This window comes from Botryllus schlosseri, chromosome 2 (genome assembly GCF_051294905.1).
Source record: "Botryllus schlosseri isolate E-star chromosome 2, Bs_hap1, whole genome shotgun sequence".
Classification (NCBI taxonomy): Eukaryota; Metazoa; Chordata; class Ascidiacea; order Stolidobranchia; family Styelidae; genus Botryllus; species Botryllus schlosseri.
Window position 1 is genome coordinate 5,543,084 of NC_137237.1, and position 104,487 is coordinate 5,647,570.

The following is a 104,487-nucleotide window of genomic DNA, read 5'->3' on the forward strand; positions in this document are numbered from 1 at the left end:
ATAGCCTATACTATAGCCTTCACTGTTTTTTTCGAGTAATACTTTGTGTATACAAGTTTCTAATTGTAGAAGCAGAACACCCTCACAGACTTACATAGGCTACATATGCACCCAAATCGTGAGTAATATTGTTAGAAAAAGTTATTGGGTCTCGCTTAACAGTCGCGCGGAGCACGAAAATATTTTCAACCTCACGACTGAATGAATTTTGAAGGTAATATTGGTGGTTTCACAAATCTTACTTGCAACTATTTATCCATTATAAGCCAACGTGATCATATTAACCGATAGAGCTGATGGAGGGAGTGTCTTCGAAAATTTTGGTCACAAAATTAATGATGATGCATCTTCCGTTTTTTTTAATCACTTTGTTGCATCATGTTATTTCTTGACCTCCCAGCAGGATTGTCAGTATAGCCAATATATATTGGAATCTCTCAAACTTACTGAAAAACCGTCATTCGTGAGACGCACACGATTCCCACTTGGTATTTCTTTTTGGAGCGCATAGCTTTCCTATGCGTTTCGCATTTGTACGATGGTGCTCAGATTGCAAGGACACTATTACATTAAAAACGAAAAATTCAAGTCGCCCTGAATCAAGTTAAGCGTGGAGAAAATTTTCAAGTCGAATTTACGGCCGCCAGCACACGCTAATATAAATATGTGTAGACGGCCGTATAATTAGAATTACGATTTTACTGATCAACGCGGCCGTAGACCCTACGTCCGCAGGTTGGCCACCCATGGCCTAATCGAAATAAGAATGAGCAATGCTGCAACGTATTGGAGATGCTAAATAATAATCAGCACTCGAGGTTGCCGGACCACCATCTAACATGGTGGTTTTCGAACTCGACCCTATGGCTACGCCCCTGCGGTTATGTACACTGCGCTATTTATAAGCTTCTGGAAGGATGTACCAATTCAAAATTACGCAGCCATCGTGGCGGTATCCACGAATATCACTATATATCTGACAGATATCGCATGCTGAGCACATGTTAACACCAGCATGTTCTACTGCAAAAGGAACCAAAAGGTTCAATATCAGCCGTTAAATGACGAGAATAAACATTTGCTGATGACATCACAAAAAGAATGTCATTTACAGGCTGCGTACGCAGTTAAGATGAACATTGTGCGATATTGCACATCCTGTCAACCTGTTCTGAAGTATGAACTTGCCTATTTATTAAGATAGCCAGTTAAAGGTCTATTGTAATGCGAATCTGGTACACCCCTGTACAGTGTACACCCAATGCGAGTGGTACACCCTTAAAACATTATGGTACACCCTGGTGTGTACGATACATCCGGTTAAAGAACCAGCTATCAAGTTATCACACAAATTGAAGGGTACCTATAAAATCTGACATGTGGCAATATGAACGGCGGTATCATCATAATGATGGAACAATGGCGTATACGGATTTGAACACTGACATATGATAGAACGTAGATATAACTCTGTCCATGCCCAATTTTATGTAGATCCGTCGCCAAAAACGTGTCCAAAATAGATAACTATGAATTAGCGCTTGTAATATTTCAACCAAACACGCGAGAAGCTCTCGTGTTACGATGAGCGCAGTCTCGGAAACAAACTTTTGTGATAAATATCCACGATATCCCTAGACGAAGCTTGTAGAGCCCCTTATTCGTGACAAATATTGCAGCTATAGCATATGTACTTCCGGTGTAACACAACGCCGACTTGTAGAAAAAATTAGGACATTTTGGCGAATCGCGTGTATGAGAATTGCCACGAAATCGCAAAAAGCTCTCGTTTTACAATGAGCGCAGTTCCGGAAACAAACATTTGTCACGATTAAGGTTCTGTACAAGCTTCGTCTAGGGATATCGTGGATATTTATCATAAATATTAGTTTCCAGAACTGCGCTCATTGTAAAACGAGAGTTTTTCGCGATTTCGTGGCAATTCTCATATACGCGATTCGCCAAAATGTCCTAATTTTTTCTGTAAGTCGGCGTTGTGTTACACCGGAAGTACATTTGCTATAGCTGCAATATTTGTCACAAATAAGGGGCTCTACAAGCTTCGTCTAGGGATATCGTGGACATTTATCACAAAAGTTTGTTTCCGGAACTACGCTCACCGTAACACGAGAGCTTCTCGCGTATTTGGTTGAAATATTACAAGATCTAATTCATAGAAAGTTATCTATTTTGGACACGTTTTTGGCGACGGATCTACATAAAATTTGGTGTGGACAGAGTTATATCTACGTTCTATCATATGTCAGTGTTCAAATCCGGATACGCAATCCGGATACGCCATTGTTCCATCATTGTGATGATACCACCGTTCATGTTCCCGCATTTCAGATTTAGTGAGTACCCTTCAATTCGTGTGATAACTTCCCTCAGTTGATTAAAGAGCCTTGCTCTAGAGTCTAGAAAAACTATAGAAAAGCCTTATGTTCTTAACAGGCTCACGCCTCTCTTGCGGCTGTAACCGTACTGTACTACGTAATATCGGGTATAAGCTGACGCAACCATTGCACTTACAATTGTACTTACACAGCCTTGATTTTGAAACGGATGTTAATTGTTTAATCATTGGTTCGAATGACATCATACTGATGCAAAATACAGATATTAATAAGAGGAACACAAACTATAATTTACTGTACAAGTGTCAGAAGGAGGTGCATTGCAACGTTTCTTCCCGTCAATAGTCGACGGTCCGCGACTCCGCGAGTTCTTGAAGTAAATTCCGTAGTTCATCAGAACCAACCAGAAGTTGTCTTCCTCTACCTACACATTTCAGATGTTGGTGGTATACGTTTCTTGAAAATTTGATTGGAGATGTGGCATTGCGCACCAGTAGGACGAGTGATGACGCCATTCCCATGATTTTCAAAATTCGCGGGGCACTAAGAGAATGACACTTGCTTTCCGGCTATGACCAAGGTTAATGAAGTAGCGCATCATCATCTTAGCATAATGGCCAAGAAGACGGTTGTGATTAGGGTTGCATTTAAAACAAAAATCTATTTGAACCAAAAATGTTTAAAACAAGGCCTTTGTTTAAAACAAGTTTTTTATTTTATATTTTATCAAGTCATGACGTCACGAATATTCGATTGTGACGTCATAGTGGGTTGACATTGACGATTGAAAACATAGGGTCAATATAGCTCCTTTGACGAAATGTCTGTAGGCCTACTACAACTGTTCAACCGACAATTCTGAGGCTTCCAACCATCCCATATCGATATACGTCGGCTAAATCGGGTGGTATTATCCGCAGGCTCATACAACATATTTTTTTGAAAATATTTACACAATTATGGCATAATTTTACAATTTAAAAAACACAATTTTTTTAAAAGGCTTTTGTTTAAAACCCTGTTTAACACAAGTTTTAAACAAACCTTTCAAACAATCAATTGTTTTAAATGGAACCCTACTTGTGATATGACCTCAATATAATCGACGGAGTCACTAGCTGGTAATTAACTTGCTGCCGCCGTCCTATTCAGTTGCGCAAACAAGCTGCTCTCATCGCTGTATTCAATATGCAAACAATGAGATGCGAGGAAGTGAAAGCAAATCACCTACTTGGATCAAGACCCCTACGTGCATTTACAACAGCACATTGTACAATGTACATTTATACAATCATGTACCCGACAACAGCGCAATGGTATAATGACTAAGGCAGATTGATGAAGCTAGATTCATTGGTGCATATCTACGGTAACAAGGTTGACAAAGTACGCTTCAATCTGAGATTTCAGTGCACAGAAGGGACAATTGATTAGATACCATTATGGCACAGTAGATATGAAAAGTCAATGTCTCAACCAGTATTGCGTAATGATAATCACTGGGGACTCGGTCAGTTATAGATGTGCTGCTATCGATGTTAAGAATTTGATTCGGGTATAGCAGATGATGTTTTAAAATGACTCGTACATACATTAGTTTGTGGCTAAAATCATTTGTACTGTATCAGCACGGTGACAAGAACAGCAGCGATACAATGACAATAATAATGGAACAGTCATCTCTTTGTCGTTGGCATTGACTATATAATGGAAAACTTGAATTGGTTGGTTTGCGTTACCTTACCTTCTGTATATGTTATTCATATTCGATATCCCAATCCCCTTTCCAAAGAAAAGCTTTTTGCTCTGATATCCTTACGCGAAGCTTTGGTGTAAATTTGCTTCGAACAAAGCTTGGATAGGATAATGAAAATATATGCGAGGTTAAATGTATCTTACTTCATACATACTGATTTTATCGAAGTGAACGCCTGAAGTTTAGTCGGTAACAAAATCTGTACTGCGCATGCGCATCAAACCACGTTCAAGGTTTTTGAAATATCGTGGATAGTATTCAGATACATCACTCTCATTCCATATGCTTCGAAACATGCCCGGAATCCTTACTTCGACCATCGAGATGCACTCGTTGGCTATTACACTTTTAGTAGAGCATTGAAACGTAACTCGGGGTTGTATTCTACGTACCGTAGGCCAGCAAAAGGGTTCAGAGTATATTCGTGAAAGGGAACAATCTTTCGACATGTAGTTGTTATCGGAAAAATATAATATTCAACATGTCCATTACATTTTATGCGATTATTACGATAAGTTGCCTTTGTTCACCAAGAAGCCCCCGAAGATTTTCTGCATCTCCAAATACCTGTTAATATTATAGATTTCGTCACAGAAGATATGCATTAGGAATTGAAACCGATGCTGTTGACTTGAAAATATTTATATTGGATTATTATCTGCGGCATGAAGCCCAACGCCAGCACTGTCCTTATCACAGCTATTATAACAGTCCTATCACGTCACGTCCTTGCTCAAGGTTAGTGCAATGAGGTATATAATAATATTAATATGTGAGGGATCGACGTCCATTCACGCTGATAGTGACAGTGAATGTATAATGGTGTGGATCTTAGCTTCCCATGAGTTTGGCGTAAGATATGAAATAACGATATTCGAGATCAGGAATCGAGCTTTGATCAAATTCGATACTCTATTTGTTGTGATTGGTATTCATGGTGTTGGTCCACTATAGTGGCCATTTGCACAAGGCCTGTTTCCTTCTATCTTCATTCCGTTTTTGCCGGTAACGCGTAAAGGCTTATAGCTGGGGCTGGGCAAAATCGAGTACCTGAGAGATTCCATTCTGAATCACGAAATATGCTTCAAGTTGGGTCGAGTAATCGGGTATCACTCATTATGACGTCATAACAGAATTAAATACGTCAAAATTCAAATATACGCCATTTATGCCACCACAAAGAATATAATGCCTGGTATCAATCTCATAAAAGATACTTTGATATTTTTTCGACCATACCTATTTCCTTCCACTTGGTGACAATGTTGTGGGTCCATCATGACTTCGGAAATGTGCTACGTCCAGCAACCTTCGTAGCTTTGGACTATATGTTTCGTAAGCTATGATACTGCCAAGCAAGGTTTCAAGACTTGAACAGTGAAAATTAGTATCGAAACCATAATTCTCGTTGATAAATTAACTTTCAGTGGCGAGAACTGAGAAGCGTAATAATTCAGTACTCCAAAAAATTTCTTTTACTACTCGACTCGAATCATTAAAATTAATACTCGATTCAGATTCGAGTACTCGAATCATTGTGCCCAGCCCTACGTATAGCTCGTTGCTCATCTATGGGAGGCGGTCGGACACATATTTAATCCATACTGACATGTTCATTGTTCATCTTCACAAAACAGCAGATGAGATATTGCTCATGGAATCGAATATATATGTATAAAATATCTCTAATAATTTCTATGTGGTAGAGCTAAGACACTATCTGTTGTTTACTATTGTTATATACTTGCGGTAGTGGTCAGGAGCTGAGTGCTCTTACGTTTTTTTTGGAAGTAACGAAGTAGGTTTATCCTGCTTGCACTGTTTACTTCAACGGTTATGTATGTTGACTTCTTTCACTTCTACTTAATAGTTTTCAGGTAAAACTGCTTAATTTTTGGACTTTGGATGCAGGGTTGTAATGACTCGAGTCATGACTCGACCTGAGTCAGACTCGAGTCACGATTTTCTGATGACTCGACTTGACTCGAGTCATTTTCTCCAAATACGGAAATGACTAGACTCGACTCGAGTCAATCTGTGTACTGACTCGACTTGGACTCGAGTCATCGCGCATAACTCGAACCAAGTCATATGACTCGAGACTCAGACAGCCAAGACCGACATTTTATTCTAATTTTGAAGAATAGAAAGGTAATTACACTATCGTGATTTCATCTATTGGTACTGGTACTTGAAAATGCGACCAGAAACTGCTAAAAGTGAGGAAAATTAGCATATTATAAATTCGAACCATTCGATATCACCAAACAGAGTTATAAAAAGTGGCTTTAACAAGACGTACTTTAACTGGAAACTGAGCAGTCAACACAATGACTTGGACTCGGACTCGAGTCACAATACCATGACTCGGACTCGACCCTCTGCTCGATGACTTGGACTCGGACTTGACTCGGTGGTGAATTGAAAATGACTCGACTTGACTTGAGTCAAAACTATAAAAGTGAGATTGACTTGTGACTCGGAACCATGTGACTTGGTTCACAACCCTGTTTGGATGTTGTAAAGTAGAAAATAGTTATGGGACATGTTTCCATCACGTTTTTGAGTGCAATTGTTATGATGACTTGGTGAAATAGCCCCTTCATCTGTGTAACTAAATGTATTCTCTCACATTGCACAAATCCGTCATGTCAATAGTGAATATCCTCCCAACAATTTCGGAAGTGGTCAACTCCGCGGTGACCACTTAATGTATTTGCGACTTCTCGAACTAATCTACCTTTGGAAACTAATTACTTGAATTCTTTTCAAATGTTCATTTTTTACTTCAACTTGAAGAAGGTGTGATATATCTTGGACATCTCTACTTCTACTTGAAATAGAGTAGAAATTTACTGTGTTTATTCTACTGTTACTACGACTATTCCTTTGAACATTTCTAGATATACTTGTTGTTAATTAAATACGTTATGCATGGACTGCATGCGGGTATTTAGTATTACAAATACATAAGGCCCTATGGTTGCAGTGGTCGCGTTGTTGCGTCAGATCTCAGTTTGAGTAAAACACTTGAATTCATTTGGATTAGCTAGATATCACCACTAAATTGGAACTACAACTAACAACTGGCATTGTGTACCCAACAGATGAGCTTTCGTTTTGTGGCGACGATGGTGATGGATGTAAAATTATTCCGCTTGGCACTAGAAGCAATGTGACATGCATGTCTGCATCAGAGAAAGGTGTGACGTGGTGGCATGACAGAATGCGTGTGTCTGTGTCTCCGTTGCCGCGACCTGTTCGACAAATTGATGGTCAATTGCACTTTTACATCTCCGCGACTGTTGAAGATTCTGGTGATTACTACTGCAGATCTTTAACAGGAAAAAAACTATTGCAAGTCTACATTGTGAGTAAGTAAATAGGAAATACTCCCTTTTATAGTTTATAGAAATTTTGAATAGCACAGACGTTCAGCATTATAAACAATCAAGCATATTTGTGATGACTACTGAACGAGTACTCGTTTAGAACGGGCTTTCAAACAATTTAGGAACAACTTCACTATTTTAACTGTCACCAACAGACGTGACCGAGGATACGGCAGAGGAATTGTGTAATACTGATCCAATGGAATGGTCTACTGGTGCTACTACAGCTATTTCGACATCCGCAGGTATTATTGTGTGAGTTCATTATATAGGTCACGATGATCAGGCGTACATATAGCTGTATACCGTGTGTGGGCGTGTTGGGTAGTATATGGACGAGCAGGAGGATGGGGGTTGGGGGTTGGTGCTGTGGTAGTACACTCCCGCCAAAATATATACAAATAGGTTCATATTGAATGTCAATTTCGCTCCAACCTTTGAATATATATATATGTTGGGTTGTTAAAAATATCGATTGTGTTATGAGTTGTCATTTCTGCAGTAATTGATTGGACATGGTTCTAATTAGAGGGGACAGATGTGGTTAACAACGACATGACGCTTTTCGCAATATGGTTTACCGACAACCTGTAGCATGGTCCACCTGTACATTATACACGCACCAGACTAGTGCTGGATACAGAGATGCGATCCCAGAAAGGTTCTGGCTCGTGTGAACACTTGTTTATCAAATGAGTTATATGGGAGCACGAATTTGAACACGAGCATATGACGTCCCGCGACGTCTCATTGGTAATTTCGAACACCTTGCATACTTTGTTATGACATTTTTAACGGTACCAGACGATGAGCATTATGAGTAAGTAGGAATATTTGGGATGGATAGAAACGAGTTGTTCTATAAAGCAGGCTTTCAATCAATTTTGGAAAATTCTAACTTTCGCTCACAGATATATCCGAGAGAACGACGTTGGATTTGCATACTACTGATCCTTTGGAACCGTTTACTAGTTCCGCAACTGCCATTTCCAGACCCGCAAGTATTATTGTATGTATTCATTAAATTAGTCACGATGATAAAGACGATAAAGGCTTAAAATATATGTTTATATATGGGCGCTATACTTGTATGTTTATTTGTGTGTGTGTGTGTGTGTTTGCGTGTGCTGTGTTGGTGTTCCGCCAGCAATATGCGAGATGGGACAATATTGAAGACAAATGTGGAATATTCGTTGATTGAACGCCATTTTTATTCTTACCGTCGACTATGTTTCAGTATAAGCATGTTCCAAATGTCGAAGATGATATACTGAATTTAGTTCATTATGATGTTCGTATAGGCCAGCGGTTCATAACCTTTTTTCCTGCAGCACCCCCTTTCGAAAATTGCCTGGGTCTGGCGCCCACCATCTTTTAGGAACAGTCGTAAAAGCAAGGGGTAAGAGATCGAGGTCTATGGTCGGTCTTTTCGAGTTGGAATCTCACTATTGGAAATAGTTAGAATCGCGCCCGAGGACCACTAGACTTGTTACCGCTATGATAATTGTACGTGTTATATTTGGGATCAAATCAAGGTTGTGATATCAACCATTCGGTACGGGCTCATACCATCTGGTCGATTAACTTTAACATGAATGTATTCCAAAAAAAGTATATAACGTTCATGTAAGGTTGCGGGTCACAGCACGAAAAGTATCATCCTTTATGACACGAAGAAGAAATATTTTGTAAATTCAAGTTTTGTAGTTCTCAAATACAAATATATCTAGTTAATTATTTTGATCAAAGCTTCAAAGCATCTTTAATGTAGAAAGGGCCCTCAAGCGCACTCGTAAAAATGGTACAATGCCTCTTTCCGTTCGCTGCGGGATAAATTACCTTGTTCATAACCATTCGTGGCAAATAATCCAAGGTAGCGTGATTGTAATATTTTAACGAGCAATTGGCGAACCAAAATACGCGCTACCAATATTACATAAAATATAATAAACCATTGCATACATGGAAACATGTTGCAAACATGGCCGAAATAAATTTCGCGCATAGCTCGACGAAATATTTCGACATTTGACGGATTTTGTCTTATGTTAATTTGCAATGAGAACTCGGGGATATATAAAACTGTTGTTCTACTACCATAGGCGCCGCCTTTTATTTTTGTACGAGGTGGCGAAGTCTTGTGACGTCATAATTGTGCCATGTCAATGACGTCATCGTCGCACTAAAACGCACTTTACTACATGCCGCTGGTGTGCGTGCAGCGTTAAACGATTCGCGTTTTACGTTACGTTACGTTTTAATACCGGCCCTGCACTCATTATTATCAAACCATGCAGTCGAGTGATTAAGTGGAATCTTAAAACGGTACGATCATTCGTCGATCATCAACGATGTAACGAACAAAAATCAGAATTTACGTCACTGAGAATTTGGAGTTTGTTATTAACGCGCAATGCGTCGTGTGAGTAACGAAATGCACTACGCACTGGGCTGGCAAGTTCGCAAGTAACACACGACAACTCTCGAATATGAGGTTCCAAACAGACAATAATGATGATTACAAACGCGAAATCGCGCAGCCAATCAGCAATTGTCTCTTGCGGTTTCTGACTTCGCGTTGAGAAGCTCGCATCGCGGCAATTGTTTGCAGATTAAAACAGTGATTTTAGCGGCATTGGTGCATTTCTCGATTTACGTTCGCTAAGCATTTTCGGAGTACATCCAGGCGCGTAGCAAACCAGTGGGGTTTTGGGAAACCCCCTCCTTAAAACGCAAAACCCCGTCTTTTTCAAATGAGCGCTCTGATGCTAATACTCGGTTGCAATTCAGTCGTATTATCAGTGTCACGCGCGGCCTACGAAAGGCGTGTCGGCAATAAGCGAGATTCGTTCGCACGCATTGCACTGAACAGTGAACTTGAACATGCACAATGTAACGCGACACGATCTCCCGCTGAGATAATTGCGAAATTAGGTCATTCATTGCCCAGCGCTCGGCAATTGTTGCTAGCCTTATTTATCGCGTCACCTACAAGCCTAATTCCGTTGGCTTCAATAATCGCATCTGCAATAGGCCAGGTGCGCAGTGCGCACGATATCATCGTTGGCTTACAAAATCGCATCGGCATTGGCTTGGTGCATACGATATCATCACTGGCCTACACAATCGCATCTGCAATAGGCCTAGTACGAAACATATCGCTAGCCTAACTACCGCGTCTCGGGCCTACCATGATGCTTTGGCTCCTACTTCCCGATCATTTGGATAAAATGCCGTTAAGTATATGCTGATTAGCGATTCAGATTAAAGACTATTATCTCCAAACTGAATGACATCGAATGTCCGCAAACATGTGCGACGCGTGCGTACATGCGTAATTGATTTCCGCTAATACTTGAACATAACTATCAGAAGCTGTGTGTCAAGGCTTGAGTTATAAAAGAGGTGAGGTTTGAACCACCTGAAATCGGCGTCATTATAGCACATATTCCATAAAAACTCGTACATTTTGACTAGCGCAAATCGTCGCCAAGGCTACATAAGACGTAGGATGCATTAATAAGCGCGCGTATTTAATTGTTCGACGTGTTGATAAGCGCGCGTATTTAATTGTTCACGACCGATAAGGGAGTCGCTAGTTAACATCACTTCCGGACTCGTCGATAATACGATGATATCGTGCACACCAGGCAGAAGCCGCCAATGCAGATGCGATTGCGCAGAAAAGCTATGATATAGTTTGAACTGGGCCTACTGCAGATACGATTGTTCAAGCCAGCGGAATCAGGCTTGTTCGAGATACGATCAATCAGGCTGGCGACGATTGCCACGCGCACGGCAATGACTGACCTAATTTCACGACCATGTCAGCGGGATATCATCACTGACTCTTCGCGCTAATTGAAAACTTGCCTCTCGCAAATCGGCCGCACGGAACACCGATAACACAATAGACACTTACGTGACCTTTGACACGAACCAATCAGGTTGCAGTAGGATGTAAACAAAGAACAAGGCCGGGCAAGCTTACTATGACCGCTTATGGAAAAGGGTTGAAAAATGAAGGTTTTTAGCAAAATTACATGGAATTGGGAATAGCTGGCTTTGGTGAATGGTAGTAACGTAGAGCTAGTATGTATTTGCAGTGTTCTAACCTACAATAAACATGGCTGGTGGCAAGCACTCATCAGCATGGTATGTCCAAATGAATGGATTTCTGACAACTTTTCGGATGAAGCAACTATTGCTGTATTATCCTTAGTCCTTAGTCGTATACTATAGGATTGTCGTACCGAATAGCATGTATTAGATTAATCTTGAGTCAGGATATGTGGGTTGGCGTTACATGCGTTCTATTTATGGAATCGTATATAGTACAGTCTACAGTCTGCATAATTATCTAGCAAATTACCGTTACACTGGACACTTGTCTGCATATTCAATGATCATATTAATATGATATATGTTTTGGCAATATGATCCGTTCCCAGTTGAAATCGTCATTTTCTGTTCTAGCTCATGTAGATTGAATCAATCAGGACAAATGCCGGATAAACACTGTGCTAATAGCCTGTGTAACTTGTAGATGGCTACTCGGACCGTTCCTGGTGGGCGCTTGTACCTTTCCCAGAGCCAATAACATGCATGGAAGAATGTAAAATCCGGATAAAGGCATGTGGACTTCCTTGTAGTCATCTGAATTCTTATTTTATTAATAAAATGACATATCTATTATTGTACCAAAAATATTGAATCGTGACATAATTTAGATGAAACAATTCTGTGTTTCAAAATGAGTCCAATCCGAAATGCAGTCACAGTTGATGCCACAATCGACTTGGTGTGTGTCTCGTTTTATTCCACTCCAGTTTTGCTGCTTGATGGTGTTTAATGGATTGAAATTGTTGAGAGCAATATATTCAATAATGAGATGAATAGTTGAAATTGGTAGCGGTGATACGTTGCATGAGTCGGACGAGTACGCCTTGATAGGTGCCTGCACAGCAGTGTTACTCTGTAAAATAAACATATTATATATATTTTGCAGGCTTGATAATGAAGCTGCAGAAAGAGGAAGTCGATGGATAAAACGCAAGAAAATCAAATTTCTGGAAGAAGTAGAAGCACAAAACAGGAAACTCGTCCAGGAAAATTACAAATTGACGGACAATTATTGCTAGTGAAGTTCAGTTCTCAGAGGAGCATCATAATGTCAAAAGATGCGGAGAAGCTGAAATTTTATGCTAGACTACAATAAATTCTTTCTGAATTGCCCGACTTATCCTACTGACGTCAAATTTATAGTATTGCTGTAAGCATAGTAATAAACCATTGGGTCAACCGTATGTAACTTCTTCATTAAATTTCGATTTGGCCATGTAGGCCTAAATATGTGGTTATTAAAAATGCACCATTTTCATTCATTCATGATTTCTCAAAACTAGAATGATTATTGACGGTCAATAAATCACATACAACTTTGAAAGGATTGATGGATTGTGGTACACTTACTTTTGTGCAGGAACTGTTCACAGGGACCATTTCAGATCGAAATATTAGTGAAATATGTGGATTCGACAAGAAATGTGAGAAAATGATGGAGTTCAGCTATGGTGAACCAGGAAATGCTATCATGGCAGAAAAGGGATTCACCATTGAGTCTGAAATCAAGTTGAATCTAGATTTAAATATTCCTGCACATGATTTGGCACACCGTCAAATGCCTGAGCCAGACTGTTCCACAACAAGAAAGATGGCGAGACAACGTATTCATATTGAACAGCTGATCGGAAGAATCAAGGAGTATAAAATTTTGGCTGGTGTCATACTATGCAGCATTGTCTATCAACTAACCAAATATGGACTAATTGCTTACTCTAATTCAAGATTGAAAATTAGCAATCAATGATGCAACATATTCAGCAATTGTGAAAATTCAGTTCCATTGTGAATATCGTAATGCCTAATAATAGCATGCTACGGATCGTAATTGCGCGGTGCCATGGTCAATGTGTACCAACAGTGCATGTCTATTCATACTATATTCCAGTGGTGTGCATTGAAGCTCATTTACATGCCCAATTTGTAAAATGAACAATTCTCTAGGTGAAAATTTTCTAGGATTATTTGTGTTTGGTGGAATGTTATAAAACTGAAGACACCAGATACACCAAAATCTACCTCGAGGCAGGAGTTGATCGGTTGCGAGTACGGTCGAGAGATTGCTTGTCAATCATGGTTACAATATCTATTGCAGGAGTCTCTGACAAAATGTCTTTTTCCTTACTTACCCTGTCTTACAAGTGCAAGACGAATCAATAATGGATTTTCTGAGAATGTGTATTTCCATTGAGTGTGATATCTCACTTTTCTGCAAGTTGCGATAACATTGGCTGTTCACTAGAATATTGCTTCAACAAAGAGTGGATTGTCTCCTCAATCTTTGTCCCTAAGTCGTGTACGTAGCGCTCCATGAAATACTTCGTATCTTTCTCCGCGGTGTTAGAAGAAGATGCTGTTCCACTCAAATCCAGAAATTCGATAGAATCTCCATAATAGCTTTCAAGTTTCATAATCAATACACCAAAATTGTGATGTGTGGCAGCAGCTGTATTTTATAGCATATATTTCTGAACATGAGATATGCTTGAAAATTTCGCTCGAGACCTGGAGCCTATGATATCGTCAAAATATGCATTACCACAATCCTATAGTATAGTATAAAACAATCGTCTCTTAATCCGAAAAGTTGTCAAAAATCCATGCATTTGGACACAGCACGCTGATGCGTACTTGCCACCATTCATGTTCATCCTAGACTAAAAGCTGCAACTACATACTGGCTCTACGTTATTACTATTCATTAAGGCCAGTCATCCCCAATTCAACGTAATTTTGCTTAAAACCTTTATTTTTCAACCTTTTCCCATAAGAGCTCGCCCGGCCTTGTTCTTTGTTTACATCCTGCTGCAACCTGATTGGTTCGTGTCAAAGGTCACGTAAGTGTCTATTATTGAATTGGAACTGAATATTGGAGTTACAATGGTCACTTCAAAATGACGGGGTTTCGCGTTTCAAACAGGGGGATTCGGACCCCTTGGCTACGCGCCTGGAACACGCGCCCGGAACACGCACGTATCAAAAACGAAGACGTCTCTAACGAGGTCGCATCGATTCGCCTGATTACTAATTACTGGTCACAAACAACTTGGGCGCTTCAGCATTTCGTACGAGGTGGCCGCCACTTCGTAAATATGGTGACGAGGTGGCTGCGCCACCTCGTAACCTCGTAAGTCGGCGCCTATGTCTACTACTATATAATCATACTGCACCTTCTACTGCGGCGCCATTCTTCAGCGCCACCCATATCGCCCCCTGAGCCCAGCACCCCCCATATCGCCCCCTGAGCGTTTCCGCCCCCTTCAAAATCCAAATCGCAAAGGTTAAGAAACACTGATATAGGCAATCTATTTTTTTTGGAAATAATTCCGGACCTGCGAAAACGCTGCAATTAGCGAAACCCGCGAGAGAAGAATCCAAAATTGAAACGAATAAACAAGTATAATCATAAGTCCGGTTGCGAGGAAATGCTGAAAAGTTGACAATTGCAGAGGAGGAAAATTGAAATGAATTAACAAAAAAAAGATAAACAATCGATATAAACAATGAACATTCAATAATTCATCTCGAAATCAATGAGCAGAAGTTTCAGATTTCAGAAGGAAATTTCAACAATATTTGTGTAAACAGAAAAACAGGTCGTGCGCATGGATAAAATCAAGTTTCAAGCAGCTCGCTACATCAATCTATTATATTTTTATAATGCAGCGGGTTGCATCATGGACTCATTATATAGAAAATACTGGTGAAGTCATAATAAAAACCGCGCAAGGAAATGGCTAATTGTGAGGTCCAAGTCAAGTACATCATGATATTATCAATTGAATTTCATTGTAATTCAACTTATAAAAATCCAACTAATAACAGTCGTAGTGCATTTTCAAGTAGGATTCCTTATGTATTTGTGAATGGCATGCTGTAGGAAAACTCTAGAACGGTCATAGGTTTTTAACGGGGCACATCTCTCAAGATTCGAGGGGCGCTATAAATTCATTTACTTCCTCGTTATATCACGTTATATCATTGTTAATAAAGTAGTTTATCATCATCATAGCATAATGATTAAGAAGACAGTTGTGATATCACCTTACTAATCGGCAGTCACTGTAGGTGACGCAACCACGTCACTTACAATTTTATACTTACAAGCACAATCATTGGCATAATGTTAAAACGGCATTGTTCAATCGTTGGTTTCAAGGACTTGATACTGGTGCAAAAGACAATATTAATAAGAGGAAACATAAATTATATTTCTTTGTACAAGTGGCAGAAGAAAGTGCATTGCAACGTTTCTTCCCTTAATAGCCGTGGGATCTCGCGTTCTTGAAATGAATTCCGTAGTTTATCAGAAGTTGCCTACCCCTGGCGTAAAGTCTCAAACCACGTGCATACACCTGCACCATTTTGAATAGAACACCTCTTCTTCCGTAGAATTGGCATGGTTGGCGGTATGCGGTACGTGAATATTTGATTAGAGATATGAGATTTCGTAACGACTGGACGAGAGATAACGCCATTTCCACATTCGTCAGAATTCGAGAGGCACTATACCAAGTAATTTACTTCCTGGTTATACTATAGATTTTTACCTTAGTTATCTATAGTTATACCATTGTTACCGAAGTAGCGAATCATCATCATAGCATAATGAGCAAGAACACGGTTGTTGTGGTTGTTGTTTGTGGTATTCGTGGTGTTTTTCGACTACTATGGTAACTTACACCAGGCCAAATTTCTTCACTTTTATTCCGTAGATGCCGGCTTGTAAGCACGGCCCGCTTCAAGGCTTCTATAAGACACCGCCCGCTTACACGGATGAGCTGGCGCGTAGGAGCCTAGATAAACCTCAAATGCTTGGGTAGGGATTATGGAGTCGACATCGGTCGGACTCTAGCCCATAATCCGTTGGTGTCGCAGCTGTGGATTATACCACTAGGCTAGGCTTACCATATTTTGGAAATGTAAAAAGAGGACACTTTTTCAGAAATTTCAGACATGCAAAACTGGAGAAGAATTCTCAAAAACCAGTAAATTTTTACCACTTCGTGATCGGTTGACTAAAAAAAAAACACTTCCGCTCAGAGCTCAAAATAACGTTTTTCTCTCCACATTGCCAGGTGGATGACTAAAAAAAGGTCTTCTTTTCGCTCAGAGCTAAAATCACCGCTTTTCCCTCCGAAATATCCGCCGGAGCTTCACTTCAGCGCTAATTTGCGGCAATTTCCTCTAAATCTGACCTAGATTTTCAAAAAAGAGGACAAAATCTCAAAAAAGAGGACAAAAGGGCGTCCTCCGAGGACACTTTCAAAAAAGTCAAAAAAGAGGACAAATCCTCAAGAGGACGTATGGTAAGCCTACACTAGGCTATCTCGCCGGAAGAAGACGTCCGTGATATCACCTTGCTCATCGGTGGAGTCACTATAGCTCGTAATTAACTTGCTATCGCCGTTCCATTCGTTTGCGCAACAAGTTGCTCTGCACACTATGTCTCATCCAAGTAATGAATATATGCAAACAATGAGATGCGAGAAAGTGAAAGCAAATGACTGCTTCGATAAACACTTCGCGACGTGCATATACAACAGTACATTGTACAATGTACATTTATACAATCATGTACCCGGCCACAGCACAATGGTACAGTGACTAAGGCAGATTGATGAAGCTAGATTGATTGGTGCATATCTGAGGTAACAAGGTTGACAAAGTACGCTTCAATATGAGATGCCAATACTCAGAACGTACTATAGATTAGATACCAATCTGGCACAGTATATATGACAAGTCATTTTGCAGTGTGCAGTGCATTGTGCATTGCGTATACAATGACAATCACCTGGAAATTGGTCAGTCAGATATATCGGCATCGATGTTAAGAATTGGATTTGGGAATAGCCTATAACATGTCAGAGGAAGTTTCAAAACGAGTCTATTTCGGAAGGACTTTAGTACAGTAGATCTTAACTAGTGTGAGGGGTCGGATTAAGACATGGATCGGGAGCCTTTTTCGTCAAAAGAGCCATGTTTACCCTATATTTTTAATTCTCGACGTCACTTAACTGAGACGTCAAATTAAAGTGCCGGGACGTCATGGATAAAAACAAACAAAAAATAAACAATAGAAATCATGTTTTAAACGAAGCCCATGTTTCGAATATGTTTGTTTTCAGTTGATTTTTGTTTTCAATGTAACCCTAAATACAACAATAACGGAGCATCAGTTACAATTTCTTTTGCTGTTGCTGTTTGCATTGACTATTTACTCGGAAAACTTGATCGATTGGCTTGTGTTTCTTACATGCAATATGTTATGTACTTTCGACATATCCGCCAACACTCCACGGAAAAACGTTTTGCTCTGATATCCCTACGCGACGCCTTGGTTTAAATTTGATTCCCGCAACGTTTTGACAATATATTATACACGAGTTAATGGCAGGGGTCGTGTATTCAAAACGGGTCTAGGGCCACTTTTCAAATTTTGTACAGGCAGCGGGCCGCATGAATTCAATATCTATATAAAATAGGCCAAATATATTAACAAACACGTTTTCAAAACATACGGCTAGTAGTACAACGCTGTGCTCTCCAACATTGGCGACGGGCATAGTTACCACAATAAAAATAATATCTTATTAAAGAAATATAAATGCAAAAACAAATGTGAAGAATAGTGATGTTGTGAGAGAGAATAGCTTATTTTGAACAACAACAACAATAATATTTAGAAACTGAAATATATTTTAGCATTACAAAACGCTTTACTGAGCGCTCTTTCGAAATGTGAAATCAGGCCGCGGGCCGCAAAATATGACCTCGGGGGCCGCATGCGTGCACCCCTGAGTTATTGTATGGTACATTGCACATATCGATATCAGCGATGTATGCACATCTGACTCAGTCAGTCACAAAATCTCTATCTCGCGGAGCCTTGGACAAGGCATTTGAAATATTGTTAACATTATCCAGTTTTTATACGTCACTGTCACGCCATGCTTCGAAACATGTCTGTGTCGGGAACCTGACTTTGACTTTCGAGATGGAATAGCTCACTAATAAATTTATGATAAATAATTAAAGACTTAACTGCTGTTTGTATTTTAGGCCTAAAACGTTTCAGAATTTCTTACCATACAAATTCTTGCGACATTTATAGTTGTTTTCGGAAAAGTATGATAATCAACATTTTCATTTCATTTCATGCGATGTTGTCGGTATATTCCTTTTGTTCACCATGAAGCCTTTCGAAGGTGTTCTCCATCCGTGAATAATTGTTAATATGATACATCTTGTCATAGACGATATGAATTAGGTATTGAAACCAACGCTGTGGACCGGATAATATCTATTGATTATCTACTCCATGAAGCCCGTAACCGGCGGTAACATTATCACAGCTATCATGACAATCCTTGCTCAAGGTTAGTGAATTGATATAGGAAAAATATATGTGGGCTATATCAGTGGTTCTCAACCGCCGGTCCGCGATGACTTTCCAGCCGGTCCGCGAGGTATATTACAATTTTATGGCAATTTTACCTCGATTCCGCAGACTCGCTACGGTAAAATCACAGGAATGCCTTCATGAACATAATCAATTACGATCAAAATCCTAAACATGTCTCTCTCTAGCTAGCATCATATACTTGGAAAAATCCGTTGCATCCTTCACTTTTTCTATTGATTTCTAATTTTGAAAGTACACCGGTCCGCCAAATATTTTTTTGAAATTTTGCCGGTCCGCGAGGTGAAAAAGGTTGAGAACCACTGGGCTATATTGAATATATATAAAGACAGACCTATATAATAAATGTGATAGGGATCGACAGCATACCAATCCGAGATCGAAACAGACGAAAACAAATCTTATTCTGAATGTGTGGTATTCAAGACATATGACCGACGTGAAGTGTCAATTTAGGCTGATCTATAACCGCAGTATAATAGGGGCAGTGCGACAAGTTGACAGATCCAGAATCATATTAAGAATTACACTCGACAACAGAAAATCTCAAATTTTCTCGTAGCAATAAATTAATATTGGGATATGCATTAGTGAAGTTCATAGATGCAACTCCTGTTATTAACTCAAATTAGCTTGAAGTCATCTGCAGGAAAGTCCTCTTGTACGATTCTGATGGGGACAGATTCGCAATAGGCTGATGGCAGTAATTAGTAATAATGTTAGGCTTACCATATTTTGGAAATCTAAAAAGAGGAGACTTTTTCAGAAATTTGAGACTTGCAAAACCGGAGAAGAATTCTCAAAAACTGGTGAATTTTTCCCACTTTGTGATCGGTTGACAAAAAAAAAAAAAAAGGTCATCTTTCCGCCCTGAGCTAAAATAACCGTTTTTCACTCCGAAATACCCGCCGGAGCCTCAGTTCTGTGCTAATTTACGGCATATCACTCGCAATTTGCTCTAAATCTGACCTAAATTTTCAAAAAAGAGGACAAAATCTCAAAAAGCTGCAATTGGAATTTCAGGGGAATGGGTAATTGGCTGTAAAGCAGAGTCAATGTTGAGGAAGTGCTATGACTTCTTGCTTTTGTTCCATTCTTACCTCTCATGTAAAAAGATCAATCAGCATGGTGGCTCTTTGGATCACACAAAACTACGGGTATTACAAATTGCATCATTTAGACCAGGGGTCAACAACCTTTTCTGCACCCAAGGGCTACTTCTTGGGTACTGATTGAAACGATGGGCTACCATTCCCTCCCGCGGTTTACCCACACCAGACTGAATCTCCACTTTAATATTCATAGCACTGGGCAGGAATCACATTGCGGTCAAGACAGTCTTGTAAAATCAAAACATTTCGTTTCAACTATAGCTACCCATTAACATTTTTTAAAGAAATTATGAAATACTTCGAACCATGCTTGTATACGGGGCCGAAACAGGACTTCATCAGCCCCCCCGCAATAAACATTGGTGTTTGCCCCCATAGGATCATAAACCCCCTTGCCGACGTTTTGCCACTACCAGTAAGGCACGTTCTTCTGCCTGTGAAGGATTGTATATAGTCGCGTCGAGAGCGATTTTTTTTTATTATTTAGGTCAGGTGCGGGCAACTTGTCCAATCGGCGGGCCGGATATAGGAAAGTTAGGTGTTTGGCGGGCCGCATTGCTGAATTGATACATTATTCGCCCATTTATACACATATGCAAGGAATAAATCGTATTTAATGGATGAATTTTAACGACAGCAATGTAACTTCAAAGCCATTTCTCGCCAATAATGACGAAGACAATGTGGATTTCAGAACAGCATTGTCATATAGCAGGGGCGGGCAACTTCTTCAGTCGGCGGGCCGGATATAGGAAAATTAAGTACTTGGCGGGCCGGATTGCTGAATCGATATATATATATGTATACATTATTCGTCCTTTTATCCACATAAGGAATAAATCGTATTTAATGAATGTATTTCAACGACAGCAATGTCATTTCACAGCCATTTCTCTCCGATGATGACGAAGACAATGTGGATTTGAGAATAGCATTGTCATACAGGCGCCACCATGTCTGGTTCTCTCTGATCAATCAACACACGGTGCAATCCTTAATGAAGATTTCCAGGCTTTCGATAAGTTCAGTACCCCAAATTTACAAAGATATCAATTCATTAGGGTTGAGTAGGTGGCGAGTTAGCGTCGTTGTTCAACTGTATATGGCCTAATAAATATTGATATTGAATTCATGCGGCCTACGTCCTCTACGAAATTTGAATAGTGGCCCGCGACCCGTTTTGAGTTGGCAACCACTGGCATAAGCGGTGCCTAGAAGTGTGCCATGCTACATGTCGGCAGTTACGGAATCAAAAATAAGAAATGTCAGCCTGGTGTAAATGACCATTGTAGCAGACCTGGACAACTAGATAATTCTAGTTGTCTAATTTCACTAAATTACAACAAAATGCCAGTAATCTAATTTTAATCTGATTTGTAAAATGTTTCTATCCTCTGATTCTAATTCTAATCTAATTTGTAAAATGTTCATTCGCTCTAATTTTAATTCTAATCTAATTTATTGTTTTCCCGAAAATGCCTCTTTGTCCGAGGCATTTTGCAGCGAGTTAACAAGAATGTCCCTATCGCGCAGGGAAATCCAGTGCCAAGCTAAGCCATCATCGCCTTCGTACATCCATAGTAGGTATTGTGCTAGCATAGTAGGTTGTTGTCTGCGAACAACATTCTAGTTTTTAAAACTTTACTACGTTAGTACAACGCCGTGCTGACTAACATGGGCGATGCTCATGGTTACTACAAAAGAAGTAATATTTTATTAAAGTAGTACCGATAGAACAAGAAATATCATAATCATAAACGTCAGTTTATTTTGAACTTTGAGCTGCACACGATACCCGGCAACACTTTCCAGCGACGAATGAATCAATGTTGGGACTATGCAGACATGTTACTTGCTGAAAGACTATCTCCTCCTAAAGATTGATCTTGTGGAACGTCCTTTGCATTTTTCTGATGTCTCGTTCTTGGAAATGTCTGGACTATTGCACGTCAAGGCAATATGCTTATTGATTTCAGCTTACTCTCCATCGTTGGTATGCTGTTGCCATCGGCGAAGCCGTTTCAGCTAGTGTGGAATCGTGTTTTTGGGCACAGGCGAATAGCTTATTTTGAAACAACAACAATAATAATTTGAAACTGAAAACAATTGTAGCATTTCAAAATGCTTTACTTCTCGTCCTTCCAAAATCACAAGTCGGATCGCCTGCCGCGATTGCGGTGACCCCTGGTAATGTACAAAACGGGCCAAGCTTGGTGTACATACGTTAACCATTCTCATGGCTATGGGAATGCACTGTGATTTGATATGTCCTGATTTTTGCTGTATTCACAATTTCATTCAATTTCCCCGTTTTTGAGAATTCTGTATTCTAATTCTAATCTAATTCGGAAAACAACTATGTAGCTCTAATTCTAATTCTAATCTAATTTGGAAAAAGCTGTGTAGCTCTAATTCTAGTTCTAATCTAATTTGGAAAAGCTGAAAATTATCTAGTTGTCCACGTCTGCATTGTAGTCGACAAACACCATGATTACCACAAACAACATTAGGGTTGAGTACATCTTAAATGCCGATGATGCAAGTCTTCTAGCTTCGACGGACTTACGCGTAAGATCCACTCTCACACGCTGCGTATATAATAACACACAGTCAATAAAATTGAACCTAGTAAGCAAGTAGTGGGGAATCTCGGCAGACTGGGGCCGCGGGCCACATTATCATGTAAGACGGAAAACAGTCCGCGGGCTGGACAAAATCCCTTCGCGGGTCGGATCCGGCCCGTGGGCCGTATGTTGCCCGCCCCTGTCATACAGGCTCCACCATGTCTGCTTCTCTCTGATCAATAAATACACTGTGCAGATTTCAAGGCGTAGTAGGTGACAAGATAGCGTGGTTGTTCAACTGTGTGGCCTATTTTGTCTCGATATTGAATTCATGCGGCTCGCGGCCTCGGAATTTGAAAGTGGCCCGCGACCCGTCTTGAGTTGGCGACCCCTGGCATAAGCGGTGTCTTACAGAAAGCTAGAAGTGGACCGTGCTACAAGTAGACGGTTACGGAATCAAAAATAAGAAATATCAGCATGGTGTAAATGACCATTGTAGTCGAAAAAATCATGACTACCACAATTACAGACATGGGGTGATTACTTTATGAATGTAATCGATTGCGATTACGATTTCTTCTGAATCACGCGATTACGATTACGATTACGATTACAGCTAAATCAGGAAGTAGTCGATTACGATTACATTGGAAAAGTAATCACGATTACTCACGATCAGACATGGGGTAATCGCGATTAGTAATCGTAATCGATTACGACGATTACAGCATTTTCAAGTAATCGTAATCGCAATCGATTACATTCGAAAAAAATCCGAAGTAATCGTAATCGTAATCGACTACTTCCCATATTTAATCGATTTCTCTGTGAAAGAACGATTACTTTTTTATTTGTACAAGGACTATGACACAAACTGAACAAGTGAACATTTGTGAACAATGAAGAGATATTATACAAGATTCGTGATAGCACAAGGGTCTGATTTTCAAACGCCACTGCTCATTATTACGTCAGAAGCCGCAGTTAGCTTTGCGCGTCATTGCGTAAGAAGTATCCACAGTAAATAGATGTTCGATGTGCGTACGTCGTACACTAGTGTGATTGTTAGAACACCTGCCGTGCTTTATATCAGGTTATCAACACGTTCCACACGCCACTACCTTGCAGCAGTATAGTTTGTCTCCGCTCTGCCTAGTTTAAAACAGTACCTTATGTGTTGATGTTTAGTTATGCTTAGTTTAGGGTTACCATATTTTTGTGAAGCAAATTCCGGACATTCTTTAGCGCCCACTAGCGGATTTAAAAATGAGGTGACACATTGTCTGTCAATATGACGTCACACTAGCAAAGCATTGCCCATCGACTGTATACAGAAGTGGTAATGGTACGCGAAGGTGTTCCAGGTGGTACGCGAGAAGATTCTGTTTTTTTCGACCGAAGGGAGTTATTAGTTCAAGGGTTGATTCTGAGTTTTTCAAGCCGCCATCGTCGTGGTAAGGTCGTCGTTGTTGGTAGTGGCTATTCCACCAGTGACGGCCTACGCCAGAGATCTAGTCGTAAATTGGGATTCTTACCTAACCAAATTCCGTTTTAATATATTTGACCACAAGAATTTCAAATGGATCCACTACAGAAATCATATATAGCGCCCTAAAATGCACCTCAACACAATGGAAACATTTTTGACCGCCTTCAGCGTACTTATCTTATGTAGATGGTACGCGAGCACTGCATAAAACCTCGAAATGGAACTTGGGAGAAAAAAGGTTGGGAACCACGAGCCACTGGTATACGGGAATACATTGGAACATAGGGCATTAATTAGGCCATCTGTAATGTGGGCTACTGTGATTGCTACTTGCTAGGGTCTGCAATAGATTTCTCCACAGTCCGGATGAAATTGTCTGACGGGCCGTGTCTGGCCTGTCGGGATTGTGTTTGACAGCCCTGCTATTCCGTTAGGTCGGTGCGGCTATCTGGTTATGTGTTTTAATCAGGTCCGAAACAACATTTTTCTACCCCCTTCCGCCGAATAAAAAAACACTGATCTTGGGCCCACCATAGGGTAGTCGACGTAACTTCTCGGGCACTTAGAATATGCATCTGGCTGTTAAATTTTTTGAATGACTTCTGTCAATATTATTGATTCTTCCATATATTAGGCTACTATAAAATGCACCAGCAGGTATAGCACATCCGGTGATTTCCAACTTTTTTATGGTCGCGTCCGCATTTCCAACTTCAGAATGGTCCGTGGACTAGCTCCAAACTTGATAAGCTGATTACTAAAAAATCAGCTTGCCCAAACTTTCGGCATAGGAAGCTGATTATACGTCCAACATCATCGCGATCCCCAGATAAAGGAAAACGACCTCAAGATTCGGAACCACTGTCTGTGGCCTTAACCAACTCTAGTAATATACCGTTTGCGATTACAATCAGACTTATTTCAGTAAACGATGGTTATTTATATTTATTTTGATTGGAAATTTGGCGAGGGTGTTGCCTGGTGCCCATACTGATATCAATATACGTTGCATTAACTCGCGCGCGGCGCGAAGAAACAATCTTAAATAGCATAAATCTGCTTGAAAATAATATTGTTTATGTTGATTTACGAAAAAAATTTAAGCCTACCTCAAACCTTCAAAATTCCGGACATTTAGGCATATTTTAGAAATTCTTCCCGGACGCAGATTTTTCAGTGAAATTCCGGACATGTCCGGGAAATTCCGGACGTATGGCAACCCTAGCTTAGTTAAACGCAGTTTGACCGTTGCTGCTTTGCGGGCAGTAGGCCTATCTAGTACGTACGGACACCGGACAAAGATTTGATATTTTGTACTCGTCAAATAAAACATTGGGGTTTCCACAACGAAGCAGTAAAATCAACAGCTGATGATATAGCCTATATATATAGGTATATCATAACCAAGCCGTTTTTGCCGTTTCTCCTAACTGCAGCTTGCAGTATTAAGTTGATTAGGTTGAATGCAGAATTTTATGTTCGCTTCTTCTTGTTCTCATATGACACTACTTGAAACGGGCGCCAATCGTTATTTCACAATTATTTACTCAACATTGGGATCTACCGCCATGGCCATGTGCTGATACATCATGTTAGCGTGGGATGTAGCTGGAATCAGGACCAAAACAGCAATTCGTCCCCCAGTCCAAACGTTGGTCTTTGGCCCCATAGGGTGGCAATCTCAAGTTGAAGACTGAATTTCGTCAATAATATTAGTAATTTCATTATATTACTCTTAGTTTTTAATCCTCTCTCAGCCCCCGATGGTCAAATCTACCTGTAGAGTTTGTTTGTTTGTGGTATTCATGGTGTTTGTCGACTACAACGGTCATTTACACCAGGCCGATTTTCTACATTTTTGATTCCGTATCATCCAACTTGTAGCACGGCCCACTTCTAGGCTTTTTGTAAGACACCGCTTACGCGGATGAGGAGGCCAGGAGGAGCCTAGGTAAACCTCCAACACTTTGGTAGGAACCATTGATGCTGCGGCCATGGATTATACCACCACGCTATCTCGCCACACAGTTACGTACCAGTAGAGCTGAGGGCACGTAATTCATAATTCATATTATCTTGTTATAATTACTTTAGTGTATGTTGTTAATTCGTGACCTCCGATTTGCTATATAATCAAAAGATATTGTAGTGGCTCAAACGTAGCAGACTAAAAGAAAAACTTTCGTGAGACGCACAAACAAATTGTCATGTCTTATATCATGACTGCATGTCTAGCAACTCAAGTTGTAAATTGCTAGGGTCAGTGGCCACATTAACTACAATAGGACTTGAAAACAATTTCATCATGGGCAAAAAAGCATTCATTCCGTCAATGCTGCCGTTTCACTTAACAATCAAGTCAAATATCCATTGGTTTGATGGTCAGATAGCGTTGTAAAATGTGTTGTAACACCACTTGCTCTTAATTAAGTCCGATGATAAGCAAACTTAAATCTGAGTGCCCATCCAAACGCATTTGAGTGTGAGCATACTTTCTGACGTGAGTTGAGTAACGAAATCGTTGCTGAGTAGAGAATCGTTACTCGACAGCAAAGGAATTGGTCTCCACCCTTAATTATAAACTCCAGTTTCCAAGCCAAGCAAGTGTAATTTTTAATATAAATTTTATGTTTGTTATAGATTTATTTTTTATTATTTTTGTTGGATTTTCCAACGTCAATGGGAGCTGCAAGTAGGCTAGCTGGGAGCCGTGGTTGGGAATCACTGATCTAGAGAGGATTTTCAAGTTAAATAGACCTCTCGAAAATACTCTATAACTATTTTGGTTTACGAAATACTTTTTGAGTCCCCTTCGAGCTCGCCCTCCACCCTATTGGGGAATTTGGGGTGCGGCAGTTATGGCCCTGGCAAGAATGCAAATCGTTGGGCGCGATAAATTGACCTCTATAAAAATGGGCAATAGGTACATTATGACGTAACAAGCAAATGACGCACCTTTTTTAAAGGGAGTTTTTTTTATCTCATTAGGCCTTTTCAGCGCAATCCATATATTGTCTTCCAGCATAGCTTCTAAGATGTAAAATAAATGTAATCGTGAGTAATCGTGATTATTTTTCCAATGTAATCGTAATCGTAATCGACTACTTCCTGATTTTGCTGTAATCGTAATCGTAATCGTAATCGCGTCATTAGGAAGTAATCGTAATCGCAATCGATTACATTCACGAAGTAATCACCCCATGTCTGCTCACGATTACATTTATTTTGTTTCTTAGAACTAATCTTAGAAGATATATTGTAAGACAATACGAAAGGGCATAAAAGGCATAATAAGATAACAACTTTCTATATTCATAATACGTCATTTACCTGTTACATCATAATGTACCCAATGCCCAACTTTATAGGGGACTATTTATCGCACCCACCGATTTGCATTCTTGCCAGGTCTGTAACTGCCGCACCCCAAACTCCCGAATAGGGTGGGGAGCGAGCTCGAAGGGGACTCAAAAGTATTTGTAAATTACAGAATATTTTCGAGAGATTTAATTACCTTGAAAAATTTCTCCGTGCTTTGCGATTTAATGTCTTTAGATAACTTGATTTTGAAATGCAAATGTGTATCTCACAAGAAAAAAAGCATGCTTAAGTTATAGGTATAGGCATTTCGGTGTCGGTCATTACCGCATCACGAGACACCAAAAGACATATGCAGTTTCGGCCAACATGCGACTCCACGAAGTGTGCTACCGAGGCCGAAACTGTGGGTATGTGTCCATTGTCAATGACCGCGCTGGATGGGCGTGACGAATAGTCATGTCCTTCCAATCTGAGCCCCACAATACAAATGCCACCGGGGCACCCACAGAGGAATGAAGACATGACAGTTTGTGTGTGCGTCTCACGAAAGTTTTAGTCTGCTACGTTTGGGTGACTGCAATATATTTTGATTATATAACAGATCGGAGGTCACGAATTAACAACATACAATAAAGCAAAACATAGCAGATGATATAATTATGAATTACGTGCCCCCAGCTCCACCGGTAAGTATGACAACCGGGGGTTGCAGAGGATTAAAAATGAATAGTAATATAATGCAATTGCCAATATTCTGACGAAATTCAATTGTCAACCTGAAAATTGACCACCCTATGAGGCTCAAGACCAACGTTTGGAGTGGGGGGCTGAATTGCTGCTTTTTCCTGATTCTAGCTACAACACAAGCTAGCATGGTGTATAAGCGGATGGCTACGGCGACAGGTCCAAAGTTTTAGTATAGAATTGCGAAATAACGATTGGCACCCGTTTCAGGTAGAGTCATATGAGAAAAAGATAAAATGAACATAAAATTCTGCCTTCCACCTAATTAGGGCTGGGCACAATGATTCGAGTACTCGAATCTGAATCGAGTATTAATTTTAATGATTCGAGTCGAGTAGTTAATGACGATTTTTTTCGAGTACTGAAATTAGACGTTCCTTGTCACTGCAAGCTGATTTGCCAACGAAAATTGTAGTTTCGATACCATTTTCCACTCTGAAGCCTTGAAACCTTGATTGGCCTATCGCAGCATACGTAAAATATAGTACAAAGCTACGAACGTTCCTGGAAACAGGGCATGGTATGGTATGGTATGGTATGGAACGAGAATTTTCCATACTCCATACTTGCCTTACTCGCTCCATACCATACTTGCAATTTTCCATACCATACCAACATTGTTCCATACCATACTTGATACATATTCCATACTTTCAAATACTAAAATATCGTAAGTATATTTCCTTTTCTGGCACCTATATTATTGATATTTCGGATGTCAATATTGCTTAAACTAGCCATGATGTGAATCTAATTCCTGGTAATAGTTTTACAGAGTCTGTTTTGGTGAGGTTTAGTCCACGGTGGTGTGGTGCTGTGTAAGTCTACTCTATAGCTTCCGCGAGCAAAATGAGATAGTCAGCAGATTGTTATCTAGGACCGTCCATAAAAGGGTCAGGAAACATACGGCCCGCGACGAGATTTTGTCCGGCCCGTGGACAGTTTCCCGTCTTACATGATAATGTGGCCTGCGGCCCCAGTCAGCCGAGATTCCCCACCACTTCCTTAAACGTAAAATTTTAGTGACTGCGTATGTAATTGTATAGGTGCGAGAGTGGAGCTTACGCGTAAGTTCGTCGAAGCGAGAAGACTTGCATTATCGGCATTTATGATGTACTCAACCCTATATCTTGGTGAATTTTGGGTACCAGAGTTATGAAACGCTTTGAAATCTTAATTAATCAGAGAGAAGCAAACATGGCTACGCCTGTATGACAATGCTGCTTTCAAATCCACATTGTATTATCATTATCGGCGAGAAATGGTTTTGAAGCGACATTGCTGTCGATAAAATACATTCATTAAATACGATTTATTCCTTGTATATATATACGCGAATAATGTAACCATTCAGCAATCCGGCTTGCCAAGTACTTAATTTTCCTATATCCGGCCCACCGACTGGCGAGGTTGCCCGCCCCTGCTCCATAAGAATATCATCGCATTTCCGCTACATTGGCATGATGCACATGCAAGTTTGAAGTAAATACTCGCAAAATAATTTATAATATAGGCGCACCCATAAAATACCCCAGCTAACAGGCTATCAGTACTGCAGCGATCTGCGTGATTATCAGTACAGCATGTGATTGGAGTGGCGAGAATTTCAAACTATGTCACCCCAATACCTAATTTATAATCCTAATAATAGAGCGTTTGAAATATGACCAATAAGATATCTCGGTATGTAAATAGTGTAAATGTGCGGAGCGGACAATGTTTCAGAAGAAATGTAATCATCAATCGCATTGAGCAATTAGTACAGTGGTTCCCAACCTTTTTCATCTCGTGCCTCCCTTGACCGAAATTTAAGTCCAAATTCCCCCCTTAGGAGAAATCTGCCCGATGATTAAAAAAGGTCATTTTTACCGCTCAAACACCTGTCGACTGAGAGAATAAGACGGGCGGTACCGAGTGTTTGTTTCTAGCAGGGCTGTAACAACACTTTGGAGACAATGGTCTTGGTCCCAATCAAACAAATTCTGGAAGGCTTGACTCAACAGACCCCCACATACTTCCATTTGTGTTTTCGGCTTACCATGCACCAATCGCTAATATAACTGCTGTGAAAAATCAGTATCCATAAATTTACTGGTCTCGCGATTTTTTTTCTCAAGTTTGCGTATGCATTTGGTCAATAATATTAGTACTTTCATATATAGCAGGGTTGACCAGACTCGAGTCACCATTTTCTGATTACTCGACGTGACTCAAATTATGGAAACGACTCGACTCGACTTGAGACAATCTGTGTATTGACTCGACTTGGACTCGAGTCATTCTGCATGACTCGAACCAAGCCATATGACTCGAGACTATAAGACGGCCAAGACCGACATTTCATTGTAATTTCGAAGAACAGTAAAGTGACCACCCAATTGGAATTTCGTCTATTGATCCTGGTTCTTGAAACTGCGACAAGAAACTGCTCAAAGTGAGGAAAATTAGTATATTATAAATTCAAATCATTCAATATCACCAAACAGAGTTGTAAAAAGTGGGCTTAACAAGACTTCAACTGGAAACTGAGCCGTCAACACAATGACTTGGACTCGGACTCAAGTCATAATACCATGACTCGAACCCGACCCTCTGCTTGGTGACTTGGACTCGGACTTGACTCAATGGTGAATTGAAAATGACTCGACTTGACTCGAGTCAAAACTATGAAAGTGAGATTGACTTGTGACTCGGAGCCTCGTAACTTGGTTGCAGCTCTGAGATATAACATGCACGTGATCAGATTTCCTGCTGGAGCTCGTTGATATTTAGGACACCCATTACGTTTCGGCAACATTGCACCAAGCTTAACATGCCTTTTTTGATCGGGTAGCTGTTCACTAAGAATAAAGCAAGGCTAGCGATATCTTTGACTTGAATCGATGACGTTGGAATATTTTGTCACTGTCTGAAAATGTTGACTTGAAAATATAAGATAAATACTTTCACCGGAGGCCTTGTGATAGATTCGGCACGAAATTTTCTCGCTTAGTAATATTTGATTGAGAGGCCGTCGCTGGCCTACAAAATTGTCCGGCGAACTGCAGCACATCTGAACTAGTTAAAAAAAACAAGGGGGCATTTGTATGTGGAAAAGAGATTTCAAATAGCATTTGAACATACTTTCATCAAATAAAAACAGCTATAAGGAGCATACGTTCGGATATAACTGGTTGACTACATGACAGTTCGGACATGAACAATTTGAGAAATCTGTTACAAGTCTAAAGCGGAATTCCTCCCTAAAAATTGCAAAATTCCCCCCAAGGGGGGAATTCCTCCCCGGTTGGGAACCACTGAATTAGTACGTTGCATCATGATTGCTTGTGAGCTGTCGTCACTCAAGGAATGAAGTATAGTTGGAGTTGCCTACATTGCCAATTATTGCGTCACATGATAGACTATGCTCGGAGACGTCATCTCTAGACTCAATAGAATATCAGATCAACATTACTGTTGTCATTATTATATCACAAAATCATGTCATTTCAAGTGCTCCTAAAACCGTTGCACAAGCGCGTATTTGTACCTATACATCGTTTAATAGTTCACGCACGTTCACACATAACAAAAGTGATCGTATTGAGTTAGCAGCGACGATTCATGAAGCTTGCACAGATCACGATAAAATACCAAAGTATGGAAATGTCGTTCCATACCATAGATTAAAATCTTCCATTCCATACCATACTTGCATTCTTCCATATTCCATACCAAAATATCGATCCATACCATACCATACTTCCATACCATACCATACCATACCATGCCCTGCCTGGAAATAACATATTTCCGAAGTCATGGTCGTCCCACAACATTGTCACGAGGTGCAACGAAATCGGTATGGTCGGAAAAGCACCAAAGCATATTTGCCAGACATGGGGTAATCGCGATTAGTAATCGTAATCGATTACGACGATTACAGCATTTTCAAGTAATCGTAATCGCAATCGATTACATTCGAAAAAATTCCGAAGTAATCGTAATCGTAATCGACTACTTCCCATATCTAATCGATTTCTTTGTGAAAGAACGGTTACTTTTTATTTGTACAAGGACTATGAAATGAACTGAATATTCGAGAACAAGGAAGAGATGTTATACCAGTTACGTGATAGCACAAACGTCTGATTTTCAAATGTCATTGCCCATTATTACGTCAGAGGTAGCCTATTAGCTTTGCTAGTCATTGCGTACCACAGTAAATAGATATTCGATGTACCTACATTAGTGTGATTGTAAGAACAGCCGCTGTGCTGTTTATCAGCTTATCAACACGTCTCACACGCCATAGTACCCTGCAGCAGGATAATTAATCACCACTTTTCCTAGTTTAAAATGGTCAGATTTACGTCTGGTATCTTTTTATAATTACTTTAGTGTATGTTGTTAATTCAAGGCCTCCGGTCTGTTATATAACCAAAAGACATTGTTGTATCCCAAACGTAGCAGACTAAAAGAAAAAAAAACTTTTGTGAGACGCACACACAAATTGTCATGTCTTTAATGTTCTGTGGGTGCCCGGGAGTGGCATTTGCATTGTGGATACAGATTGGAAGGACCAGACTATTAGTCACGACCACCAAGCGCGGCTATTGACAATGGGCACATACCCTAAGTTTCGGCCAAGGTCTTTCTTTAGTAGCACACTTCGTGAAGTCGCGTGTTGGTCGAAACTGCATGTGTGTCGTGGCACGGTATTGACTGGAACCTAAATGCCCATTACTATAAATTAGGGGTGCTTTTAGAACAAAATCAATTTAAAGCAAACATGTTTAAAAGAAGGCCCTTGTTTAAAACATGTTTTTTATTGATTTATTTTTTAAGCCATGACGTCACGAATGTGGATTGACATTGACAATTGAAAATATAGGGGAAATATAGCTCCTTTGACGAAATATCTTTAATATAATTGTTGAACCGACTATTTTGAGGGGTTCCAACCCTCCTATATCGATGTATGTCGGCTACATCGGGTGGCAATTGTCCGTAGGCTCATACAGCATGTTTTTTCGAAAGCATTTACACAAATATGGCATAATTTTACAACTTGAAAAAACACAATTTTTAAGTTATTTAAATCTCTCAAAAATACTCTATGATTTATGTAGGTTTACGAAATACTTTTGAGTCCCCTTCTAGCTCGCTCCCCGCCCTATTGGGAAATTTGGGATTGGCACTGGGCAGTCATGAACCTGGCAAGAATGCAAATCGTTGGGTGCGATAAATCGTCCACTATAAAAATGGGCATGGGCAATATGTACATTATGACGTAACAAGCAAATGACGCAGCTTTTTAAAGGAAGTTTGTTATCTCATTAGGCGTTTTCAGCGCAATCCATATATTGTCTTCCAATAAAAATTCTAACATGCAAAATAAATGTAATCGTGAGTAATCGTGATTACTTTTCCAATGTAATCGTAATCGTAATCGACTACTTCCCGATTTTGCTGTAATCGTAATCGTAATCGTAATCGCGTCATTCAGAAGTAATCGTAATCGCAATCGATTACATTCATGAAGTAATCACCCTGATGTCACCTGAAGTAATCACCTGATGTGATGCATAACAGGCATTATATTTTTTGTGGTGGCATAAAAGATACCTATTTGAACTTGGACATCTTACATACTGTTATGACGTCATGATTAGTGATACTCGATTACTCGACTCGACTCGAAGCATAATACGTGATTCAGAATCGAATCACCCAGGTACTCGAATTTGCCCTACACCTAATACAGATAATGTAAGCTTCCATTACGAGAAACGGCAAACAGCGGCTCGGTTATGATATATATCAGCAGCTGTTGGTTTCTAATGCTTCATTGAGGAAATCGCAATGTTTATTTCATTTGTCGAGTACAAAATTTCAAATCATAGGTCTACTTCCCGTCAAGCAACAACGGTCGAGCTGCATGTAGGCTGACTATATTAATATAACCAGACATCAATACATAAGTTACTATTTGAAACTGTAGGCAGAGTGGTGATTATTATCCTGCTGCGAGGTAATGGAGTCTGGAGTGTATTGATAACCTGATATACAACATTGCCATCACACACTATTACATCGTATATCTATTTACAATGTGTGGATACTTCTTACGCAATGGTGAGTAAATCTAATGCTTCTGACGTAATAATGAGCAGTGTCGTTTGAAAATCAGACTTTTGTGCAATCACTGAACCTGATATAATACCTCTTCCTTGTTCACGAATGATCAGTTTATGTCATAGTCCCGTAAAAATAAAAAGTAATCGTTCTTTCACAAAGAAATCGATTAAATATGGGAAGTAGTCGATTACGATTACGATTACTTCGGAATTTTCTCGAATGTAATCGATTGCGATTACGATTACTTGAAAATGCTGTAATCGTCGTAATCGATTATGATTACTAATCGCGATTACCCCATGTCTGCTTGCAATATTACTTACAAAAGTACAACAGTCACTTTATTAGTTTCATAAGAAAAACTACGAAATCTTCAGTCATTGGATTTTGTAAAGTAGAAAGTAGTTTGGCACCGTTCTGTCACATTTTTCAGTGGAATTGTCCTGGTGACTGGACAAAATAGCCCTGTACCACGTTAACTGAATACAGTTTCGAAGACGTTAGTTTTGGCAAATATATAGTGCCGTCAGTCATTTGGCGTCAGTCCAAAGTAGCCACCTCCGATTAACAGCGAAACTTTTGCGCCCCCTCGACCAAATCTAAAAGATTGAGAACCACGGGCTTCAAGTTTACCCAATAGGCTACTCTGTCATATTGTGCTACAACATACTAGGCTTCATCAAAAATTATTTTATAAAAATATTGGTCTGTTGCTGTCATACGCTCACCGAAAGTTCTCTAACGAAGATCCAAATTTGCTTCATTCATGAAATTCAGCAATATTCACAGCGAAAAATTCCGATATGATAAAGTAATTATGAGCTCGGAATTGGATTCAGCAACCACTAAGTATCCTGTATCAATCATCAAAATTTTCGGCGCAAAACTTTTTGGAATTTTGTTGACCAATGTAATTCATGCATCGACTTAGAGTAGTTGGTATAGCATATATAATAAGGGCCTATGGTTGTACTGGTGACATTGGTGAATCTGATCTCAGTTTAAGCCTTAATGGACATGTTGATTTCATTTTATTCGCTTGATCTCATCGTTTCTTTAATTTGAACTGCACTTAACAGCTGGCAATGTGTACTCGACAGATGATCTTTCGTTTTCCGGGGAGGATGATAGTGGATGTAAAATTATTCCGCTTGGAGATAGTGAACACAATACGCAGTGTACGTCCGCATCACAACAAAATGTATCGTGGTGGCATGAAGACACGCGGGTGTCCAAGTATACCTCAGGGGAAGCTGTTCAACAACTGGACGGTCGGATTTACTTTTACGACTACGCGACTGTCGACGATTCTGGTGATTACTACTGCAAATCTGATTCAGATGAAAAGCTATTGCAAGTCTACATTGTAAGTAAGTAAATAGGACAGACCCCCTTTATATAAAGTTGAAATTTTTAACGGCACGAGAGGTTGAGCGTATTGGTATGGAACAGTCTTTCAAAGAATTTCGCTACATTTTCACTACTTTCACTGTCACTCACAGATGTAACGGATACGACGACAGAGGACTTGTGTGCTCCTGATGCTCATACGTTTACTGGTGCCACTACTGATGTTTCGACACACGCAGGTATTATTGTGTGGATTCATTGTATTAATCATGGTGATAAAGGTTGGGCGACATACAACAACCAAAATTATATTCAAAAAAAGACCTCATTGAAATCAAATATACCCTGATTGAACGCCATATTTACTCCAGCCTTTGACTGCATCAAAGGTTGTGTTGCTGCAAATACCAAATATGTTATGCGACAACCCCTTTGGAAATTGGTCAAATTAGAGGACACAGATGTGTATGTGTACGTCCACGACATGACGATTTTCGTGAGAGTTTACCGACAACCTGTAGTTGTGCCAGACATAAGTCCTGGTGCGGACCACAGATGGTTTGGATTCGTTTGAAAAGGAACGTTTATAAAAGGTTCATTGGGAACTTGACGTGAATACAAACATATGGCGTCACATTGCCAATTCCAAACGCTGCTAATTATGATATGCTAGGGTTACCATATGTCCTCGTTTAGGAGCATTTTTCCTCATTTTTCATGTTATTTAAAATGTCCTCCGAGGACGCCTAAATGTCCTCATTTTTTGCAATTCATCATCCTGTAGAGCAGTGGTTCTTAACCTTGCCGCCAGCGCCCCCCAGGTGACGCTGTGAGGATTTCAGGGGGCGGAAACTATCAGGGGGCGATATAGGGGGCGGAAAGACTCAGGGGGCGCTAAGGGGGGCGGAAAGACTGAAAAAGTAATATGACATTTCAACACTGCAAATTGCTTATATAGTTGAAATGAGTGCATATATGGTTGACCGAGGGTCAATTGGGTACAATCAAGATACTGTTATTGAAGTGTAACTGTGTTACGGCCTGCTAGTAATTTGATCTTTAGCACGTCTTGCCTGGCATAATCATCTTTCCAGTTGCGTCATAATCTGCAGTGTCTGGTCTTATGTTGAGCTCAGTTGCTTTATACACAACGTTAGTTGCCTGTTATATGCCAGTGGAACAAATGGTAAACTACTGGAAACGTGAGGTGCCGAAATGTTTTGCATACGTTGGCGTATTTCTTCGTCATTACCAATTGAAAGTTAGTATATAAACTGTAGCATTGACTTATATTTATCACTGTTAGCTCAGTTGATTTAACTAATAATTACCAAATCTGAGATGAGTATTCAAAAGCGGAAATGCCGTCAATACGCGAAGGAATACCTAAAATATGGTGCAATTCCATCTTTGGACAATGAACAATTACCGATGTGTTTAATATGCGAGAAAACGTTTACGAATGAAGGTATGAAGCCTTCCAGAATGATGGATCATTTGAAGACTAGGCATCCAGAAAAAGCCAACAAGGATATCGGATATTTTCGGATTCTGAAAGCAAAATTTGAAAAACGTCTTACTGTTGGGTGTCTAATAAAGTTATCCAGAAAGGAAGTTGAGCAAGGACTTATTGTATCTTACAAAATATCAAAGCTCATTGCAAAATGTGGATTATCGCACACCATTGGTGAGCGTCTCATTATACCAGCTGTTAAAGAAATCATCAGTACCATGATGAGCTATCAAAAAGATGTTACAAGTTCAATTCCATTGAGTAATAGCACTGTGTCTTCCCGAATAGACGAAATGGCAAATGACGTTGAAAATAAACTCTGTAGTGAACTCAAAACAACGCAATTTTCCCTGCAACTTGACGAGACAACGCTACGCGATAACCAAGCTTTGATTATGGGCTATGTGCGCTATGTTAGCTCCACTTTTCAAATTGTAGAAGAGTTTCTGTTTGCGGAGCAATTAGAGGTCGACACCAAAGGCTCGACGATTTATAAGACAGTCGAAAATTTTTTCAAGCAGAAACATATCCCCATGTCGAATATCATTGCGTGTGCAACAGATGGCGCACCATCAATGGTTGGGGGGCATCGAAGATTCATTGCACATTTGAAAAGAGAAGTTCCTGACATATTCACGATACACTGCGTCATTCACAGACAACAGCTAGCAGCAAAGCACCTCAGCGACAGAATACATGAGACCCTGCAGGTTGTTGTTAGAGCCGTGAACTAGATCAAAGCTCATTCATTGATTGACCGCATATTTCGCAAGCTTTGTCATGACAATGACGAAGAATTTGAGCGGCTCCTGCTTCATACAGAGGTCCGGTGGCTCTCAAAAAGCCACGCTTCTATGACCTTTTCGATTCTGTTATCGATTTCATCAACCTTAAAATTTTGGATCAGACAGTTAGCTCCGATTTGAAGAGCAGAAGGGCAGACGTCGCGTATTTGTCCGAAATTTTCAGCAAGTTAAATGAGGTCAACAGGAAATTGCAAGGTACCAAGATGTGTCTCATCAAAGCAAAGGGAATTGTTATGGCATTCATTAGCAAATTGGATTTTTACCGGGCTTGTTTACTGAGGCATGATTTGACTCAATTTCCTAAATTGAAAGCCTTGCAAAGAAAACCAAATCGACGATTCACATGTGACAGAGCCTGACTTAGACTGCTATTCGTGTCATTCGCAATCACTAAAAGAAGATCTGATGATCAGATTCATAGATCTCAAAGAGCTAAAGATACAAGAATGGGTAATAAATCCATTCAAATCTGAAGTAAACAATTGTGATGCTAGTGTAGCTGAAGAACTTATTGACTTGAAAAATGACTTTGAGAGTGAAGTGTTGTTTCAGCAGATTGGGTATGAAGATTTCTGGCCTAGGAAACAAGTTGAATATCCTCGTCTTTGGGATATAACCAAGGTATTGCTGTTAGCATTTCCGTCGTCATATCTGGTAAAGAAAGGCTTCAGTTCGGTATTGCATCTACTAACGAAGCAAAGAAATAAATTGCAAATATCTAGAAGAGGTGATCTGAGACTATGTCTATCTAGTATTGAGCCTGACATAGCTCAGTTCGCTAACTCACACCAAGCTGAAGGCAGTCACTAAAGACATTCCTCCTATTTCTGAATTGTGAATAAATTTCGTTTTGTAGAATTTCCTAATTGTATTAAGCTGTGTATTATGATATGCGGAATCCGATGCAGCTCCCAAGTATTGCGTATCATATTTTTTGCAGTCTTGATAGTGCAGGGGTGTTAAAGTTTAGGGATCTGTAAAAAGGCCGCTTTGGCAGAAAAGTTTAAGAACCACGGATGTAGAATGAAGATAACGAGCATCATGCGTCTGCTTTTAATCATAAATTCGCCTTGATCACACGAAATTTGTATCTTGGCGCGCACAATGATTGGAAATCGGCACGGTACCACTTCAGGGAGAGCCCTCTGAGGCTTTTTGACCAAAATGATAAACTGGTACTATATCCTTGCGTTAGTGAGCTACAACATAACTTCCTAATCGTACTATAGTGGATGATTTTGTATTAGCGTTCTGATGCACAACCCCGCATGTGGGTTATACAATATGGGTTGCTTTGTTCATAGTAGCCTAAATGCATTTTCATGTTAATAACTCGGTGCAATATTCCCTCAATTTTGGCAAAATAAATCCAGTGTTAGCACAGGTCTAAACCACATTTTCAGTTGATTTACTAGTCGTACAAAGCAATGAAAAAGAAACTAATAGGCCTACTATCAACTTACCCGCCTCAACATTGTCAGAGGTGTAGACGCCACCCAGCAAACACCCGATATCCCATGGATTTACTGGTATGTCCTCAATTGTTCCAACTCATCCCACCTCCCACGGTTAGTTACTGAGGACCTGCTCAGTTTGTCACAAACTGGACGTCCAGTTATGTAACTCCAGATGACTTCCAGTGGAAGAAATTTTTAGAATATTCCTGTTCGCGTCACCAATGAATATTCCAGAGGATGTCATAGTAGTATGTCACCTGGATGCCACGTACACAGGAGTTCATCAGGATGCCCCTACTTGGATATCGCTTTCATGGGGTCCAGCTGGCTTGTTGAAAATGGCATATTATCATTATTATTCCCCATGTGGGATGCACAATGCACATATCGCGGACGAAATCGTAAGACATATAGGCTTATAGCCATTTATCAGTGTACTGGTTTTATGAAAATATATCGCAATCCTGCGTTGTATTGATTTGAATAAATTGTTAATAAGCTGAATTATAAAGAGGCATATAGCTGGACCCATAAGCGTGCACAACTGCACAATTGTGCAGTGTGCACATCATGGCGAGATACGTGTTCTGAATATATATCCCGATATAGCGAAATACTGGAACAAATGTGCGCATCAATGTGAAATTGTGATGCAAGTGGCGGTATCACAACGCGATTCACTAAGGATGATACGCCATGACTATTTGTAGCACACAGCACGTCTCTACAATCGCGACCCTATCGTGAAAACCAGACAGACATCTTCAAACCAGACAGCCTTCTTCCTTCTCCGTCACGTGTTACCTGCGCAGTCTAGCGCGACGGCGCGTGCATCTGACATTTGAATCTGAGTTGATATCTGTGTGACTGATGCGACGAGGTTCTTAGAGATAATGGACGCAGACAAAACAGTCATTGATTTGATTGAGAATCTGTACGAAGCAAAAACAGAAGAGTTGCTGTCTGTGTTTAGTGTTTGTTGATTCAGAAACTCTACCTGAACCGCTCCAACAGAGAAACAGTTTGAAATGGTAAGAGTTTTAATCTTTAGAATGATGCGTAATAGCGTAAATAGACCTAGCTATACCGTATACATTTCTTGTGAGCGTGATTTAGCTTCTCCTTTTTCGTTGATAGTTAGTGTTCAATATCGATATATGGTAGAACATTAAATTGTTTGCTGCGCCTCATTATTTCTTCGAATGCAGATACGCCATAGGCCTACTGTGAAGTGTGAATACGAATATGTTTGAAACGCCATAAACACCGATTTGCTGATTCATTCCAATAGCAATGCTTTGCTGGTCGGTAGACTGAATGTTCCTCAAGATATTGATAAAAATATCTTGTGTATTTGCGTGGTCATATAGTAATTTATGTAATGAGGCAATTATATATTGCTTGATCACTGGCTAACTCTATGAATTATACTAGTTTGATAGCGCTTATTACTGGTTGCCGCCATTGTGGATTGTTCCCAATTTACAACTCTTGTTGAACTTGAAAGTATTCTGCTGACTTTTCCTTTGAAAACCTTATAAAATGAGTACATTTACTGAATAGTATGTCTCATATACAACCTCTATGAGTAATTGAGTATGAACAAGTGCAAGTTATATACTTTGATAGGATACCATAATTGATTAATATCAAGTTCATTGTTGATGACTATGCACCTTTGTTGTACATGAAACGCTCTTGCCGTGGCCAAATTCACCCTGTATATACAGCCGCACCGGTGTAAATTGTCCAGTAACATCAACGGCAAGGTAACTGATGTGATATACAAGCATATTGTTTGAACGTGATAGAAGGCATTGTTTTAAAATTGGGTTGAACCCCTCTGCAAGGTAAGGAAATGCATGTGCCGCAATCAAACCCTCAACTCAGAGCCGCGGTTTGGCCTATATTGCCCAGCAAATCGCGGCTATCAGAATGAATTATCGAATAACCATTGATGATGTAATCATATTCCGGGTGTTTCACAGTAGCCAATATTCTCGCCAACAATAACCTTATAAATGATTAGTGTGTAAATGTACTATTGGCAGCATGCTTGCACCCACATCGGTTTGATTTTGTTTCGCGTACTGTCAGATGACTTCAATACAACCATTCTGATTATTTCAATTTCTTAGATATCAGCAATATCTGCCATTTGTGATGACCAAGTCAAGCCGACTGTACGAAGAATGCATTATAGAGTGCGCAGTGTACCGTCAACATAATGAAGTACTAAACTACAGCATCGGTTTCAACTCGATAGAAAAGAGCACGGAACAAGTGGTGCATGTATATTATAATTTTCTTTTCTGGGAGTTGCATGGTAATCCTACCTATCATATCCGAAAATCAATGTTCAAAATCAGAATCTATTCTCAGGCACCGGGTTTGAAATCATCAACAATGTCAAGTGTTGCGCCATACCCCGGTATCAAAGTTGGATAGCCTAGCAAACGAAGGTAACATAAATACTTGGATACAATTTGCTAAAACCGAAGGTGGTTGAAGAATTTTTGGTTGGTACTCAATCAGTCATAGCGTCATACATTCCTGCTCAAGTTCAAGTAGCAGTAGTGACCGAGTGTTCAAGTAGAAGTAGAGAATCAAGTTCTGAAAATTGCACGAGTATCAAGAAGTGGATTACCCCGAATTGTCGAATTCTTTAGAGTGTAATCGTAAGTGACCAATGACCATTTCCGAATATAGGTATAGTCAAGGTGAAAGTATATCAGTATTGGTACTCCAGTAGCACTAGAAGCAACATCCTAAATTTCTGCTCCAGCGTACGCAGCAGTTTACAAGCAATGGTAAAACTACAAGCGGAAATAAAATTGGAACCCAAGTAAAGCATCAAATTTCTAATCACGTGTACCTAGAGATCTATAAGGCATGTAAAAACTGCTTTTAGTGCAAGCAGAAATGGAGTTAAAAGAACTCAAGTAATTTGTTTGATCAGAGTAGATTTGGTCTACGTCAGAAGTGGCCAACCCCTCGCTCGCGAGAAGGTTTTCAGTGTCCCGCGAGTTAATTTTCGAATTTGGTTGTAATATCAATAAATAAAATAGGCAGGTAACTTATTGTGAGCTTGCAAGATCAACCAAAAATATGATAAGCCTGACCGCGAACTTTATGATGTTGATGACGAAAATATACGTTCCGACTCATTGGCGGAGGCAAGGGCCATCCACATTTTCGTATATGAACATGAAGTAGAATATTTCGTCGCAGATTTATTTGACTTGATATTTTTCTTGACACTTCGTGCGATTCATTGTCGCTCGATTTCTAGCTTTTCTAGTATTGTTTCCCTCTCATGAAAATTAAATATGCGCCCATTCTACAAAAGTGAGCCTAACTATATTCGCAATTATGTGAGAACGTATTGTCCTACATGCGACTTCGCGCCTGTACTCGCAGAAAGATAGTCGTTGATGAAACCTTTGCGCAAAATGATAGACAGATGTTCACTGTAATCTTTGTTATTGATATATATACAAGCCCCGATTATTCATGTCCTGGTCAATGGAGCCCAGCTGTATACAGAGGCGACCCACAATATATGCAACATTATTATTGCCCGAATTCATTCATTAACATTGATAAAATTTCGCTCTTGGCCCGGCTAGGACTTGTACACAGTGTTTTCATGACATGTTCGTTATCGAATTTGATGCATAGTAATATTAATATATGTCCTGTTTATACCATTACCTAATCCTGTTCGCTCCTATCGGACGATTAGAAAAAGGACATCAACGTTAAAGTGGCCCATGCAGTTGTTTGTAAATCTCATGTGGCCCTTTGGCCGAAAAGTTCGGCCACTCCTGATCTAGGTGTTGCATTATCATAGCATGTAATTGTAAATGACTGTTTTCAAATAGGCTACATGTTATCAAAGTAGTGTTGTTACCCAAGTAGAAGTAGAGGTGACATCATAAATATCTTTCGATTTACAAGACATGATAAGACTACTCCAAGTGGAAATAGAAAATGAACTTGAAAATTAGTCGAGTAAGTCGTTCAAAGAAGTAGATCTGGTCTTGGTGTCGCTTTCTTTTAGCATATATAATTGTTTCCAACCAGGATGCTGTGTATTCTGGCATTACGATGCTATGATGCATTATTTCTTGTAATCCATGTACGCCATATACCAAACTAATCCGCAAATCAATGAAAAGGTAATCACTTCTCCGCGGCCTGCTGCAAAGTCCATTCATCTGCAACACAAGTGGACTACGAGGAAGCAGTGAATTCTTTGTTACGTCATGCCCCGGAAAAAGTCAAAAAGCCGCAATTGAAGGTATCAATCAGTTAAGCTCATATGAAACCGGGGAGGGGTCAAAGTAGTCGGTGTCCGTACCCAAGTAGAAGTAATGTCACAGATTCCCTCCCAAGCATAAGTAGCAATTTACAAGGTAAAGTCGTGTCCGCTGAATTCGGAGACCGTGTAACCGCTTTATTCGGCCAAAAATGCTTGTACAGGAAAGAAGTAAAATTGCATTTAAAATATTCCGGCCGTTTAATGCGGACAACACAGATTCTGTGGTTAATTCGGCCAAAGTGGGCGGAACCACACTGAATAAAGTAGAGTCGACTGTATATCAAAACTGTACTGAAAGTATGAGTAGCGATTTACCGGGTATGTCATACCTATTTCAAGTGGAAGTTAACAAGTACTCTGTAGTTTGATGGAAGTTGATTTGGGCGTAATATCGCATTCATTAAATATGAAACGCATTGGCGACAAACTCGTCTGATGTCGCAGGCCGGACTCAAAAGCTTCAGATCGCTCGCGGGCCCCACCAATGGAGTGATTCCAAACTATTACCTGAAAATCCGTGTCATGGTTTTTCATTTGAAACTTGATTATCAAGCCTTTCAACACAGTAGTGTAATAGATGAATTATATTTCGGATCATATGGGTTCTATTCTAGTTGCACCTATATTAGCAAACAACGAAATTGTCAATAATATGGTGATTAAGCGGCAGAATACAGTTGAAAATCAATGGAACAGTAGATCTTCTAATATGATGTCGGCAAGCCGGTATTTTTCTATGCTACCGATGTTTTACTCGAACATGGCGGCAAACCTGGGTATGTGTTGAGGTAAACAAAGTATTTAATTGTATATACGGACGTTGGAATTTTCTTCATCGTCTTAGAAAGCGATTTAGGTTTCCCTCGAGGCCGGGTACCATTTGAGTCTTTTGTGATGCACTAGTGCGACCACAGATATTGTAATTATATTTTTGTGAAACTATTGTATTCACCATGTAACTTGCATGTATCAGTTCCGTATTGGCGTTTTTGCTTCTGTTTTGGGGAATTTTTCCATAGAACTCGGAACACAATAAGCAATTTTCTTCGTACTCGACATTTGCAGAGTTGAGGGATTATTTAATGGAATTGTTTCTTATGAAAATTTCAAACATTAGAAAAGTGCTGCATAATACACGCATTGTTCAATCTACACAGAATTGCTGGGCGGTCTGTATCTTTGACACCCCTGATGTAATGGAATGTGGCTTCTTTCGAACATGGGTTGGTTAGTTGAAGTTAAAGTAGTCAGTACTCTCAAGTAATACATCATTTCTATTGAAGTATATGTAGTGGTTTACAGGACATGTTAAACCTACCTCGAGGAACCAGTTAGTGTGATGTCGTAAACTTGGTCGAGGTGTCGGTAGATTTTAGCATATAACTGTTAGTGGCGATTAACAAATTGAAGTGTTCAACATTGGGACTATAGTGGAAGTAGAAGTAACTTGGAGTAGTTTTAACATACTTCGTAAATCACAGCCTACTCCAGTATAAATTGAAGTTGAAAGGTACTCGAGTGGTTTGAAAATAGTGGATTTGGTTGTAATGTTCCATTCTTTTACCATGTAATGGTTCGAACATGTGTAGCCGAAGTAGAAGTGGTCGTTTTTGGTAGTCAAGCTGAAGTAAGAAGTAACATCATAAATTTCTATTGAAGTAGAAGTAGCGATTTTCAAGATATGTCAATTATTTCAAGTGGAAGTAGAAATATAAGTTGATAAGTACTCGAGTAGTTTGAAAAAGTAGTCTTCGTCGAAAAGGAGTAGTTAGTTCTCGAGTAGACTTCTAAGTAACGTGAATCTGTAGTGAAGTATAAGTAGCGCTTTCCAAGGCGTTGTTTAACTACTTCGAGGGGAAGCAGGCAACGTAAAGAATTCACTGACATTGCTGTATATATTTCAGGCACAAGCGCCGAGAAGAAGCGTTTTGGTGCAACAACTTCTGATTGCCAAAGAAAAAGAATAGGCACTCAACATCAGCAAACAGTGCTTTGATTTAATTCTTGCATTGTGACTTTTTACTGAACCCGTTTTGTCATGCTCGTTTCAAATTGTTGCTGTTTCTTTAGTCTTGTGATACCATTCTATTTAACTCTATTTGATATTCATTCAATCAATGTTTTTTTTTTTCGCATAGACTGTTCCATTAGCTTCGAGTTGTCCTAGCAGTTGCTGTGTCTTATATTCCTGTGACACCTTTTTATGTACTTTAGCTAATGACAAACAGTCCAAGTAAAAAAGCATTGAGTGGTTTTAGCAGCTGCTGTTTATTAAACCCCTGTGACACATTTTCTGTGATTACTTGTTGCAATATGATTTTTCACTTCAGCCTTGACTGTGTTAAGTGGTAGTAGTTCTCGCCTTTCACATTTTGTGTGTTCGGTAATAGTAGTATCCCAGCAAACACCCGATGTCCAGTTGACTTCCTGCGGAAAAGACGCAGGACGCCCAGTGTTACTTCCCTGGAGTGGATTTGTCGACTACTAGAAGCGTCCTAAACACTTCCTGAGTTGGTCTACTATGGACGTGAAGCGACTCCATATGGACTCATTAAATCTGCTGTGAACGTGACATGACTCCCTATGGATGCGTCAGACCTACTGTGGACGCGACGTGACTCCCTATGGATATGTCATTTACCACCTGTTCTATTCCTCAGGATTACCATATCAGGACTCCCCTCCTAACCTGGTGCAATTACATGGAATTCAACATCATATAAACTAACGAACTGTTTATATTGGGTTACTGTAAAACGACAATTGCAAAATACAAGTACAACATTAACTAATGAACTAGTACTGGTAAACAAAGTTCAGGCTTACGTGAAAAATCGATCAGGAAGTCACTACGAATAAATGTGTCAGTGGGAATTTGCATGTAACAGCAAGTTCTAAGTCAATTTTATATTACCATTACAAACATTTCAACTGAAGTGCATCATGAAATTAGAAATAAACGTGTCACATGACTTTGAAAAAGTACAACTGCTAATACAACTAAAACAGGGAAAAGCATGGAGCAATTATAAGTAAAATTTACATTGCATATTATAAAACGATGCATTATTTGCACCGCATCATGTTAAGAGCGCGAGTGCGTATTCGCAATAAACTTGGTTGCAACAACAGTTTTCTTCTTGGTCTCTGTTTTGCCTGAAACATATACAACAATGTCAGCAAATCATTTGTAGAGCCACTCTGCTGACATAGCACATGAAATTTGCGTCAGAGCTGCTCTAATTTCTAACCCCTCATGCATTAATTGTGATCCGCTACTTCTACTTGTGCTGAGTGATAATTTATGACGATACTACAATGTCTACTCGAGTACGGGAGCTTCTGACGTTGTGATACAGAGTTTGAAACCCGTCAATCAAATTATATTGTGGAAACACCTCAAGTACATACTTCAGTACTATCCAGAACTTCTACTTTACCTAAAATAGTTTTGATAAGCCATGTATATCGCTGCTTGAGTGCTTGAACCCGAGTAGAAATACATTGCGTTACTCTTACTTGTACTAGACTACTGACGCTACAAATATTTCTAATTGAGTGCTGGACATGATTGCTTTCCTTATCTCTGTTTAAAAGCATACAACTACGACATTCCTCAAGTCTCCATATTTTGACCATGTCGACACTTGGAAGTAGTTTGATGTCTTGTAAATCGCTATTTATACTATTTAGTACGGTACTAACGGTGAATACTTTGACCACCTTTATTTGGAACTTCCCAGCAAACACATAATTGCCTAGGGCTATCCAAGCAGTGTCCGAGTGTCCCAGTGTCCGGTTGGACAGACGTGGGCTAATACTTGGCTATCCACGTTGGAAAATGTCCGGTTCGGATATCCTAGGACATACATACAGAAAATCATTTCGGATAGTCCACTAAAAGTCCCAATTCAATTTCCAATGGACATCATAATCTGACAGTGTGCGGATATTTTCATGTTGCATCAGCTAAAAAGTCAACCACTCAAGTTCTTGCTGATAAGGGCACATATTTCATCCTTTCAAAATGTTTCAAGAGTACAGTTCGAAAGAAAATCGCACGTTTACACACCGATATTCGGGATAGTCCACTGAAAGCGCGAATCAGAATTCCAATGGATATCATATTCGGACAGTGTGAGGATAGCTCCATTTCGTTTCAGCTATAAAGTCAACCTCTCATTAACTCCCGACGCTGATATGCACAAATTGCACACATTCAGTATTTCAAAATATTTCAATAGAATTTGAAGGAAAATCGTCACTGGACGTGATTCTTCATAGCGACGTCACGTAACCGGATTATGCATGCTGGCATTGAACGGTCAATATTCACTGTCGGGCCTACATTTCAACCTTTTAAACATTGCCATTTCTGTGCCCTTTTAGCTATCGTGTTACTGTTTGTTCCTGCGGTGAACATTCGCAATTCCGAAAGATGTTACGAACTTTTCGCGTGCGTCATGCCGTGAGATGTTTAGCGTTTTTCACTTGAATGCGTTCAATGGGTCGGCAGAAATGGCGACTGCGCACAGTGAATCTGACTTGATCGCCATATAATTTACAGGGATTATATGCTGGTATATTGAATAGTTAATGGTATACTCTATTATCGACTTCGATAATGGTACATTCTCTTTCGTACTTTTATTTCGAGCATGTAATAAACTTTACAATTTGACAATTACAATTGTTGTACCTCAGAATGTTTTACCGATGTTATATAGATAAGTGATGTTACCTCACTGAATACCACTCAACGATTGACGAGCTTTCCTCGTGCGTCGCGCCATGCCTGAAGTGAATGAGATCATTAGCCTTTTTCATCCATATGCGCAGTGGCGCATTGCGCAGCGAGCCCAGTTCACGTGATTCAAATTTTCGTCTGGGAAGTTTGAACCGTGATTCTTTGAAGTGAATTGTTGTCAGCGGCGAGAAGCATTTTCGACATTTGCTGTGTGCCACTTAGCTCGGTGATTACCTAACCATAACCACTGGTTGTAGCAGTGTAGTCAGTCAATGATAATGATACGGTTATAGTCAGAAGTGGCGTATGTGCACAACGAAAATGCGCTTGGTTATTGAATCCCTCTATATAGTATTAAAGAGCTATTATGACGGATGTTCGGTATAGGTAGGTAGGTAGGTTTAGAGTTGATACTGTTATAGTACGTCCTTTTATTGTAACCAAACCTGATTTCTTGATCAACATAAGGTAAGAGTTACTGTTTTGTGATTTATGACTGGAAATGGATTGGAAGGTACAGAAACATTTGACTGACCGCAAGCTATCAGAATTTTTGAATTAGACCCGTAACCCAAATTGAGTGATAGACATCCCTACTCAAGAGTCGTGGTTGCTGGTATTTCAATCATGATATTAATGCTTGGCTTCCAAATTGTATTATTGAAGTACCGATATTCAATTCTACCCAGCCCTATATATATATGGTTTGAGTACTATATTGCAATACTAACTTGGATAGCTCGGCATCGGATGCGGGGAAAAGACGACGGATACGAAGATCTACCAAATATGATTCCGATTCAAGGTCTGATTCGGGTGGTCACGAGAAGATTCAAAGAAAACGCACATGTTCCACTGATACCAGTGATACTGATCTTGCTGAAGCTCAGGCGAAACAGTTCGAAAAGAAATCTCAGCATCTTGAAGAAAAATGAAGGAAGAAATCTGCCAGTAATGTCGTGATTTTACGGACAGTGCATCACCAATTTACCAAATGCAGGTTAGAGCTTAATTCCTCCATGTGGTATCAAAACAGCAAGAAATCTGCAGTTATGACCGTTTGATTTGTAAAAAATTATTTAACTCTTATATATAGTCTAGAAAGCTGAGCTGGGTACCGTATGTAAGTTATGAATTATTTGAAATTTTTTATGCTCAGCTCATGCAATGATGACTGTAGAAACTTCCAATTTGATAACTCAACATTAATGTTAGAGCAGGCGACCAGAACGAACAATTTAATTACACGGGTCTCAATCGAAAGCTACTTTCGCACTGACTCCGAAAAATGAAATTAAAATCTGGTCCGGGCACTGTAACGCCCCGGAAACCGCCCTCGAAGGGTCAAAGTCGGTATTGTTTCTATCAATGGTAACGTCGGTAGACAATGACCGTTCAATGTCTCGTACTGATCGTGACATCATTGGGCGCTCTGGCGAAGTCGCTTGCCGTGTTCCCCGTGATTCTCAGACTCAGAGTATTGCGCGTCGTATCAATCGCTGTAGCGCGAATAAGTCGTAATGTGAATAGTTTGTGTATTTTATGCGTCGTCGCGCATTCAAAAATTTGTATAAATATAAATTATAGCACAAAAGCCTGAACATATACCATATCGTAGAATTTGCTATCAACACGTATTTCTTGGTACGCAACAGGCCGATCTACAAAACAGTTTGTTCCATTGGGCACAGCGGTTCATGAATTTCATTGTAATATATATTCAGCACGACTTTGCCAAGGCGCTCAATGATGTCACAATCAGTTCTAGACATTTGATTTGTCATTGTCTACTGCCGCTACCTTTGTTAGGAACAATGCCGATTTCGGATTTTAAAGGCAATTTTCGGGGGGTTTTAGTGCCCGGACAAGATTTTAATTTATATTTTCTGAATCAGTGCGAAAGTAGCTTTATATTGAGACTAGGGTTGGGACTTCGGGATCAAATTTGAAATCCCGGGATCGGGATTTTCCCGGGATTCTCGCTTCTCAATCCCGGGATTTCCCGGGATTGGAAAAGTATTAAAATACACATACAAGCTACACAATAGGGCTGTTCAAAAATAACCTTTTTTCCTGAATCTTGCCGGGTACGTTTTAAAATCGTTAAGTTGCCTTAAAAAACGACGCACACCAAATTGGAATTCATTCCAACCAATATTCGCGGGTTTCGTAGAGTTTGAAAATTTTGAATTTGCCCAAAAACGCCAAAAATTTATTTTTCAAATTTTTCTGCCAACCCCATGCAATTGTTGGCCTGTCTTCAAAAACTATGCAAAACAAATTTGACTCAATTACAAGCCGTAGAAGCGGAGTTGTTTCAGTTTTTATTCGATAATTCTGGTATTATCCTTGATCTGTGTATAACCCAAGAATTATCATCGAAAGAGGTTTATAGTTAGCGATACAGCGCCTTCTTGCGTGTATAATAACTCTATATTCGTTCATCAGTTCAATATCAATGACCACTCCATCAGTATTTCAGACAGCTAGCAAAATGCAATGACGTTATCATGCTTCATACTTCGAAAAAGCAACTTGACTTGAATTGTGACTTGACTCGTGACTTGACTTGGCTTAACTTGACTCGACTTGACTCGAGTCACCTCCAAAAATCGAGTTGACTTGACTCAAGTCACCTTTGAAAATCGATTGACTTGACTTGACTCGAGTCGAAATGTGAAATGACGCGTGACTCGAAGGTATTGACTTGATCTCAACACCGTTAGACACCATATACTAGACGACAATTGCATCTTATCAACGTAAAAACTCTTGCGCCAAAAGATCGCAGCCATCGGACATATGACACGTGAGAGCGATTCGGGTGTTTGGAGTGGTTTTACGTTGTCAAATCCGAAATAAGAAATTTCCAAGTAAATATTGGCGAAACTTGAAATTTCAAAATGCTGAAGCTGTGACGCAGGCTGCAGAAAATGTTCTCGCGGGCCGCATGTTTGAGACCACTGTTTTAGACAATCAGCCGAGTTTGTGACACTGCATTATTACCAAAATAAGAGATATGGCGCTACGTAATCCTTGGTAGATGCTGTTTACAAATCCCGGGATTTCATCGGGATTGATCCCGGGATCGGGATTGCTTCAAATCCCGGGATCCCGGGATCGGGATTTCCCGGGGTCCCAACGCTAATTGAGACCTGTTTTATTAAATTTTGCGCTCTGTTCGCCAGCTATAAGATTACCATTATTTGACTGCGTTTAATCAACCCATGCCCGTTTTTGCGTGTTTGAGGTGCCACTGACTGTTATTTATCTGTTCAGATGCGTTGTCTCAGCAAGTAGCCCTTCCTACAGAGAGTCGTCTAGGTTCATTCTGCTGGGAATTTCCTACTGGAAATGGTGAGTATCTGGTATATTTAATTGATTAGCGCTGAGTTTCCCAATATAGTGGCAACTGATAAAGTTGGGCAGAACTGGGAAGAAAGCTCTGTGTGCACTGAGTTTATACAAGATATTATATATCGTAGGTTGAACTAGTTGTCGTCTCTATAAATTGTTTACTATCATCTTCCTGTTTAGGTGCTTGTTGCAGTATTCCTACGACTGTTCCGGAAAAGGACTACGAGATTGAAGTCAGATCTGTGTTGCGCCATGCACCATCCAAAAACAGAAATCAGCAATACGAGGTAGATGCAATATTGATTGTCTAAATATATTGCGCAGAGGGGATAATGGTTATATTGCGTAACCATACTCATAGGCGCCGACTTTTATTTCTACATAGGGTGACCAGATGAAACAAGGGAGGGGTTTGAAATTTCTTCAAATTTACCAAGTTAGCATCATTTATTACGGTTAAGTACATGCATCTTCTGATGTTTCAGTATTAGCGCTAATCAATTACGTTCGTTCGCGTCTGTTCGTGACCAATTGCGCAGATTCAGGTTTATTCAATTTGACGCTGTCAGTCTTAAGCCAGTATAACATAACAATCAAATAAGTAGAGATAGCAGGTAAATCATATGATGCCTGTAGCAGACGCTATAGTTTAGGCCAGCGATGTTATCACATGCGCCAGTCCTGCTGTAGACTCGATAGTTCAGGCTGGTAACGATATCAGGCATAGCCTGGTGGCGCACGTGATATTTCATGCCAGCGATTATAGCGTGCATGCGGACGCGCTAAATGGTTTGAAATTCGATCCGCGATATGGTTGAGCTCGAGTCCGTCCAGCAATGAAGTTTATTGTATTGGAAAATGGAAGGTTCCCGTTCGAACTAATCGAATAAATTCAGAATTTACGCCACAGAAAACCTCGTGTTGCATCACTATTTGACAACGTAATTCAACGCCGTGCACTGCACAATGCGCAGTATTATTAACGAATCAAACACCGACAAGTGACATCGAGGAAATGCGAGTGTATAAACCAGACAAGAATTAGTAGCCTACAGATGATAGCAGACGAAAAAGCACGCATCCGAGGCCTACGATACGAATATTGTAGGCCTCGCCTGGCGCATCTAATCAGTAATTCACCAACTTGAATACAGCACAATGGGTCGGAACCTAGTCTGACAACACGACAAATGCATGTCGAAATCCTGGGTTACAATTTATTGGGGCGTTTCAAGCATTAGTTTGTCGCCGCCTAGGAAGCTGCGTATTCAATTATTTGCGTGTGTATCGGTTAATGGTAAATAGTTGGCATTTACGCGATATCCCGGACTTGCTCATTGACAGCGCTGATGTCGTATCGAAATGACTAGACAATAGAGATATACAAAAATTTGAAATCGCAGACGGCGGGCGTTTCAGCATATTGAATGGGGTGCCACCCCGTAACTCGGCGCCTATGACCATGACCATACTCATATATTTACCTATGTGTCAGTTTTTTTTTTTTTCATTTTCGTGGTCGTTAATATTAGTGTGAAAAGTAGTTTATTTGCAAAGTATATCACCATTATTTGAACGTGTCTATTAGCTATTTCAATGAAGTCTACTAATTTCCAGCTAATCCGTGTCATATCTTTTATTCGTCAACTGGCGATGTCTTCATCCAAACTCTACCATAGGCCCCTGTAAAGATGGAAATGAGTGGGAAAAAGCATCCCTACATCTTAGGCATTTTTGATCATGTCGGAGTGGTGAAATTTTCCACCGTAAATACTATTATTTGAAAAATGATGGAAATTTCTAATTGGATGACCTCAGCATCTGCGAATTGAAATGAGTCAAATTTTTTGTGCAAGGTATTTTAGGTAACCTAATGATTTGCCAGCTAAGCCAATCAAATTTGAAAAAAGTTTTTTTTTAACACCCCTAGTGTCCACTGTTCCATAATGATCATAAATTTTAATATTCATGATTTGTGAGTTTATGCATAGTATGCTGTAATTTGTCAGTGTTTGAATGAATTTTGCAAGGCGTTCGGAATTGGTAGCATTTTGAAGGATCGTTTCATGTTCGCTTGTAATGATTTTCTTGCTAATTATTTTAGGACAAGAATGCAGAACAAGTCCATATCCTGTCTCAGTCTTACGCAGACAAGGAAGAGGATGCAGTATAAAGTCATTTCCCTCATACCAACTTTTCACCTCGTTGCAAGTTGAACCTGTATGAAGATTGAAGATATTTCCAGCTAGAGAGATTGTTGGTTGCAAGTGTGCATTGCTTGCTGTGGAATTTTTTACAAGTTACAGTTGAATCTGCTGATTATTATTTTCATCCGCTCTAGACACGGTATATACGATCAAAAAGGGGTGAAAGTGAGTCATCCTTGCTGCTCAAGTAAAGGTGGATCTGAAATTGTGACTACTTGAGTACTTTCCAAAAGTAGAACGAGTCGCACACTTGCAGGTTACTGCAGTTGGTAGAGGCCGCTTTCAAAATTGCAGGATGTACGCGAAAAATATATAATGGCACTCCAATTATAGTGCGATTTCTAAATTGCATTCATTATTTACTACATTATAGGGGCTATCTAACTGGTTATGTCTGAAAAGTAAGTAGTAAGTAGAAGTAGTAAAAAAACATGCAGTACAAGTAGGCGAAACCTGAGTAGAAGTGCTTTGTTTGTTCTACTGCACCTTGCTCAATGTGTGACAGATCTGCGCATAGAGGATGTCGTAACGAGCAATTGACCAGAATAAAACATCCTATTTTTTTTGTATCTCTATTCGTATTACCTCTTCACCTTCAAAACTTGCCATCTTGATTCTTAAATATCAACGTCGGATATTTCCCTAGTGTGCAACATTCTCTAATCCTTCCAGTGTGCATGCTTCTTGACCTTGATTGATTGACAATTGTTGCTTTGACTCAATGCTGTGCTTTACTTTGCTGCAGTTTTTATTATTGCCTATAATGATTTTCAAAACTTGCCAACCTCTTGTATTTCTGATAAGTTGTGTATGTGTGGTATTCTGTAATCCTCCCAGTGTACTTACTTCGTAGTCATCATATTTTTAGCCTTCGGATTGATTAATTGATCGACTGCTCGTGATATTTTTGAGTCCACCTGTTGCTTTATTGTATGTCTTGAACTTGAGTGAGTGATTGATTTTGACGTGATTTACAGCCGTTGTTGATTTTATTCGTTGCTGCTTAGTTTTTATTGTTGACAATTTGATAATATAAGCTTTTTGCCTGAAAATCAATCTTGTGTAAGTGTATTTGTGCGTCGCCTAACCTGTGGTAAGGAAATATGCAGGTCCAGGAGCTAGCTAGTATTCAGAGGGTTGATCAGTGGATAGTCTATGGATATCGTTCCCAACCGGACTGTGTCCCTACAGTGGCCAGGAAGTGACTCAGAAATGACTTGATGGATGGTCAGTGGTCACCCACTGGATAACACCAGGAGTCGACACGCTCGGTGCAACCGGATGGCACTAGGGTGAATCTGGGCCAAATGACAAGTTATCCGACGGATATCCGCTTGCCGTAATGTGTTTGCTGGGTTATCACCTACTACAACTAGGGCTTGCCACGAATCTGAATAGAGCAACGATAAGTCGAAACAGATGATCTTTTAGGGTACATAAATTGTATTCAACAAGAATTAGAATTCCGATTCTATGTACCACTGCGAGGCCTAAAACATAGATTCGTCATATCGCAGAACACGGCACATGTAGGACGTAGCTACGCACGATCGTGTGAATGACAAATGTATTGTCTCAAAGTACAATAAAATAGGAATTATCTTAAATCTAAAAAACATTCTTCGATATGATGTAGAGCCGGTATTCATTTTCTTCGAATTCGCATACGAGATAGATATTTCAACTTTTCCTTGTTCATAATGTTGTCACATCATATAGAGCAGAGGCTTCAATTTCAAATGTGGTCGCAGGTCAATTTCCGGATTTTTGACGACGCAGCAAAATAGGGATATTCAATGTATAATTTCCAAGTAGGCCTTATTTGACGGGAGCTTGCAGACAGGCATTCCACAAACATCTCGAGAATATAATTTACTATTGTATTATTCACGTTTGACACGAAAAAAATCACAGTTTTGAATATTTCAATAAAATTATTTTTGTGCTGGGCATAATTTGTTAAAATAATGAGTTATAGAGATGATGCAATAGGATGCATCATGACATCATCAAACTCTGGGTTATACTATTTCAGTTGGTGGACCTTTGACGTGTCACAGTTGTATTTTAAAATCTACTGAAATTTGATCTGGTATCAGAGCATTTGAGCGGTGTAGCCTAATCCGGGTTTTGATATAGTCGTGATAAGTAGGCTGTTGCTACTGTCATTACCAAAGTCAAATTAATTCAGAATTAGATGTTGGCTTCGATTATTATTGGAACATATCAACAACTTTAGCCATAGTAATAGCATTGTTTCTTAGCCTTAGCGATCGCACACCTCATGCTACTCATAAGATTTCTAGCAGCCCAAAATTTATTTTCAACACAATTTCTGATGGTACCTATATTAAAATCAGATAGTCAATTCACATAAAATTGCGCATAGCACGAGAACCACAGCATATAGGTCTAATTCCACGATGCATATCGTACCACAAAAGGGTCTACGGGCCCTGTTCAAGAACCCCTGGGATAGAATAGAGCACAAAATCTTCTTTTAGAACTTTTTACTTCATTTTGAAGTGAATTTTACAAGCCTGGTAAATGGCTAATTGTACAGTAGAAATTCAAGGCGTTGCAACTATTTAAACTCCGGTGCAAACAATATGTACTTTGACCACCAACTATGATTAAACGCTAAGAATGCCTACGCAACACCTCGACCAAATCTACTTTTTCAAACTTATTATTTGTATACTTTCCAGAAGTGCATTATCTACTTCCATTTCGAGTAGATCTAACGCAACTTTAAAGTTGTTACCTCTAGGTGTGTATAAATCCATAACATTACATCTACTTCAGTTCAAAAGATGATTACTTTCACAGCCTCTGGTTTCCATGAAGTGTATTCAATGTTTTATACCTTTTGACTTTTTCCTGAGGATGACGCAGCACCGATTTTACAGCAACGCTTGTTCCATGTGGCAGTAGTTCTTCCGAACGTTTTTGGTTTCAGTCATCAAGACATACTTTGTACAGTGTTCTTGACGTTGTTGAACACTATCAATTGAAGACATTGCCGATCTAAATAATCAAAGATATTATAATGTTTGTAGTGAAGCCATTTGTCAAGAAGCCAAGCCAGGAATCTAGAATATCCTGTAAAAAAAAGACAATGAAGTTCAAGCTGGACCATTCGCACATTCTACTCACTACAATGACTAATCAGTAGGGCTGAGCACATTGGTATGGTTACTCAAATCTCGAACGAGTATCAATTCTTATGATTCGAGCCAAGTATGTGACTATTTTCAAGACAGCCTACTGAAATTACACGCTCTGTGCCACTATAACAATGCAGTTTATAATAAAATTATAGTTCCACCCAGCACGTTTTAGCATCCCGATTGCGAACCACCGTCAATTGTATATTTCCGCATCATCGATGGCACTTTTTTCAGAGTAATAAATTGCTAATTAATGAAATATCATAAATCATCATATATAGTTCGTAACTTCAACTTACATAATTTAACATCTTGATCCATGAACAATGCACCACTGCGGCGCCTTCCTCTGAAGTTTAGAACTACATAACATTGCCTGTTCAATATCTAGTCTCCTGGTAGAAATGAAGTAACTTTGTATACACAAACACAGATATGCCCCATCCATATATAGTAAGAATCCATTGATAATAAGGTTGTGTTTTCTTATCGACGGCAAGATGACCAATGTGAGCAATCAGCCTTCCTTAGGGCCCATCCATAGCCTACTTTTTTGATACTGCTGCAATGTAGGCAATGTTTCCGTGTATATATACTAATATCGAAAGTTATAATCAAGCAATAAAAGTATGCACGGAGGCCGTGCCAACATTGCGGTAACATTGCCAACAACCCGTCTGCACCAGGTCATGAACATGTTAAGTTTATAGAGTTTATAATTGGTTTAGTGTTTGAGTATCCTTTGATTAGAGCGAGGTTAAAGATGGGCTAACAAACTATTATATTGTTGTTCCTAAAATACCCTAAATATAAACCAATATTGCCAAAAATTCTTACATGTTCACTGAAAGCCTCAATTATTTTATTAACGCTATTATAGATGGTTATGGTTATATACTGTTGTGGAAACAAAAATACGAAAATGGATGTTAATGTGATGCTACAATCTTCATGCATCCACAAATTCAGCAATCTCACATTCTATAAAGGAACATTCCACATTTCTGTAAGCCTATACATAACATTTCAAAATTCAGTATATACCGATATGTTATAAAATACCGGTACATTACTTTATGCGGCATCTGGTTTGCTGATTGGGTCCTGCAGTCCTGGGAAATCCTTGTAAAACTTTTCACAGGATGCACATGAAATGGCAAGTTATTGCTTGTGAGACATTATGGAACAGAGCACAATAAATCAGACTTCTATGATCAATACATTATCATATAGTATCAAATGTAGCCTACTACCAGAATTATCGGCTTGCCTGAGTTACCAATTAGCAGCGGGTCGATCAATTCCGTCAGTAGGTGATATTACAGCCGTGTCACTATAATCATATAATCGAATTCATTATATCGCATCAGCAGTTCATGATGATCGAGACTATTGCTGTTTATTAAATATAGCACTCAAATACCAAGCTCCCTGCCCTTCCGGTACTCATGATAGAGACATCTCACAGTCCACGCTGTTAACGTTTCCAATTATGAACTAAACCATTACTGTGATAATTCGTCCCTCCGCCATTGCTACATACGGTGATCAAATTGAATTACACGCGCGGCGCATGCGCGATGCTCGCCAAATAGAAGAAGGCAGGCTTCTGGTTTTATGGTTGGATGAATCTGAAGCAACAGGCGTGTTCGACTCCATTATCGAAATAGCCGAGAGGATTACTTACTGCGTTGTTCCGTGATTGGAATAGTCATCACAATCCCATCATGACGATTATCAAGTTCTGATATCGGAATATTTCACATGCATTACGAGTATTTGCCCCTGATGTGGGCATTTTCGACCCAGTAATGTCACAATAAAATAAGCCACTGTGTCTCTGTATCGCACATTATATCGAGCCTCTTTAGCACTGTGCGACCGCAATGATCGACAGCCGGGCTTGTGAAGTTCCACGCGATGAGAAAGTCACACCATATCAACATCCACGGCTTCACTCCACTAGATTTCACTTGTATCATGACTGTATTCAACACAACTTATTCAGCATTGACTGCAGAATAATGCACATTTGAGTTCATAGAAACGATTTCCCAGTAAGGACATCCAAATCAACTCCTGTGTTGGTGGCATCCAGGCATCACACTATTATGACATCCACTGGAATGGTCATTGGTGACTGGCATGGGAGCACTCTTAAAGTTACTTCCTCTGGGGGTCTCTTGGAGTTACATAATTGGACGTCAATTTGTGACCTACTGAGCAAGTCCTCAGTCACTAAAAGTGGGACGTGGGACGACTGGGCACAATTGTGGACGTACCCGTAAGTCCGTGGGAGATCGGGTGTTTGCTGGGATAGCTTCGTTGATAATAACCAATATCGTATTTGTATTTTGCCAGTTTCGTTGCTCGCTCAGCCAATATACGCAGTGTGTGAGCTGATATGATGTTGTATCCCATGTTGTTAGCCGTTAGGCGTTGAACCAGGTATGGAGTCGAGAAAGAGGGCGAATGACACTTCCATAGGGAGTGGCGCCACGTACACAGTAGGCCAGGCGCGTCCATTAGGGAGTGGCGTCATGTACACAGTACGTCAGGCGCGTCCATAGGGAACCACGTGACGTCCAGGCTAGGCCAGACGCGTCCGTGAGGAGTCGCTTCATGTCCACAGCATGTCATTGTGGACGTACTCAGAGGGCAGACAGGACGTCTCTAGTTGTCGACAAATCCAATCCAGGGAGGTAACGGCAGGAAGTAACCGGATGTCCGGCCTGCTATTCCACCGGAAGTCAACTGGACGTCGAGTGTTTGCTGGGCATGTGTAGACTATGCATTGGGTTCGAACCAGACGGTATATGAGCCCGAGCCCGCACCAGATGGTTGTTGTTACAATAACCTTAATTTGATCATGAATATTGTACATAAAACGATTATAACGTTTATTAGTCGAGTGGTCATTGGACACGATTCAAGTGTGAAATATTTCCAATAGTAAAATCCACACCAGAAAAGACCGATCGGACTTCGACCTTATCCCATACTTTTAGTACAATCTTTAAAGTATGTGGGGGGCGCTGGGTTCTTGAAATTTCTTAAAGGGGGCGCTGGAAGAAAAAAGGTTAAGAACCACTGCTTTAGAGCGTTTACAGCTAAGATAATGGATAGGTTCGACTGAAAATCGGCATAAATGACGCTAAATTGCTAATACTGACGTTTGAGCGGGTCATTCGGGAGTCGATTGAAAGTGACGACCTTTTTTCTTATTCAACATCACTAAATTTAAGCTAAAAGTGGGTAAATCGGGAGTTAAACGAAAATGAAGACCTTTTTTAGTCAACACCTCAAATCTTCCAGCAAAAAATAGAAAAATCGGCTGTTTTCAGTCTTGATCAACTAACTTTTTTGATTTGTTAAAAGTGTCCTCGTCTTCCGATTCCAAAATATATGATAACCCTCTAATATGCAATTTTGAACGGTGCCAGGCAATAAGTATTATGCGCAACTAGGCGATGAATTCGAAAAAGTTGTGGCGCGGAAAAGACCTTCAAACAATTTTGGAACATTTCACCATTCTCACTTTCGCTCTCAGATATTTCCAAGAGTACGACAGTTGATTTGTATACTACTGATCCGTTGGAAACGTTTACTGCTTTATCGACACCCGCAGGTATTATTATATGTATTCCTTAAATTAGTCACGATGAAAAATATTAGGTATACATATATTATATATGTATAGCAGCTTCTTGTGTGTGTGCGTGTGTAAGCACGTCGCACTACCACCAACAATATGTGACAAATGGGACAACATCGAAGACAAATATGAAATATATCTTGATTGAACGTCATTGTGTTCAAACCGTCGGTCAGTGTTGGGATCAAGTCACTACCTCCGAGTCACAAGTCATCTCGAGTCATTGTATATTTTGACTCGAGTCAAGTCAATCGATTTTGGAAAGTGACTCGAGTCGAGTCAAGTCACTCGATTTTTGGAGGTGACTCTAGTCAAGTCGAGTCAAGTCAAGACGAGTCAAGAGTCAAGTTGTATTTTCGAAACACGAGGCATGATTAAGTCATTGCATTTTGCTAGCTGTTTGATATTCAGATCGGTTCGCTATTCATTATAAATCGAGGGATGAATATAGACTTATAGAGGTTAAATTAAGTTGCAAATAGGCGTTGTGCATCTCACGAATGCGTAGTACCCTATCCGCCAAAATAGAGAATAGAATACGAAACCGCAGGCAGGGGAAACGAATTGATATGATACATTATCCCACTACATATCCACGGTATACAATTTAAGCTGCGCCAATGCTTGACTACAGTAATATAAACTTGTAAAGTATATTTAATATTGATTTAGATCACACAAGTGATCACCTAACCCTAATGGCCACTGACCAGTCTATAGAACAGAGATCGATACCTTGTTATATTACTTTACTACTGCGAAAACGGACGCTCTAAGAGGTCAATGTGTTTGTGATAGACCAATGGAGGTTCAGTAAAACGCAAAATCATTGAATGAATGTGATTTGTCACTCTCACAAGCCACACCAGCCTATCGAAAACAATCCGACTATTTGTAAAGAATACAGCGATTGTTATCGACACCGATTACTTGATGATTTGAAATTGACTCGTAAAATTTTGCTCCGAGACACGAGTCAATCCGCATTTCTAAAACGCCGAGTCAAGCCAAGTCAAGTTATTTTTGCAAAGTGACTCGAGTCAAGTCAAGTCATACGAAAAAGGTGACTCGAGTCTGACTCGAGTCATCCCAACACTGCTATATATAAGTATCAAGTTATTATATACATCGGATATGCTATGACTTCCCTTTTTGCAGTAGATGGTTGGAAATTGCTTCATTGCTACAAATTCAAATGCCAATAAAAGGCCTGTTTTCGTGATCTGACATACCGAACCACTGCAGTATACAGTGCGCAATTGCGAGACTATAGTGCTTGATATGTTGCAACCTAGGGTAATATATTAGAGCCACCTGGTCAATTGCCTGTAAGGTTGCGTTATAGCCAAGATCACCCAGTTCCTGATGTTATCCAGCTCAAACGTTTTTCAACTCGCGGACCGGTGGACTTTCAAAAAATTGAAATCAAACCCAAATGCCAAGTATGCAACCGTTTTTGCATGTATATGGTTCTAGAGAATGACATTTGGAGGGTTTTAATCGTTATTAGTTATATTCATAAAGGCATCGATGCGATTTTACGGTAGTGAGTCTGCTGAGTCGAGGTAAAATTGCTTTGACAGATAAACGTGCTACCGCAGAGAGTCGTTTAAAGTCTTTCGCGCCGAAGGTCGTGGATTTAACCGACCATGCTAACTCGAAAAATATTCTTCTCTTCGGCAATATCGAGAGAAGAAGCATTTAGGCACCTTATCGAGCTAATTTGCTCATTTCCCACTACCACCAGACGTTGGGTACTCTGGCTACTACGAAAACAATGCGCCGCACGAAAACAGCTGACTACAGCTATAGCCTACCTGGCCATCGACAAAATAGGGGTCGAAATAGCACTTTGTCTTCCCAGTCCCCTTAAAACCTTGGTCTTGGGCCCCCAGACCCCACAGTTGGATGGACGTCTTAATCAGTACTTGTGAGCACGTTCATTCTACTCAGTGTAGGCAGAGGAGTTTGTGTAGCCTAAACACGCGAGGCGCGAAAATTTTCTATAATTCATGACTGAATCGGTCAATAATATTGGTAATTGCATATATTTTGCTATAAATTTTGATTCTCTCAGAATTATCAGATTTTCCGGTAAATCAGAGTGAGGTGTCGTCTTGGAGAATTTATGGCACGTAATTTATAATTAAGCGTATTTTGACGGGCCTATTGCAATAATTAATTCGTTCCATGCCTATTTCTATAAATCATGCGTATTTATCGGAGTAAGGGTCCTCAAATAATCAAAACATGTCGTGTCACGAAATCGGGCAAAGCGCGGCAGTTACGGTCCTGTACAAAATGAATGAATAGAAAACGAATGATCGTGCAAACTGCGTGGTTTAGCGAGTCAGCTCATGCTTATCGCTCGCATGACGTCAAAGGACACTGCTTGAACTTCAAGTCGAATCGAACAATTTTCCAGACCTATAATGTCACCTGGCAGACCGGCAGGAAAGTCGTCACGGACCGGCACTGGTCCGCGGACTGGCGGTTGAGAACCACTGATCTACCTTCATCAAAGCTTGATGAATGAGGGATCGTTCTATTGCCACTGCTATAAATTGGAATTTTTTTAAAACTTTTGTGCTAAAGGTCAAACTGCATGAAAAGCTGTAGATACTGGTGTTCATCGAAAGCTATTAATAGCTTGGCCTCGTTATAAACGAGAAAGTCAAGAAAACGACATCTTATGTAGGCTACCTATGCTAAATACATTTTATACAAAATAAACATATACGAATGTCGGATTACATGCGTAGCCTTGTAAGATGACCGAAGAATATTAGCAATAGTGTATTCTCGTTTAGCTCAATGTAGGAATCAGCACCTTCTAAGATTGATTTCATGACGTCAAAATTGAACGCAATCGACTCTCCTGCAGACGCAATCGATAAGTGCCAATCATGTGAGACGCATAAACGAACTAGCGATTATATACCTGTTTCCGACATGAGTTGTCGTGTGCCAGCGGTGTAACGGTCATATATTTTATAGATGCCGACGAAACACTCGGAACTTCAGAAGCAACAAATATAGGTATGATCACATCCAAATATCACCCATTCTATCTCAAATGTGCATAGCATACTTTAGGTACAATAGTAGCGTGTTGCAATGTGCAATTGATAGAAGATACGAAGTTTGTGTCATGCAAAATCAAGTTGTAACCTATTGAGAAATGTTATGCGACCCCAACTTTGGTCGCAGGATTGATTGGAGGGAAGATGGTACATTTTCGTCTGCACGGTCGAGGTACTCCGACGATGAAGATGCGAATCAGCGATAAACCATTGTCACAGCTCCACGCTATACCGATGTGTGCTCAGTTGCCCGCCCCGTATAGAATTCACATAACAAAACCATAATCACCCTCATTAGAATGGGCTTCAGAAGAAGATGAAGAGACGTATAATTTATTGCGATAAAGTGACAGATCCCGTTCCTTTCAGGAGCAGCACCCATCTTCGAAACAAATAGTTATATTTGCACAGGATATATTCTCGGATAATTATCGTCAAATTACAATAGAAAGATCTCGCAATTTGTAAATTGCGCTATTAGTTCTACGATGAAGTTGGAGCTGATACCACACATCTATCACGTAACAATACCATGTGTATGAACGCGAGGCGATCTGACGAAAGTTTTACGTCATAAAGTGGAATGAGGAGATCTGAATCACCTATCTGTAGGACCAAATGCTTTTATTTTATCATTTCAACTTGCTCATGAACATATTTATGCTGTATTCTGTGTACCGTAACGGAGTTATGATGCAGGAACACGATGTCAGTATGCTCCCCACACAAAAGATCAAAGCAGTATCATCCCTGAATCGATATAATTGCGATAGAACAACCAGCATACCCTTTTCTATGGTAATCACAGACCGTGACGCTCCAGTTCCTTTTCATGTTTTGTTTTTATTCACACACACACACACACACACACACACACACACACACATATATAAGGTCATTTGCTCCACGGCTTTAATTTAATTAATTTCATTTCATCAGGCCTTTGTAATGTTTCGCACGAATTCCATGCGCTCATACTTTGGGCTCGGCCCTTCACTCCGGGCTTTGGAAACACTGCTACGGCAGTTAAGTCAGCGATGAGGCGACCAGAGAAACCTCTGAAACAAAGAAACTTGGTAGAGCCGAGACTCGAACCAACAACTATTCGAGTCGTGGTGATGTCGCTCTGCAGACTGCGCTACTCGCTTCTCCGAACAGTCCCTTATGAGAGATAACCGACCCCAATAGTTTTACAATACTAATAATAATATATTCTAATTTTATTTTCAGTTGTTATAATAATTCCGGTCATAATGGTGGCGCTACTGGTGGCATTGGTGGTTTTCTTATATTTCCGGTAATGTAGAGATTTGCTGCCGCTATATATGTAATGATGTGTATGACGAGACTTTTATTTTACAGACGCCGCTCACTCAGTGAAGAGGTAACAGGAAGTGCGACCGAAAAGTAAAAACAAATTCTTGAGTTCTGGTTTCAGTATAGATGATCATAGTCTTTCCCAGATGTGGCCGTAGCAGTTACCATTATTACTAACAAAATAATTAAAAATAAATTTAGTGGAATGTTACTACTCTATAATTGCTTAGTTCATCCACATTCGGTATGCTTGATCGGACTTCTTTACATAAATATAGTGATTTAGCGCTGTCTGTCACTGAAATGATAGCTAATTGAAAATAGCAACGATATCGAGTACATGAGTTATGGAATGTGAGCCATTCGTACGTATCAATTCAAATATCTTTCAACTACAGTTATACCCACAGTTTGCCCACTGCCCATGGGTACCCTATACCAGGAAGGAACGCACTAATATGTTTCCTTAAAATGTCAGATTCCACATACGTATCTAGATAGAGACTCTACACTACAGTTTACACATGACAATTGAAGAACGACAACATTAGGGATTTGGAGATAGTGCCGTGGGCATGAAACATTCCATATACTTTACTTTGCAGGAACATCGTGCTCTATGACACTGTTGCACTGGAATCTACAACAGGTCAATGCAATGATAGCTATAGTCTGCCGCGTAAATCCGAACATCCCGTCGCGCCATATGAGTAACTATATACCAGACCAGGACAAATTGGAAACGAAAATCTTTGTTTAAATCTTAACAGATTCATTGACGATGCGATCGCGAAGTCTGGAGAATATCACACTTTGAAATTGGACACAGTTCCCATACCGTCTGACGGGGACGGATTATATAACAAGTAATCCATGTTCCGTTTCTCCTCTAGAATTGAATATTTAGGAAAATATTATAATAACGACGTAATGTTACCTGCATATTTGGAATACATTTGTTTTTGTGAACGAAGGTTAAACGAAGTAACTGGAAAACCATGGACCGCAAACACAAACGAAAATACAGCTAATAAAGACGACCCATATGCTGAGTAATTGAAGATGTTTTTATGAAGGGTAACCACAATGTTCGCAAGTACGGAATGCTTACGTATTTCAGGATTAAAGAGCCGACTGTCGCATCCCGAGAAGACAACAAGGATTCTACTGCCGATGATGACGATGACTGCACACGGTTAGCGATTGAAAAAATTCGATAGTTACTCAACTTATAACGGAAGTAGCCTACACATTTTAGGTCTGAGGAGAAATCCAATGTAACTGGGGATCCTGTAGAATCGGAAACCGATGGACGATCGAATGATTACTTCGAGTAACCTGACACTTCTCTTTACACGTGAACTCAAATAAGTCCTTTTGCTTTACATTCAGAATCAACCTGCCTAATACGGAGGATTTGTACGCGCGACCAAACAAGCCGCAGAAGTCGACTAGTCAATAACGAGTCACCCGAACTTGTCCGAACAGAGGAAGTCAGTTGACAATTGTGAACTGGAATATTTATGAAGCGCGTATACATCAAGATTTATTTGAGTTTATTTGATAGGAATGAGGGAACTATACGACAGTCGTTTTCAGATAGATTAAATTGCAATCTCTAGATAGATTTTGGTTCGTTTGAGGGCGGACTTTAATATACCCTTCGCTATGAGCGCGAACCTGTTAATATTAATTTGAAAGACTACTTTTTTGTAAGGATGCAACTGTGAACGTGTACAATACTTAAGGATCAACGTACAGTAGTTATCAAAAGCGCAATATTACCACATTGTCATTGTGCCGTTCCACAATATTATGGTGTCACAATGACTTCATCCGAAATCCGGATTGTAACATTTCAATTAATTTAATTAATCAATTAACTTCCCTGAATACATTTTATACTGTAGAAATAGAAGTGTATACATATATGTGTATATTTAGTAAGGTTGACATATGTTCCATTCTTGAACTAGCTTTTTGAAATTTGCCAGAATCCGGATTTATTTTTTCGAAATGACACCATTTTTTATCGTCTGGAAAAGTCCTTTTCTACGACGCAAGATTGATCTCAGTTTATGTAAAGAGTTCCGGGTGCGAATCCGGACGGAGTCGGCTCGAAAATTCCTCCCCAAGTGTTGGAGGTTTATCTAGGGTCCTACTCGCCAGCTGATCGGCGTAAGTGGTGTCTTAACATGGCTAGAACTGGGCCGTGATACAAGTCGGTAAAATACGGAATCATAATCGAGAATATCGACATGGTGTAAAATTACCAATGTAGTCGAAACACCATGAATATCAAACAACAACATTTAAATTTACTTTTTTACCACCGTGAAATAACGAGTAAATTGAAATTCGAGGAACTTCGATCGCGGATGTAGAGATCACGGAAATTTCTTTCAACCTACCTATGGGTTCTCAGGTTAGAATCTAACAATGTCCGTTTGCAAACAAGAACTTCTGATTCATCGACAATTGGACATCTTGGTTTTCGGTCAACATAAGGGCAGTGCTTTACGACCAAGGTTTTCTCGCTGTCGAACTTATTTTCCCCTTACTTAGTCAATTTGATCAGCAGTTGCATTTGCAGTGCCTTCTCGGTGTCCCGTGTTGGCCTAAACTTCATATGTATTGGTGCGTCGTGGCGCGGTAATAGCTGACACCGAAATGCTCAATTCTATAAATCGTTGCTTTCTAAATTTGAAAGAAGTTGCATAAATTTTCAAAGAGATACTATATAATTTATGTTCATTCACGATATAATTTCGGGCCACCTTCGGGCTCTGCCCCTCTAATTGGGGGTTTGGAGAGCTGCAGTTCAGTGTTGGGATCAAGTCACTACCTTCGCGTCACGAGTCATTTCGAGTCATCGCACATTTTGACTCAAGTCAAGTCAAGTCAAGTCAATCGATTTTCGAAGGTGACTCGAGTCAAGACAAGTCACTCGATTTTTGGAGGTGACTCGAGTCAAGTCGAGTCAAGTCAAGTCAAGTCACGAGTCAAGTCACAATTCAAGTCAAGTTGCCTTTTCGAAGTATGAGGCATGATTACATCATTGCATTTTGCTAGCTGTCTGAAATACAGACTGCGTGGTCATTGATTCTGAACCGATGAACGAATATGGAGTTGAATATACAAGCAAGAAGACGATATATCGCTCTCATATATACATAGAAATGCTAAACCACGGAAGTAATTACATAGCCTCAATTTAGTTTCCAGCCAATATAGAGACTATAGAGAAACGAATTCATAAGATGCAATACATTACCAATTTACGAATTGATCAGTGGCGGCTCGTGACAATATCGGGTGGTGGGGCAAGGGCTGCAAGCGACTTTTTATCAAGATGACGTCACAATCGCGTTTTCCAACGTAAACAAGTAACTTAATGATGGTACGGTAACATGAATTTCCCGGCAACAGTGATTTTAACGTATATGTGCCACGAGACTCGAGAGGTCCGCCGGTGAGCTGTGACTTGAAGTATGGGAACTGCGTAAACGGCGTACGGAAAAAAGATTCAACACGATTCATGTTCGCACTAGGCCTGACTAATTATCTGCAGAAATGGAAATGACTATAACTCGGGAGATAGCGTAAGTCTAATTGGAAAGGTCAACGAGTTCGGACAGATACGCAATTGTTATCTCATAGATTGGGCCTGTCATATTGAATCCAAAACATCATTCTGAAGAACTAAGAATAGCAGCCTCGGAAATTCGGTCTCGGTACAGCATAGAAGATTTTGGCCTTGAAACTGGAGACTGTAACACGACACATACGGCTTTATTACTGTCTATAGGTCTGCTGCGAAATCGCCTTTGGAATATATATATTACCGAATAAATACGTGGATGAAAGCCTTAAACTTAGTACACTGTTACATGACATCATCGAGAAGTGTCATCATGGCCCTTTTCGGTATGGCGCACTGTCAAAATTAATGCGAACAGACCAACACCGAATTTTGCGTAAAATTTACTGAGGAATAGGCTGATCAAGTGATCAGCTGTTAGCCGCCATCGAAAACTAAATAGCTATCGCGCTTGAGGGGGTTGTAAGCAAATGGCTTGACGGCCACAATTTCACGGTGAAATTGACATTGGAGGATATAATATCAAAGTAAATATTTGAATGGAATCTGAGAATGATATCATCATCTCAGTTAACGTTACCGCAGATACAACGGCTTTTGCGTGATATCCGCAATGCGTTGAAGGCTAAAGTGTCAGATCAGATCGGAGCGCATCTCTACCATGCTCGACCTTGATAACGAAATTACTGCCCTAATCATTGAGTGTCAACCTTGAGACTTGGCATAGCGTTCGATATAAAAATCAAGACATACTGTTCAAAAGCTTATGACGGATCTGGGTAAGGAGCATCGTTAAAATCAATAGAGACCAATACCGGCTTTGCGTATAATCTGTTAGCGATAAATGAGAGTCAGCTCTCACTCGAATTAGGAAACGAAATTACCACTAACACAGTTCAGTGACAAACTTTACACTTGGTACAGCGTTCGATACTAACGTTAAGACTTACCGTGCCAAATGTCATAACCGATCTCAGTATTGAACATCGTCAAAATCAATGGATTGGATACCAATACCAGCTTTTGAGTAAAATCTGTTTGCGATACATGAAGGATCAGCACACACTCAACTTCGGAAACGGAATTACTACCCTAAACTTTAAGTAAAAACCCTGAAACTTGGGGCAGTGTTAAATACCACCATCACGACATGACATACCAAGTTTCAAGAGTTTTCATGGTGTGAAACACCATCAAAATCGACCTATACCACCAAAGGTCGACTAAACGCATATGACGGTAACCGAGTTCAGCTATAGATACGATTGTTACATCACACCTTAAGGGCACAGAGCTAATTTGCCCCGGTTGCTCGGTCATTTTATGAATAGGAGAGAGTAAATTACCGTTTCTTTATTGTGCGCGGCTTTGAGAGAATAGACAGTGAAAGCTTGTTATGAGCGCTACCGGGGCATGCCCCGGCTAGGCATTCGCAAAGCAAAAACACAGAAGAGAATTCGATTTTCGTAGAGACTTCGCTATATATGGGCATTTACAAGCGAAAGGACAAGAAGAATACGATTTTCGCTGTGGTTTCGGTATATATAGATTGGTGTGCGTCTATAAATGGTAAAGAATTGTTATTGAAGAGAATTTTAGGTGGGGCAATGCCCCAGTTGCCCTATAGGACGAGCCGCCACTGGAATTGATATGATACTATTCGAGTCTGCGCCAATGGTTGATGGCTATATTAACTATATTCGAATTCAATTTCAACGAAACAAGAGGCTTAGCTAAGGTATAAGAACAGAGAACAGAATTATACATTTTGCTATAACTACTATACTAGTTTACGAGAGCGTAAGCTGTATGCTTTGATCACTTCATTTGTGGTCAATTTATTTGTGAGAGAACAATGAAGTTTCAGTAAAACGCACGATCATTGAATGAATGGTCGCTTTGACAGGTTACACCAGCGTTTCGCGAACAATCCGACCACGTGCAAGATAGAGTGATTTTATTGACATCGATTGCTTGATGACTTGAAATTGACTCGTGAATTTAGCTCCGAGTCACGAGTCAATCCGCTTTTCTTGTACGCCGAGTCAAGTCAAGTCAAGTCATTTAAGCAAAGTGACTCGAGTAAAGTCAAGTCATACGAAAAAGGTGACTCGAGTCAGACTCGAGTCAAGTCATGACTCGAGTCATCCCAACACTGCTGCAGTTACGGATCTGGGTATGCTATAAAGATTATTGTCTTGGTCGCTGGTTTCCGAGCAGAGTGCGGCTTGGCGAAATGGCCTTGTTGTTGAGCCAAGCTTGCAGCTCTTCCGAAATATGACGTCCCTTGATCAAGTGTATGTTCTCGTGTTTTTGTCATAGAACCGACTTAAATTATACTCCTTAATCACGGCGACCTGCTCGGAACTAACTACTAAAAAGACGGGTTGCCCCTGACTGCCCCTCCGAATCTTCTTTGAATTTCAACTTAAGGCTTTCTTTTTCGACATCCTTTATGGGTAATGATGACTCATAGGAATAACGGGCACTGATCGACTTGTTCCACGAATTAGGGATTTGAAAACGAATCACGTAGCAATTTGAAACACAGACCGTGAATTGCGTAATGTCACAATGGCAACAAAAAATGGTTTGGTGACTTCTTGTGACTTTAATTGTAACGGCAGAATTTGCTACATTTACTTTATTTTGAATCTGGATTACGCACGTGAGGTACGTATAGGCTGCGTAATGGCGGCATGTTAATGAACATGCTTGATAGTAAACGAATTTGCGGTAGGCGTAAGTTATTAATACATCCTATGGTTTAATCCAGGCAGCAACATTAAAAAATAGGTTTAATATTTTGAATAGCAAGCAGCCTTTCGCGGGCCACACAGAATAGCTGCGAGGGCCGCATTTGGCCCGCGGGCCGCCCTTTGCCCAGGCCTGCTCTACGCAGTTGTATGAAACATGATTTACTACAAATAAGGTATTCATTCAGGGAGCCTGATGTAACTGAAGACATCTCCTACGTAATACATTGAATGAGATAATCCAACTTACTCAGTGGATCCCAAAATTTTTGAGACACCCTTGCTTCGTGCGATAGTGAAAATTTTCATGACCCCTCCTCGTAATATAAATATAAATAAAAAGAGCAACTGCAGATTGTTTCCAATACAAAAGCATAGTTTGCTACAGGGCTGTGGAGTCGGTAAATTTTACCACCGACTCCGGCTCCGACTCCGACTCCACACATTTTCAATATACCGACTCCGACTCCGACTCCGACTCCTGAGTCTTTAAACGTACCGACTCCGACTCCGACTCCGACTCCTGGGTCTTTAAACGTACCGACTCCGACTCCCGACTCCGACTCCGACTCCAGCATTATTACCAATTTACCTCGAAAATTATATGCCACATTGTCGGTTGAATGACTATCATACAACCATTAAACATATGCAAACCTATGATTAACTGTGGCATGCTGAATTGTTTCATTGTGGCACAGCTCGAATTATCCACTATGCAATTAACATGAAATAAAGATTTGCTAAATATCCTTCCTTATTCAAGTTTTTATAACATGGACTCTCTAACATCCCGAAATGTATGAATCATTCAAATATGGCAGATATCCAATCCTGTATAATAAAAATGTAGATAAAAAATCCAAGTGTAGCTCTTGTGTATGACTCAGCAACTAATAAAGAAATTGAACTTACTAATTTTGTCATTACACACTATCCTGATTACAAGCACAAACACTCTTACTACTAGTAATAGACATTGGTCATAAATGGAATTTAGTTAAGTAGTCAAAGACCATAGCCTATGTCTAGTCTACATGTACTTAATCGAGTATTCAAGGATTGGGACTTGCAGTCTTTCTTAATCATTTGTTCGACCCAAACAGCTAAGCTACACTACAACTATTTTTAATTTTGTCAAATGGGAAGCATCGTTTGGTCATATTTACATATTTTTACAAATTTACAAAACCAGCCGATGCATTTTCTCTGTCACAGTATCATGGTATAATTCCAAAATTTGCATCAATTTTGACTGCATCGCGAAAACGCATCTTGCGATTTTCTTCCCCTCTGCAACTGAGTTGTAATTTGCAAGTAATGTCTTTTATCTATATCAGGGGTGGGCAACTTTTTCGGCGAAAGGGACACCTGAGATTTACGAACCATTGCGCGGGCAACGGGAATGTTGATAACCTTTTTTAGTCGTCGATAGGAGCGAACCGAAATATGAAACATTGCAAACAAGACATATATTACTACGCTCTAAAATTGATAACATTATGTCATCCAACTGTGCAGTGCGCAATCAGGCCCAGGTCGCGCGAAGCGCCAAATTTTTTTGGAAGATAACGACTGAATTAGGCTATAGCTATATCAATAAATATGTCGCTAACATACATTGGGGGTCGCATCTGTATACCACTGGGCTCATTTGGCAAGGACAGGATTATTCGACGTTAAGACATAGCAAAATCGACGGTATCAGTGAACATGCCTCTATCATTTTGTGCAAATGTTTTGTCGACGATCTCGCTGCGAGTGCACAAGCGAAGCCGTATCTCCTAATTGCGAATATAGTTAGACTCAATTCTGTGAAGAATATGTATTTATAATTTTCAAGAGGGGGCTCAAATACTGAATGCAAGAATTCTAGTGACAATAAGTCATGCGAAGTACCGAGAAAAATTTCAAGTCAAATAAATCTGCTATGAAATATTCTACTTCATGGTCATATACGAAGATCTGGGATAAATGTGGCTGACCGCTGGATACGTCAATGCCTCAGAACTGTTGTTTTAGTCATCATCAAATTTCGCGGTCATGCTAACCAAATTTTGGTTGGCCTTGCAATTGTACCTGATGTCATAAATAATTTCGAGAATTACCTCGCAGGCCACACCTAACCTTCTCGTCTGCCAAATTTGGCCTGCGTGCTACGGGCTGGCCGCACCTGATCTGTATGGTTAATGATAACAGTGATTGGTGGTACATAAAAATTATATTGAAAATTCTTTGAAAGCAAATGTTTTCATGATAGAGAAGTTGGAGTCGGAGTCGGAGTCGAAATCATAGTCATTCTCACAAACTCCGACTCCGACTCCAGTCAGTATTTTCCCACCGACTCCGACTCCGACTCCGACTCCAGCTATTATAGTTTTCACGACTCCAACTCCGACTCCGACTCCATCAAGCGAAAATTACCCCGACTCCGACTCCGACTCCACCGACTCCGACTCCGACTCCACAGCCCTGGTTTGCTAGCATGGAATGTTATGACTGTGGAGTGTGGGGTGTGGAGGTACTTCTCAAATATGAAACTAGGACTAAACACAGAGCAATATGGATTAGCTGGAGTTAAATCGCGCCAAGCGCTAAAAATTAATTAATTAATTAATTTATCATGTGCAACAGTAGCACGTAGCATATAGACATTTTAGCGATTTTGGTGTCTAATCTTTTCGATTACTCCACTTGAAGTTAGCACAAACTAAATTTAAGACCAATGTCGCGGGCCACACGCGATTCAATCTTAGCACTTCATCAGGGGATAAAATTTTTTTCTCTACGTGTCGCAGGTGTTCGGCAAGAGAAAAATTTATTTAATTACCTTTGGGCTACCATTAAATGCATTTCTCAATGGTGGTATTGTACAAAATGTGTCCTAATTGACCGTACTCGGAGCATCTATACTTCGACGTTATAAGTCACTTCAATTTCAATCCCTTTTTCTCGGATTCAGAAGGCATATTATGCATGTCAAATGACAGAGCTTATAAGAAAACATGTGTTATTTGCCCATAACATTGGTCTTTTCGTCGCACTCTTCACCAGAGGTGGTCAAAGTAGTCAAGAAAGCTACTCAAGTAGAAGTAGAAGTAGTGACGAAAAATCTACTCAAGTACGAGTAGAAGTACTTCTTCCATGACCAACCTAAACTACTTGAAGTAGAAGTAGAAATGACTGACTTTAATGGTACTCAAGTAAGTAAGTAGTTGTGAAAACGATCCTAATTCGTTCACATGGATTATAAAAAGGTGCAAATTGAGCTATGCCAAAAGGTGACGAGCTTGATTCATATTGATGCAGACCAGCAGGTATCCAATTTTCGATAGCATAAGCATTCGTCCACATCATGGGATGAAAATGATAGTATTGATATGGAAATCCGATACTAATCCTCTGTTTACACAAACAGCACGTTTAAGAAAATATCATGGTATTGCGCACTCCCCCATATTATAAGGCCTGTAGTTTAGACGAAGAGCAATACGGAGATGTTGTGTTGGATGCGGTGTAAACACTTTGTGTGATTAGTAAACGTTAATAAAAAAATATGGTGGACTGTAAAATGCTATATTGTGTAGCTCTATTTCTGGAAATTGAAGGCATTACTACACTTCTTTTTATACTTCAAGATGTACGTTATCCAGACAAAAGAACTGATATTAATTAGAAATCAAAATATATGGTACTGGGAATTGAAAGTGAAATCTAAATCTAAAAATGGAAAATGTATTTAATGTCTTTAGTCCAGAAAGTTTCGAAGGTTGGTATGCTAAAACAGCTCTAAAACTAAAAAAAGTCAGAGTCCACCTTTCCAGATTAGGACACGCCATGTACAGCTAGATTACGGTATGATAAGTAAATGCTAGATTGCGAAACATAAGTTTCAAACGGTATGATAAGCCATATATATACTGTGATTAAATATTTGATTTGGCGAAGGGCGACAATGCGGTGCGAACGGAACCACGCCAACCCGCTACCTAAATTATATTCACCGATACTTTCGTGAAATCATACTGGATACCCTGCAGTCACTGCGCGCTAAGCGCGACGAAAATTCTGGGCTTAACTCAACTTTTATGAAAATTAAATGTCGATACTCCCCGAAAACAGACCCGAAATTCCTCAGCCTATCTTACTAATTGGAGAATTCAACTACTTCTACTTGACAAACTGAAAATAGCGAAAAGTAAGTAAGTAGATAACAAAATATTACGAAGTAGAAGTATTAGCAGCGAAAATCAGATCTACTTGAGTAAGTACCAGAAGTAGAGGAAAACTATTTGAGTACTTCGAAAAAGTAGAAGTACTTCGTTACTGACCACCTCTGCTCTTCACTGATCCTTGACAGACAGACCACAAATACATTAGCTGAAAGCTACACTCATTCACGAGTTATTCTTAATTCAGAGAGATATTCTGGTCGGTGCAAAGTTCGGTATCCGTCAAAATGTAACATCGTTGAATAGATAGATAGTAGACACCATTATGGCATTAAAAATCGTAATATATTTATAATTATTTTCGTTGTTGGAATTTGGAAATTTCACCACAAATTTAACTCATTCGAGTTCAAGAAATATCATATTTCCCGGGCGGCTTCGCGACCCTCTCAGATGCTTTCACGCCCCTCAGTTTGAGAAACACTGAATGCCAAACTAGTTGGAAAACGTTACCGTGATATGTGTGGTTTAATCTCAGCAAGTCTGACACCAGCTATTTCTCCCTACCTGTAACACGCCCACCTATAATACCCGCGCACCTGGGTAATTTCCGGAGGAACCCAATGTCCGGCAAATATTTTGTATAATACACATAACGCATATTTTTCATGTTCAAGATATATTGCCGTAACAAACATTCTGAGCGTGTAACTTATTTGCCCCCGTGTACAACATAGAAGCGCGCTGAGAATGCACACAATATAGACTAACCTTATTTGAATCAGATTCAAAGGATACCAACGTATAGGCTATGCACAAACATAACATCAATAAATGAATGCGCGTTAGCAATTTAGACAATGGACAAACATACGTAATTAAGCGACACAGAGAAAAAGGAGGCCAAATAAACGCCCGATTCTTCGAAAAGTGGTAATGCGGAGTCTAGAACCGACGATACAGTGCCAATATCCTCGTGTGCTCTGCTTTCGTATTTATTCTTTGTATTCCGTGATCTGCCAGACTCATGTCTTTGCCCCCTTCTTATCTAACGGTGTTTCGAGATCTATGGTCAATGGTTATACTATACACAGTACACACTACCAGAAGTGGTCAAAGTAGACTCAAAGACAAAGACTACTCAAGTAGAAGTAGAAGTAGCGACGAAACAAAATCTACTCAAGTACGAGTATAAGTACTTCTTTCCTAGGCAACCTAAAACTACTTGAAGTAGAAGTAGAATTGACTTACTTTAAATCTACTCAAGTATGTAAGTAGTTGTGTAAACGATCGTAATTCGTTCCCATGGACTGTCAAAAGCTGCAAATGGTGTTATGCGGAAGGGGTAGAGAGCATGATTCAAATTGATGCATCCCAGGAGGTGTCGAATTTTGACAGAATAAGCTGTCGTCCACATCATGGGACGTAAATGATATAATTGATATATAAATGCGATACTAATCCTTTGTTTACTCGAACACCCCGTTTTAGAAAATATCATGGCATGGCGCCCTCCCCCATATTATAAGGCCCCTAGTTCAGTCGAAGAGCAATACGGAGAAGATGTGTCGGGTACGGCTTCAACACTTTGCGCGATTAGTAGACGTTAATTAAAGATATGGCAGATCGTAAAGATGCCATGGTGTATAGCTTTATTTTCGGAAAATATAAGGCATTACTACACTTGCTTTTACACTTTAACATGTATGTTCTCCAGAGAAAAGAACTGAAACTATAATTAGAACTCAACGTATAATACCCGTAATGGAAAGAAAAATACAAATACTACTTCTAAAAGCGGAAAATATATTTCATGTCTTTTGTCCGGAAAGTTTTAACGGTGGTATTCTAAAACAGGTCAAAGTAAAAGTCCAATTTTCCAGATTAGGACACGTCATGGACTACTAGGTATAATAGGTAATTGCTCTATTACGAAACGGTAGTTTCAAACGTTATGAAATATTTGATATAGGCGACAATGCGGTGTGAAAGGAACCACGCAACCCGGTATCTAAATTATATTCAGCGATACTTTCGTTAAACATTTTTGTTACTCCATATCTACTGTGCACGAAGCGCAACGAAAATTCTGGGTATTACATGAATTTAATGAAAATTAAATGTTGGTACTACGTGAACACAGCCCCGAAATTCCTTGGGCTATCTTTCTAATTGGGAGATCAAACTAATTCTACTTGACAAACTCAAAATAGCGAAAAGTAAGTAAGTAGTTCACAAAATATTACGAAGTAGAAGTAGCGACAAAAAGATCTACTTGAGCAATTACCGGAAGTAGTGGAAACTACTTGAGTACTTTGAAAAAGTAGAAGTACTTCGTTACTGACCACTTCTGCAACAACATATATTGCTTATTATGATTCCTGATATGCCAACTTGTAGCATGACCCAACTTCGTCCTAGGCTCATATTGCTAATTTCAACCCTGCATTTGGGTGAGGTGACATACAAGATACCCAGCGACGACTCAGGCCACATTATGTCACAATGCTGAGGCACATGCTGACTTTTTAAACATCATCAAATGTATCAACTGTAGCAATCAGATGCTACATTAATCCCATAAAATCGATATCTTCCGTCGCTTTGTCAACAATTTCGACGAGGACTTGCAAGAGGAAATATAAGCTCGCGCTTTGACGGTCAAGGCCAGAAAGGACAATGTATTCGTAATCTGACTATTGCTACCTTGAGATTGAGCAGAGTGTGAACTGGTTTGTATACGTGCTACCGATATAACCCTATAAACAAGTTATACAGTAGACAGCACCCAGACCGCACGGATTTGATACAATAAACATATAAAATCAAGATGGATCCCGCCTGCTATATCGTTTACATTAGACCAGTGGTTCTCAACCTTTATTTAGACACGCCCCCCTTTATGATAGTGAAAAATTTCGCGCCCCCCTTATAGTCATATCACAAAATCCAACCGGGATGCTAGCAACCCAACAGATTGTTTGATGGCATGGAAGGTTATAACTATTGATGAGATAATTTAAAATATGAAATTCGGTTTATATATGTATAAAAACGCATGAATTAGTGGTAAATCGCGCCGAGCGCGAAAAATTTTTCCAGTTGATCGCTTCTTCGCGCCCCCCTTAAGATGCTTTCACACCCCCCAAGTTGAGAACCACTGCATTAGACAACGATGCATTGTTTATATAAATTGAATTGACTGGTTGCAAGTAAATTGTAATATATGAAAAAGGTTCACACTGCAGAACCTACCAAGGCCCGTTTGTGAATGTGAACCTTTAAATTTTCGAGGTTAACACACAGAGCGCGGGGTAATCGTGATTAGTAATCGCAATCGATTACGACGATTATAGCATCATAATCGCAATAGATTGCATCTGAAAAAATCCAAAGTAATCGTAATCATAATCGACTATTTCACATATCTAATTGATTTCTGTGTGAAAGAACGATTGCTTTTTATTCGTTCAAGGACTATGACATGAACTGAACAGTGAACATTCTTGAACTATAAAGAGTCCGACATTATAATCAGGTTATTGATGGCAAAATCGTCGGATTTTCAGATGCTGCTGCCCATTGTAATGCACAACTATTGGATTTGCTCGTCATTCAAACGAATTATCCACACGCAGTAAATAGATATTCGATGTACATGAAGTTTTGTGTGAATGTAAGAACACCCGCCATGTCGTATATCAGGTTATCAATGCTCTGAGAAGCCACTATACGTCGCAGCAGGATAATAATCACAACTTTGCCTTGTTCCAAATAGTAACGCATAGATAGTATTGATGTTTGGTTACGCTTAGTTAAATGTGGTTTGACTGTTGCTGCTCGACGAGAAGTAGGCATATTTACGTACACCGAACAAATATTTGAAATTTTATGCTCGGAAATTGAACAGGACGATTTCCCCACCTAATAATTAAATATCAATGGCTGGTGATATACATCATAACCGATTCGTTATTTGCCGTTACTTGCAATGGCAATTCACAATATCTGTATTACAGGCCGAATTTTATGTTCACTTTATCTTATTATCATATGCCCCTACTTGAAACTGGCACGAATTCTTTCCTAAACTTTTGGATCTGTCACCATAACCATCCATTTATACACCAGGCTAGCGTGGGTTGCAGCTAGAATCACAGGACCGAAACAACACTTCATACCCGAAACGTTGGTCTAGGGCCCTCACAAGATGACCAATCAAACTTCTGACGGGCGAAGTCCACCTGCCCCTCCTTTTACGACCAGGCTTTTAGCCACAACTGGACGACACTTTTTGATGCGATGTGGATTCGCTGTGTATTTTGGACATTGAAGTCACTCGAACGTGGCAGACTGAAAAAAACTAAAGAAAATCTTTCGTGAGACCCACACACAAATTGCGATTTTTCACGGGCCATTTAACTCTATAGGTGCCCCGTGGGCATTTGTACTGTAGGACTCAGATTGGGAGGACAGGTTATTCGTCGGGCCCATCCGACGTGGTTGTAGACGATGAATATATACACAATGTTTCGGCCAAAGTCTTTCTTTGCTAGCGCGAAGTCGCATGTTGACCGAAACTGCATATGTCTTGGTGTATCGAGGTGCGGTAATGGCCGTCACTGAAATGCCTACTTCTATAAACTATGCATATTTTTTCTTGAGGAGGAGAGGTATGCATTTCAAAATAAAGATATTTAGCGGCATTAAATCGCGAAGCGCGAAGAAAATTTTCAAGTTAATTAAATCTCTCGAAAATACTCTATAATTTATTTTGATTTACGAAATAATTTTGTGTCCAATTCGAGCTCGCTCCCCACCCTCTTGGTAAGTTTGGTTACGGCCCTGGCTGGAATGCAAATCGTTTGGTGCAAGAAATCGTCAACTATAAAGTGGAGCAATGAACATATTATGACGTAAACAGAAAATGACGTCGTTTGATTAAAAAAGAAAGTTGTTCTCTCACGATGCCTTTTCATCGTGAACGCTATTGCCTTCCAATTTGTGTGCAAAGAAAATTTCAAGAAGCAAACTAAATGTAATCGTGATTACTTTTCCAATGTAATCGACTACTTCCCGATTTTGCTGTAATCGTAATCGCGAGATTCAGAAGTAATCGAAATCGCAATTGAATACATCCATGAAGGAACAATCCCATGTCTGGTTCACACCAAACCTAGTATCTTGCTCTTCTGCGTTAGTGACTACATTGCTGAAAATTAAATAGACTGCATGGCTTTGTATTAGATGTTCTTCGTGCAGGAATTTAATTCCAAGAAAAACATTCCCATAGTGTGACAGGCCACAATTGAGCAACACTAGTTAGCCTTCTCATACGACCATAATCAAGCATTGCTATTGTTCTTATTCAATTCAAAAGTCAAGCCGTTTCTACAAAATGAATTTTAATCATCAATTGATCGAAGGACTGCAAGTCGATATGACTACTTTCTATCTTTAAATTGCATTCTTGTTGTTTTGAGATTATGAAAATTATTATAATATAATATAATATAATACTATAAACTGTATGAAAATGTTTATTGTTTTGCAAATACAGAGGTAATAACAATTCCCATAACGAATCACATGCAAACATAGATAACCCTTCAAAATGAAAGTAAATATACATTAACCATGTGGCGGAAATAATAATCGCGTTTGTTTTAAGATAAACGGTGATTTGGGTAATCCCGCAATTGGCGAAACAGGTAGGATATTACCTATTGTTTTCGTATGAGATGAGGCATTAGAAATTCCTCGGTAAGCAATTGTCAAGAATCGCAGTAGCATGCTATAAATCGCTCAAATGACCGTTGTAGGTTACATATTTCTTGTTGTATTCGTATTGCGCATTAAAGGGATATCTAATATTCTGGAAGATAAAGTTTAAATAACGATATCATGGATAGTAATGAGATATTTTTGGTGTATGATTGCAGAGTCAGTCGTTTTAATCCCCATGATACCGCGCACAGAAAGAAACTTTCATGATTTTCATTCTGCATCTAATATTTGATAAGTTCCCAAAACTTATTAACATATACCCATGTCAGAAATTTAACATCATCATTCCACGATTAAGACACCAGTGACGAATTTTACAAATAGGCCAATGCTGCTCCGCAAACCTTATCGGAACCCCAAGTTATTCTTATGAGTCATAAAAACAAAAATCAACCACGATACATAACTAATACATTACTAGATTACTGGTGCACGAAATGAACTGTGTAATTTTTCATCAACGGAGTTAAGAGAACAACACCATCAAAATATAATTTCCATACAAAACTAAAACTTTATCCGCGTAAGAGGTGTCTTACCAAATGCCTAGAGGTGGGCCGTGCTATAAGTCGGCAGTTACGGAAAATAATGAACAATATCGGCCTGGTGTAAATGACCATAGTAGTCGACAAACACCATGAATACCACAAACAAAAACTTTACAATGAATATCTATTACTTCGAGTGTTCCCTTTCAGATACCAGTTCAGAAATGCGAGGACTCACCTTGGAAAGTGTCGTCGTATTGTTCCGTCGAAAACGCAACAGCGTGATACGAATTGCTTAATTAAAAACGAGCTTGTAAATATTGGAGATACAATTGACATTTCCGGAGGACTGAATTTTGATTTTGAACCCCAAAATCCCCTGCGCACGCCACTGTAGACAGCGTACCGCCACAACAGTCCCAATGCGATTACTGATCGGGCCTAATCACCTGCAACCAATGATGGTCAATACGGGCGTGTCATCACAAATCATCAGTATTGACCTAGTGATCGTCTTGACCTCAAGGGAACCCCGAAGACTAGCTCAGGGAGGCCATGGTGTTTCATGGAACACCGTTGAACAACCACTGTCCTGCATACTACCGATTATTCAATTTACTTTTTGTTATATAGCCTGACAAATACAGCAGTCTGTGCGATAATAGAAGACCGGCACGTATACTTTGAATTGCAACTATAGGGATGGTGTGAACCTCTAAAAGGTTCAGGTTCGTGTGAACGTAAACCTTTTTAAAAGGTTCTGTGTGAACGCGAACGTGAACCTCATGAGGTCACGTGACGTCATATTGCTAATTCCAACACCTCAGTGAAGTGATAGCCTATATTAATGTACTGTACTGTTGTACACGATACCTAGCGACGACAACACACGCACGCCCACGTCGTCCAAATATCATATGACCGACCGAAAAGATCATCGCTCTATCAAATATGCCGGACCTGATGTGTGGAACAGTATCCCGCCCGCCATCCGACAGTCGACGAGCATGTCCTGTCCACATTCAAGTCGAAATACAAGCAATTATTACTAGATAAATACAGTCCATCCTCAAGATTACCGGACCACGACTGACCTATCGATCTCGCTTCCCATGACCTGCCGCCCAATTTGTTGTCTCTTTTTCTATACTATCGCCTCTACTTTTATTCAGTGTGCATGACTCCTCTTTACATCGCCTAGGCCAAGGTGGGTGTCTGATTCCATAGACTACTCCATGTCGTTTCGACATTTTCCTGTCTTTTCATTGTATCGCATTTTTGTGGTGTATTGAACTGATAAATTGCTAATAAACCAATGATGATGACTCGGGCCACATATAGTTCCGCAATGCTGAAGTACATATTGGCGTTTTAAACGTCACCAATGTATCAACTGGGACAACCCCATAAAATCAATATCGTACGTCGCCTTGCCAACCAAATCGACGAGGACTTGCAAGGGAATATAAGCTTACGCCTTAATAGTCTAGGCCAGACCAGAATATGCATTTGGCGTCTGAGTATTGCTACGTTGATTTTGAGCAGAGTGTAAATCGGGTTTCTGTATTCGTATAATCACATGGATTTGGGTTTTATGATACAATAAACATATGAAATCAAGATTGACCCCGTATGCCTGCCAGATTTGTTACATCAGACAACGACATCAATTTCATTGATTGGTTGAATAAGCATCATTCGCTGACTAGCTAACCGACAGGTATGTCACTCTTGATGTTGTGTGATTGTGGTTCAAGCTCAGAGCAGAGCGTCACTAAATAGGTCTATTCACAAACGGAAAGCTTGATATTTCGGGAAAACTTTGGTAACAAAGCAAGTAAAATTTTTGCGATTGCCAAGGTGCATGTTTGTTTAGTGTTGATTTTGTTAGGCTGCCAGCGCCATGCATATATAGAGTGGTCCGCAGTTGAAATACAATAAATTTTAAATAAAGATGTTATAATGAAGCAAAATTGTAATATATGAAAAAGGTTCACAGTGCAGAACCTACCAAGGTTCGTTTGTGAACGTGAACCTCTAAATTTCCTAGGTTCACAGCACACGCAGAACGCGAACGTGAACCTCACGTTCACACCATCCGTAATTGCAACTGACCTTATTTACTAAATAATCTGACACAGTAAATTTGACTGTGCAGCCGGATATCAGTATCATCAGCATATCACTCGTGATATCATCTTGTTATAGTTACTATCAAGAGAGGTCACTAGTTCTGTATTTATTGGAGGTGATTGGGGTTGCACTAAAACAATAGGTTTGAATAAAACATTTGTTAAACATCCGATCTCAAAATTTTGTTTTCAAAAATTTTATAATTATGGCCCAATTGTCTGAATATACTTTCAGTTAGCACATGTAGGGTGAGCAACCTGAGGCCATAGAAGGAAACTTTTGCGGCCGTGACGCGTAATTTAATTAGGATGTGTTGGCGGCCGTCGACAGGCAAATTAAATTATTGATTAATTGAATTCTAATTCATCTTCTAATTTTCTTCGCGTTACGCGCGATTCAATGCTATATACTTTATTTTAGCGCCCTTTGCAATCGGAGCCCCACAGTACAGACACGACCGTCAGAGAAAAATGATGCGCCTCATATAGGAATACAAACTTGAAATCGTGTGGTTCTCACGAAAGAAATTTCTTTCTGGTACAGTTAAGCGATTCCAATATACTTCCATTGTAGCCTACCGAAAATCCTCATGGGAGGTCAAGAAATAACGGCATGCAACAAAATGACTAATACCAGTGGGTCCAGCCGAAGATGCATCATCATGTGTAACTTTCCCTAAATTTAAGAAGACACCACCTCCATGGGAAGCGAATGTCGCAGTTGGTTAAGCGTCAACGTCACGCCAACAACAGAAGTGGTTCGAGTCCCGATCCTATGTGTCGGAGATTCATCTGGGCTCATCATCGCTAACCTAGCTGCGATTGCAGTGTATGAGAAAAGCCCAGAGTTAAAAAGTTGACAGCAAAGTCTGAAGATTACTGACCTGCAAAAAACTAGAGTGACCGATGGTGGGAGAGCGCGATAAGTGACGCCGTACGTAATATGTCAAAAAAGGCCGCTAAGACATTAATCTTATTGATATTACCGTGGTGGGTGTAAATGACGCTATAGGCGATAAGCGCCAATGGTGTAAATAAAGCAAGCAAAACAAAACAAACACCTCATCCATCATCTCCATCAGTGCATCTGATCATTTGGGCTGATATTAAAGGACAAATATTTGATTTTAATATGTGAATGTCCTAATAAGAATGACGGAAATCATTTGTGAACCTGAAAAAATCCTCGCGCTTCTTGCGACCATAATGTAGGTGTAGGCCTATCCCTTTAAATAAAACATGGCTACTCGCGATCTCGATGCCTGTAGTAAGCGGATCAGCGAAAGTAGATTAGCCTGGAGTTCACAGTAGATGGATGAGCAGGAATGGTTTAACATGGGTGTTGGCGCCCGGTTCGTTCATTACGGCTTATGCACTGGAATGCGGCGCTAGGCTACATAAGTGATCGAAATGAAAGTCTGGCGAGATAGCGTACTGGTGTAATCCACAGCCACAACACCAATAGGTTGTGGGCTCGTGTCCGACCAAGGTCGACTCCAGAATTCCTGCGGACATGTTGGAGGTTTAACTAGGCTCCTCCTCGTCATATCATCCGCGTAAGCGGTGTCTTACAAAAAGCCTAGGAGTGGGCCGTGCTGCAAGTCGGCAGTTATACGGAATCAAAAACTAACGAATATCGGCCTGGTGTAAATTACCATTGTAGTCAACAAACACCATGAAAACCACAAACAACAATGACCGAAATGAGCCGGCGGGAGCAAAATGGTTCCCTTCCCCTGATTGCAGTATATGAGCCGCCCGACACCGTATGGGATAATTGTATCCCATGACCCCGTCGTCCGTGTATCAGTTATTCAACCTGCTGGTGCCGACCTATTTGTTTTGCTAGCTAAACAGTAGACACACTGCGTCTCAGTCACGCAATGAATATATGCAAATGATGAGCTGCTATAAAGTGAAAGAAGTTGAATACGGATTAGATAAAAACAGCGATGTGCAGGTACATGGCACAGTCATGTACCCGTGCAAGGGCAACGGTACAACTGTGATTAAGGGAGATTGGTGGACGTGGAATTTCTTCATAGCATATCTGTGGTAGGGAAGCTCATCGAATGTTTCAATCTGAGATTATGGTAAAGCAGACCGGATTATAGGCTATAAATAGGGATGGTGCAAACATTGGATTCATGTTCGTGTTTGGTAAGCGAGCCTTTGACTTCTAATTAAGACACTCACTCCTAATTTCCAACGACGACAGTGTGTATTATCCTGTCGATGCGTAGCTCAGGCGATAAAAGATCTGAACCGTACATCAACCATGTTGACATGGCGTAGTGGTATAATCCACGGCTGCAACACCAATGGGTTGCGATTTTGAGTCCGACCGAGGTCAAATCCAGAATTCCTACCTAAGTGTTAGAGGTTTATATATAGGCTCCTCCTCGGTGTCTTACCATAGCGAAGATTTTCTTCGTCCGTAAGTAAGCATCATCTTGATACATCATCTCATAGGAGATATGGATCGGGACAGGCAAAATAAAATTGCGGCCCGCATCCGGGCCGTATGTTGCCCGTCCCTGATATAGAATGATAATCAGTTTGGTATTGGTCAGTCAGATAAGCATAGGCTACTGGCATCGATTTTATGAATTGGATTCGTGTATATAGTAGCCTGTCTTAACATGTCGGATGATGTCATAAAACGAGTCTATATCGGAAAGGCATTGGTGATAGACATCATTTTCGCAGTACATCGAGACGATGGCAAGTGCGACCAAGATAAAATTACAACAATAACGGAACCGTTGTATTCTTTATTACTTTTGGCATTGACTATATACACGGAAACTTGATTAGATGGGTTTGTGCCACCTATATATAAGGTTCCATTTGAAACAAATGGTTGTTTAAAACACTTTGTTTAAACATGTTGTAAAAAAGTGTTGTAAACATAGGTCGTTGAATTTTTTTTTCGAGTTGTATAATTATGCCATAAGTGTGTAAATACTTTCCAAAACATATGTTGTAAGAGTCTACGGACGATTACCATCCGATATAGCCGGATATGGGATGGTTAGAACACGCGAAATAGTCGGTTCAACATCTATAGTATGTAGATATAGATCGCAAACTGCTGCATGACGATGTAATCCTGGACTCCTGGTTAAAGATATTTTTGATCCGTCTGTGACAGTGGTTGGAAACCTATAACGGCAAAGAGCGATATTTATCCTATATTTTAAATTGTCAATGTCAATCCACTATGACGCCACAATTGAATATTCGTGACGTCATTGCTTAAAAAAAACATGTTTTAAACAAGGGCCTTGTCCTAAACATTTTTGTTTCGAATTGATTTTTGTTTTAAACACAACCCTACCTATATATATATGTCATTTACATTAGACACGCCGACACCAGCCACGGATGAGCGTTTTGCTCTGGCATCCTTACGCGGCACTTTGATATAAATTTGTTTGTAACTATGTTTTCACAGTATATGAGTTAATGCATGCATGTACGGACAACGGTACACCATAGCCTACATATCGATGTTAGTGAAGCGAAAGTCGTGAAGTGGTGTTTAGAACCACTGCGATAATTCGTGGTTGTATCTTACGGCCGATCTTTCGAAATATAGTTGTCATTGGAAACGTGTAATATTCAACATTTCCAATTCATTTCATGCGATGATGACGGTAAGTTTCTTTTGCTCACAATGAAACATCCCTAAATGTTTCTCCATCAGTAAATACATGTATTGTATTGTATCATAGAAGATATGAATTAGGAACTGAAGCCAAAACTGTTGACTGGACAATATCTGCATTTGATTGCCTGCGTCATGAATTCCGTCGCCAGCAAAGCCGTTATCACAGCTATCATAATATTCCTACAACGTCACGTCCTTGCTCGAGGTCAGTGAAATGATATACATGAAATATATGTGTGAGGGATCGACATCACCAATCCGAGATCGAAAAACCTCAATACAAATCTCAGTCTTAGACCCCAGTCTTCAAGAAATTTGCCTGGCAAGAAGAGTCAATTCAGGCTGACCGTGAATGGCAGTAAATGTCCAATGGTCGTGGATCTTAGCTGCCGAGATTCAAAATCATGAATCGAGCTTCAATCCAATTTGATACTTGAGTTAAACTGTCAAGGCTATAGTTTGTTTCAAATTGTTAGTAATCTATTAGTGGCTCTCAAGCGTTTTGACTTCGCGGCCTGGTAAAACTTCAAAACAGATGTTGCGGCCCGGTGAATCTTCAAAAATCAAAATTAATCTAATTTTTTTTGTTATGTTCGTGCATTGTACGTTGGTATCGTTTGTTTCTTATTTGCCTCGGATTAGTAATTACCACCAATCATTATTTCCTCGTGTGTCGTGCTTCGTATTTTTACCCTGTGTTCTGTTGTCTATTTGTTTTTCGTTGACCTGCACTCAGGATCGTGTTGTCTGTCTTGAAGTTATTCTGCTGATAATATACTGATTTCATATTGCAACCTCGTCGCATGAGTTATTGTTCAAACACGATTAAGAGCATAACATTAATTATGACGAAGGTATTGGAAACTTCATATAATATTGCCTTTTCGATATTCGATATTTATACGCTGTTCCTGCAAGGCGAAGTTTTAGCGACTGTCATTGTGAATGTTCTGTTTCCTTTGGAAGAGATGCGACTTAGCTGTTTCTATAGCCTCTAATATACTGCTGCGTGTCCCATAATTGTACTGTCGAAATTTATCGAAGTTTGTTTGAAAGTCTCCGCAGCTCTCACATTTGAATGGTCCGAAACGAGTTGTAAAAAGTTTCATACAACACTTGTACGATTGTGACGTTCGGCCAAATTAGCCAGTGAACTCTCTCTTACCACATTATGCAGAAATATGCGTTCTAAATTTCTAAATCTATTTAAAAGTTAATGTCTCATCTTTTAAAATTAGTGGACAAGTGTCCAATTCGTCCATTTTGGTGTTTCGATATGAGATTATAATAACATTGACAGTATATAACTCGCCACGGCCCATCGGTTGAGAACCACTGATCCATATGTCAGACACACATGTCACGGAAATGCTCAATCTCACATCCTAGCAGATGATATACTGCTCATTGAATCGTATATATACGCAATGGGTTACTCCAGGGGTTATGTATTTTGACAGTTTACACCTCTACTTAACAGTTCTGAGGTAAACATGCTTCATTTTTATATTGATGACTTTGTGAGGTATAGGAAGTAGGTTTGGAATATATGTTCCCATCATGGTTTCGAGAACCACCCAGCACGACCTCCTCAGTTAAGAGCTAAGTACGCGACCTCGCGAACCAGGCTACGTTTGAAAACTACTTACTGAATACTTTTCAAATGTTTTTTGTCGACTTCAACTTGAAGTATATAGGACATCTCTTGGAGATTGCTATCCTTATTCTTGAAATGGAGTAGACATTTGCAGCGTTATTAATAATTCTCTTTGCGTACCAGCGACGACTATAGTTTGACAATTTTAGGATACATGTTCAATGGTGACATCGGCAGTATAGACTTTTCGTTTATCGATCAAGTTCTCTGTTATCAACGTAACATATTTTCGCGGACTTCTCGTATGATATAAACAGGGCCCTATGGCTGCATTGATCGCATTGGTGTATCTGATCTCAGTTTGGGAGACAACTGAATATATTCGAATTCGCTTGATATCATTACGCAATTAGAACTGCAACTAGGGTTGCATTTACAACATATATTGTTCAAAAAACTTAAAACATGTTTTAAATGCCTTTAAAAAAGAAAAATCGTATTTTTCTTGCAAACGTTGTAGAAGTATGCCATAATTGTGCAAATACTTTCGAAAAAACATGTAGCGAAATTAGTGTGTGTTCACACCCAAGGGGCCGAAAAGGGTGGTACACGAAAACACAACCTAATTCAGAATTTTATCTCGGTTATAAAGCGGTCTTATGCCCACGTGAATACCTTCCTCCTACGTCTTCAAGTGCATGCATAATTTGAATTAAAACGTTGCACTCGAATTGTACCGCGGTATAATTCAGAGGTAGGTTCTGATTTCGTGTTCCATATACATGTATATTCACAGCCGTATAATAGGGGTGGTACACGGGTGGAGCTGGAAATACACATATTTTTCGCTAATAGCGATAGGATCCTACGGACGAATTGCACGCAATATAGTCGACGTTTGCGATTAGGTGTGGCTGGAACCCTCGAACTTCTATGGTCGGTTCCACAGTTATAGCACGTATAAATAGATCATTGACACGGAATGGGTGTTCTGTTCATGACGACCGCCGACCGTAAAAATGCTGCATAACGATGTAGTCCCGGTTAATTATGTTTTCGGTCTGTTTATGACAGTGGTTGGAAGCTTTTTTCGTGGAAGGTGTCATATTTTCCCTACAATTTCAATTGCCAATGTCAATGCACTGTGGCGTCACAATTAAAGATTCGTGACGTCATGCCAAAAAAACAACAACAATAAAAACGTGTTTTAAACAATGGCGATGCTTTGATCATGTTTGTCTTAAATTGATTTTCGTTTTGAATGCAATCCTAACTGCAACTAACAATTGGCAATGTGTACTCAACAGATGATCTTTCGTTTTCCGGTAACGATGACGATGGATGTAAAATTATCCCGCTGGGCACTAGAAGCGATGCTGAATGTGTATCACTATCAGCATATGATAAGGATTTAACGTGGTTGCACGACGGAAGGCCGGTGCCTAATCTTCCGTCAGTAGGCAAGCAACCTGTTCAACAAATGGGTGGTCGATTGCACTTTTTCACCTCCGCGACTGTTCACGATTCTGGTGATTACTACTGCAGTTCTGGTCGAGACGAAAAACTGTTGCAAGTCTACATTGTAAGTAAGTAAATAGAACAAACTCCCTTTTCTAGTTTATAGAAATTTGGAATGACACACACCTTGGGCATTATAAACAATCAAGGTTATTTTTGATGACTTCCGGCTTTCGAACAATTTAGGAACATTTTCACTATTTCGACTGTCACCTACAGATGTGACCGAGAATACGGCAGAGGAATTGTGTAATACTGATCCATTGGAAACGTCTACTGGTGCCACCACTGCTATTTCGACATCCGCAGGTATTATTGTTTGAATTCATTATATAGGTCACGATGACAAATATCAGGCGTAGGCTACATATAGATGTACACGATGTGTGTGCGAATTGGGTAGTATGGATGAGGAGGGGATGGGGGTCGGAGGTTGGTGCCGTGGTAGTGAACTGCCGCCAAAGTGTACACGAAAGGGACCATATTGAATGTCAATTTTACTCAAACTCTTGAATATATATATGTTGGGTTGTTAAAATACCGAATGTGTCATGAGTTGTCATTTCTGCAGTAGTTGATTGGACATTGTTCTAATTAGAGGGGGCAGGTTTGGATACCAACGACATGACGCTTTTCGCTATGTGGCTTACCGATAACCCGTGGTATATTCCTCATGTACAGTACACGCGCGAGACTAGTGCTAGACATAGCGATGCGATCCTTGAAAGTTCCTGGTTCGTGTGAACACTTGTTTATCTACAGGGCAGTTTTTTAGTGTGACTTGACTTGATTCGAGTCACATTGCAAAAATGACTTGACTTGTCTTGACTCGACGCTTCCGAAATGTGGATTGAATTGTGACTCGGAGCAAAAATTACGAGTCAATTTCAAATCATCAAGTAACGGCGTCGATAAAAATGGCTGATTTGCATATATTCGGATTGTTCGCGATACGCTGGTGTGACGTGTGATATGAGCAATCACTCAATGATTGTGCGTATTACTGAGCCTCCATTTTTCTATCACAAATAAATTGACCGCAAACGAAGTGATCCGAGCTTACAGCTTACATGTCGTAAACTAGTAGTAAAGTAATCTTATGGCAAAGTATCCATCTCTGTTCTATAGATTGTAGGCGATATCCACTTGAACCAAACCTCTTGAATGATTTAAACCGTATTTTAATACTGTATGTAAGTTTATACTCGTCGACCATCGGCGCAAGCTTAAATTGTATCTCAAATGGGTGCAGGTGGCTAGTGCATTGCATCATATCGATTCGTTTCAACTTTCTGAGGTTTCGTATTCTATTCTCTATTTTGGCTGATAATTATAGACTGCGGCTATACAGTTACTTTTAGGTAGTTTAGCAATTCTACGTATGCGTGTACGATAACACGCCTTTTTGCATGTTTATTTAACTGTATATTCGTCTCTTCATTCAAAATAAATGGCAACTTTCTATAACAGCTATTAAAACGCAATGACGTAATATATGCCCCGTACTGTGACAAATCAACTTGACTTGAATTGACTCGACTTGACTCGAGTCACTTTCAAAAATCGATTGACTTGACTTGTCAAAATGTGCAATGACTCGAGATGACTCTTGACTCGAAGGTAGTGACTCGATCCCAACACTGCTAAAGGGTACTATGGGAAAACGAATTTGAACACGAGCATTTGACTTCACATGACGTCTCATTGCTAATTTGAAACACCCTGCATACTTTGTTATGGCATTTCTAACGGTACCAGACGATAAGCATTATGAGTAATTAGGTATATTTGCGATGAATTCAATCGAGTTGTTCAATAGCGCAGGCCTTCAAACAATTCAGGAACTTTGTTAACTTTGCTCACAGATATAGCCGAAAAAACGACGTTGGGTTTGCATACTTCTGATCCCTTGGAAGCGTCTACCAGTTCCGCAACTGCTATTGCAACACCCGCAGGTATTATTGTATGTATTCAATAAATTAGTCACGATGATGAAGATGATATAAGCTTAAATATATGGTTATAGATGGTTTCTATACTTGTATGTTTACGTGTGTGTGTTTGCGTGTGCTGTGTCGGTATACCACACAATATGCGAAATGGGACATTATTGAAGACAAATATGAAATATTCCTTGATTGAACGCCATTTTTATTCTTACCGTCGACTATATATAAGTATAAGGATGTTATAAATGTCGATGATGATATACCGAATTTAGTTCATTTATGATGTTCGTATTTAGGTATTCTATTTTTTTGAAATAATTCCTGACCTGCCAAAACGCTATAGTTAGCGGAACCGGCGAGAGGAAAATACAAAATTAAAGCGAATAAATAAATATAATAATAAGTTCAGTTGCGAGGTAGCTCTGAAAACTCAATAATTCCAGAGGAGGAAAATTGAAATGAATTACCAAAAACAAGTTAAAAAATCGCTATAAACAATGAAAATTTAATAATTTAACTCGAAATAAATGAACAGAATTTTCAAATTTCGGAGGGAAATTTTCACAATATTTGCTTCAACAGAAAAAACAAACAGGTCGTGCGCGTGGATAAACTCAAGTCAAAAACTTCTCGCTACATCAGCGGGCAGCATCATGGACTCATTATATAGACTAGTGAAACGATATTAAAAACTGCTGAAAGGAAATGGCTAATTGTGAGGTCCAACAAAGTCAAGTACGTCATGATATCATCCATTGAATTTCACTGTAATTCAACCTATAACAATCCAACTAATAACAGTCGCCGTGTATTTTCAAGTAGGATTGGTTATGTAATTGCGGATTATATGCTCTAGGACAGTGATCCTCAACCTTTCTGTCTTCGCGGATCACTTTGGACTGTCATGGACCCCAACACACAATTTTAGTTCAAATCTAGCTCTATTATCGTGCAACCGTCATCTGTCTTGTGTAATTATTATTTTAAAGCGAATTCTGTAGCTGCGTGGCCGTGTCTTGAGAATTTTTGCCGTCGATTTGATACGAACGAATGCCGAAAATACATTTCCACAAAGTTAGGTGATGGCGAATACACGTAACTCTTCCGACGACTCCTTTGAGTATGATCGCAACATATATGGCACCAATAAAACGCCTAGCCTAATAATTTCTATATCTATAGCAGCTCATATCGAAGGTATTCCGGAATAATGGCTATCGATATCACAGGAGAATATGGATTTCTGCCAAAAGGTTTTTCCCAATACCCGAAAAACTTCTCTAAACAGTGATATGTTTGAATAAGTAGGCTATTGGCAATTTAGGAAAAAAAATTCGCTCGGAAGAATATTTCATCTCCGACGACCAGTCTGTTTATGACCAAGTTTCAGCAGTTATGAAGCGAAAGTGCTTCGTGACTTCTCTAATTTAAAATAAAATACGTATTAGTTTACCAACCATTTTGCAAATTTGAAGGTTTCGTGGCCCCCCTGAAAATGCTTCGCGGACCCCGGCTGAGACGACTGCTCTAGGAAAACTCTAGAACAGTCGTAAGTTCTTAACCAGGGCACGCCTCTCAGAATTCGAGGAGCACCAGAGATTCATTTACTTCCTGGTTTTACCATTGTTAATAAAGTAGCACATCATCATCATTGCATAATGGTTAGGAACACAGTTGTGATATCACCTTACTAATTGGCATCGTCACTAGCTGACGCAACCACCGCAAGTTACTTACACGGAGAATTATCAAACGGCTGTTCTTTGTTCAATTATTGGTTTGAAATACAACATTGACCGACATTGCGTATATGATCTTAATTACTTGGCAATTGGTTAGTCAGAAAGTTCGGCATCGATTTTAGAATATCATTTGCGGTACAGCCTATATAGGGCTATCTTACAATATCGGACGATGTTTTAAAATAAGAATATATTGGAAAGACATTAATTTGTGACTATCATCATTTGCGCATTATCGGTATGTGCGACACAGATATCAGTACGGCAATCAACGGCAACAGCAGATATAAGTACGACGTTCAATACACCAATCAACGGCACTTTTGCCTTTTTTTGAAGTTCCTATTGACTGTGGAAAACGTTGTATGATTGGTTTACGTTAACTGTATATGTCATTTTCATTCAGCAAGCCTGTCACCACTCTATAACGAAGTCTTTTACTGTAGCACATTTACGCAAGGATTTATAGCAAATTTACTTGTAACAAGGTTCTGATAGTTTATATAGTTTATTTTATATATAATACTTTATGTATGGTAATTCATACTTTTCATATCGAAATGAATGTCCGGCTCAGTGTCTAACAAAATGTGTGCCTTGAATCATGGCATTTTTATCGTTTTGGAATATTGCTAAACATAGTCCAGTTGTTGTGCATCGCTGCCATGCCATGCGCTTCGAGGTGCGTCTGAAATCAATTCCATATAACTGAGAAGGACACGTTGGCTTTTAAATTTTTAATATATTAACGAAACGTAACTCGTGGTTGCATTTTATTTATCGTAGGTCAGCAAAGCGTTTTGAAATATCTTGCTAAACAAGAAATAATCTTCCGAAATATAATTTTTCTTTTGCAAATATATGCATTTTATTTCATGGAAAGCTGATAGTAAGTTGCTTTTGTTCACAATGAAGCCTACTGCAGATTCTAACCATCCGTAAATACATACATAGAGGATATGAATGTGGAATCGCAACCAACGTTGTTGACTGGATAATATCTACATTTGATCATCTGTACCATGAGGCCCTCCGCCAGCAACACTGTATTTGCTATCGTAACAATCCTATCACGACATGTCCTTGCTCAAGGTTAGCAATATATATATAGCCTACAATAAACATGAGACGGATCGATGGAGTACCAATCCGAAATATAAGAATCCAAATATAATTGCAGTCTTCTAGAACGCTAGCTGGCTCATTTGTAATCACAATGAACACATAATGGTACTGCTCCTTTGTTGTAGATTTGGTCGGCGCGAGATCTGGAGTACTTACATTTGAGATCAAGAATTGAGCTTGTAGAAAAGTCAATAACCGCGGCTATAGTCTGTTGCTCATCTACAGGGCGCGTTCAGACACGCAATTCGTACCTTCTGACACTCTCATCTTCATCGAACTACAGATAAGATATTCGTCATCGAATCCAATGTATATATAATAGGCTTGTTCAAAAATAACTCATTTTTCCGGTTTCCGGGGATTCACTGACCAAATTTGGCTCGATCCCAACTGGTAGATGAGAATATACAGGAGTTTACATATTTTGAAGTTATTATAAAATATAATAAAGATTTTTTTATAATGACTTCAAAACCCCATGATGCTGGTAAGTTGTCTAAAAGAACGATGCTTACCAATTTTTGCTCACTTCCAACCGGTAGAGCCTAAGTTATTGCATTTGACAATTTTGAATTTGCAAAAATATCCTGGACGGTGGGCAATCGCAGAATTTTGAATGAAAAACTCAAATAAAGTCGCTTCCACGGGTTGGAATTGCGTCAAATCTGTTTTGCACCGTTATTTAGACAACTCGACAATTTCTTGGCGTTAACAGTGAAATTTGAAAAGAAAATTCAAAATCGGTCAAAATGAAATAAAAAGTTATAAACTCCTGTGCGTTCAAATTTACCGGCACTATGGCTATTACTCCAAAATTAAAAAAAAGATGCAACTGCTCCTTCGGGTGTAAGCATTACCGGTTATTTGCGACAGAAAAGGAGAGGCTAAGGCCAATGTTCCCTCTAATTTTTCAGGAGTCTGCGCAAACACGCCAACTCACTGCGCAGGCCCTCGGACAACAGTGCGCAACCACCCCCCAATAGGGTGATAAACCCAACTACTGGGGGGCTTCGCCCCCCAGACCCCCCACACGGCTCTAGGCTTCTTCCGGTACCTATCATGTGCATTGGGTGCCGATCTAGTAGTAGCGTCCCTAAACGCGCGAAGCGCAAAAAAAATTCTATAATTTATTATTGCATCGGCCAACATAACCGGGAATTGCATATATGTTGCTATCAATTTTTATCCTCTCCCTGCTCACATAATCAGATTTACCGGTAGAGCTGATCCAGTGAGGTGTGTTGGAATAGATAGGCCCTCTAAATAATAATAAAACATCTTCGGACGTACCCGTTGATATAATGACTTCGTTACATGATGCTATTTCGTGACCCCCTATCTGCTATGTCAAAAGATATTTAAATCGCCATAACTTACTAAAGTAAAATACGTACACGATTTCAACTTGGTATTTCTTAACTGGAAAATAATGTTCCCTCGATATGGCATTTGTCTTGTTGTGGGACTCGGATCGCCAGGACGGGAACATTCGGCGCCAGCCATTTAGGCGCCCATGGACATGGACATGGACATGGACAATTACACAAATATTTGTATATATTGAAGTTTTCGGTCAGCACCGAAGCAGTCTTTTTCGCCCAACGTTTTCTCGCTGCTGATCGTTCTGGCGCACTTCTTGGATTCGCATGTTACACAGCCTTTAATTTCATATGTCTTGGCGCGTCATGGTGCGGTAATGGCCGACGCCCAACTGCCCATTTCTGTATATCATGCCTAATTTTTTGGGGAAAGGTTACCCAATAATCAGATATCTGACAATAATAAAACGCGCTTAGCGCGAAAAAAAAAATCCTGAAAAATTTCAAAAAATACATCATGATTTATGTTAATTCTCGAAATAATCCAATCGGAGGGTTTGCGGTGCGAAAGTTACGGTCCTGAGTAAATCTTACGCAATGTTCATGCCACGCGAAGAAGACTATCATTTGTTAATTTCTCGCAGATTACCTTCGAGCTAGCCTATTGTTGTTTAAAACTTTGTTAAACCATGTTATTTCGCCATTCCCAGAAAATAATGCGCTATAGAAATGATATCAGTATCGTTCACGTGTACCAGGCCATACTAAAATAATATCTTCCGTGAGGAGCGGGTGATTATGAACTGTAATTTCTTCACGGAGCGCAATAGTTACCTTCGCAGGGCGCACTTGTACCTCGGTTTCAGACTTCAGTGATAACACTATTTGGCCCTGGCAATGTTCCATCTTAATACTCACGAATCTGCGCGCCTGCGTGGTCCATTGGACAACAGTGCGCAACAACTTAAAAAAAAAACATCATTTCGGATTTTTTTGTGCGCATCGTAGATTTTCTGTGCGCAGAGACCGTTTCAGCACTGCGCATTTGCGCACGTGCGCAGCTTAGAGGGAACATTGGCTAAGGCCCTAACTACATCTTTATACCCCTGACGACGTAAGATGCTATGGTAGAGTTGCTTTGGAATGAGTCAATATCCATTTTACTATATTCATTCCCTCTGCTGATATTATCTTTTCACGAATTTATATATGTTTTGTTTTATATTTCTACATATAAATATATCTGTTTGCAACGAACAACACTTTCATATTCAAATTCTGTACCACATGGAACCTATATATCTTTTTGTTGAATATCTACTACGTCATACATCTATACTACAACTCCTTCACTTAATTACATCTTACCTTTTATCCACTACTTTTCCAGATTTTATGTTACATTATATCTACCCAAAATACCAATCTTTGGATTTTTGTCGGTAGGGTTAAGCCCACCTATGACAGCTTACGGAGGAAGATCCGTTGGCTAAAACACCAAATGTCTTGTTTATCGCTATATCTTAACGACATATCTACAATTAAAACTCCAACAAGAACTTTGGTGGATCCATCGCGCTGTCTCTATACTGCGCCCTTACGGGCGCAGCTCATAGTTTTTGTGGCTATGCTGCCTTCGGCAGCTTATCACTGAGCCAAATTGGATGCACAGCGTTTAATTAATCAAGTTAACAATTTAATCAGTAAATCTCTGAAATCTAGAAAAAAAGTTATTTTTTGACAACACTAATCTTCTTTAACATATACATAATAGTAGGCTACATTATATTATGTTAAAGATATAGGGGTTTTATTCTAGCAATAACACATTTACTCGCAAACAATAGATTTGGCGACAATACCATGATTGGTCAATTGCATTCAGTTTGTTAGAAATGTGCTGGATAATCCAAGCGTTTTTCCATTTACTTGGACTTACTTTACGGGCCGGATGAAGCCTTCTGACGGACCGGACGCTGCCTGCGAGTCGTATATTTGACACCCCTGATCTAATATTTATAATTACTACGCTAGAGTTAGGACACTACCTACTGCTAAATGTTTCAGTGGTGATGTAATGCATTTCTTTGTTCGATGGAGTTCTGTGCTATAAATCAACGCAATGTATGCTTGGAATTAACGCGTTTGGTATAACTTATTACCTTGAATACATTTGCAGTCGTTCGATATAAACAGATCAGAACTACAGCTAAAAAATGACAACGCGTTCCCGATTGCAGGTAGGGTTGCATTTAAAATAAAGATCAATTTAAACAAACCTGTTCAAAACATGGCCCTTGCTTAAAACATGTTTTTTCTAGCCATGACGTCACCAATCTTTAAATGTGACGTCATATTGAATTGGTATTGAAAATTAAAAATACAGGATGAATATGGCTTCTTCGACGAAAATGACTTCCGACCACAATCATAAACAGACCAAAAATATCCTTAACCAGGACTATCGTTATGCAGCATTTTTATGGTCATCATCAGAACATCCATTCCTTACTAATTATTATATATAACTACTTGCTATAACTGTCGAACCAACGACGATTTCGAGGGTTCCAGCCCCTCCATATCGTATACGTCGACTATATTGGGTGCAAATCGTCCATAGGCTCATACTGCATGTTTTCAAAAAGGATTTGCACAATATGGCAACACAATAATTTCATATGCACAATAACTATAGAACGTCTGAAGAGAAAACACCTTTTTTTTAAAAAGGCATTTGTTTAAAACATTGTTTAATCAGACATGTTTTAAAAACAAATTGTTTTAAAACACCGTTTGTTTTAAATGTAACCCTAATTACAGGGGATCTTTCGTTCAACGGGGATGATGGTAATGGATGTAAAACCATTCCTCTCGGCACTGGCGGCACGGTGGGTTGTCAGTCATCATCAAACCAAGTTTTAACCTGGTGGCTTGACGGAACGCAGGTGTCTGAGTATAATACAGCAGAACCTATTAGACAAATAAACGGACAATTATACATTTACGGCTACGCGACTGTGGAAGATTCTGGCGATTACTACTGCAAGTCCCAAAATGAGGAGAAATTATTGAAAGTCTGGATTGTAGGTAAGTGAAGAACGTTCGGTCTGGTTTTGCTGAGGCAACCAACTCGACGGGGAATTGTATGGTATATTTCCTAATTTTTATTTATTTTGCCAAATTTCACTGTTTTTTGTGTAAGTTTCATGATGACGAACATATATTACAATCATTGCGCTAGCGCGAACCTGATAAGAACTAAAGTTGCGCTTCACTGACCAAACCAACTCACTTTTATTGTCGTCATGAGATTTCGAACATTAGAAGCAATTGTGTATATTTAAGATGAATTCGAATGATTGAAGAACAATTTCATCATATTCATTTTCGTTTGCAGATATGTCTGATAGCACCACAGTTGATTTGTGTGTTACTGATCCTTCGACACCCACACGTCCCACAGGTATTATTGCATATTAAGGCAGTCGCGGTGATATGGTGATATGGTGAATCACGACAAAATTCAAGTGAAAAGTGTGTAAATCAGGAGTCGAACGAAAGTAATAACCTTTTTTTAGACAACTCCTCTAATTTCCAAGCAAAAATATCAAATTCCGTTGTCTTGATCAGCTGACTTTTCTGAATTAGTTAAAGTGTCCCCCTTTCCCGATTACAAAATATGGTTACCTTGCAACAACTGACGATAACTTTCATACATTTCGCAGACGACAGCGTCACTTCTGGGACTTCAGAAGAATCAGATATAGGTATGATCAAAACCAGCTATCATGTGCTACATCGAAAAGGTGCAACATGCGTAATTTTGTAGGCAATGAACAGGACAATGAATTTTTATGTATTCATCAGTGTTGGGATGACTCGAGTCATGACTTGACTCGAGTCACACTCGAGTCACCTTTTTCGTATGACTTGACTTGACTCGAGTCACTTTGTCAAAATGACTTGACTTGACTTGACTCGGCGTATCAGAAATGTGGATTGACTCGTGACTCGAAGCAAAAATCACGAGTCAATTTCACGTCATTAAGCACTCGATGTCGATAAAAATCACTGTATCTTGCAATCGGATTGTTCGCAAAACGCTAGTGTAACCCGTGAGATCGACCAATCATTCAATGATCGTGCGTTTTACTGAGCCTCCATTGTTCTCTCACAAATAAATTGACCGCTTACGAAGTGATCGAAGCTTACAGCTTACGCTATCGTAAACTAGTATTGTAATGTATTTTAATAGAAAAATGTCTATTACTGTTCTCTGTACCTGAACCAAACCTCTTTCTTGAAATTAAATTCGAAGATAGTTTATATAGTCCTCGACCATTGGCGCAGGCTCGAATTGTATCATATTCATTTGTAAATGTGTCATGTATTGCATCTTATCAATTCGTTTCTCTATTCTCTATATTGGCTGGTAATTATATACTGAGGCTTTGCCGTTATACTTGCGTAGTTCAGCATTTCTACGTATATGTAAGCGATACAAGCGCCGTCTTACGTGTATATTTACCTTCATATTCGTTCATCGGTTCAAAATCAATGACCAGTTAATCTGTATTTCAGACAGCTAGCAAAATGCAATGGCGTAGGCATTCGGAAAATGCAACTTGACTTGAAATGTGACTTGACTCGTGACTTGACTTGACTTGACTCGACTTGACTCGAGTCACCTTCGAAAATCGATTGACTTGACTTGACTCGAGTCAAAATGTGCAATGACTCGAAATGACTCGTAACTCGAAGGTAGTGACTTGATCCCAACACTGGTATTCATCGCTAGCTTCACGTAGAAATAATACCTTCTGAAATTGATTTTGTGACGACGATGAAACACAAAACTGTAGTCTCCAACAACTGACTATAACTTTCATATATTTCGCAAACGAAAACGACACATCTGGAACTTCTGGAGAAACAAATATAGGTATGATAGAAACCGGATATCACATGTTACATCGAAAAGGTGCAACATAGAATAATGAGTGGCGCATCGAGTAAAAAACACGTAGCATCCTATAATGAACAACATTCCTATCAATCGAGAAATTCGAATCATATGTAGTTCGTCGTCATTCAATTGACATACATTCCAATTGTATTTTCAGTTGTAATCATAGTTCCGGTGATATTGGTCGCGCTTCTGGTGGCATTGCTGGTTTTCTTATATTTCCGGTAATGTATAAATGTCCTGTCGCTAAGTTACGACATGTGTGACGACACTTTCATTTTACAGACGCCGCTCTCTCGGTGAAGAAGTAACAAGTAGTGCGGGTGAAAAGTAAAAACGAATTCTTGAGTTCTGGTTTCAGTATAATTGATAATAGTCATTCTTAGATGAGGCCGAAGCAATCACCACTATTACAGAAAAAAATTAAAATGAAATTTGGCGGAATGATACCATTATATAATTGCTTAGTTCATGGACATCTGTTATGATCGATCGGACTTCTTCATTGTTAAATATAGTGGTTTAGCATTTTCTGTCACAGAAATGATAGATTTAATTGAGCATAGCAACGCTATCGACTACAAGTTGTGGAATGTTAGCCATTCGCACATATAAATTCAAATATCTTTCAACGACAGACCCACAGTGTCGCCATTGTCCTTGGGTAGCATATAACAACAAGGAACGCACGGATTTGTCTCCTAAAAATGTGCGACTCCACATATGTATCTAGATCTAGAAAGAGACTCCAAAAATGACGACCGACAATATTAAGGATTTGCAGAAAGTGCCATGGGCATAAAACATTATATGTATACTTTACTTTGCAGGAAGAGCGAGATCTATGACACTGTTGAATTGGAATCTAAAACAGGTCAATGCAATGACAGCTATAGTCCGCCGCGTAAATCCGAACACCCTGTCGCGCCATATGAGTAACTATATACCTAGCCAGGATGAATTGGAAACGTAAATATTTCTTTAAACCTTAACAGATTCATTGACGATGCTATCGCAAAGTCTGGAGAATATCACACTTTGAAATTGGACACAGTTCCAATGCCGTCTGATGGGGACGGATTATACAACAAGTAATCCATGTTCTGTTCCTTTTCCACAACTGAATATTTAGATAAATATTATAATTGTGATCGAAGGTTAAGCGAAGTAACTGGAAAACCATGGACCGCAAACACAAACGAAAATAAAGCTAATAAAGACGACCCATATGCTGAGTAATTACCGATGTTTTTATGAAGGGTTACCACGATGTTCGCAAGTACAGAATGCATACGAATTTCAGGATTAAAGATTCGAATGTCGAATCCCAAGAAGAAAACAAGGATTCTACTGTCGATGATGACGATGACTGCGCACGGTTATTGAGTGAAATAAAATTGATAGTTACTGTACCTATAACGGAAGTACCTATTTTAGGTCTGATGAGAAATCCAATGCAGCTGGTGGTCCTGTAGAATCGGAAACCGATGGACGAACGAATAATTATTTCGAGTAATCTTATACCTCCCTCAACATATGGACTCAAATAAGTCTCTTTGTTTTACATTCAGAATCAACCTGCCTAATACGGAAGATTTGTACGCGCGACCAAACAAGCCGCAGACGTCTACTAATCAATAACGAGTCACCCGAACTTGTCCGAACAGCGGAAGTCATTTGGGACGTTTGAACAGAAATATTTATTCAGCGCATACATCGAGATTCATTTGAGTTTATTCGATAGGAAAAAAAGAACTAAATGACATTTGCTTTCAGAGAGCTTCTGATTCATGCGTGCACAGACTTTAATATAAGCTTCGCTGTGGGCGCGAACTTGTTAATGTTAATTTCAAACACTACTTTGCTGATAGGAAAAAGGGATAGTTGAGGAACAATGTACAGTAGTAATCAAAAGCGCAATAATATCATATCGTCATTGTATAGCTATCATATAATGCACTTCTCAATAGTGGCACTGTAGAAAATCTGTCTTAATTGACCGTATTCGGAGTAACGACTTCAACATTGTAAGTCACTTCGATTTCAATCCTCGTTTCTCAGATTCAGAAGGCATGTTATACATGGCAAATGACATGACCTTATAAGGAAATATCTTATTTGCCATTAACATTGGTCTTTTCGTCGCACTCTGCACAGATCATTGACAGACAGACAGACAGACAGACCACGAAACATCAACTGAAAGATATACTCATTCACGAGTTACTCTTAATTCAGAGAGCTCTTCTAGTCGGTGCAAGGTTCGGTAT

The 104,487-nt window shown here is 39.7% G+C and overlaps 1 protein-coding gene and 4 long non-coding RNA genes across 9 annotated transcripts; 4 read left to right on the forward strand and 1 right to left on the reverse strand.

The window, feature by feature from the left end:
• The first annotated feature begins 3,672 nt into the window (after nt 1-3,672).
• Nucleotides 3,673-103,982, forward strand: LOC145433161 (uncharacterized). 3 transcript variants are annotated; one of them, XM_080310119.1, is made up of 16 exons: nt 3,673-4,851; nt 7,221-7,487; nt 7,661-7,750; nt 8,417-8,506; nt 35,504-35,773; nt 35,906-35,992; nt 60,885-60,962; nt 63,987-64,028; nt 65,303-65,369; nt 65,435-65,479; nt 103,048-103,152; nt 103,213-103,308; nt 103,375-103,452; nt 103,521-103,595; nt 103,655-103,729; nt 103,789-103,982. In XM_080310119.1, exons 1-16 carry the CDS (start codon nt 4,779-4,781, stop codon nt 103,856-103,858), a joined length of 1,608 nt encoding a protein of 535 aa, XP_080166245.1. In that variant the 5' UTR covers nt 3,673-4,778; the 3' UTR covers nt 103,859-103,982. The 3 variants fall into 3 exon arrangements, with proteins under 3 accessions (XP_080166245.1, XP_080166244.1, XP_080166246.1); XM_080310118.1 differs by lacking the exons at nt 103,048-103,152; nt 103,213-103,308; nt 103,375-103,452; ... (1 more) ...; nt 103,655-103,729; nt 103,789-103,982 and adding exons at nt 65,995-66,099; nt 66,160-66,255; nt 66,364-66,441; ... (1 more) ...; nt 66,648-66,722; nt 66,782-67,867 and having other exon boundaries at nt 3,714-4,851; XM_080310120.1 differs by lacking the exons at nt 60,885-60,962; nt 103,048-103,152; nt 103,213-103,308; ... (2 more) ...; nt 103,655-103,729; nt 103,789-103,982 and adding exons at nt 65,995-66,099; nt 66,160-66,255; nt 66,364-66,441; ... (1 more) ...; nt 66,648-66,722; nt 66,782-67,867 and having other exon boundaries at nt 3,715-4,851.
• Nucleotides 11,392-12,811, forward strand: LOC145433169 (uncharacterized). The gene is made up of 2 exons (XR_013913054.1): nt 11,392-11,660; nt 12,514-12,811. It is a non-coding gene; the product is annotated as an uncharacterized LOC145433169 (long non-coding RNA).
• On the forward strand, nt 39,566-45,984 carry LOC145433168 (uncharacterized). Of its 2 annotated transcripts, XR_013913053.1 has the most exons (4): nt 39,566-40,560; nt 41,668-41,991; nt 43,711-43,832; nt 45,758-45,984. It is a non-coding gene; the product is annotated as an uncharacterized LOC145433168 (long non-coding RNA). The 2 variants fall into 2 exon arrangements; XR_013913052.1 differs by having other exon boundaries at nt 39,568-40,560; nt 41,668-43,832.
• Nucleotides 46,574-59,645, reverse strand: LOC145433167 (uncharacterized). Of its 2 annotated transcripts, XR_013913051.1 has the most exons (4): nt 59,022-59,645; nt 57,634-58,965; nt 57,031-57,191; nt 46,574-47,009 (listed from the first exon to the last, which is right to left on the reverse strand). It is a non-coding gene; the product is annotated as an uncharacterized LOC145433167 (long non-coding RNA). The 2 variants fall into 2 exon arrangements; XR_013913050.1 differs by lacking the exons at nt 46,574-47,009; nt 59,022-59,645 and having other exon boundaries at nt 56,994-57,191; nt 57,634-59,009.
• Nucleotides 51,970-55,220, forward strand: LOC145433166 (uncharacterized). Its single transcript, XR_013913049.1, has 2 exons — nt 51,970-52,244; nt 54,062-55,220. It is a non-coding gene; the product is annotated as an uncharacterized LOC145433166 (long non-coding RNA).
• Nucleotides 103,983-104,487: the final 505 nt, after the last annotated feature.

Excerpts from the sequence above, each read along its gene's own strand:
- LOC145433161 (XM_080310119.1), top strand. The coding sequence starts at position 4,779 with ATGAAGCCCAACGCCAGCACTGTCCTTATCACAGCTATTATAACAGTC. Across the intron at positions 60,963-63,986 it reads TGCTTTATCGACACCCGCAG|ATGCCGACGAAACACTCGGA; the intron begins GTATTATTATAT and ends TATATTTTATAG. Across the intron at positions 103,309-103,374 it reads GGGGACGGATTATACAACAA|GTTAAGCGAAGTAACTGGAA; the intron begins GTAATCCATGTT and ends TTGTGATCGAAG.